Source organism: Mytilus californianus, unplaced genomic scaffold (assembly GCF_021869535.1).
Source record: "Mytilus californianus isolate M0D057914Y unplaced genomic scaffold, xbMytCali1.0.p SCAF_8, whole genome shotgun sequence".
Classification (NCBI taxonomy): domain Eukaryota; kingdom Metazoa; phylum Mollusca; class Bivalvia; order Mytilida; family Mytilidae; genus Mytilus; species Mytilus californianus.
This window is the reverse complement of record NW_026262734.1, coordinates 34,847,050-34,991,228: the sequence shown is the minus strand read 5'-3', so window position 1 is coordinate 34,991,228 and position 144,179 is coordinate 34,847,050. Positions and strand designations below refer to the sequence as shown.

Sequence of the window (144,179 nt, the reverse complement as noted above, 5' to 3'; positions counted from 1 at the left end):
CTTGGTTTGGTATTTTAAATTGAAAATAATAGATATGAAAAAAGGTTTATACGAATTATGAGTGATTTTTTTCTCTTATCATCAAAATTTATATTCATATTCACTGAATGTTACATAAAAGTATCAACATACCACGTTTTGACACTCCGCTGAAAAAAAGAAAAAATATAATAAAAACATATTAATGTTCAAATATCCAAAAGAGATAACAATTCTTACAATCATACCCTGTATCAAAGTCCAAAAAAGCGCTTTATACCAGTGTGACTTCTGACTCCTAAGCAGTAATTAATTATGCAGTTCCAAAAAGAAAAATTACGAAAATACCGAACTCCGAAGAAAATTCAAAACGGAAAGTCCCTAATCAAACGGCAAAATCAAAAACTCAACACCCCAAACGAATGGATAACAACTGTCATATTCCTTGACTTGGTACAGGCATTTTTTCTTATGTAGAAAATGGTGAATCCCAAGTTTTCAGTACCAAATAATGATTACGTATTCACGACGAGAACAAATTAGAAATAGTGAAATTTCGTCCATAAACTTTGCCAAGACGAATTTGGACTGAAAATGGAAAAGGAGAAAACCTTAGAAAAGTGCAGAAATTTGACCGTGCCAAGGAACCCTCAAGTTAATAGTTGTAAATAGATTTCATTAACGAGGAGAATGAATAACACAGTTTTATCTCTGTCCAGTCCTATGTAGACGAAAAAAGCGTCAGAATTACCATGTTATAACATTGGCATTTTTTATCAGCTTTTTAATCATGGGGTTTTGGATTTCTCTGTGCTAACTGGACGTGGCCGCGTTTGTATACATCATGCACAGCCAATATACTTGGTAACCTTTGTCTTTGGGACTTCAAAGTAAACAAGGAGCATGCAACATGTGAGTTACCTTTATAAGACAGTTAGTTAAATGCTGGTAATGTTATATTATGATTTTGAACTTCATTTTTAAATCTTTGTCCTTCAATTTGCTTAGACTAGAAAACACCCGCGACATCGTAGATCCGTGACTAAATTAAAGTACCTACGCCTTATTTTAAGCCTGGATTTTTATTATTCGTATTGTAATCTGTTGTAAATGTGTGCGCTGGTGATTCCCAAGTAATTAAATATTGTTACTTTTGTATTTTAAGATTTTGTATAAGTTATCAGAAGTTATTCCTAGTTTTAAGTATATTTTAATGAGCAATTAACGTACGTTTTACTTTGAGTTATAAGCTGTATCGATAACGCTAAATATGGCGCATTTTTGTCATGTGTTGTTCAAAACGTTACCGTTGTGTCAATATTCTAAGCGTGAACCCAAAAGTGTACACTTATGAGTTCTAAACTGGAAGAATTGATATGTCTAGATTAGTTTAGTCACAATAGTTTATTATTATAATCGTTTTGAGCCAAAGACTCCTATATTTTCTGTCACGTTTGACGTTATGTTTTTCTTCCTGCTTAGAATGTTTACTTCCGGTAGTTTAAAATAAATACCAGTTCAATGTTAAGTTCGTCAGTCTTTGCTGTTTATATTTGGCCTACAGCAAGGCTCCCGGGGGGTGTGGGGGGGGGGGGGGGGGGTAAAGGGGGGGGGGGGTCATAGAGACAAGAAGCAGCGCATTTAGCTGTATGCCTCGCCGTATATTTTATAAGTAAGCATCGTAGTAAAGAGGTAAGATGCAGCATAGATAGTCTCGCATTTATTTGCATTGTAGATATTTAAAGATAATCCCGTTTGGTCCGTACAAAAATACAAGAAAGAATGCTATTTTAGTAGCCCCGCCTCGTATGTAAATGATGATGTTGTTAGAATATTGTACATGTATGTAATTGTATCAGCAGTTCCAGAAGTTTAATAAACGTATTGTTTTGTACTATAGATTATCTATTCACGCTACCATTGCTGAGACTCTGAGGGAGCAGACATCAGAATTGACGACCGTATTGATTTATCCCTCGTATAGTTACAAGTTTTATGAGTTTGTTCTTATTTCTTTGCTTTAAAACTAGACAAAACATAGCAAGAAGCAAAAACTACGATAAAGTCGTGCTGATTATAAGGTGCATAGTTTTCTCTGCTTTCAAAATCTTTCTATTTGAACCCGTCCTGGTTTTCTTACTACAACCGGAAAATTCATGTGACAAAGATTGAATTTAGTACTATTAATACATGTACGAAGTTCATGACCTGGTTACTTTAGTATTATAGATTTTGCGGGCAGTACGTCGACTGAGCATGCGCGAAAGCGCATAAGACACGGATCGATAACGGTCTCCGAAGTTGGATATTTTCTCAAAAATTGGCGTTTTCTGTGGAAAAAAGATTGTTTCAAAGACAAATTTAGGAAGTAGAAAACATTACATTTATACGCCATATCACAAATATTTCCGACTGTGTATGGTTTCAAAAGAGTTGCGGCTCAATGTAATCGGTCTCTTCCTTAAGTAGTATATATAGTTGTTGGTTTGATCACATCTGTTTTGATTAAAGCGTTGTTTTTTATTGTGCGTGTGTCTTATTTTAAGTGTTCTTTATATATGAAAAGTTTAAGCTGCTGTTTGTAAACATGTTTTGTCCTATTGAAGATCTGTTTTAGTTGAAGTGGTATTTTGCAATGTTTGTTCATGACCCTTGTGCTTGTATTTGTATTTTTACTGTTTCTGTTGTGTACACATTACTAAAATTTTTTTTTATTTTAAACATGAAGTAATGCTTTTGCACTTTGATTTTGTTTTTATAACTAGTTTTGCTGACTGCACATATTCCTTGATTACATAGGTTCTTTGTTGTTTTTACTTTAACATGTTTAAGTTTGTTTTCAAGGTTACTTGATTAAATAAAGGCAACAGTAGTATACCGCTGTTCGAAATTCATAAATCGATTGAGAAAAAAAACAAATCCGGGTTACAAACTAAAACGGATGGAAACAAATCAAATATAAGAGGAGAATTACGACACAACAGAAAAACAACATTAAAATGTAACACACACAGAAACGAACTATTATATAACAATGGCCATTTTCCTGACATGGTACAGGACATTTTAAGAAAACAATGGTTGGGTAAACCTGGTTTTGTGGCTAGCCAAACCTCCCGTTTTTATGGCAATGTTAAATATAGATATGACAACAGTACATGACAGGACTACAATACAAATAAATGGGAGAACAAATAGGACAGAGAAACATACGAATAATAGCTAAGAAAAGGTACCAAGTTTAAAATTTAATACGCAAGACGCGCGTTTCGTCCACACAAGACTAACCAGTGACGCTCAGATAAAAAAAGTTCGAAAGCCAAAACAAGTACAAAGTTGAAGAGCATTGAGGACCAAAAGTTCCAAAAAGTAGTGCCAAATACGGCTAAGGTTATATGTCTGGGATAAGAAAATCCTCAGTATTTAGAATAATTCATACTTTTGCACAGTAAATTTTTAAAAATGACTATATTATAGATATACATGATAACACCGAAGTGGTGACTAACTACAGAATAAAAACAGATACATAAAACAACATAAACCAGTACATAAAAATTCATAGCCGAGTGAGCCAAAGAGATCAACACAAAAAAAATGTGACGTCACATTTGAATTTCTGAAATTTCCCCCCAAATAGGATAGAATTAGGATAGAATTCAAGATTTGGTTTATAATACTCATATAACATTTATTGATAACAATGAAAATTACAATACTAATTAATATAAAATGTGGTAGTATTTAGATAATTAATAGTATTATCTAGCTATGTCGGTGTTTCTTCTAAATCAACATGATCAAACTGTAAACCAAATATATCGTATAAATTTAGTTGACCCAAACTAAAATATAATTAATGAACTGGGTGATTAATTATCTTTACCATAACACACGATTACAACAGAAAAAAATAAGATTTACAACTACAAACATCAACATTGTTTTCAAGGTTGAGTGAACATCAGCATTGGTTTTAAAAATGTTTGAACATCAGCATTGTTTTCAAGGTTGTATGAATATCAGTATTGTTTTCAAGTTTGTATTCACATTAGTAATGTTTTCACTGTTGTCATATATCCCAGTGAACTTGAAGATAAGGATACTACTGATACAAGAAGGACTGCTTCATACCTTGATCTTTTCCTCAATATTGACACAGATGGACGACCTCACACTAAAATCTATGATAAATGGGATGATTTCAACTTCACAATGATCAATTTCCCTTTTCTCGGCAGTAACATACCCTCTGTGTTTACATATCTCAATTGATACGTTATGCTCGTGTATGTTCACACTATACTGACTTCATATACAGGAGTGTGCTCCTTACGCAGAAAATGCCCCAACAGAGTTATGAGGAGGAAAGATTAAAAATGACACTCCGTAAATTTTTATGGACACCATCACGAATTGATTGATCTATAAGATATGTATGTGTCTAAGCTAACTAATTACATTTTTACCACGTCTTAGATTGTGGTTTAACATTCATGTTGTCTGTCTGCTAAGTACCGAACGTGACCTATTCCCGAATATGACTGTTATACCGAGTGTGAATTTGGATTGCTATACAACGTGTCTCGGTATTTTGTACATCCAACATTCATGTATTTATTTATGATGTTTCTGTTATGGTTTTGGTTGGATAATGTGTTAACGTTTGTCTTATCGTTTGTGGTCCAAATAATTATAAATAAACTTTCAAAACCAACATTGTCATGAAAATTGTTTGGACTGGTATTGTGAAAATATTTGTATAAAGTTCGAGATTGTATTTCGTTACGTAAGTGTGTCACTGTCCTGTTGTGTCTGTCGTTGATGGAATATGTTCGTTGTTTTTCTGCGGTTTGCATGTTGTGTCGACTATTATATTATTTGTTTGTCCGTTTCTCTGTGATAAGCGAACGTTCTTGCATGTGTTCTTGCATGTGTTCTTGCATGTGTTTGTGCTGTATTTCTGTCACGTAGTGTTGTCATTTTAGCGATATTTTTTTACATTGACACATAAGCATATAAAACCAGGTTCAACCCACCCTTTTTTCTTAAAATGTCCTGTACTAAGTCATGAATATGGCAGTTGTTATCAAATAGTTCGTTTCTATGTATGTAGGCGTTTGTTTGGTTTTTTTTTTTTGCACTTCAGTGTTCCTCTTGTTCCTTTGTTTTCCTCTTATAGTTGATGTGTTTCCCTCGGTTTTAGTTTGTAACCCGGATTTGTTTTCTCTCAATCGATTTATGACTTTTGACCACCGGTATACTACAGTTGCCTGTATTGTGTATTGTACACTTGTCTTATTTTCGGTTATGTTGTTTGTATTTATATAATTTTTTTCGTCATTATTTTGTTCGAACACATATCGTATGTTTCCAGTATCCATGGTATGTGTAAATATTGTTTTGAGTGTTCTTGATGAAATTAAATAAAAAAGCAATTCGGACGCATGAAATCTATAAAATTTTGTTTTCATTGTTTATTTGTCCCAGTGTTATTTGGTTAAATCTCCTTCTGGCAGTGCTTCAATTTTAAATTGATATATGTATGTCTAATTTTAGGGCATTTTTTTACTGTGCATATGTCTTGTTCTTGCTAATATTTGCTATTTATGGGACCCTTTTTTGAAACTATCTTCTTTTTAGTGTTGTTTGTTATTACATTTTATTTTCAATTCTGCATGGTGTTGCTGCATCCGTCTAAAATTGTTATCAGTGATTGATATGAAAATAAGAAAATGAAGTATGATTGACAATGAGACAGCAACTTTATAATTTGTTTTAAATGGAGTTGACGCTGTCGTGTTATTTTGTCAAAATTGTATGCAAGAGCAACACATTCTAGTGCAAGAACGTCCGTTCATCCCTAATAAATGTAAAGACATTTGAAATGAAAATAGGTTCACATAATTTATAACTAAACCGCAACTTTTTTGCATGGCAATCTAAGTAACCAACGGCATATTCAGTCAGGTTATTGGTGGACGAAAATCTTTACATGAGAGCGCAAACGTTACTATAAAACGCTTGTAAATTTTTCAGATCAAAATGCATTTCGTTTTTGTTGGAAGGCTTAATAATCCCACTTGAAAAACTATCGTGGTTACTCTTACAATTTCATGGAGTTATTTTAATGACTCCGTTCTCTTTATATTTCTTAAATGGATATCATTGCCAATTTAACACTGTATTTTAATTAATCAATGAATACAAATAACTTACCAGTATGAATGATGAGTAAAGCTACAACACAAACAACGAAGGATGTCAGCACGTTTCTCATTTTTCTAAGATGTGTACAGTACGAAATATTTCAAATTGTAGTTTATAGAAGGTATATTACTGCAACAGGTGTGAAAACAGTTCATATTGTTTAATCAGGTGGAAACAAGTGGGGAATAATGCATAGATATTGCAATAATTTTACTTGTGTATAGTTAAAGATTAACCAATATATGTAACAATCATCCGTACTTTCTATTATCCAACACATGTTTTCTTAATCCAGTTACAATACAGGTACTTGTACATGTAGAAAAAGCTTTTGGTCTATTTCTTTTCCTGACTTTAAAAAAATATTACAAGCATGAGAAGTAATATTAAGCATGTAATGCTTCCCTTTAGTGATTTCAACAAATAGTGAATTAGTTCTATTACATAATTGTTATTTTACGAAAATGTCGGATAGCTTTTTTTCTAAGTTATGGCTTAGCATTAGTCCGTTTATATAACTATAATTTGACGGTAGTTGTTTTTGTCAAGACATTATTCATTTTCTTTGCATTGAAATACCAATTTTAAATAATATGTCAATTTTACCGTGATAATGATTATCGAAAGTAAAGTTAGAATTCTGTTTATCGTAAACATATTTCTTTTGTTTCGATGTAAACTTTGTTTTAAACATGTGGGTTTTTCTTTTTTTTTTTCATTTCAAAAGTATCAAATACATTCTTTGATGATTATGTATATAAGTCAATTCAAAATTATCTCCAGTCTTTAATTTCATAAATTTTACAAATCTAGAAATTAGGATTTTTACATGAAAAGAGATATTTGAACTTAATAGAATTGAGATAGGAAACGGGAATAAGTCTAATAAACTCGTCATTGATACCAGGACTAAAATTTTGTATGCCAGACGCGTATTTTGTCTACAAAACACTCACCAGTGCCGCTCGAATCAAAAACTTAAAAAGAACAAAAAAAAAAGGTTAACAATTCGACTAAAGAAAGCAGTCATATAAATAAGTCATATTATGTATGTTCGAAATCTTAATATAGTTCAAAATGAAAATAATGTTTTACTGAATTGTAGTTTACTATATAATGAAATTTAACAGTATGCAAAGATTCTGATCTAAAAAATATCGTTAAAGGTGTACCATGTTAGTTTATAATGGAGGTGTTTCACTTCGTTGTCTTTTGGATGTTTAGTAAATATGACTTGACGCAAAATAAATAAATAGATAGATACAAGACGTGGCCAAAATATTTACCAGATGAACTAGATAGAGATAGTTTATTTCCATGAAAAAATGGTCTAGAAAGTAATATTTAAGGTCATGCATGACAAGGGAAGATTTATAAAAAGAAAATGATAGGTCAAGGGAACTGAATTTCAGAATGTTACGCCATTAGGGCGTTCAGGCACATGTACATGTAAAAATGATAGAAATGTAAAACGATGAAATGTTTATTTATTGCAAAGTAATTCTACAACTTTCTATTTCGTATCATCATTGTTGATTTCTGAAAAGTGTTAGATGAATTCCTCCAGTAGTACCAAGATATTCCTTGTGCTCCCCTTCCTTTAAACACACCATTAAGGTTTGAATGATGACAGGCACCAAACCACCAATCTCATGTATACGAGGCTGCACTATTAAAACTTCCGTTCGTGTCATTGTCATTATCCTTTGTACTGAACCTTGTGTCGTTATGATAGGCCAAGTTGTCACCTAAAAATATGTTTAAACATCAAGCAAAACGCATACCAGATTTAGTCAAATGACATTAAAATTATTACATTTAAAACACAGTTCTTAGATGAAAATAAATCATAACATGAAATACTTAACGTTTACACAGTCCAGTGTGTCTTATAGGAGAGTTCTTAGTAAAAATGTAAATAAAAATGTTGAATAAAAATAATACGGCAGTACATCAGGATGTCCATAAACGGCCTTAAATGATGTAGAGTGTATCAAATAAATTTAAGTTCTGAACAGCCCAGTTAAGATATAATATGAATGAATCTAAAATAGGCTGCTGATGATCTTTAGGTTCAGGCTCCATTCATTTTAGTTATTAGTATTAATAATATTTTCATTAACTTCTAATATACAAGGGGCTTCGGTGGGCTGAGTGATCAAAATAGTCGAACTACTGTAACACTGAGGTTGTGAATTCAAATCCTGCAGGTTGCAGGTGCGTTCGACTCCGATATCAATAGACTAGGATTCTCAGTTTTCCAACTGAAGGTTGGTGGTTCTCTCCGGGCATTCCGGCTTCCTCCATCAATAAAAATTGACTATTACGATATAGTACCATGGTGCTGAAAGTGGCGTTAAACACTTATAAATCCATACAACAATCAATCTCATTTTCAAAATTCTTGATTTTAGAGTTTGTTTAAAACTGTAGTTGATTTTTCTAGGTACCATGTGGTATTCAAATACCAGATTAGATCAGAGTGAAAATACCCAGTGTTAAAGTTTAATATTATGTGAAAATGTAAAGCTTGATATTATGTGAAAAATAACTTCTTTGCAACATTTAAAGTGACAAACATATTGGAGTTCAGAAACGTAATAACGGGTGATGCATGCATAGCAGGAGACGCCTACCCTGTAGTCCCTCAATCTAGACTCATCCGGACTTCATGCTATATCCTTGTTTTGTTTGTTACCTTGGTGTGTCTCTTCTTGATTGATTTACGAGATTTGTACATCGAAAAACTACTGTAGCCTTAATTTTACAAACGAATTGCATTTATGCATCAAAATTTGCTAATTTTCTTAAAAGTTTAGACTTATTGTTTTCGGCAATTTTACGATTCAAGATGATGACAAACCCCTACTATCTTCAGTAAAACTATTTTCCTCCAAAACCACAGACTAACTTTTTAGGCAAAAATAGTACAGCTTCAAGGATTAAAATTAGTCAAATTCATAACGAATTAAAGATTTATTTCATGGATGTCCATATTCTAGAAACACAAAAGATGGTCTATTACTGATTTTAGCCCTTAACTAAGAAATTTGATTGATAGGAACATATATTTCTACAAAATACTTTGCCGCCCATACAGAACCTTCCTTTTATAAAATACTTTGTACCTGGCAATTAAATTGATAAGAAGACAACATAGTTTACCTATTTATCAAAAAAATAATTAAAATATTATTTATCTTGTTAAATGGACCAGTTTGCGTTTAAAATAAAAACATTAAAAACTTATAATGAGGAATTATATAAGATCTTTCATTTTTTCAATCATATTGTTTTGTTTTATACAAGATCTCCAATACCGATTTTGGTACAAACTTTTCAACGATTTACAAACATATGATACAAAAAAGTAAACTTGCATTTAGTCTATGAGGTACGAAATGGTATACGCATTTGGTCCATATGATACGAAATGGTTTTAAGCATTGGTACGAAATGCTAAATGTTGGGTACGAAATTGTATTTTTTGGTATAACTGGCAAAATGGCAGAGGTATGAAATGACAAGCTACAGATTAGAAGAAGGGAAATAAGTTAGACCGTCTGAAATTTGATTGTTTTCTTTTCTTAAAATTCCACATGATTTTTAATTATTATAATATTGCAGAAAAAAGCGGTGATATATGTTCAGACATTTTTACCTAATAGTATTATGTCTGTTTGTTTTGTACACACATCGTTGTCAAAATAATGGAATTTTATGCGACTGTTATACAAGTGAGATGTTTAGCTAGCTATTAAACTAGGTTTAATCCACCATTTTCTACATAACAAAATGCCTGTACAAAGTCAGGAATATGACAGTTGGTATCCATTCGTTTGATGTGTTTGAGCTTTTGATTTTGCCATTTGATTAGGGACTTTCCGTTTTGAATTTTCCTCTGAGTTCTGTATTTTTGTTATTTTGATTTTTATTCTTAGTTTCAACCTTTACACTGCACTTGAAATGTACAAAATACCTGCGTTTCGACTATATCCGCTGACTGTTAATTTATATTCACTTGATGAGTTACCAATGGAAAAGTGCTTGTATTTAGCATATCCAATGTGTCCATTGAAATCTCTAAAATCAATACGCAGCGAAGATTTGCCTCCGGATGTCAGACGATGTATATTCTCGTTTCCTGATTATAAAGATCATAATCGAATATTAATTAAAAAATATAGTTTATGCATTTTTCCTTTCCAGTCATACGTTCTTAAAGCACACACATCCCTTAATAACACAATAGTTTGAGCTTACTTAGTATATGATGTAAATGCAGAACACCAATTATTGTATCTCAATGTGTTGTGTAGAAAGATTAGAGTTAACGCCAATATTCGAATTTAGGGTAGTAAAAACAATGTCTACAAGACTTACATGTTCTTCGTAACTATTTCAGCTATGATGTTTCTACCATGAATCAGGTTTTACATAATCAGTTTTTACTATTCTAGCGTTTTAAATATGCTTCAAGGGGTAGGCTCTTGATAACACCAATTTTTTTCTCTTGTTTAACATGTTAAAATTTTCTTTTAATTCCAGTATCGTATGCGTATGGGTTCGTGCATCATCTGCCAAAGTCTTGTTGAAATTTACCATTGAATCTTATTATGTTAAGGTTATATTTTATATGACAAGATTTGGGGTTCTCTAAAGAATGATCGAAAACACTTGTAAGCACATATTATTGTGTATTATTCCACATTTCATCAATTGGAATTACCTAGACTGCAGGTAAAATATATGAGATGTAAATCTGAAAGGTAATGATGATTTCTCTAATTCTAACAAGAATTACCCTTTTCCTGACCGGTTGGTTATTTTTATTTAATCACCGCGTAGTTCGTTGGATCTCAGTTATTCATTAGTCAAAATTCGATTATGACGTCAAATTTTCTTGCTTTCCTCTGAATTTCCTATTCTGGCGTCATGACAAAAGCTTCCATGCCTGATGATGTCACACCATTTTGCAGATCATTCGAAAGAAAGAGTTGAATTTGTCTGCATATCGTTTAAAAATCATTAGAGAAACAGATTCCACCACCAAATCTTGTGCAATACCATATGTATCCACTCTCGACAGTAAAATTTTAAATATTTAAAACGCTCGGCGAGCCTCGAGTTTTAAATTTGAAAATTTGACCGTCTAGAGTGAATAGATATCGTATCACACTCGACATAGTGGTAGAATCCATATATTTATACTTAACAAAGGCAATACCAATAATTCAGTCGATAATTGTGTACTATGATTGTGTATCCTTAACAATATGTGTGGACATGAAATCGAGATACACATTGACGAGAGGTGGATCATTCGTAGCAAAAAGAAAGGCCAAATATGCCAAAGGGATATTCAAACTCATTAGTCAAAAACGAATTGGCAATGCCATGGCAAAAACAAAAAAAGACGAGAAGAAAAACAACACTTTACAGAAAAGTACACAGAAAACTAAGGACTAAGCAATACGAACCCCACAAAAAAAAACGAGGTGATCTCATATGCTCATGAAGGGTAAGCAGATCCTGCTCCACATGTGGCACCCGTCGTGTTGCTTGTGTAATTACAAACCCGGTAATAAGTCTAATTCGGTAGGTCACATTCGAGGAAAAACCACTTGTGATGGCGTCCGTAATCGGGTTAAAACTTCACTTATTGGATCTCTTGGTTCAATAGCTTTTTTTGTAAGCAGAAACCCTCTACAAAGGAAATCATGATAGGCAATGCAAGCTCTGGAATATTGTATCAACTAGGAGATATCTACTCCATATACAGGTGCTGCCGGAATTTTGCTTCATAGAAATGGAAATTTCACAATTGGGAAGCTGAAATCATTTTAGTTAAATCAGAGTGATATTTTTACAAAGTACGGTTTATCTCTCCCTTAGACAGGAAAATTGTATTTTCGTTTACCATTCTGTTTTATGAAACAAAGAATATGCGGACTATATTTCGTATGTTCAGGTAGTTATTGAGAAAAAAATAGAGAAGTATACTGTCAGATGCGAATATAAATATAAACGAATAAGATGAAAGTGTCAATAGCTATATATATAGGCAATTAATTCCTCTCATTGGAAACATGCATCGCCCATTCGAAATTTTATTAGAAAAAAAATCCCAATGATTTTCTTTACACAACATGTGATCCTAAAAAATAGTACAGTGTATTGTTCATCTAAATGGCCTATAACGACAAACAGATACACAGCTAAACTAATGTAAATACAGCCGGTCGGGATCAGAAAAAAAACTCAGCTTGTAATATATTGATTAGGATTAATTAAGCTTGTAAATTATGGACACATGTTGTTCACGATAGTATAAACATATCTCTCAGACTGTTAAATCAAAATGGTCAAAATATATGACAACATAAATCCAGTCAGGATACCGATCTTGAATTTTAAACAAAAATACAGTGAAAATATTTGTTTTTCAGTGAATCTTTTGGAAACCCGGTTAAAATGACATCACTGCAGTAATAATTCATCAAATATGATTTTTATATGGATTTGCCTTAAGGAATATGTATTATTACTACCTAAAATACCTATTGGTTGGAATAGTGAGTAAATCAAGATTTGTTTTTAAGATGTATGCATTTAATGTTGTATTTTTATTGTATTTATTCGAATACATCAATGCCTTAACTTCTCGTTTATAATTTAATCTGATAATGGTTATTGACACACAAAATATCATCAACATGTTGTTCATGCGTCTGATCGCGAAACTATAATTAGTAATTTGGGGACATATTCTTTCCGATTCAATAGGTATGTTGTAAACGATAAATCCAGAAGTCTGTAAAGAGAAATCAAATATCTGCACTTATCATTCAAAATGTGGAAAAGCGCTGAAATGAGATAACACAGATAGTTATTTGTGAGCATATGTGGTTTTTAGGTAAAATATAAACTTTTTTTTTAACAAAACTCTAAAACTTTAAAATTAATACAATTAAAGTATTATATAAAATAACTTAATGTAGCTATCTCTATTTTATGAATCTGAGAATCATGTTCGGATGTGATAATATGTTGTTATATTCATCTTTATTTTATTGTGGCTGTTTTTCGCATTTGAGACTTCATCATTATTAAATATTGGTTGCCCAAACAAGGGTGTTGCTGGTATACGGCTATGAGTCTCGATCTTTCTTGATCTAGATTGTGTGTATACTTGCGGTTAATCACTAAATTGTCCTTCTATGGGAAGTGGTTGTGTCATTGGTTATGCCATATTGTTGGTTGGTATATCGTTGGTCATATGCGTTCTAATAAAGAAAGTTTCCACTTCAGTTCCTTTCTTTGCTTGTGTCGCTCAAGTGGTGAACAAATAGCTAGTGTGCTAATGAGAACGTTATCTCTCGTTTGTAATATAAATCCTGAAACTTTTTCATGTATTTTTGTTACTGCTTGTTCAATGTGTTTGTTCACTTGACTTTGTTGGTAAGAATTGATTGATATTGGAGTCTGCTGAATTAGATTATTATTTTGCTTTTCTTACGTTTTTGTTTTATTTCGCTCATTTTGAGTTCTTTTGTTTTCTTTGGGATGTCGGCTTTATGCTCAGATAGCTGAACATCGTTGCTTTCAGTGTCGATGTAAACATGTTCCTTTTGCATATTATTTTTTGACGACACGGATTTTTTCTAAGGCTTTTATCATCAGGGTATAGGTTTTGTCGGATATGTCGATGTCAATTTCACAGCTTGATCATATGTACTTATGTCCATCATATGATGTACAAGATATGTGGCATGGTCTGGTACAAGAAGAACAGCATACAACCTGAGCATCTATGATTTCGTTACAAATATTACACAAACTATGTAATTCTTCATCTAGTGATGCTTGTAATCTACTTTTACAAATACTTTGTTAAATACTTTGAAAACTTTACTGAGTGTGCGTCCTCTTCTGTTTTGATCGATAGTCGTTTTAGCATAACGATTATATGGCATTTAATCTTTATAGTAGTGAGGGATGGCATTTTTTATTAATTCAAAATACACTGCATCGACAGTTCCATCTAATCCGCCTTTTGTTTGCTCATATTGAATATATACCTCTCTTCTTGCGGCTAAAATTTTCTTGGTAATTGCTTTGTCGAAATTAAGATTAAAGGTTTAATTTTCTGCCTGCGTTTTTCTAAACAGACGTCGTTCATAGAGTAGAGTACAAATACGAATACGAATACTTAAGTTTTATTTTAATTCGGTTCATATATAGCAAAACAAACATAAGCTCTTGAGAGCTTTTTACCGAATATAAAATAACATAAACACAGCATTAAAACACACGACATGCAAACAAGATATATAACAGCACAGGCATATTAAAACACATGCAAAAATTACTAAAATACATATCTAAACATGCCAAAACTGAAGCACAACTAAAATATGCACATATAAAAATATAGCACATGTGCAAAATTTAAGGCATAATAACATTTAGAGCAACTACTAAAGCTTATCACATGCAGAACTACAGCATTTTTAACCATTCAATGACTGTATAAGGTAGGCTGTTCCACAGAGTAGAAGCTGCAAATTTAAAACTTTTTTTACCAAACTGTGTAGTTTTTACATATTGTATATCCAGTATATTACTATATCTGTAAGAATATTTACAATCTTTTACATTTAATAGATCATGTAAACAGACAGGTGCTAATTTATCAAATATATTAAAAGTTTCAATTGCCATTTATCTTTGTCTTTTAATATGCAGTGAAGGCATCTTAGCGTTTTCAAACAACTGTTGATATGATCTTGAATGGTCTTCGTACACAAACCTTAGTGCTCTTTCCTGCACTTTTTCTAATTTTTTGGGATTTTTCTCGGTACAGAAATGCCATGCCAAAGGGCAGAAATTGAAATTTGACAGAATAAATGTATGGAAAATAGTTAGCTTTCTTCTTGTTCAAATAAGTTCCCAAACGTTTAAAAATATTTAGTTGCTGAGATGCCTTCCCGCATATTTTACCAATATAAATATCAAAATTTAGCTGAAAATCTATGCCAATGCCAAGTAGTTTAACAGTGTGGTCTGACACTCATGTCCACGTCTAAAGGCACACAAATAAGGATGAAAAATATTTTCAAAAAAATCACCAAGTTGAATTTCAAACACCTTTTCATAAATTGTGTATGTGAATAATGTCTTATCATCTAAATTATGTCTGTTATCAAATGCCCTTTATATATATATATATATATATATATACTAAGTATACATGTATGTAGGACGCAAATATATGATGGGTTTCAAATAAATAGCAGATTGTTAATCTATGACAAATGTGATGTCATGACATCCAAAGTCTATGGCAGATGTTTTACAATCCTAATCTATGGCAAATTTTGTAATTTCCTAATCTATGGCGGATTTTTGTTGTTTCCAAATTTATTGCAAATTTTGTGCAAATAGAAAACAATGCAGTACAAGTACATATGCGACCAATAACCTGTCTTAAACAAGTGGAAATGTATGACAAAAGGAGCTTGTCTCTAAATATTTGTGAAATAAATATTCCATATTGGTCAACCAAATCGTGATGGCAACCAACAAATTCCGTAAAAGATGAATTCATTTACCTTAATACAGACTCCAAGACTAAAATGATGTGCCCCGTAAAATAATTTGTTTTTTAATCTGTGCATGGTACCTGTTTTACCCTTTCTTAACAAACAAGAAGGCAGTATTTTTATAAAAAGAAATAATCAAATAAAAATGAACAGTTGGAATTTTCACATAATATTTATTTCATCGTTAAAACATTTTTTTTATGACGATTTAAATCAATTTGGTATCTGGTAACTTTGTCTTTCATTTTATAAACCTTACCAGCCGTAGACAGTAAAACACTTACTTTAACTCCTTTTCTATACTATCCGGTACTGAAAACAGCGGTGCCCTTATTCAGCGCGGGCTTCGGCCGGTACAGCACATTTTGTCCCTCTTCCGAATGATAGGTCACATCTTCCTTTAAATCTTCCACAAATTGTTGTCGAGGGAAATACCTTCATCTGGAAAACATAGAAAACTATAGACTAAGCAACACGAACCCCACCAAAAACTTGGGGTGATCTCAGGTGCTCCGGAAGGGTAAGCAGATCCTGCTCCACATGTGGCACCCGCCGTGTTGCTCATGTTATTACAAATCCGGTAAATAGTCTAATTCGGTGGGTCACATTCGTGGTGAAAAAGGAAGTGAATTGTAATTACGACATGAGGAACATATCCGATATCATCTGTGAAACGGTTATTCCATAACGGTCAACCAACTCGTGATGGCGTCCGTAAAATTTACGAAGTGATGATTCCAACTTCACCATTTGGAACGCTTGGTTTGTGAGCAGCAACCCTCTATCAAGGAAATCATGATAGGAAATACAAGCCCGGTAATATCGTATCAATTTGGAGATATATACTCCGTATGCAGGCGCTGCTGGAATGTTGCTACATAGAAATGGAAAGTTCACAATTGGGAAGCAAAAATCATCTCTTTTGTCGTAAAGTTTTGTTTTCAACCGACCCTCATTGTCAATTTATAGATGTAAGTGAAGATATGAGGCCGACTTAACTGTATCTGTTGTATCCTTTATCTCTAGTTCGATGGAATAGATGCAACATAGTCACCAAATTTTGCATTATTTAGTGAGAGAACATCATCTGTATAGCGGAAAGTAAAGTTAAAGGATATTGCTAACTTCTTATCTTTCTTCCTTAGAAGTTCCTGTATGAAGTCAGCCTCATAATAATAAAGAAACAAGTCGGCAAGAAGAGGGGCACAATTGGTTCCCATTGGAATGCCGACAGTATGTTGAAAAACACGTCCTCCAAACGTAACAAATATGTTGTCAATCAAGAAATCAAGCATCTTGATAATGTCAGTTTCAGAGAATTTTTAGTTTGAATCAGAGTGATTCTTTACAAAGTATGATTTATCCCTCCCTACGACAAGATACTTGTATCTACGTTGGCCATTCTTTTTAATGAAACAAAGCAATACCAACTCTTTCAACTTGTCTTTTAGTTTGGAATGTGGAATACTTGTGTGAAGTGTAGAAAAGTCAAATGTTTTAATACTAATAGAAGATAAAAAGAGACTTAGATTGTATGTACTCTAAAAGATCTTTGGAATTTTTTAGTATCCACATCTGATTCAATCCACCTCTAGAATAGGCAGTTTTACAATAACTTTGAAGCCCGGCTTTGATTGCTGATAAAATAGATGTTAATAATTTAGAAAGAGGTTTCGTGGAACACTTGGAAGACCCAGCAATATACCGTTGTTTGTAAGGACACTTATGTAGTTTCGGTATCCAATACAGTGATGGAAGATCCAGTTCTTCATCTTTGGTTGAAATTCGAAAGGAACATAGAACAGACCTATGAGTATCTAGGATTTCCTCTTTGGTAAGTGTCGTGAGGGTATATGTTGAGTTTCCAAGTGAATTGTCAATACGTAATTCATTTATTAAGCAGTTAATGTAATGAGTTTTACACACAAAACGATGTTGTTTGGGGCTTTATCTGCGGGGACAACACCATATTTGTCATGGAGCTAGGACAAGTGTTTTGCAACATTTGGGTCTTTAAAGATTGACATAGCATGGGTATTGATAGTTTCTTAATTATGATTTGTTAAAAGCTGTACTAAATCTAAAATATTTAGGCGATTGAAGTTAGTGTAGTTTAGTAAATATTATCTCACCAGTGTGAATATAAAAATAAATAGAAGATGTGGTATAGTTGCCAACTAGACAACTCTAAACAATTAACTAAATGACACAAACATTAACAGTTATAGGTGACCGTACGGCAACAATGAACAATGAAAAAGACACATACCGCAAAGTCAGCTATAGATGCCCCCCAAATGACAAATGTAAAAGAATTCAAACGAGAGAACAAACGGCCTCATTATATACATAATATTTACCTATGTTGAAAGAGGTGTATAATGTCAAATTTAAAAAAAAAATTAAAATGTGCAATTTGGGTAATGTGACGTTGTATATACAGTATACAGAATAACATTGATTAAAATAACGCAATTGTGTGATTGTTTATATTGGTACGGAAGCGTATTTGCACCACACAATTTTTTTTTTTAAATTTCTTCCTGTCTTTTCGTTTAACGCAAACTTTGGAATTGTGTTTGTATCAGAAAATTATACAATTATCAAGAAAATAAGTATGGCATAGGCATATTTTACTTGAAAGGCCAAAATTTTGAAAAAGAATTTTAAGAAGAAGAGAGCAAAATTAATGTCATTCAATTACGAAGCTATCAAGTCAAATAGACAAAATGATCTCTCTGCTTTAAAATGAATTATTCAGAAGAAAAAAACATTTTTTTTAAATTTGATGTAAGAAATCGTTTTTGTGTTATTTCGCAAAATATTTGCATTATAACACAAAGGTTTGAGCCGTGGTGTAGTGGTTAGCGCATCGGACTACTAACACAAAGGTTCCTGGTTCGATGCCTGTTCCGGGGAGAAAATTTCAGGGACTGAATTTTCGGCTCTCCCATAACACCATTTGCGAGTATAGTCTTCTCAAGAGAAACAATGATAGTCCGTCGGAAGGGGACGATAAATGGCTGACCAGTGTCAAGAAAGAGCACTATCACTTGACCATAAAAAACAATCGATTTTCGAAAAAGAGCAGGTTAATGCAGCTACAAGGCAGCACGTGCACCCACAAAGTGGAAAAGAATTAATATAAGTTGTAATAACTTGTTTCCTAATCCACTATTAATAAATATGTTTAAACTAAGGTTTGCGTTATAACGCAAAAGTTTGCATTATTTCTCATATATTTGCGTTATAGCGCAAACATAGGAAGAAATATTTGAAAAAAATGTGTGGTGCTAATCATATTGGCGCAAATGAAACCAAAACTTTTAAAAAAAAAGTATCATGGCAGTAGCAATAATGCTATAATTTGTGGCACACTTGATTGTGTTTTTTGGCGCTAATAAATATCGACCAGTTAAACAACTTCACTAAGAGAATAAATGAAAGTGACATTGGTGCCAGTAGATCAAAACTATCGTAACTTTTTTGTATCAGCCGAAACTTTTAAAAACTCAATTCAGAAAATCCCCAAAATACAAATTCAATGCTTTATAGTCAATGAATGTTTAAGCAGCAATTAAATTTTACGACTATGAAAGATGCAAACAAACAAGTTGTTTTTAAAACTGTCATTATTTCAATCAGAACAGCAAAAATGTACTTTAATTGGCAAAATATCGTAACAAACTATCATTTGTCGTACTCAAAATACAAATTAAATTCAATAGAAAATATACTAAGTTAAAGAAAAACAAACCGATCCTTAGAATCGTTGAGATGTGTAAAATGATATTTTGTATGTAGATGTATTAGCATTCGTGCCTTTCATTTCCATGAATAATAATGATCCTGTTTCTCATCATGGTTCATAGATTCACTTCAACTTTTGATAATACATTATGGTATTTGGTTTGCATTTGTATAAACTATTGGCATTTCTAATTTTCACAAAAGTTGTATGGTTCTTTACCTTCAATCATGGTTCATTTACTCCAAGTGTTTTGAATAAATTACGTGATGAGTATTATCTTTTAATTTCATCATTTGCATTAAACTTACGAATTACATAGAAGCGAGACCCCACGAGACATATCTTTCGGTTTCTGGACGATTGGATTTTTTTCTGAAAAATCATTCAATTTCTATCATCATTACCGATGAAATAAAAAACGGGTAGTGTTGAGATCTTGAAATAATTGCATTTAGGATGTTCGCTCGTCTTGTTTTTGAAATTTTGCCAGATATTCTGAATCCTCTGGTTCTATCCATGTAGTGCTATTGAAATGTTTTGCCCGCTAACCCCTGTTTTTCTGTTTATAATTATATTGCATATGATTTTAAAAAGCCATCGTATTGCATATAGCTTAAAAAAAAGCCATCTGTGAAAAGGTGACGATGTTAAGGAATGAAAAGTCCAAAGAGAATCATTTCCAGTCAAATTTTCAATGGTTTATATCTCGAAAACAAGCACACGAACCCTAATTTTTTTCTTATTTTTGTTTTGTATCTTTTTTCATATACTGTCAATTTATAACAGTCAAAAGCTTGTTATTTTGAAATTAAAGAGCGATCATCCTTAAGGAGATTAACATTGAGGATGCCATGCTCTCAGAATGTTTCCGTTTAAATATCATTTTCCTTAGAAAGTGTTTTTTTTTTTAAAGTCATATGAAAATTCAAATTAAAAAAAAATGATGCATATGTTTTTTTTATAACTAAATGGCTAGTTTTCATACTCAAACTTATGTACATATACTTTTTCGAAGAAAATTCTTTAATTTGTTCAAAAGAAGACATTTACTCTTTCGGAAATGTTTGCTTCCAGCCAACAGTTTGCCAACATGCTTTCAGTATGCAGTTACCTCAGCGTGACCTTTCTCGTAAAATGCAAGTGCGAAGGGGAAAACCAAATTGTCAGACAGGGTCAACAAACGTAAACATCGATCCGTCATCGAAATAATCTATATCTTATTGTACATGTAATACACGTGCTTACCTTAATAGCCATGCCTCTTTGTTTGTTGTTTACAAAGGTAACATTCGGTAAACTTCGGCTTCAAAAAACGACCATTAATTACAGTGGAGATCACTTCTAACCTCTCATCAAATCTGTCAAAATCTGACAGGAGAACTGTTCTAGGACAGTATGTAGAACTGTCAGCTGTTCTGTACAGGTATTTTCCTCCGTTAAATATCGGAGCACTCCCACTTGGAATATATGGGTTTAAAATATTTACACAGATATTTACACAGTGTGGTGGGGTGCTTAAGTTTAAAAAAAGTATATACAGGTAAGACTGTGAATTTTAAAAACAAGTGTTTAAAATTAAGTGCTATTTACTTCATTTGTAATTCTACCTAGGTTAAAATTTTTGATTTTAAAAACCGTTTTGATTTCTTTTAATGAGACAATGGGGTGTTTCTACCATATGTTTAATAAGTTAAAGGATTAAAATATGAGAGAAAAATGATAAAATTAATGGATAAAAGGTAAAAATAAGTTGATTAAACAAAACAAAAAGATTGGGATTAAATTGTGTCAGTATGGTATCATCTTAAGACGAAATTACCAAAATTAAATATATCAGTAACTAAAACATTTATTATATATCGTAAAATTTGAATATAAGGTGATCTCCTGCCAAGGTCTAAGCATATAATTAGATGTAAGCAGCTAATCTAGTCGTATATGGAGGCAGTTAGCTTGGCATTCCATGCAGACTGCTTGGTCACTCTTTCCTGTTTTGTATATATGCATTATGTTAGTTTGTATAGCTGGATACAATTACAATGTTGTTGTTTAAATGTAAGTTCACATTGTTAAGGGTCTTGAAGAGAAGTACTTGGATGTTTCAGCAGTTTCACTTCAGCCTCTACTTAATGTATCATCTTGCTAGCATTTCGGTGCGTTTCTTATGCATTTGGTGACAGAAATGTTGAGTGTTGAGATTGTTTTTCTATTTCTATCAGGTCATTTGCTTTTAGTGGGATAAGCTAGTTGTTGATAGCTTCGAGCAGTCCATTATAACTTGAAGCACATCTTCCTCTTTATAATTAGCTTTATCACCTCCCCTTTCAACTCGGTTAAAGATAGAAGTTTGTTCATCTGTTTTAGTCGTAAACTCTCCAGAGACTCACAATCCAGCAGAAAGTGCTCAATGTCCTCTTCAGCTAAGGTACATAGCTCACATAGTGCAGATATTTGATTTTTGCTAAATTTTGCTTTAGTTGTTTAAAGCATGTAGGTTCCAGTTATTAGCGTACTTTTGAATTCTGCTTTTCGAATGTCATTCTGATTGTTTCTGGCAGCTTTCCAGATATTATGTGGGTTTTCAGTAGGGTTTTCTTGGATTGTCGAGTATTTAATCTTTGTTTTTGTTACGCATTCCTCTTTCCAGATATTTGACCAGTATATATTTATGGCTTTTTTCAGCATGTTTTTTTCCATTTGTATTTTGATGGCGTGTTTTCTAAAATATCTTTTGGGTTTGGTAGACAGTATTTATTTAAGATTTTGTCTATTCTGTTTATAAAGGATTCTGTGAAGTCCTTTCCGATTTCTAGTTCCCATTGAAGGATTTTCTTTTCTACTGCATTATCTAGCCGAGAGATTGTAAGAAATAATGATAGCATATTTCTGTCTTATATATTTTCAACTGGTTCCGCTCCAAGGAGAACATAGAGGGCAGAGGATGCAGTCCTTTCAGGTAGACTAAGGAATTGTCTAAATATTTTCCTCTGTAGTTTTTCCAGCTCGTATATATCAGCTTTTGTGCAGATTTGTACTTCCAGACCATAGAGATATCTTGGGACTTCATATGTTTTCCAGATTTTGCAGAGTACTAGCGGGCACATTCCTGTACGTGCATGTAGGCCAGATCCTAGAAGTGCATATATGGTTTGTCTACCAGTTTTTAGCCTTTCATCAGTGTTTACTTTTACTTTTGGAACACAATGACTACAAAATTTTGTCCGCATCAATCTACAGTGCCATCATGTACTTTTTTTATTCAAGATATTGAATCAGTAAAAAATTTCAGTAGTTTTGATATCTCAGACTGACTCGAATAACAGTTATTTGTCCACGTCAACCAAAACTGACCATATTTGCACTTTATTATGTAAATCTTAATAGCTGCATAGTAAATCACTAATATTTTTATATCAGGATGGATTGTATCATACAAATGACAGCAATATTGGAACACAATGACTACAAAAAAATTTCAGCATCAATTTAGAGTACCAGCATGTCCTCTTCTTATTCAAAATATTGAATCGTAAACAAATTTCAGTAGTTTTCATACTTTAGACTGACTCGTATAACAAAATAATTTGTCCGCATCAACCTAAACTGACCATATTTGCACTTTATTATGTAAATCTTAATAGCCGCATAGTAAATCACTTATATTTTTATATCAGGATGGATTGTATAATACAAATGAAAGCAATAATGGAAAACAATGACTACAAAATTATGTTCGCATCAATTTATAGTGCCAGCATGTCCTTTTTTATTCAAAATATTGAATCGTAAACAAATTTCATCAGTTTTGATATCTCAGACTGACTCATATAACAAAATTATTTGTCAGCATCAACCAATACAGACCATATTTGCACTTTATTATCTAAATATTTTAGGTGCATAGTAAATCATTAATATTTTTATGTAAGGATGGATTGTATAATACAAATTATAGCAATATTGGAACACAATGACTACAAAATTTTGTTTGCATCAATTTAGAGTGCCAGCATGTCCTCTTTTTATTCAAAATATTGAATAGTAAACAAATTTCAGTAGTTTTGATATATCAGACTGACTCGTTTTAACAAAGTAATTTGACCGATTATTTGACTGCATCAACCAAAACTGACCATATTTGACAGCATCAACCAAAACTGAATATATTTGAACTTTAACATGCAAAACTATATAGCTGCATACTAAATGAGTTATATTTTGATGTCAGGATGATACAAATGATAGCAATATTGGAACACAATGACTACAAAATTTTGTTCGCATTAAATGAGTGCCTGCATGTCTTTTTTTTATTCAAAATATTGATCGTTAACAAATGTTAGTAGTTTTGATATCTTAAGACTGACTAGTGTAACAAAATTATTTGACCGCATCAAGCAAAACTGAACATATTTACACTTTATCATGTAAATATATATGGCCTCATTGTAAATCAATAATATTTTTATGTCAGGACGGATTGTATGATAAAGATGACACCCATGTCAGAACACAATGACTACCATGACTACAAAATTTTGTCCACATCAATTTAGAGTGCCATTATTTCCTTTCTGAATTCTGTATCCATATGGTTCGTGACGGTTTGTTTTTTACTATTTAACGGCATCATCCAACACTCTCATGACTTATCCATAAACTTTAAAATGAAAAGTATGAGAAGTTCTCTTCTATTTTTCGGACGTCCCGGATATCATTTACAATCGTTATGGATAAGTCTGTCTAAATTGACGAAATGGTACAAATGTACATACATATACACCACGTATTTCATTAATATCCCTATATATTATTAATCGAATATTTTTAAGGATTTGTGATTCATTTAAAATTGATCACATGTACATTTGTATTTACTCAGTTTGCACGCCAATACTGTTGTGTTTAGCTTTTCGTATGTCAAAAACAGCATATTGCACGGGGCATACAGCATGTTACTAAAAATACATTCTAGAAATCCCCAATTTTACATTGTTCATGTACCATGAGATCAACATTTTTTTTTAGATATGTATATATGCGAGTGTGGGTGGTAATGGTGGGGTCAGACCAACGTTTCTATAGTTCTATATCTTTTACTTTTTTGCCATTTTACTCTATTCTTTATTCTTTTCAAATAGATCTGTTTTATAATTGTCTTTAGCATGAATGTAATATTTGCCACTGGACGTTAATCAACCAACATTCACCTCTTCATTCTGTTATTTATATTTATTGGTCCCATTATTCTCTTTTCTGTAAACCCCATCAGAGACATATATTATATGTCTCTGACCCCATTCATATCCTCAAAAATGGTGACCCATTCCTAGCCTCATACATGTATATACATGGTAATTGAAACAGGAAAAATATCCTGCCATATATTACTGTATGCTTGGACTAATAGATTATGTTTAATAATATAATTGCGTTTTATAATGATTATATAGTAGACAATGACAATCAAATTCTTTTTTTTTTGTGGAAAAGGGGGGAGCAGTTCTTTTAAAACAAATTGTTGGTCTCCTTTGTAAGATAGGAGTGAAAAGAAAATACGAAATTCAGTTTAAAAATAAATCATGTTTGAAAAAAAAGTTTGATGTTGAATAAAATCACAAAAAAAAGACAGTTTTGAAGAAGAAAAATCACAACCCATTGGTGGCCTTCGGCTGTTGTGTGCTCTTTGGTCGGGTTGTTGTCTCTTTGACATATTCCCCATTTCCATTCTCAGTTTTAAAGTTGGAATTTTGTAATGAAGACATATCCCATATATTGATACTAACATTCTTGACCCTAAACATTTGTACATATTTGTTTAAAACACAGATTTTGGTAAGTAATTTCTTTCCTGATCAGAAGATTTCACCTGTTAATCGATCTTTAAATCTGTATTATTGTATTAAAAACCAATAAAAATATTCGTACTCTAAATTTCCAAACAACATGTACACTAACATGTACTATAAAGTTACATCAAATCTTTTGAAAAGAGACATTACCCACAGGTGTCAATATTTACACACCCACCGATAAGTTGTCATAAATTCTTTATTACGCATTTTGAAGCTGGGGTTAATAAACAGTCAGTTAAGAAGACAAGTCAAATCAATCTGATTAATTTCTGCTCTAGATAAGAAGATTCAATAGCAATAAAATTATGTTCGAAATTTTGTTGGTGACCTGGACTGGGTGGCACGTGCCCCCTGTGCCCCGGTAAATCCGCCACTGTAAAACAAACACAAATTATAAGCACATTTGACAAACTACACATACAAATAAAACACATGGTATAATATAATAGCTAAGCAAGCTAAAAAGAAAAGAAAAGCAAATTTTGCTTTAACTGGCACAAAGACAGAAGCTAAGCAAATAAATAAAACAGAAGCAAACAATAAACAGAACACAGGGCCAGAAGATTCCAGCTCTGTGACAACAAAGTTATTGTCTACATGAGCTACAGAAGCAGTTTTCTGAAGAACACCATGTAGAAATAAAATGTTTGAACTGTTCCAAAGTTGAGAGGCTCCGTGCATGGTTAGGCAGGGAGTTCCACAATTTTTCTGCCTCAAAGCTAAAACTCCTTTTGCCATACCTTGTAGTTCTAGGTTTTGATAAATCAACTGTAAGTTTATATCTAAAATTATATGAGTTATCTTTAAAATTTAATATATTGTGTAAGAACTCTGGACTGGATTTTGTCACAATTTTGTAAGTTTCTAATGCCATGGTTCTCATGGCATTAGATTTTGAGTGTTGGTAGTGTAGATTGTTCAAGTAGTTGTTCATATGATTTATTGTAGTCATTGTAGACGAATCTGAGCACTCGTTACAAACATGCCATGTGAGTGGGCAGTAACTTAAGTTTGACATGATGAAAGAATGGTAAATTGTCATTTTTGCCAGTTTGTTCAAAGTGTGATCCAACTTTTTTCAGAACGTTTAACTGTTTGGCTGCTTTTTTGCAGATGTTAGATATGTGTTGGTTAAAGTCGAGCTTAAAATCAATGGTTACTCCAAGTAGTTTTACTTCATCATCGTATTTGATGTTGTTTCCATTTAAGTTGAAGACTATGTTGTTTTTATGTGTTTTGCTGCCAATCGCTATGGCTTGAAGTTTTTCTGGATTAGCCTGCATTTATATTGTGAGAACCATGAAATTAGTGAACCACTGTCTTCCTCCAAGGATTTAATAACTGATGCCAAAGAAGAACCAGATTTTGAAAGGGTATTGTCATCTGCATAATTATATAAGTCACAGTTTTTTTACAAAGAGAAAAATATCGTTTATAAAAATTTCAAATAAAACTGGGCCTACACCTTTATAAATGTCAAGCATTTGACTAATACTTTGACCAATTTTGACACGTTGTTTTTTACCAGTCAGGTAATTATCTGGTAATTGGAGAGCAGATTCACTCAGACCATAGTGTTTCAACTTCATGTTCACCGATTTGACTCAAATTCTCATATTTGATTTATAACATACTAAAACGTAAATCCAAATTTAAGTCTGAAATAAACACTTAAGAAAGCTTTTACTCGATAATATATAACATAATTTTGTGTGTATTTTAGTCTAGACGCCATCTGATGAACTATCGAGATGACCTCCGAATAGTGCCGATAGTCACATAACCCGATACAAACATTAACATAAATTTAAATAGATTGCTACCGCGTCTAATTGGATTTGTAAAGGTCTGTTTGATTTCATGTAATAGGTTAAAAATAAGTTAATTGACGTTTTTACCTGTATAAGAATGTTTTTTTTTGTGGATCGAATCAGTCAAAGAAATGGTTCACCCTTGTTTCACTTTCAATATTGACATTCTTTTCTTTTTAATGGCTGAACACAACTTATGTATGCGTAATCAATCTCTAGATAATGAATTAAATTGAAGGTCACATGATAACGGATTAATTGAGCTCGAATTATTCACTTGCAAATGAATAATTCATCAGCCATATTTCTTTGCTTATTGTGACAAAATTGTACCAAATTGGCTGTTAAAAACTAATTATTATATCATTATTTCACTTTTATTATAAATTGAACCAAACGAAATCATATTCTAATTTTGTTCATATCTCGTAGTTGGTGCCCTTTAAATTTCCACATGTATGCTTTGGCTTCTTTCTTTACAGGCAATGTCACAAACGACGTGGGTAACATGTTACACCATTTATCAAATGATGAGTAGTCGGCTTGAATACAACATTAATATTATTGATACACCAGGCTTTGGACATACTGGAGGAATAAATGAAGATCGAAGCATCGTTGATCAAATAAAATATCTATTTCAATCACCGCCACCAGGTGGAATACCATGTATAGATGCAATTTGTTTTATCGTAAAATCACCAGATGCTCGTTTAACAGTTTCACAACAATATATACTCAGATCAATTTCATCCCTTTTTGGCAACGATATCAAGCAAAATATTTGTACCGTTGTAACCTTTGCTGATGGTCAAATCCCACCAGTTATAGCTGCTTTAGCTGCAATAGAAGACCATCCTTTACCGCACGAACTGTATTTTCCAGTCAATAATTCGGCATTATATGCTGACAGTTCCAATAGCATTCAAGGGGCCATATCTCCGACATTTTGGGAAATGGGGAAAAAAAGTTTCGATGGCTTCTTTTCCCATGTTGAGACCATGACGACAAAAAGCCTCCTTCTGACAGCAAGCGTTCTTACTTTACGAGGTGCCACAGAAAACACGATTTGCAATATGGAAGATGAATTGGAAAAAGGTTTGGTAACAATTAATTCTATTCAGCAAGAGATAGAACTACTCAGACAAAATGCTATAGAAATAGAAAACAACAAATACTTCTCTTATGAAGTGAATGAAAGTTGATGAACCAAAGTTATGTCAAAGACCGTCTCGTCCCTTTTCTAAAAAAGTTTTATTGATTGCAAAAGTTCTTTTTTCGTACTATCAAAGTTTGATTTCCTGAAAATTATTTGATATTTGCTGAAATATATTTAACTTTAAAGAAGGTTTCATTATAGAAACAATATTATAATAATAAAAAAATATTTACTCTATTGTTGTAAAAACTCGGAAGTATAGTGTCGAAGTCTTGAATACTACTTTATAAATAGTGCCGAAGTCTACAATTTTTCTTCATAAATGGAACATCATATCAAAATCGTTACATACGCAACTAAACAACTTGCCGCGAATTAATAAATTGGCCGCATAATAATTTTTGTGATGTGTTATGCAATGCATTCGTTTGTTTTCACGTATGCCATCAACACAATTGGAGTATTATTATTTTTGATAAAGTTCAATTATTCTTACTTTGCTATTACTTGAGATTTCATCCGGTTTGTCAGTTGATAGCGGGGAGAACATTTTCAGGCTGCAGGTTGTCAGCTGGAACAACAATTAGGGAGATATGGTGACTTAACCATTTGATTTTTTGGGGGGCCACCCCTCCATAAAAATCAAATGGTAGCTCCCTTAGGCCGGAGGAAACTTCCCGTTAACAAAGGAGAGAGAAAATTTTTAAAAAAAACAGGTCTTCTAAAAAAAAAGCTACCCATAATTTATTAAAGTACAAACATTTTACTTGAGCATACATCTTTATACTCCGTCTTTAAAGAGCATGACGTAGGATTATCTATGTGATAGGAGATACTTTAAGAACTAGCTGAATATTTCAAAGACCCATGCCCTACAAATTGATTTTTTTGGGGGGATTTCAATTTATTTTTTTATCATTTGTTTTGGGTGAAAACTTTTAGCAAAGAAAATAGCCAAATATAAGATCTAGGATTTGTTTGTTATAGCCTTAACGTGGAATTACATATAGCCAAATTAATTTACGAGTTCTTTTTAGTAATGATGGAATGGACACTGTAATTTAAACAAAGTTGGGATGTAAGAATGGACTTAATAACAAAACTTATAATCATTGAATAACAAAGAAATAAAAAATATCTACAGCAAATATAGGAAACACTGGCCTTGTACATCTACTCTTCATTTTTAATATTTTAAGGCATTCCACTTATTTGGACTAAAGAGATAAAATTTAAGTCATCTTTACTCCTTGAAACACTGATGCATTCATTTTATTGTACATGTTTGTCAAAAGTTACTGAATCATAAACACACTTTACCATGCTTATGGAAAGTGAAGTTTCGGGGTGTGCACGTGTCTATCAGAACAGGCCTATCTTCAATACAGAATAGTTATGAATAAAAGGAGAGGAAGGGGTTATACATCAATGAGACAGCAACGAAACCCAAAATAGACATCTAGAAGAGATGTTTTGTATTTACATAATGTGTCATGTCCTAAATAAGGTTTGCCTCTGTCTGGTTAAAATAAAGATCTATATTAATTTGCTTAGTCTCGTTTATGAACATCATAACGAAATCAGAGATCTATAATTTAAGTTGATAGGTTTTCATTTAGCAAATGTTGCATGTTGTCTGCTTTATGATCTTACAAGAAAGGGAAGAATATTATATACAGACAATTTTCTCTTTGTATTTTTGATTGATGGTGGCTTGTTAAGCCCCGGTCACACCTTTCCGGATAACGCGAACGAACGCCGAACGGATAACTTTTTTTCAATCCGTTCATGTCCGTTAGACGTCCGTTCTTATCCGTTAAACGTCCGTCCATATCCGTTTCATGTCCGTTCAGCGTCCGTTTTATCCGTCGACGTCCGTTCTGTCCGGTGAAAAATTTTGAGCAGGTTCAAAACTTTGAACGTACGTCCAACGGATGAAGTGTCCGTTGAACGTCCGGTAGGCGTCCGTTTTTACGGTATTCGTCCGTTCCGTTTCCGTTTTGTATCCGTTACTTGTCCGTTATACATCCGTTGGAGGTCCGGTAGACCAATTCACCAACGGACTTCTACCGGACGTATAACGGATAAAACAGATGAAGAACGGATGTGAAACGGACATGAACGGAAGGATAACGGATAAAACGGATACATACCGAATGTAAAACGGATAAATGCCAATTGAAAAGTTCGCGTCAGAAATGCCAATTATTGATATGTTAGATTACTTGAGTGTCATGAATGTTTATTATTCATGATGGATCTTGGAGTAAGAGCATGTCTTCACTATCAAGCAGCTCTTATTCAGGCCAGACTGAACTTAAATGTTGCAAATATAAAACTAGAAGCTGTCGAAAGGAGAAGAAGGAGAAGACAAAGGAGATGGTGGATACGATCATGACTTAGTCCTGAAAGACGACGCAGTTTTGGTCTATATGGCCAACTCATGACCAAACTTAGGCGGGAGGATCGGCAGTCCTTTTCATGTTTATCCGTTTTATACGATACGCTTCCGTTAGTTGTCCGTTTTATACGGTACTCGTCCGTTGGATGTACGTTCGACATCCGTTCTGTCCGGTAAGTTTTCGTTTCTCGTACGTTGCATATCCTGTGTGTTTTCGTTACGCGTCCGTTTTATTTGGTCAGTACAACAACGGACTCCCTCATCCGTTATGCGTCCATTCGAGCTATCCGGTAAGGTGTGACCTTAAAACATCTAGTTTGCAACATTATATCTTATAAAATATTTTTACTTCAAATTTCTTTCTTTAAATAGGTCATTTAGAATCATATATTCTTCAACAATGGTTACAGTGTGAATATGCTTTAATATTTTACTAATAGATATACAAAAGACGAGGAATTAGTATATGTATAACCTCCCCCTACACCCCAGTGATAGTTGCTTACACATTTTCTTTACAAGGGGCTGTTGATATATCGCCATGATGTTTGGTTATTGTACAAAAAAGTTTCCAGGTTGAAGGCCATATACGGTGAAGTATAATTGCCAACTTCTACATCGTTTTGGTTTCTGGTAGCGTTGTCTCGTTGGTAATCATACATGTACCTCTTGCTTCTAATTTCTATCTTAAGTCTGTAAGTCGACCTTTTCGTCTCTCTCAAATGAAAAGTTGGAAATCAAAATAGAAACGAAATTGAAGAGCATTAAAAAGAAAAAAAGAACAAAAAGCAAGTCAAATTAAAAACATAAAAATGCACTATTATACTTCTATATATGCAGCCTGTACTGATAAGTTATTTAGTCTAGTATTTTTAATACTTACAAACTACTAATATATCAAATGTGGCAAATTGATTTGTTATTTATATTTGAACTTAATTGTATTTTTGATTCAACTTGGGTTTTTTCTTTTCATAATTCAGCCTTTTCTGAAAAAAAACTTCATGGTCGTAAATATGAAAGCCAGGCATTGAGAAGCTATAAGAAAAGTCATTACGCATTTTGCAAGGGAAATATTGAACTTGAGGATAAGGGTCTAATGGTCAATCCACACTTTCCTTTCATGGGTGCTAGTGTTGATAGTCAGGTTATTTGTGATGTCTGTGGAACTGGAATTGTGGAAGTCAAGTGTCCTTATGGATCAGAAAATGTGACAAAACATGCTTGGAGGAACATGAGCCCAGAAGAATGTGCCAAATATTCTAAATTTTTTTGTGAACTGAAAAACAATGTTGTGAACTTGAAAAAGAATCATAACTATATGTACCAAGTTCAGGGCCAGATGGCCATATGTGAAGTAAAATGGGTCGACTTCGTTGTATGGACTAAGAAAGGTTTGAACTTTGAAAGAATCAACTTTGATAATTTGTTTTGGTCACAGCAGATGTATGAATCTTTAAAGGCATTTTACCTCTATGGAATGCTACCGGAAATATTTTCAGACCGACTTAAACGTGAAGACAAGCTCTATAAATAAACACATTTCTAAGTTATATATCTTCATTTTGTTCGCCCAATTGAATACATACATGTATATGTATGTAGGTCATATCATTATTCCCTCCTCGGGCCCAAAGTTTCATGGGATATATATATTGGACCACTACCATCCGTCAAGTCTATCAAATCAAGTAACATTCTCATTTTACCTGTACACTAACATTTTAGTTCACATGATGGCCCGAAGGGCCAATGTGAACTATTGTCATCACTTGCGTCCTTCCATCTGTGAACTTGGCCGCAGTTACTATAAATAGAACATAGGGATAAAACAGGCAAAATAGCAATCTTTAACGGCTTTACATGTATATATTTGTATATATCTTGGTATATAGTTGTGAAATGAGAAGTTGCATCTTATCTGTTCATTCAATTTCAGTTAACCTACTTTTGACCTAATTATGACCCTTGAACATAGAAAATTTCATAAAAATCTGTCAAAATCTCCTCTAAAACCACGAGGCCAATTGAGACCAAACTTGGTCACAGTCATCCTTATGTAGTCTAGATAAAAATTATATCCGTCTGTGCCACCGAACTAAAAACATGGTACTGATACTATAAATAGAACATAGGGTTAAACATGCCAAATTGTCCTCTTTTTTTGAATTAATATATTTTGTATTGCAGAAAAGACATATTTTGACAAATACCACTAAAGACATTGCCCACTCCATTGTGTGGACTAAATATACAGGTACATCACATATGTATCTTGTCCTGTGGCCACATTATACCCATGCATGCCCACATGTACAATAGGCATGTGGGCATGTCAAAAAAACTCAGTGAATGTAGTGTACATTTGTACATGAACATGCAGAATCAACTTCCTTCAATGAATTAAAACCAACCTTGAAAAGAAAGGATATGGGAAAATGTAGAAAATACATGTCGCTATTGTTTTATTGTTGTCCTTTTGTCCTTATAAGTCTGGATCTATTACAATTAGCTCTTATTCTGTATTGGTTTTTATCGTACTTTTAGTATCTCTGCTGATCTTTTCAATATAGAGGGGATGGTAGAGATCTCGTAAACCACATCGTTTAACCCCGCCACATTCATTGTGCCTGTCCAAAGCCAGGGTTCAGTTCTTCAGTGGATGTCTTTGTTTTGTTCTTGTTTTATGTTGTTATTGTTTGATACAAATGTGTTTGTTCTTGGATAGTTATTTTTGCTTTGTCTGTGAGGTCCTTTTCACTTGTTATGGGGCCTTTTTGACCTTGCTTTATGGTGTGAGTTGTCTCATTGTTGAAGACCATACAGTAACCTTCGGATGTATACATTTGTATTTTTTGATATCCATACGATGGGATATTGTCTCGTATATATTTACTCCATATCCTTTCTTTTTATAACAATAAATCAACAATTGAAACAAGAATCATTCAGAAGTAACAAATTTTGACCTACATTTTAGTCCTAATAAAGAGGAACTATTGGTGTGCCCTCTTGTCCATACCATAAAATTGGTTATTTTACTTGCAAGATACCACATATCCTAGCAACTGTAAGTGGTAACTTGTATAATGATGCATCTTTAAAAGGGACAAGAATGATGAGATGACACCCATAGAATACCTTAAACTGTGTTTTGTTGTAATAAAAATATTGACTTCAATTTCATGAAATTCAGTTGAGGCAAATAAATGACCAAATTTGTGATTTTTTCCTGTGGAAACCATATTTAGTACAATACGTGAATAGAAATATGAAGATGTGGTATGAGTGCTAATGAGACAACTCTCCATCCAAGTAACAATTTATAAAAGTAAACCATTATAGGTCAAGGTATGGCCTTCAACACAGAGCCTTGGCTCACACGGAACAGCAAGCTATCAAGGGCCCCACAAATTACTAGTGTAAAACCATTCAAACGGGAAAACCAACTGTCTAATCTATATAAAAACGAGAAACGAGAAACACTTATGAACCACATAAACAGACGACAACCACTGAACATCAGATTCCTGACTTAGGACAAGTGCAAACAATTGCAGCGGATCAAAGTTCAGTGTATGGATTGTGTGAAAAAATTAGGACTTTTACATTGTAGAAACAAGAGATACAAGTCTGATAAGGACAATACTGATTACAGATTTTTTAAAAGGACATTTAAAATTGTTTTACATTTTTGGAAATATTAGAATTTAAGTCTTGTACTTAAATTCAGTTATCACGGTGCGCTGTACCCTATATGTTTTGTTTGGTTATTAGTGAGTTTACGTATACATTTATACCATAATCTCATTGGTGGTTACTGAACCTTTAAATCTGACGTAACGAGCCTTTTTCAATTTGGATCCAAGGAGGAATGCAGGAGACAATTGAACTCCAATATAAAATCAAAAACCCGCCATCCCTCCCAGTAAATTGATTATTTTGTAAATATAAACTAGTGTGGACACAGATTTGTGTTATTTGATCGGCCAATTTTTGTAATGACTTGTGCAGGGGTTAATTATGCTGAATGTCCGTATGTGCACATGACATTCAAATTAAACGTTTTGTTGTGTTTGGTTTGCACATGTGGACACTGTTTTACATCGAAATAGAAACAGATACTTGGAGAAGTTAAAATACAATAACAATGAAGGACATCTCTCAGAAGAAAAACTTGAGAATTTCAGTAAACATATTTGTTACTGATATTGAACATGCAATTCTTGTAAATATATTTAGAATTGGAAACTGCTTTGGTTTATGTTATCTTTTCAGGTGATGCATGAGTTGACATTTCTGGAAGCCTACGTGTAATTTGCGAAATGGACAGATGAAGAATTCCGCTTGATGTAAAAAGAACTGTCGTCAAAGAATGACTTACAAATGTACTCGGATTGCATAATTCGCTGCATCAAAAAACATTTCGTTTTATAAATAGTATCATACACTACAGATGAACAATGTAAGGGTTTTGATCCCTCACCTGTGTTCCCACGGTGATCCAAATTGTTCTAATCTTATATTCAGTTACCACAGTCTGTGGTAGTCATTTATATATATATTTGATAGTACGGCTGCCATAATCAGCGATATGCCGGTAACCTCATATTTTCAGATATACAAGTGACAGTTAAATTGCCAGCGATCTGCGGCACTTACATACATTTATATTGAGATTACTTATATACAATATGTATAAATTTAAATAATATTAAAGGCTGTGGCCAAATACTGCCAATCTGTTGTTGGGTTTTAACAAGCATCTGGGATAACAGATTCTTCTATGTTTTTCTACCCTTAATTCGCACAATCCATACACTGATTCAGTGACCAGTGATATTGTCTGCCTTAAATTACCGGAGAATAAAGGTTGTTTCCCTTTAGAGAAAAATCCCACTTTGTAAAAATTCTAAGTTTCAGACAAATTCATGTTTTATTCTAAATTTCCAACTTTTCTATGATAAATGACGCATATGTTCCAAATAAAAAAGGGTAGGGGTAGTTTTGAAAAAAGTCAACAATATCACTGGTGACTGAAGTTTGCTATACATTTACTTGTACATTGTACATGAAGAAAAAGGTTCGGTACAACAAATTTTACTTTATTTGATTTATTTCATTAATGGTGGAAGAAGATTTGTCCACGCAAGGCACACAAACATAATTTGCTCTGCCAAATGTGATTCTGAGAGGGGAAGTGTCCCAGCTAAAATTCGATAACTTTTAAACTGTTCCATCTTCATTTTCACAACAATGCCAGCAGATGCTATTCCTTGTGTTTCATAAAACTCATTTGAAGTCATTTGTCTGTGGCCGGGTATTCTAGGTGGCATGTTAAGATCTACATCTACTGGAAGCAAGTCTTCAATTGTGAAGCCTTTGTCGGCCATGACCATATCTCCAGAAATTAGTTTTGGCAAAAGTCCATCGTTTTCAACAATATGGCGGTCTGATGCATTTCCACACCATAATCTCGATATGAATATCACTAGACCATTTGACGCAACTCCTACAAGTAGCTTAAATGTATTTGAATGTTTGTACTTGAACCATGTAAGAGAGGGATAATGGTTTTTCCGTGAAAACTTCTATACAGTCGATGACAATTCTGCAGTTTTTGTAATTAATCAAGAAAGTGTTTTGGCAAATTACACAAAATTTGTTTTCTTTTAGGCCAAGGTACCAGAGACTTAGCATGATCATAAAGAAAGTTTATCCATGTGTTCAATATTCTTGATAATGTAGACTTACACACATGAAAAATGACTGCAATATGTTCTTGAAGCAAACCTAATCTAAGCCTCATGCAAACCATGAGAAATTCTTCAACTGGACGTAGTGATCTTTTAGGCCCTGGTTTAGCATTATCGGTTTGATGATAGAGTTTCTCAGAATTCGCATAACGTTTATCGCCTTCCCAATAATGAAGTTTGTCAGCCCCTTGTTTCATTGTAGTTGAAAAGTAATGGAAAAACATTGCAAAAGAAATAAACCCTGTGTAGAATCTAGTTTTCTCATTGTTTCCACTAAGATCTTCAGGAGTAATGTAAGGAAAATTTACTTGCACACCAACATCCACAGTGACAGTTGCCCCAACTTGAATTCCAACTTCAAAAACTTGCATCTTTTCTGTATTTACTGCAGTGTTCACCATAGATTTACAGGTTTTAGTACTATTTTTTTCAATGCATTGTTGATATCAGGTTTGTCCGGACTGATGGCCACTAGTTGAATTCAATGACTCATTACATCTTATTTCATTATTATTTTGATCAGTATTTTCATTGTAACACTGTACATGCCGAATAAGGGGTCGCCTTTCTTTTGATTGCTTCCTTGGTTTGGAGGGGAAAATCGTAGGTACAGATAATTCACTGAATTCTCCTTCAAAATGAGATGAGCATACACGGGTGCTATCATTAGCTATGAGATTTGCTCAAACATTTCTCAGTCTTCTTATCCATTGTTTTTTTTTATGTGGGATCTAATTTTAGCCATGAGTAGTCGACGAAGAATGACTTTGGTACCATCATCATTTATGCTTGCGGGTGTGTTTGAGAACCCTGGAATACACCAATACTTTGGCCCCATTCTGCAATTCGAAAAATACATTGGATAATCTAAAAATACATACATTTGAAAACAATAATTTGTGTCCCAAAGACATGGTACTCCGGTTCGCAACAATTTTCAGAAATCTATTTTCACAGTTTTTTTATTCATGTCATGGTGTCTATAAGTGTACCAAGTTCACTACCCCTAGCAAGAGGGCAACCTGGACTTTTACGATTAGATATTATTCTGATGTGCTGATTTTTTTGTCTAAAGAAGAACAAAAAAGACAATGCTGACTTAAATATCTACATTTTGGGCTATACATATATATGTTTAGAAGTTCTAAAGATGTCCTGATATTGAATTTTTGTCGTTGATATTTTTATTTGTGTGGTCTAACATTTCAAAGTTAGAAATTGAAATCTTGGTATATTTGAACAACGAAACCTCTTTAGAACCAGTTTTGACAAATTGAAAAAATACATATGCTAAGTGTGGAGGGATTGGATTGTTGTCCTTTTATAACCCTATATACGGCCGTCGCTGGCATATGATGCGTGTCATAGGTGGACTCACACTATTAAGAAAACATGGACGAAACCTGTTAGTAACAAGTACGGACAAGAATCAACCGGTCATGAATCTAAAAAGAGCTAAACAGAAATTGAACAGAATACGATTGCAAAACAAACTCCGAATTTTTTTCTGTAGATTACATTGGTACGAATGTCTATCGGCAAAAGATATATACAACTCCATGGATAAAACAGGAGCCTCATTAGCTTGTGTCATAGTATGTCGTACGGGATTAGTTATCAGGTGTCAAACTTCGAGGCTTTTATCAGATCACAGATGTCCATATTTCTGGCTAATCCTGTGGAGTTGAAAGGTCATAGAAAATGTTTAGAGAGAAAAATTGTGACTAGCTGATATCAGTTTAAATGTCAATTTATTTACTGTTAAATTAACTGAAAGTTGTAATTTTTATGTCACGATTTTAAACAGTGTTCTGTTTGAACTTCCGGACTTTTCAAAATGTAATAATTTGCTATGGCCAAGTATTACTTTGGTATGACGTCATTCGAAGTTTTTGATAGAATAGATTAGTATAAAGTACATTCTTTGCTGACATATCTTTTTTCATATTGATGTGGATATGCTCTTTTTTTTTATTAATATGGATATATTCGTCAGACTTTGTGTAATGTCGTCATAATATAATAACAAAATGTAAGGAGATGTGCTGTAATTACCCTTGGGACCTGTTTTTAAAGTACAAAATTCATATTATATTATCTGTCACTTTATCACTCTGTTACGCATTTAAAGGTAATAATTTAAAACAAATTGGAAAGTTTTATTAAAGTATATAAATTCATCATTTGATGCAGAAAACTTTAGAAATTTTGAAATAAAGTTGATTCTAAATATTGTCTTAATATTCTTGCTCTGGCGTTTAATTTCTTAATCGAGATAGGCTAGTAGTTCTAAGTTCTTAGACAACGTCTTATCAATATTTTGCTTAATTCGCTAATATAGGTTAAGATAATATAACCCTATTAAGCAACCCATATTAGAATATATCTCTTAAACTTTCTATAAAGTAATACAACTTTAACCTTTGACTGTAAATATGTGAGCGTTCTTAAATTTTGTGAATCTAAGACAGCAGTTGGACGAACGAAAATTATAAAGTGTTATTATCATAAAAAGAAAAACAACAACAAAAATAACGAACTTCAAGGAAAATTCAAAACTGAAAGTTCCTTATCAAATAGCAAAATCAAAAGCCCAAACACATCAAACGAATGGAAAACAACTGTCATAAGGATGCTATAAATAGATCGACACCCATTTAACAATGACATCATTAACATATGTTAACATGATTGAGAAAACCTTTCATAACAACAGACATAGGATATCATATGAATAATTGATGTTAAAGAATGAAGCCATCAATCGGGATAAGGGGAAGGTGGTGTAAAACAATGAAAATAGTTTGAAATTGATTTATAATTAAACATCCTTTAATGATACATGTTTTAAGACACAAAAGTCGAGGCAACATAATGATGACCATGTACAGGACATATCTTTGTATATAATTTGTCAATAGGATATCCTTGTATTCTTAGAATATAGCAAAGTGCTCTCCACCAATGAAACTGTAGGATTTGGTGTGTCTTAATTGTGAGGAATGAATGTAAATCATGTTCTTAGTGAATGATTGTCCTATTGTTTAGATAAGGTGTTTGATACTCCTTTAGCCATTCTTGTGTTAATTATTCATTAATGTATATTTTTTTTCAAAGAACCAAACAGATGACTTTATACATGAAGACACTTCTCTAAAGGAAAACTCCATACTAAAATTTACGACAAAAGAGACGACTTTTCATTCCCTATTGTTGATTTTCCTTTTTTAAACGGCGATGTCCCTTTAGCTCCATCATACGGTGTTTATATATCCCAACTCGTTCGTTATGCCCGTGTGTGTAGCGATGTAATAGATTGTAACGAACGTAATCAATGCATCACTGGTAAATTATTAAGTCAGGGATTTCGTTACCATAAATTACGTAAAACTTTTACTAAATTCTTTCATAGATACAAAGATTTGATTAGTAAATTTGGCTGTACCTGTAGAAAACTGATTAAAAACTAGTTCACATCCTAAATTTTACGGTAATATTGTACTTAAAGCGCGGAAATCCCTATGTGAGCCGTGTAAACTCATCGAACCTTTAAACAAACTTATTAGTAAAGGTTATTTTACCAATGTTGTAATTAGATCTTTGAATATAGTTTACATTGGCACTAATATCGATTTTGTCATCAGCAAATTAAAACATAACTAAATTTTTATTCTTTTCAAACGGGATGTATAAAGACACACCCACGTCCATTTTAATCTATAAAGAGGTGAACTCCTAACTAGCCTACTGCCTTTTGATACATTTATTTTTGGCATTGCACAAGTCATGTCTTCTTTGACTGTCCATGACGTTAAAATACTAAATCCCTGGGATGTGTTTTAGTTGATGTTAGTCTCTGATGCATGATTTTTTGTTATTAATTGTTTTTGGCTTTTAACTAGCTGTCAGTAACTGCGAGTACTCTCAAATCGTACTTTCTTGTTTATGACCTGTTAATACTAATTGTAATGCTTTTTTGTTATTTAATGTTATTCAGGGTTATATCTGGTCTATATACTAACTTTGTATTGATTGGTATTACTATAAATTTTCACTTCGTCGTACTATGAACATCACAATTATTTATTTTGTAAAAATATTTCCTTTCTCTATCTGAACTATACACGTATACCTAACAACAAAATTATTCTTATTTACCTGTGTTCAAAGTAATTGCAAATGGCTGATATTTTTGTTCAAGTATATTGTTTTTCTTAAATTGTTTAACATTTCACAGCGGTATAAAATGATACTCTAATTATTCTTCCCTTAGTTTATTTATTTTGTATTTGCATTGTATCATAGATCAAATTTATTTGTTCAGTGTATGTTCACCGGTGTTAATATGTCTTTTGATTGAGTTAAGCCATTTCAATTGATATTTTATAGTGTGTTTTTCTATGTTGTGATGTTACACTATTGTTTCAGATAAGGGTGAAGTTTTGGTACCATTAAAACGTTTAAACCCGCTGCAATTGTTTGCACCTGTCCTAAGTCAGGAATCTGATGTTCAGTAGTTGTCGTTTGTTGATGTGGTTCATAGGTGTTTCTCGTTTCTCGTTTTTTATATAGATTAGACCGTTGGTTTTCCCGTTTGAATGGTTTTACACTAGTAATTTTTGGGGCCCTTTATAGCTTGCTGTTCGATGTGAGCCAAGGCTCTGTGTTGAAAAACCGTACTTTGACCTATAATGGTTTACTTTTATAAATTTTGACTTGGATGGAGGGTTGTCTCATTGGCACTCATACCACATCTTCTTATATCTACTTGTGCAGGTCATTGATTGTGTGCGTCTTGTGTATTATGTTTTTAGTAATTGTAAAATGTCTTCGATAAAACCAAAGACGACATTCATTTTCTATCCCTTCCAAATAAACCTGATTCAAAAAGTATAGTTCATTTTATAATCATATTCCAGATATACAGGTACCAGTTATCATAGTAATCAATCATCGTTTTGTATCATGACATGCGTATGGCTAACAATCTCTTGACTGTTGGATCTTTCGGAAAAAAATGACTAGAGATCATGGATGAATTAGCTTGATTGTTCCGTTTTCAGAAGTACAATTAAACCCTCATTGTTTTAAAAAAAAAGTTGGTTTTAATACAGCTATGTTATAATTTGACGAAAGTTTCGTATGCTTGACAAATCAAACGTACGAATCGTTTTACAGATCCGTCTTTATGACATATCTAAGTAATCTTAATCAAGGCTGTCATGGAACTTAGATGGCATTAGCGTCAATGTGTGCCCATCAAGGATCATTACACTGCATGCAAATACATATATCAACCTTGCATACGATGTAAAATATTATAACACCCAGTTGTAAGAGATAACTCAACAAAACTTACTCAGCCAGGACTCGCCAGAAGGAGACAAATACCATTTGTCATTTTGAAATGTGTTCAACTAACATCCCCCGCTCCCAAAATGATAACCCATACAGTCACATACTTTGATTCAGACAAGAATTCAGTTTTATCGTATTAAACATACTCATCATAGACCCCGTTCACACATAGACAAAGAAATTCATCTAAAATTGAAACTGAGCTAAATTGGTTTACTATCGATTAAATTCCAGTGCAAACGCTTTTAATCGACATTGTTTCAGTCTGAATTAAAACACCAAAAGAAGTTTTTTTAGATTGTATCGATCTAAAGTAAATCGATCTTACCTTAAATTAGAACGCATAAATCGATTTAAACTAGCACGATTGAATCAAAAATAACTTTTGGGCATGTGGCGAGGCGAAACTATACATGCAATTTATTTCAAAAACTGTAAGAAAAGCAGTATAAACATTTTAACTTGTAATTCAAATTAAACAATATTAGTAACTCCAATTCTTACAACGTATTGATGTTTTGCAACCATGAGCTTTCCAATTCTCCGCAAATTGATACATTAATTTGATTAAATATTTACAATTTCGAATTTAGATCGATTCAAGGTTCACTTTAGGTAAAATATGGCCTTGAATTTCAACTTTATCATAAAATTTCAAATATGCTATTATTTGGTCCTTTAATGGATACTTAAGGATTCAATACTTCGTCATTTTTATTGTGATTTGCCAAAATGAAGTTTTTCCGTGTTAATGATAATATTACAACTGTTTCTATGTGAAACTTGAAGTATCATGGACTGATTTAAAAACTCAACTAAATCTTAGGGCCAATTTAAACCTTCGTGAACTAACTCCTTTAGAAAGATTAATAACATGTGTAGCGTGAACGGGAACATAGATAACGGGATTAACATTTTGTACCATAGACACTTAGTTTTTTCGTGAGATTGTCATATATATTCTCCCTTTTCGTTCATTCGCACCTATCGACAAAATGTAAAACAGGTCTTAATCTTATTATACTTTACGGTCGTAATCACATTTACCATGTTTTACCTGTGTTAACGATCGTCATTCTATAATGATCTCAGTACGATTCGTGAATGTATCTACGCCTCAGTTTTTCAATAAGCAATTCACATATACACAATAAATATGTGTGGTCGTACATGCATACTATATTATCCAATCAAATACATCACTCAATCAAAAAACAGTTACTCCTATTCAGTAATTTATTTATTTCTGACTTAGATTAATAAATACATTATTTGCGCCTGTAGTAGGTTACGTATGTTCATTATTAGTATATTATCAAGGACATATCATAAGAAAAGTATTCGCGTATACTAGTATATGCAGTCATGAAACAGGTTAACCAAAAGCAATTCAGACGTGACGTTAAACCATTATACTGTTATGAAAATATACTATTCTCAAGTATAACCAATATTAAAAAGTAAAATAAAAAAAATATCGAACTCCGATGAAAATGCAAAACGGAAAGTCACTAATCAAATGGAAATAATAATCTATTTAGCCTCTTTTACACCATCCGAACTCGGATTACTCATTTATAAAAAGTAAAAGACGTGGGAGTAAGAGTTCTTCAAATGATTGATAGATTGTTGGTTGCTTTATGTCTAGAGACAGATGTTTCATGCATATTTAGATGGAGAACAAATTCACAATAAATACAATACGTAGGCCCTGTAAAAGAGGCCAACCAAGATGAAGGTCGGGAAAATTTAAACTGACACTGGTCAATGAGCATGGATAGGGACATAATTTTTTCCTTGTAACATATCAGATACTGACCCCTCAAATAGTTAATACAATGGTCTTTAACGTGCAAAGAGCGTGGCAATCTATCTGCTCAAATCGTAAGTACCCATGCTGACCGGAAGTGACTGCATACTGCATATGTGGTGTATGCACAGATTCAAACGGATGCCATACTTTGCAAGGGTTTGACTGTACTTCTATTCCCCAGTCATCCATGGGGGTATCTCCTCATGAGTCAATGGTTATGAAAAGAAAACTCTTACCACAAAACATATCTTTAATACTCTTAGCAGAAAATATACTATAGGTTTTTTGAATGATTTGTTTGTAGAAAAAAATGACTTATCGATTTGTGATATTGCATATATACTTCAGGTTTTACGCATGACCTATAGAAATTCAAACGGCAGCAAACAGTGTTTAATAGATAGTATTGGTACCCATTACAAGCACACAAAAATGGAATACTATTTAAACAACAATCATAGGAAGAATATTTATCTTCTATACTTGCATTCATGATAATCTCTTATTCAGTTAATGCAATATTGTCAAAACGGCATTTTAATAATGAAATAAAGTCAAGGCATCCCCTCTTAAAATAAAATTTAAAAAAGTACCCCCTTAGTTTATTTTGTCTCTTACTATATATATATATGCATTCATCACCTGTCATGCAAATGCATATTCAGTCAAAATGATTGTCACAATCAAGGGTGGAGCATAATCGCTAATATAGAAGATTAGACAACTTTACAGGTATCAGAAAATATAAAACGGCGAAAACATGTTGGTTGTTAATTGATAAACCGTATCGTTCAACCGATTGGTGATTGTGACCGTAAAAACGTATACAGTGTTAGTTTTCTTGCCTAAATTGTTACATATTAGCCATTTTGGTGGCTTTTATGTCGTTGCCTTTGCTTATTTTTGAAGTTCGTATGGTTACCTATAGTTATTGACTTCTCCATAATTAAATCTTTGATTCACTATGGAGAGTTGTCTCATTAGCAATCATACCACATCTTCTATTATTGTCTATCATTCTATTATAAAAAGGAAATAACTCCATATAGCTTTATAAACACTTGCCACCAATTATCATTTAACATATGTATTGCAGTTTACTGTTCATCAATTGTATCTGCCACTTTAAATATAAATCATGTTGTTGACTACAAGAGAAAAGATTTTTTACCATTTTTGTAAAGGAAGCAGGATATCTGGATTCGTTTGAGATTGTGATGTAAAATCAAATGAGAAATAAATTCATAAAAATTGCTCGATAACAGCAGAGAAAACACAAAACATTTATTGTTTATTCCTGGTATATATTCAAGACCAAGTCGCAGTAGCAAATATAAAATAAACTAGCTTCAAACGCTGACTTTCAAATGGACAAATATTAATTTTATCGAGGCAACCTAAAAGCATTTTAACCACAAATGGTGGATACACTCATTAAAAAATCAATTCAAATTTAGAAATTATTGTCAGTTTTAAAACGTTTTATTATTTTTGCTACCTGGTTTACAAAAAGTGATGCTAGATATAGAGGCGATAACATAAACTTTAATATTGTCACTAATAAAATAAAAAACTCAAAAATTACCTGGGTAAAATGAGAGATACTTTTACACATTGCCCATGCGTATCATCATGGTTGATGTTTTAATACTGTCATATGTTGCCTTCCAGTGATACCACGAAATTCCTGCTGCTTTTGTTCCTTTATATTGACCATTTAGGCTAGATTCATAACAGCTTCCATACCACCAACTTCCCTTATATGTTACTGCGCAGTTTCCTCTATTGTCATCCTTTGTACTGAATGTCCTACCATTATGATACCTCAGACTGTCACCTTGGTATGACAAAGAATAAACTGAACATTGTGAACAAATAAAGCAATGTCATTAGCTCCTTTTCATATGGAAAATCAAGCAAATTTGAGAGTTATTAAAATTTGTCAAGTGATAAATGACTGACAAATGTTTGAGCCGATAAATTTAGTTTATTTGTGATTCATATATATATATATATATATAACAACACTTTCCTTAATTTTTCTGTCACTATCAAACTTGGATTTCAAAGTTTGTTTTAAAGCTAAGATATTTTCTGATGTGTATTTTGATTTTCCGAAAAATGTATATATGTATTATTGTTTGTTTGTTGTTTTTATTTTATTTTACGGGGTGAGGGTTAGCGATACTTATATTTTTTTTTAGTTTTCTATGTTGTGTTTTGTGTACTGTTGTTTGTCTGTTTGTCTTTTTCTTTTTAGCCATGGCGTTGTCAGTTAATTTTTATTCTATGAGTTTGAATGTCTCTCTGGTATCTTTCGCCTCTCTTTTATAACAAAGGTAGAAGATTCAAAATGAGTAATAAAACTAGAGGCTCTAGAGACCCTTCGTAGCTCACCTAGATCAATCTGCATCTATAACAAAGGACATCCTTCATCATTCTGGCCTAGAAGTTTTGGAGGACATTATTTATATATAGTTGTTGTTTTTTTTTGGTATTGAATTAGCTCTCAGAGACTGCGAGTTCTCTTTTTTTTTTCTTTTGTTTTGTCTATTATGTAATGTATTTTGTTTAGTTCCGATCTGTTTAATTTAGCAAATTGCAACTTATTTTAACAGTTTTTTTCGGATGTTACACCACTGTCCCAGATTAAGGGTAGGATTGAGTGCTCACAAACATGTTTGTCGCCGCCAAATTATTTATGCGTCTGTCCCAAATCATGAACCTCTAGTTCAGTCGTTGTTGTTGGTTCATTATTGTCAACATTTGTTTTCGTAAATTTATTAACTAATCCGTTTTTTCTTGTTTCAACTGTTCCACATTTTTCATGTCAGGGCCTTTTATAGCCGACTATACAGTGTGGGTATTTCTCATTGTTGAAGGCCGTACGATAGTCTATTATTGTTTTTATCAACTTCATCTGAACTCTGATGGATAGTTTTCTAAATTTAAATCATACCAAATCTTTTTATGTTTTTCAATAGAATTCACGTTAAGCTAACTCACTCCTATTAAGAGACTTACTAACAATTTAGATAAAAATCTACTTTTATGTAGATCTTGTCTTGTTGATTATAACTGCTATTTAAAATGTCTATCTATTTATTATTCGTTACAAGATAAAAGGGGGAAACACTAAATGGGTAAACATCGTCAGCAAAGAGCAATTACTCTAATCAGTAGTCGACTGACACTTTCAGCCATGTCGATTTATTTGTAGATCTTATTTGCTTATCACTTTTGCTTATTTAAGTTTCTTTATATATCTATTACATTATTAAATTATTGGTCAAAAACACAAACATTGGTAAAAGTCTTTAGTAAGGGCAATAACTCTAATAAGGGGTCGTGGGACGATTTTGACAATTATATTTATCTGTCGATCTTTTCTTGTTGATCATTTTTTTTTAAATTTAGAGTTTATTTGTTATAATTTTCAAGATAATAGTCAAAACAAATTAAAAAATGTTAAATTCATTACTTAATGGAAATAACGTCTGTAAGAAGTCATCTGGCCGTTTCCATGTAAATAGACAAAAGGCATATCTCAATACTTTTTTCACATTTCTGTCGTTGCCAGATGTCTCTATTACTAGTGATTTTCAGGGTCATATGCAAAACATTTATTTTAGTAATTTTTAGTCTTGTTGGTCATATTCAAAGATCCTATTACAATATTAATAAGATAACCTTTACTAATAAGTTTGTCTAATGGTTTTACACGGATCACATTGTGATTTCCGCGCTTTTAGTACAATATTACCGTAAAATGTAGGATGTGAAATATCGTTTTTCTACAGGTACAGCCAAATTTACTCATCAAATATTTGTATCTATGAATGAATTTAGTAAAAGTTTAAGTAATTTATGGTATCGAAATCCCTGACTTAATAATTGACCATTCATGATGCATTGATCTCTTTTTAGATACACACAGAGATGTATACCTTGAAACCCTTATGATGTTAAACTGTAATACTTGTATTGAATATACTTTTTACTTGATACTTAGATTTATATGTATACGGACAAGTTATTGCAGTTGCTAGAATCTTCTGTGACTTCATGTTATTTTTCAAATTGATTGATTTTTTTACCTATAATAACATTTACAAATGTAATGTGTAATTCAATGCATTACTTTGCAAAAGTAATTGTAATATAATGCATTTCTTTGATAAATGCATGTAATTGTAATTGTAATTTAATGCATGGTTTTGTCAAAGTAATTGTAATATAATGCATTACATTGCAATGCAATTTGCCCCAGGCCTGATTTATACACCCCTACCTATCAAATGTTAAGATTTTAATTGACCCAATTGACACTGAATTACTATTTAACGGCTCAAATATGATTTAATGCACTTTTATGCATCTGATCAACTAAAAACTATTATCTGATCGGTTGTCAGGGGGAATTTTTGAAAGTTCAAAAATATTAAAAAAAAATTATAACTAAATATTTCGTGGAAGGGCGGACTAAACATATTCAGAAGTTGAAGACTAATTATCCTAGATAACACACACAAAAATGAAGTTTTTTTTTTAAATATGCATTTTTAAGATCCAACTGGAAAGTCTGTCGTCAAGTACTTTTAGTAAAAATCTTTATTCGAACACCCCTAGTCTGCTGTTATGACTCACTAGAAAGGAATATCACTTGACCCAAATAATTCATTTTTTAGTATTGTAAATATTTTATGTTATTATATCAACCTACAGCCTAAAAATATAAAAACAATAGAATTTGAAGCGAGGTGTTGTGTGAAATATTTTTCTTTTATACGTTTTCAAGTCATAATAGTCACCTCAAACACGCCTAAACAAAAAAGGTGTACTCGACTTTCTCTTTTTGATGAAATTATTGCCAAATGTTTTCAGAAAAACTGTCGCTGGGGGCAGAGATGCAAATTATTGCTTTAAAAGGGTCCTTTGTTATTTTCCTTTGGAGTTTTTTTCGGCAGAATTCATGCTTATGCATAAAAAAAAGTTCAACTGTATTTGCACCTACCACAATCGACTGATTTGTGAAAATTTGTCTATTATTTAAAAGTTGATAAATATCTCGAAGCTCAATACTATAATTCATGCAAAAACACGTATGTTAAATGCATAAAATCCTAAATTATGCACCTTTATTAACTTTTAAAGCCCATAGAAACAGATGTAAACAATTAAAATATACCAATTTTTCTTTTATAGCTTCTCTAACAAAGACTTCCATTTCTTTAGTTTGATTTCAACTGGGTTTTCGCCTGTAATCACTACAAACCAGTATAAGTCTGAAATGTCCTATATCTGTACTATACTGTACTGATTTTTACTCGACCAGTCTGAATTGGTCTGAAATTTACTTGATAATACTTGACTGTAGTCTGAACTATACTTAATAGTCTGAACTTGTACTCGACTTTTACTCGACCAGTACTTAACCATTGTAAAGGCGTCTGAACCATGCTCGACCTAGTCTGAACCATACTCGACATAGGCAGAACGATACTCAACCTAGCCTAAACCATACTCGACCTAGTCTGAACCATACTCGACCAAGTCGTAACCAACCTAGACCTATTTAATGTATTCATCTATTGTATTTCGTCAATTTTGGAACTTTTTTTAAAAATAGCTTTTCTCCCTGGCTAGACATTAGAACAACAATTTGAAATTAAAAATGTATTCAATTTAGCATTTATACCAAAATTTCACAATAAGCATAACATAACTTCAACACCATATTTATCAACACTTACATAATATATATATCACCTTCAAAATAAAAAAAAAACAAGCTGATCGAATTATCTCAAAACTGAAAAGTGAATTATATTTTCAATGTTATTCAAAATTGTTCGAATGTTTAAGATATATTTTATGGTTACTAGACAATTTTCATCATTTAAACTTAAGCCTAGTATATATTTATGGTGTCATTAAAATATATATAGAATAGTATATAAAGCAACTTTATAAATTCAAAAAATGACACCTTTGTTTTGTAAAACCAAGAATTGAATATAATCATGATAATAAAACTTCCATGGCAATCCTTGATAAACTTTTAAAAAAGGAAATGTGTTCCAAAGTTGAACTAAAAATTTCTTTATATCAATTAAATCTAAACAATTTTTGTCAAAATTAAAGACATGGCATACAAGAAGCACTTTAATAAGATTTTGATCAATTACCTCAGTACAAGTGTGTTTTACAGGTAAAAAGAAAGCCCTACTTTTCTTTAACTCGTGTATTTCTCTAAATTAGTGAATTCAAAAGGCTTTGCGATGTAAGTTTAACAGGATGTTGCAATTTCGGATGAATATTATTTAGAATTTAATACAATCTGACCAGGTGTAATCTTTTTAATGAGTTTGGTCCAAGCAGGAGGTATATATTAATTTATACTTCACCAATAATCAGAAGAACAATTTCATTTATTTCATTTATTTTTCATTCTTTTTTCAATTTGATATATGTTCCGGACCATATGAGTATTTGGACCATACGCGTATGGTCATGACCATATGCGTATACTCATATGGTCCGACCTTACGCGTATGGTCGGATCATATGAGTATATACTCTTTTGGCTATTTACGGGCCAAACCAAATGAGTATTTGGACCATATAGGTTTTTTTTTTAAACTAAGAGATAACTGTATTGTATTTAAAGCTTTGCGGACGTCCATCGGTAGTTTTACTGTCGCAAATATCCGTTTACCTGTGTCTGCTACGCGTCGCCAGGTAAACTCAATTTGCGACAGTAAAACTACCGATGGACGTCCGTAAAGCTTTAAATACAATATAGTTATTTCTATTCTAATGCAAAATAAACAAATCGTTGAATCTTAGTCATTATTTCAATGTAAAATTCATTAAACAAAAATTCCGCGAAATGATGTTATCTTCTTTGGCGCCTAAACTATGTGACGTCATAGGTAAGCTTCCGGCATCAAACGTAAACACCGGGCGTTTTCTGGCTTCTTGTCCGCTTCATAATGGAATAAAATTTGATAAAAAGAAATTTTGTAGGTGCAAAATGTAAGTTTTTTGGCTTATTATTGGAGAAATTACATGTCAATACATTCCGGAATTCAAAATGTCGGCTTCCTCAGTTACAGACAAGGAGATAGAGAATTTTACGTTTACTGTCATCCAATCAGAACCATTGATACAAAATAACTGCATTAGAGTATGCATTAGAAACGTTTCAATGTTACAATAAACGTTATATAAAAAACAATGATGGTTACATGAAAATGTATTAATTCTATAATTCAAAGGCTACATAAACATCAAAAATTGATGCCACAGTTAGTTTTCGTCGCTAATTGTATTCTTGCATGTATACTTAGAATGACATTTATTTCCACACAGTACCATAGCTATACTGCATTTGCACGATCTGTTGCAGTTACACCTTTTGCTTGCGAGGGAAATGCTAGCCTTCTTAGCAGATCGTTCTCCGAACCCAAAAAGGCACAAGTGACAAGGTGAAACCCTCTGTCTTTCACATATTGTCTAAATCTATGTGTATTTGTTTGATGTCCTTCTTTATTGTGAGTTATTAGACTCTTTATCCATTAAGTAAAACAGTTTACTTTTTGTGTAACATTTTATAAAGATATTTTTGGAAGTTATCTTCCCAAACCTTTGATTGCGTCTTTTTAGTGACGTGACAACTAGAAGGTCCTTCCTAACGAAGAGTTTTACATCATTAAAAGTAAACGTGTTAATTACCCCGACCATACGCGTACGTTCGGACCATACGCGTATGGTCCAGATACTCATATGGTCGGGAATATATATATTATATATAATATATCCCAAATTATAATAATAGATATATATCTTATGTAAGGTTAAGCAATTTAAGTGAATTTGGTGGCTGTTGTTACCTCATTAAAAAGATCATTATATAACTATTGTATGTAACCATGAAACTTATGTAGCTTTTGTTTAGTAATTTAGAAAATTAAGATTGAAAAAGAAAAAAAAAACACATGCCAGACAAGAAGCACCTAAATAAGGTTTCATTACCCTCAGTATAGATGTGGTTTTTAGGTTAAAGATGTTCTTTTAACAAAACTCTTAAAATTTGAAATTAATATTATTTAATTATTATATAAGATAATTTGATTTAACTATCTCCATTTGATAAATCTGAGAATCGTGTAAGAATGTAAAAATCTGCTTTTATGTATATCTTTATCTTATTGTAGCTGATGCCATGTCAGTTAAAAAGAAATTTATTTAAACAGTTAAGATTTTATTACAAAGAAGAGGTTATTTTGGTCAAGTATGGTTCAGACTGGTTGAGTATTGTTCAGACCTTTGGTCGAGTATGGTTGAGACTGAAAAAAATAGGTCAAGTACGGGTCGAGAATGGGTTAAGGTCAAGTGCAGTAAATGGGCTATGTCACATATTTTCTTTTCTTTAAAATTTTGCATACATCTTTGGTTCGTTGATCTGTATCTGAAAATCAAAAAAATTAAACCTTTATCTCTTTTTTCCCTTAAATATTACTAATTGAATTCTTTTAAAATAGATGGCCATTTGTATAGAAAGCACATGAAATCGGCGAAAAATGTTCTTAAATTTGTCTTTAAATTATCAAATTTCCATCCAATTTTTACTCCATAGATTTTTCTTAAAAAACTATATGTTGTTGATACAAAAATATACGTTTTAATGATGTAAAATAATAATATGGTCACCTACTTCGTTTTTACAGTATACATCAAGCAAAGTGGTTTACTTGGTGAAAAAATACACAAAAACGTCGAAATTATCGTAACGTCATCACGTTGAAGACCCTAAATTGTAGATTTTTGACGTTTTTTACTACAGACAAGGTAACGGATTTGTAAGTACAACAAAAACGAAGTAGGTGACTATATGATTATTTTATATCATTAAAACGGAAATTTATTTATCAACAACATATAGTTTTTTAAGATTTATGACCCATTCTGTGCCCTGTGAATTTTCAAACTGCAATAGTATCAAAACAGCAAAGATAATGAATGATAGAGATGGGCAATTCTGAACATGTACCAAGGGGAAACTTCGCACAAACTATTATCATTTAAAGTTTAATTGCATTTAGTAGAAAAAGAGAATTTGGTGAAAATAAAACCAAGATTTTTGTAGACAATCCACAGGCTTTAATAGAAAGATTTTTGTTATAAAATTTTAAACAGAGATTCCTCACTTGGTTTTCTATAATGTGCTAGCGTTTATTGTATACAAAAAGTCCTAAACAACCTTTAAATTCCAAAACGAGCGGACCCTAGAAGGTGTACTTGAATTGGTCCATATTTATATTTGTTTTAACCAATATCTAAATTTATAAACTTGTTTTAAGGAAATCATTGCTAGCACTGCATGCAATAATCCTCTATCTATCAAGCATCGAATTGTCAAATATGAGAATACAAGGGCAAAGGCTGTGAATTGTCTTTTAAATTTCTATATGTTTAGCATTGAATCAACACAAGGGTACATAATCCTTAAGAAAAATCTATGGAGTAAAAATATAACATTTGTTGATTTAAGGTAAATTTATGAATTTTTTTGTCGATTTTATGTGCAAATGAACACGAAGTTTACTTCTTAATTTACACAATCAGTTAACGCGAAAAGTAAACGCGCGTTGACTTTCAAGTGCACGTAAAAAACACTTGTGAAATCTGAAGTAATAATTTTGAAATTATTATTGACCTCACATTAGCAGAAAAATAACGACTTCAACCGCGTGTGAGGTAAACAATTTCCAAAGCCTACAATATTCTAAAGCTTGCAGCTGCTACTCTGATTTCGTAAAATGACATCGCTGTTTGAGTAAGAAAATTATTAGTTAAGGTGCAGATAACCTTTCGTCCTTTTTATGAATTAGTTCATCTGAAGATACCAAGACCTAATAGATACATATTTATAGTCAACTTCGCAAAACATTCGGGATAGTCATGAGTCAAAGGTTTTAGTCTAGGTGCTGACTTTGTCATTCATTTCATTTCCTTTGTTGTTTTCTGTTTACTTGTCTATATACTATTGTTTTCCTTTCGGTATTAGTGGCTCGGTATGTGTGCATTCAGCTTTCTTTGTTGTTGCTTTGTCTGTTTCTAATGCGGGTACGTCCCGAGGTTCGATATGGTCGCATGTAGTCTATTTACTATAGTTTTCATATAATATACCCTGGTATTTATATAATGAATAGTTTGAACATTAACGAGAAAGTGTGTATAAGTTTTCATTATGTTACACTACACAGTTCTGTTGGTTGATATAATCGATCGTTTTATTTTGTCAACCTATATTGACTCACCAACTAATCGAATTAACCTTGAAATTCAATACAGAATGAATGACAAAATAAAACTCTCGATTACATTATATCATCCTGTATGCTTAATACTTTGCTTTTGTTGTAGTTCAGTGTTTCTGTTGGTCCCTAATTCAATCAATCAGTAATTTTTCAGAAAATAAAAGAGATAAATGTATTATTTTTTCGATTATCAGATATAATTCAACGAGCCCAACTGATATGCAAAATTTTACCAAAATCTGTGACATAGCCCATTTACTGTTCCTTGACCTTAAGACTGTTTCAGACTGGTCGAGTAATAGTTCAGACTATTTTCAATGGCAAAGATTAGGGTCAAGTACAAATCAGTACAGTCGAGTATGGTTTAGACTGGGGTTGAGTAATATCGAGTAAAATTCAGACCAATTCAGACTGGTCGAGTAAAAATCAGTACAGTCGAGTACAGATATAGGCCATTTCAGACTTTTCCTGGTTTGTAGTGAATGGAATGTCTTTTTTACAAATTTCTCAACTAAATGTTATACAAGCCAATGGAAATGGAAAAAATCTAGCATCTGCAGAATCATTAATCCAAAATGTGTAACAGCAACATTTTGCAGCAGTCTGATATCTTACAGGTTTAAACAGGTAGCCAAACGATGTACAATCTTAATAGAGTACCTTACCTGCATTCCCGCTGTAACCGCTGACGGTCAATTTGTATTTGCTTGAAGCATCACCAACTAAAAAGTTTTTGTATTTAGCATATGCATGGTTTCCACTGAAGTCTTCTAAATTTATACTTAGTTGATATTTTCCACTTGACGTCAGACGATTTATTTTTTCATTACCTGAATAAAACAAGAAGAACATTTGCAATGAATTTTCGTGAATTCCAAGTGAAATAAAAACCGATAACTTCACATGTGAAATAAACTCGGTTATTTCACTCCTCTGACGTCTTAGAACAATAAGTGTTGTCAAGATGTTGTCGATGACGTCGCATCAAAGCAAATTCTAAATACTAAGAAAAAGATATAGTTTCCTACATTTTCTCCCATTAATAAGCCAATTGTCAATGTATTAATAAGAATAACTAATCAAAGAATTTAAATCTTGACAAATATTCAACTCGTGACCGAACAACACTGATAATTGTCTCATGCGCTTTGACCATTCGTGAATTAATGTAATTTTCGGTCACTCGTTGAATATTTTTCTATGTTTGAATTCTTAAAGTAGTTATTCTATAATAATCAATATTTTGTGTATTTTCCTTTGATCAATTTTGTGATAATTTTTCATATCGTGCTTTCTCGCTTGAGATAGAAAATATCGTCACAAACTAAGTGAGCACATGACGTTGCCAATGTAAACATCAATGACGTCATATGCAAAATAGCGATAAACAGATAATCAAAGCTCTATCAAACTCGAGGGTGTTTCTCCGCTACATCGCATCTCAAGGCTGTCGCCCTTTGGTGAGAGTGTAGCAGAGAAGCACTATCTAGTTTGACAGACCATCGATAATCTTTTTAATATTACACATGTATATCAGGTCATTATATATAGAGCAGATACGAGATATGTGTACATATTGCACTGTTATTAAATAAAACAGAGTTTTCCTATACAAAATGAAATTTCGTGAAGCGAATACAATTATTTCAACCCAAATTGTACCAGATAGTTATTGAATTTCAGGACAATTAGCACCTATAATATAAAAAGAAAGGCTACATAATTTTGAAACGGAAATTACACGAACTACAGCTTACAAAACACTAACAACAACATCAAAATATTATTTAACTGCCTGACTATTGACAAATATCATGATACGCATGACAAGTTAAAATGTATTGATAAGTGATATTCAGTGAAGACATCTTAATAAAAGAACGATTGTTGATACAAATGGCACATATCTTTGGTCATCTGTGAAGATAATCAAAATCATAATTGCTTCCATGAAACTCTCGATGAAATCACTTAATTTTTTGTAATCAACTGTTAACAGCAACAATGCATCTTGAATACAAAAAGATATAGGATATAACACCTGCGATACCTACTTTGTATGGGATGTATCCATTTTGCTTGTGTTTTGTTTTAACAAAAAGAAAATAACAGAAAAACCGAACTCCAAGAAAAGGTAAAACGAAAATTTCTTATCAAATGGCAAAATCAAAAGCTAAAATAAATCAAACGAATGAAAAACAAATGTAATATCTCTGACTTGGAACACGCATTTCCTTGTGTAGGAAATTGTAATTAAACCTGGTTTATTAGCTAGCTAAATCTTTCACTTGTATGGCAGTCGCATAGAATTCCATTATATTGACAGCAATGTGTGAGATAAACAAACAGACAGACATAATAGGTAAATATGTTAAAGATTGATATACAGCAGCCAACATTGTATTATAATGTTTATCACTATAAAAACAAACTATATCAACAAAGAAAAACAAAATATCATGTAGACACACTAAAGACAAAGCACATAAGCTAAAATTAAAGACACGAATATAAAAAATAATATAAAAAAATGACCTCAGCATAATAACACGATGTATAAATACAAAGTCACGCTAAAAGATTAAGCTACTCATTGGCATAGCAGTCTTTTTATCGTATAATATCATGAACATGTACCACATATCTTTTTTTGCATAGATATATATATATAAAGATAAATGATACGTTAGATTTCCTTGATTTGGATGGATATGATATTTAAAGCCTCCCGTACATTTCAGTTAAGTTTGTTTAAATCAATTTGCACAACGTCATTGTATTTCAACAATACTCAGGTCTTTAATTGGTAAAAGAAAAAGCAAATCATTGTGTTTCAAGATATCTGTTTTTTGTGGAAAAAAGGAGAAATATTGTATTCAATATATTTAATGTTAGAGTTAATGCGAATATTCTAACAAAAACAAAAACAAATATATGTATTTTACTTCAAACATATTTTAGTTCAAAAATTCATGTACATGACATATACATATAAATACAGTGATACATCAATACTAAGGGATTCGGAAACAAGGTTTCCCTCATATTAATCCGTCTCCCTGTCAAAAGAAAAAGAGAAATAACTGCAAATAAAAAGCTGATTTTTGTCGTCTGATCTTTCCTATATATACATATGTATTTTGCAATTTCAAAATGAAAAAAAAGAGAGAAAAAGAAAATACCGAGTGATAGTACGTGCTTCAAAGTATAGAAAAGTCAGTTGCTATGGGAAAGGCATTGGAAAATATAAGACATACTTATACTTTCTAAAAAGAGGAAAGTTTAACAAAATGTTATAATTACCTAACCAATATTCCGCGTTCATGTCACCAAAACCATTTTCATATTCCTTCCAACCACGATAGAAATCTGTTTTTCCATTCAGCCTACGCTGAATAACCTGTAAACAATATGTCTAATAAGTTATGGTGTAAATTATGTTGCCTTTTTTATCTGAAAATATTCAAAATTCTACAAATGAAAAAAACTGACGCAAGCAAATGTATCACAGAAATTCATGTCTGATGTCATGGAAAGGATATATTTTTTTTTCCTTTTGTATTGTTTGCAGCCATTGGAACGAATATTATTATAGTTTGCCTCAATCATGCCTGTACACATTAACGGTATCTTGTCGTATTATTAAAGATTCAAAAATGTTGCTGTTACATATACAAATAACAATCATTTTGCTCATGTGTTCCGTATGAATACCATCCGCTTATTTTAAGCTGGTGGAATATAGTGTCCTAAGGTGTCTATTTATTCAATCTATCGATCGTCTGTTCAAATGTGCCTCTAACTTTGTGGTATGGAACTGATCATGAACTCTCTTGCGTAATCATACATAGCTTCCTCTGAACTCTACTCCCAAAATAGATTTTTTTTTTTCATTTCTTCACTAGAATGATATTTGGATTAAACTTCAACATAGCATTGAAATATCACACATCTACAGCACACATTTATATCAATCTTTCTTCCTATACTTCTTATGAAAATATATTTAATCCTTACATGATTCCAAACTGTCCTATTGTGGGGTTTTACTTGCCAAATCATGGACCTTGAAAGTACTTTATTTGTAGGTACTATTTTTTATCATCTTATTTACCGCCATATTATTATTATTGAAAATATTTCCCAATAATGTACGTGCGTACCTGCTCTGTTGTTTGAGAAATATCTATAGAATGTGCCTATGCAAATAGAAGAATTTGTCCTTGCTTTGTATCAATACAAGGCAATTATTTGGGCCCTTAATACAGTGCTCTATGAATGAATGTCGATTTTATATGTTTTATTCATATGTTAATACGGAAAGAACTAAGAATTAAAAAACAAGAAACAATTTAGTAAACTGAAAGCGAACCGAATTTTGTCGTTTAGGAGTCATTACTATGAGATAATAGCAAATGACAAACTCCAAGATTGAATATCATAATAGTGTATCGACAAAAAATTTCCTTATATTTTTTAAGTTTTAAATACTCACAGTCCAATAACCGCCATCAGTCTCCATGTCACAATAAACTTGAAAGCTAGAACCACTGTCCGGGAAAATTGTATCAACACCACTCTTATACACTGTTTTATCTAATCCCGAGCAATCCTTTGGTTTCAATTCTAAGTTTTAAAGAAAGAATTAAATTTATATCTATGCTTAATTTTGAATTGGACATATTTGTACGTGTTACATTCGTATCTGAATATGTACTGACAATACATTACATTATAATTGTTGTCAACATTGATATGGGCTTACCATCAACAAAACTTTAAACAATCATTTCATAAGATCGTCACATTTTTTGGAAAACATCACATCACACGTAAAGCATTTGGAATATGAAACACATCATATTCTTCCACAAAACATTTTTGGACGTCAATTTATCTTTCTGTTTTCGGTATTTTAAGCGTATATAAGATTGTTCATAATCTTAATCTTGTTATTTGTTAAAATTTCGAAACCTAATACGATTCGAATATACTTTATATTCTAATAAAAACTTAGTTATAATATATTGATAGTGTTTGCATAAAGTTTCACAATATGAGACATTTTTAAATATCTTTTTAAATCTGTTTTGCAGTTCACAAATTTTATCGTTTGACAGAGAGCGATGAAAGTGCTTTTTTTTGTAAAAAAATTAACAGTAAACGTTTAAAAATGCATTTTTTTATACTTCACCTTTACACTGCGTCTCTTCTTGAGACATACTTAAAATAGTAAATAGAATTTAGTGCTGGCATTCTACTGGTTCCTAAAATTATTTTAATGTTTCATCTAGTAGATATGAAAATAAAAAGATGTGGTTTGATTTCCAATGAGACAACTCTCCACCAGAGACCAAATGATTTAGAAGGTCACCGCACGGCCTTCAATAATGCATAGTCAGCTATAGAAGGCCCCGAAAAGACAAATGTAAAACAATTCAAACGAGAAAACTAACAGCCTGATTCATGTACAAAACAATAATCGAAAACCAAGCAACTGACGACAACCACTGAATAACTGGTTCCTGACATGGGACAGGCGCTTACAGAATGTGGCGGATTTAACATGTTTAAAGGCGCCAATCCTCCCCCTTACCTGGGACAGTGGTGTAACAGGACAACACAAAAAGATTCTATTTATAAAAATAAACGAAAAACAAATATGACAAACAGCAACAAACGAAAACTAATCAATTATAGGCTCCTGAATTTGGATGGCACTTTCAAAGTATGGTTGAGTTAACCATTTTTGCTTGCGCAAAACCGCTCCTTACCTGGGATAGTGGTATAACAGTACAACATAAAACAAAATATAAAACGACATTGCATAAGTTATGATCACCCTCATTGATTGACCGGTACGATGTATCAGTGTTTCAACTCACCAGCCATGTGTTTTAACGGCCTAAGATCTTTACATACCTGTTTTGTCGTCTGATATGTACGTTAACCGATTTTGACGATTTGACAGAGTATGAGTTTGCATGGAGGGTGACGCATGTATAGCAGGAGCCGCTTACCATGTCGACACACACTGTCTCGCTCCTTTTGGAGTTAACTTGATTCCCACAAATATATTTTGTGTATTACCCTGATTTATCTCTTCTTTGCAAGTTTTTAGCATCGATCAACAACCTTCGCTTTAATCTATCCTAATGTACTTATGTAAAATCGTAAAATCGAAAATCAAATATTGCGCACTTCATTTTGTCTTATTAACAAAACCAGGTTCTTTTTCGAACAAAACAAATGGTACGCGTTAATGACATCACGATAAATCTTGCAACGGCTCTTGTAGATTGAAAGACGCTAAAAATCAATATGTTTACTTGTATACGAGTTTTTCAATCTGACATAAAATCATTTGCAGTCTCTTTGTGATTTGGCACAGTTTTCGTAATTTTTAATGATTTTCTTTCTAACATCACTTTTGCTTTGAACTAAAGATGTTCTTAATCATGTTAATTGCCTTTTTAGATCGTCTTGAACATGTGTTGTAGACTTGGAGATATAAAAGTAGGTTTATTGATTGAGTTTGGGAAGATCTTCTTTGATGCAATTGATTTGAGCGCTACTTTTTTTATCCGACTTTGTCGCTGCCAGCATCTACTACTGGTACCCACGGGTGTATGTATAAGTGCCTGGCAGTTCGATATAGCCATGAGAGCTGGCCAGGTCATGTGACATACAGAGAACTGGTCAGTGAGTTTCCGGGTGAAAGTCGCAGGGTAGACCTGTGAGCTGCTTGGATGACGGTACGCAGCCCGACAAAAATATACATGAGAAGAGTGTTGTAGACTTGGAGAAATAAAGGTTGTCTAACTGGTTGAGTTAGTGAAGATCTTTTTTTGGCTCAATTGGTCAGAGCGCTACTTTTTTATCCCGAGTTTGAGGGTTCGAATCCCGCTGTTACCATTCATGGATTTTTACACCATATGCATAAAATATTTTGGTCATGACGTTGTCAGTTTATTTTCGACTCATGAGTTTGAATATTCCTCTTTTATCTTTCTATCTCCTCTCTTTTGTACTGGACTTTAAACAACCAACAATCAATCAATCAATCCTTTCGGAATTAAAATATTGAGGCAAAAATGGTTTATCGGAGAATTTAACCACCAAAAATACTCGGGATTACGCTTTAACCAAAACAAAATTACCAATTTTAAACTCTACAATAAACCATGGCCGCTATGATTTATTTTCTGAATTATCCCTCTTTATATGATGTTGGGTATCAGTCCTTGTGGTTCCAATCAAAAGAATTAATAAACCAAAAGACACCTAGAAGTCAATTTAGTTCATCACAGTGACTGTTAAGGCCTCTATCGTCCTTAGACTAACAAAATGTATATAAAATATTGGTATAGCGATAAAACAATCAATTACGAGGTTCCAGACTTATGTTTGGTTTTTGACTTGGATTTGTTTTCGCTTAATCGATTCATGACAATTGAACAGCGGTATACTACTGTTGGCTTTATTAATGACACACATATGAATATGTGGCAGTGTTCAACTTTATTTTGTCAGATCTAAACCGTCCTTTTTTAATCACATTAGTGAACATGTAAAATGTACCAACAAGAAATACTTTAAAATTCCTATAGAAATATCAAAATGCCCTTTTTAAGAAAAACGATGTAATACGTGTAGTTTTGATTCAAATTAGTGAGTTGATTTTTATCGCAAAACATACCAGACAATTGGATTAAGAACATTGGTTCAATGATTACTTTTATAAATAAGTATATTCAGTGATAAAGAAATACATTGAAATATATCGTCTTAATTGTTTCGACCTATCAATTACCGAATATGTTTTATCCTAGAATATACTAGACGCAGTGATTGCGCAACATCAAGTTGAAGTTTACCCTTTTTCAATAAGTGTTCTTGTCAAAAGAAAGAATAGATGAAGTAAAAATGCTACCGTGAAAGGATGGATGCTAGATACTTTGTATTAAATTACTACAGAAGAAATGACACGTTTTCAGGTTCATGTTGGTGATAAAGCTTTTTAAGTATTCAATTATATGTACATTCTTTAATGTTTTGAAAGTTTTAAAACTCGATACTTTCTGTTGGAGCTAAAGCTAAATAAAACGTGTAAGTTTAGTGTTATTTTAATTTTCATCAAAATATCATGTTATCCATTCGTTTGATGCGTTTTAGCTTTTGATTTTACCATTTGATTTGGGACTTTCCGTTGTCAATTTTCCTCTGAGTTCAGTATTTATGTGATTTACCTTTTACATAAGCGCTTTGTTAAATCTAACTTAAGACAATTACTCTATACACTTAGTGTATTAGTTTCTTTTCGCGAATAGTTTATTTCCAACACTCATATTGCTATAAATGTCAGTATTTAAACCAGAAAAATCGATCATTCAAAAATACAGAATTATCGTCATCGATATTAAATGAATGTATATCTATAATTTTTAAACAAGTATTCACATTATCAGACACGACACACATTGTATTATTTATCACTAAATACTAGTATATGATAGTGCATCAAAATAATGAAGTATGAAATAAAACACATTCAATTGAAACGCCTACTTTTCTGTGTAAAACATAATAAATACCTTGGCAACGCCTTCCTTGATATTTTGGTTTACATGAACAGGCACCATTAATAGGTTGACATATGCCAGAGACTGATCCCCTGTGGTCGCAGTTACAAGGTTGGCATTTAATACCAATGGAGCATTTTGAACTGTCTTTACACTCAAATGTACCATTACAACATCGGTTGAAACATGTTCTGTTCTCCACCTTATAACCTTCACAATACGTCCCTTGTCCCTTCTGTGATAAAACTATGTATCTAGATCGTTTTTGTTTCCCTCCAATTCCACATGCTGTGGTACAATCAGACCAGGATGCCCAGTCACTCCATTTACAGTCTTGCTTTATTTCAATATCACAATTCCTTCCAAGAAAATCCTCTCTGCACTGGCACTGCCCAGTTTCTGAATTACATAATGGTGATACTGATCCCGTATTGTTACAACTGCAGGGTAAACAATCAGATGTTATATTTTTGCAACTGATATATCGAGTTCCTTTGCGAGCATACCCTTTAATGCACTTATTTTCAATGTCCATATTCTTTACTAGATGGAATTGATCACAATGCACATTTAGAGAATGTGTTATTGATGCACTGCAGGTCGATTCCGTTGCAGATTTTATCTGTTCCTTAACGCGCTCCTCAAATAAGCTTAAAACCATAGGTGAATGTTTACGTAAAACATGCCGAACTTGTAATAAGACGGCAAACCCATTTGCCTGTGCAAGATGAAACTGTCGCCATAAATTGTCTACCTTTGCTTTGAAATTGGATGTGCAAGCCTCGTTCTTATTTCGAATGATGACCCTTGTAAGTAAAGATTCAGGTTGAAATATATCGTCAACTCTTCGATAATTAAAGTAAGAGTTTATTTTGAATAATGCCTTAGGCAAATGATACGCAATTTGCATTAATTTCGATTTGGCATACCCATTTTTTAACTTGTTATAACACTTAATCAATTTGCTCGCATCTTTTATCAAGTAGAGCATACTAAGGTATGTATTATAAAAGGGTCCAAGATCAGAAGTTGTCAAAGCGTCTTTGTTTAAAGCCCCAATGCTTACTTTTTGAATCATGTCATAAGCAACATGTATACACGTCATAGATGCAATTAGATAATTAGTTGCCAATTTCATATCAATAATACTCCTTACCTTGGGGACCTGATTCAAGAATGATATGATTGCTACTGTATCCTGTGCCAAGATAACTTGGTTATGTATTTGACAATTGTTCCCATCATAGTTCTTTTGACAAAAACACATGTCACGGTTTTCTTTTGAAAGGTGGACACATTTGCCATTTTGACATTGAGCTTTACAAACCTTCTTTGGGGAACATTCTTGCACAACTCTAAGTAATGAGCTTCTGAATTCATACATGTCCTGAGCCCAATTATGTATCTGTGATACTGAGTTATTATTTTTATCAGCAAGCTTCCCATAAATAACCATGATTTGCTGAGTTTTGAATAGTTTAAATAATAAGTTAGTTCCGAAACTTAAAATTGCATTTTCATCACATCTTGAGGTTTCGTTCAGCTGTTGAATAAGAGAAACCTTTGAAAACCTTGTTCCGTTTATAGTTGTTTTCAAGATATGCCAATAGTTTTCTTCGATGTCAAAGTCATTCTTAAACATCTTAATAGTCCACTGCAAGCCTGCCTCACATTCATCTTGGCTTGTACATTCTATATGTTCTAGTTTCTCAAGAAAACGATTTAGGATTAAAAAACTAAAATCTATGTTTCTTAGTTCGAAATATATTTCTCTAAAATCTCTTCCAAACCTATTGTCGTTTGTTAATTCAAGTTTTTTGTTTATATCTGTAAATGTCTTTTTCAATTCTTTAAACATTTCTTGTTCTGTTTTAGGATTAAACGCCTGGATGAATGAAGCAAGGCTATCAACAGTACCTATAAAATTTGTCATCAAGTTGATTTGATTGAAAACATTTGACCTAGGCTCGGTGCTAAATATATCAACAAGATGCCTCCCATCCGCTAGTCCAACTTTGATTTGACTGTTCCACTTCTCCCTTAAAGATATTTTTTCACCAAAGACAAAACATCCTATCAGATTCAACAAACTACTAATGGCCATGAATAGATGCATCTTGCTGGAATACAATGTATATTTTTAAGTATCATAAGTTAACACATGAACACATTCGATATCATTGTAAGAGATCATATTATCATGATTATTTTTATCTAAAAGACAGCGCTTTTACTGCTGTTTTTCGTTTTGAAAGTAATGTAAGATCTTTAAAAACCGTTAGCTTCAGCAGCCATGCATAGATTGAAAACCACATCCATACTTAAGCAAAAGTGTACATGGTGTACTTTATGAGATTTTACACATTATCACCAAATAACTGCTCATATTTATATTCCTGTGTGAATATTGCAATATTCCAGCAGTACCTGCATATTTGATAATTATTAGTACAGGATACCTTGAATGTGACTTCACTGAACTACCTTCAATGTGACTTCACTGAACTTAAAAGAGTAGGTTCGATAAGGCCATAAAATGGCCCCCTTTTTTAGCCTAAATTTCAAATTGTGATTTATTGACCAATATCACAATGAATCATAGCTAATACAATGACTAGATAGGAAATAAGTCTTTTTGATGAAAATTTACGTTCCTGCGTTTTATTCATGACGTCACAAAAAGTACTCATTTTGATTTTCTACGAAAAAACAATGAAAATGGGTAAACTTCCATTGAATTTTTGGACAGGAAACATAGAGCGCATACGTCGACAAAAAAGATCTTTGACAATAATGTTTGTAATGACATTTTACATTACTAACTTGAATGTTTAGGTTGTCGACGACTGCGCTCTATGTTACCTAGTCTTAAATTTGGCCGAAATCCTGCCGATTTTGTTACATTTCGCAGAAAGTGCTTATTTTGACCTAACTGGGATGTAAAAATCAACGCTTTAGAATAAAACTATGACAGAAATAGTTCTATATAACTTTCTCACATGTCTTTAAGTCAACTTAAAACATTTTTTTATCTTGTAACATTGAACTTTATAATCGGGGCCAAATATGGCCCTTACCGAACATACTCCTTTGATACTTTGAATTCGCCTTAAATCTATTACATCATTTGGCCATCAAAGTTTTGTTACATATTTGACGAACATAAAAACAAAATTCAGTCAATGCTGAAATCTCACCAAGCTTGTTTACGGTGATCATGGTTTAGTTCAGTTTATTTTCTCAGTCCTTTTACATTGTACTTAGCGGTATCAGTTTCTATAATAAACACAATGTCATGATTTTCTCTGACTGTTTATGACATCTTTACACTTATTCCATTGGATGATGGATGTGAACTGATTTATAATTTAGTCTTAGATGCATAATTTTTTTATAAGTTGTTATTGGTTTTGAACTAGCTGTCAGTAACTGCACGTTCTTTCATGTTTGTACTTAGTGTCTTTTTGTTGTTGGGATGTATAAATATCCGGCCACGGCTACTATGTATTTTGTTATTTGTATTTCTATTTGTATCCATCTGATGAGTTAAGCCCTTTTCAACTTATTTTCATAGTTCGTTGATATTTTGTACTGTTAAACCACCGTCCCAGGTCAGGGGAGGGTTGGGATCTCGCTAACATTTTTAACCCAGCCAAATTCTGTATATATGTGCATGTCCCAAGTTAGGAACCTGTAATTTGGTGGGTGTCGCTTGCTGCTGTGTTACATATTTGTTTGTCGTTTATTTTTTGTACATTAATTAGGCCGTTAGTTTTCTCGTTTGAATTGTTTTCCATTTGTAATTTCGAGACCTTTTAAAGCTGACTACACGATATGGGCTTTGCTCATTGTCGAAGGCCGTGCGGAGACCTATAGCTGTCAATTTATGTATCATTTGGTTTCTTGCAGGGAGTTGTCTTATTGGTAGTCATACCTCATCTTCTTTTGCGTATATTAATGCATTCACTATTTCTATAAAAGGTCAAAGTAATTAATGTATGGTTTCATGTGTCCTTCTGTCCCTTAGACATTTACCCAATATCAACCAAAGCAAACATTTACCGATCACTGGTTAAACAAACGATGTAGTCATAACACAACATTGTTAGTCAGGGAATATGACCCAAGTAAAACATTCTATAATCTGAACATACTCTTAGAAACAAAGGACGCAACAGTTGCAGTTTAAAATTTGCACACAAACCGTTATTAGGGGCATGGGAACATGGACATAGATTTGACACACAAGACACAAAAAACAGATTTGTAACGTCTGTGACGCAATATCTAAAGGATAGGATATGAATTTGATTCACTGACACCGATTTGAGGCTGGACATATATTAAATATGCAACCGCTGACATCTGTTTTTATTATGATTTCCTTGATTGACGATTACTACTTACAAGGATGCTATTACATGACGAGTTTCAATTGTTTAGGTAAATCTATCCCCTCTAAAGTTTTAAGGACGCTATGATGTCTTGATTGATCCTAATTGAATATCTGTGTCAAAGGGTGTGTTAAATTTTCTCGATTTCTACATTACCGAAAGAACTGATCACCGTTATTTTACTTTTAAGCAATATGACGGGTATCACATATGGAGCAGGAACTGCGTTAAATTCAGGAGGACATTAGTCAACCCAAGGCTTTTCGTTGGGATTCGTGTTTTTTGTCATGCCGATGTTTTGTTTTAATTGGACATAATTTTCGACTGTTCCCTTTGGTTTCTTCCCTCTTTTTAGATATAAATCGGAACTTTGGTTTTCTTTTTCAAATTGTTTTACATTTTGACATACTGGGACTTTCGGGCCTGCATACAGTATTACAAACAAAGCTATTCTTGGAAGGAGACATAGGGATAATGCATAAAATGGATAAGGGTATTGGCGGATTAAGCTTTTTCCATGACTCTATCAAGTTCAATTTTGGGACAATTCAAATTCTTTTATAAACCGATGTGTATATAAATTAAAAAAAATTACGACCTCAGTATAAAAATCAAGTGAAAGCATTGCTTGTTTACATACAAAATCATGGTTTCAGGCGCCCATGTTGCTTATTGCTATGGGTATTGTATATATATAGATACATTAAATAAAATACATTTATTAAATAAAATATACTTACTTACTTTTTTATGGCTACATATTTGAAGTATAATGCATGGTTAAGATAACAAAATCAAAAATGTCAGCTGTATAAGCCGTAGTTAGAATAATTGGGCAAAATCTAAGGCTGGATACGAGCTATAATAAAAGGACTAGCTTACAATTAACTGCAACAGGTGAAAAACAGACAAATATTATAATTATATCGCATATGTGTAAATCTTCACATAAATAGACAACTGTAACGTATGTTTTGTTCAAATACAAAACGAAATTAAATCAGGATCATGAGCACACATTTGGCTTAAACACAAGAACCGTATGAATAAGCAAAACAGTTCTAATGTAAAAACAGTTAGTTGGACAAAAAATGACCCTTCACGTGATCGGACAGATACAGAGTTTACATTATGTAAACGCCCAATCTACAAGCAGTGTTGCAATACAATTTTTTCATTGGAACTTTTTTTATAATCTTCCGAACTTTTGATCCTTCGTACATACCGAGCATGAAAATTTGTCGGGTTATATTTCGTTTGTCGAGATAGCTATAGGCGTACATGCCAAGACAGAACAGCCAAAAACATTATACGCATATTACGTTGAGTTATATCAGATGTTTCCTGTCGTCTGAAAGTAATATTTCAGCTGAATATATAATAATAACCAGACCCTTTATTCAGAAAAGTAGGTATTTTTGACATTGGCAAGTTTTTATTGACATTATTTTTTTTTCAGATCAAATAGATTTCATAATTAAAATAAGATGAGGTTTTGGAGCCTATGGCACAACTTCCTATAAAGACAAAATGACAAATATGTGTACAATTTCATTCATCAGTATCCGCTAGTTTTTGAGAATATAGTTTGGGTATCTAGCAGACAGTTCAAGTCTTCCGTACATATCAAGGACATACGATTGTCAATAATACTTCTAGACGATTATTTATCTATATAATGTGTCTACTGGTTAATGCTCAAATCCCATGATGACTCACAGAGCAGCTATGAAGGCCCATTGCGACATGCTTATTATGCCCTTTTCCCTGTACTGTTTGTCGATATAGCAAATTTGGTCAAACCGAAGATAACTATTGCTCGGTGATCTTTCAGATAAATAATTTCTAGAAATCTTTCGGGGATCTTTTATTATACGGGTCTTTTTCAAAAAATGTCGAAATTTCAGTACACCCATGCTAAAAATTTTATTTCTAGTGGAAAATGCAGTTGTAAGTGTTTAAATGAAAGTTAGTAGGATTTATGAGTCAGAACATAAATAATAAACACGATTTAGATCTATTTTGATAAGATTAAAACATATTTAAATCAGATGTTTGCGTGATTCGTGTGCATACAGTGTCAGAGTAACACATTTCAAATTATTTTTTTCTTATTTTCTGATCGCCTTGATATCTGCAAAAGGGACTTTTTTAGAACGTTAATAATAACTCTAACAAAAAATCGTAGCTTCTTCATTATCATATGTAACATTTTTTCTACAAAGTAAATTTAATCAGCGTACATGAAGTTCATGTCCATCCTGTTACCGCTACTTAAATCAGCCGTTAAATTTTTCTCCCTATGACTATTGAACAAGTCGGTGTTAATTTCAAAAGCGCAAAGCAACCTAAACATTTAACACAGCACGTTTCTTGTATAACAATGTAGAGAAAAGAAATATCAAGACATTTAGTGACAGAAATAGTGGGTACTTTTTTGTCATGTTTATGCTGTTACCAACATATTAATTAATTACACCAATACTAGTATTATACTTGTAAAATGTGCAATAACGTGTTGAAAACCAAAATCACAACAGAAAAACACATTATCACTTCATCAAAGTGAGTAGTTATTTCACTACAGCATTCAAAAATGAAGAAATGTGTCTATCCTGTTACTATGGTTGCTATGGTTACAGTAACAGGATAGACAATAATAGACAGAAATGTCTATAAAAAGTTTATGATAACATATAGTTGCACACATAATGAAATATGTCGTTGTTTGAACTCATGATACATCTAAAGGTTATAACGTCTTAATCTTCGTAATTTACCATTTGCAGGTGCAATACTGCTATCGGTAACAGGATAGACAAAAAGGTAACAGGATAGAACTTAATAAAAATTATTGTGATATATCATTAACGTACGTTCCTGTAACCAATAAAATTAAGACAAAAGTAAACCAACTTGCGAGGGATTTACTTGATGTTGGGTTTATTTGATAGAGAAAAAAATGCTGAACATTATAAATTGCTATCTTAGACTTGCATTACTGGTGGTTATTTTTATAACCGTTGAAAACCAATTTTTAGAGGCATTTTTCAGTAAAACATGGAGAATTGGCAAATTATCTATTATTTCACAGAATGAATATATATAGAAGTTTTTACTCTTGAAAACTATCTTATTGTCTACGAAAAACAAGCTTAAAATTTTATCTTAACCTTTTCTTAATAACCCGAAATTTCTTAATACATGGTAACAGGAGAGACAAAGTATTGCACCACCTATCAACAATGTTTCAATATATTCTTGTATGACATTATCAAGATTGCATCTTTTTATATGTTGTTCTATTAGTACTGTTTGTTTTGATTTGCTTATGACGAGGGTTGTTTGAATAAGTAAATTTTAATCAATTTTGAAATTTCAAAATTCGACATTTTTTTTAAATGACCCATACATGTTATAATAGTCAACTGAATGTATATCTAAATACATGGTAATGTTTCCCTTTCATTTAAACCATACTGGACATTTTCTTTCTGATTTTCCAGACATTTGACTGATAGTGTTGATTTGCGTGGCAGATGATTCATGCATAGACGGACACGCTTAACCTGTCGACGCACCAATTTCATTTTTAGTTCATACGATTGACTCTCTATTTAATTGATTTATGAGATTTAATCATTGGTAAAGTAATGTTGCTTGAAAATAAATACATTTGTGCGTGTATTTATCTATATATTCATTATTTCACTTTTTATGACATATACAGGGAGGGTGAATTGAATGTTGTTTATTTGTACGTTTTAACAAAGATGAATGCTAGTGACGTCGGCCATTTCACATGACACTTTTAAGCTTTTTCAGGAAAATTGAGATATACTATTTTGAAAACTTTCCTCATCAATACCATTCCAAATTTTAAGGAACAAAACAAAACCGCCAGGACTGTGTCACACATATATCATTTATTTCATGCACACAGTCAGAAATATGACGGTTGCTTTCCATTCGTTCCGTTGGTTGATAAGGGTCACATTTGACTTTGTCAGTAGTTATGGACTCTCCCTTTTTTTTGCATTTACCTCGGTATTTTCGTTACATTTTTAATTTTGAAGTCACAAAACTTAAATGATAATTTCTTTTATTTAAAAGAATTTATACTAACTTATGGCGTACGCGTATTTTAAAGCATGTTATGGATTTGCTCAATTTTGTTCCTAATTTTTATTGGAAATAATTGTGGTTACCTAATAAACTATATTTACTTTTCTAGTACAAAATGTAAACTACTCACCAATTATTGTTGTTGGTCTTTTTTTCAAAACATTAGATTTTTTCTAAATGTTGCCACGTAATGTTTCGTGATGACAGTAGCTACTAATTAGTATTTATTTCACCTTTTCCAGGGAGATAAACTTTCAAAAATACAAATATCAATACGTTAGTTTTTATATGTAACATTATAATTGATAGTACTACTAGTATGTGGAATACAGAGTGATACACATTTTGATAGTTTTAAAAATAAAAGATTCTTTGTTAATAAATATCCCAAATTAAAAATTGTGACAAAGTGTACCTCTCTTGTGTATAGTCACAATGGTGCAATACGCATATACTTTATTATGTTGATTTTTGTGAAGTGTTAAAAGCTACTCCCATTTAAAAAAAACAAACTAAAATATGACTACTTTAAGTTCGTGTCAAGTCCTTTTTGCCTTCACAATAACAACACTGAATCTAAACATATACATGTTTGGTACTATTTGTAAGAAAGTGTGAAAAACCAAAAAAAGCAAGAGAACAGACACCTACACGTCAACACATGACTTTTAACAATAGACAGATATCTTAAAAATATAGCAATCTACAAATATATTTCTAGTGTTCAGTTTGTTCTTTTTCTAGATGAAGTCAACCTCTAAACTAATTGTCATGGAATATTAGAGGGATTATGCTTTATTTCATTTAATCTAATACAAGTTGGGGTATGGGACTGACCAATACATTTGTGACACCCCAACTGATAATATTATTTGACAATCGTTGTATTCCAACACGAATGGCTTTACAACCAGTGATAGACTATTTTTTCAAACATCCTGTTGAACACCAGTATCATTTATTCTTCATATATCAAATGCTATATTTCAGTTATGGGCAAGACCCGTAAGATTTGATAGACAATCATCTTGATTGTTAATATAATAAACAGATCTTCTATTTCTAGTATATTTAAAAAGAATAAAATGCTTCGATGAGCGCAGCCTTATACCACTGCCAGAGGTCGACCCCTGAACAGTTGGGGCAAATTTGGACACAATATTCAAGCTTGATACTGTCTGAATTTGGATTGTGATCAAATTTTTTGACATAATATAGGTTTTGGACACAAAATAAATGTGGTCAAAGATCTTAAAAATCTATTGCACAACACTGTGCAATTGAAGATTTCTTCTAAAATCTTTTCAATAATTTGAAATTTGTAAAATTTTGAAAAAAAAAAAATATGAATCATTTAAAAAAATTGGGAAAAAAATCCCCTACCCCCCTTTGAGCAATTATACCCAAACTCAATCCCTGTCTTTCCTGAGTAGTAAAATTTTAGAGAGATCCATACACTAAACACAAGTTATTGTCTGGAAACTAAAAAAATGCTTGTTTTCAGTCCATTTTCCTGCATTTTTGGGGCACTTACCCCTAAAGTCAATCCCAGCCTTCCCTTTGTGATATGTAACCTTGTGGTACAATGTTAGAAAGATTCATACACTTACACACAAGTTATTGACTGGAAACTACACATATGCTCGTTTTCAGCCCCTTTTATCTGAATGTTTGGGGCAATTACCCTCAAACTCAATCCCAGCCTTCCCTTTGTGATATGGAACCTTGTGGTACAATGTCAGAGATCCATACACTAACACACAAGTTATTGTCTGGAAACTACAAAAATGCTTGTTTTTGGCCCTTTATGGCCTAAACTATTGGTAGAACCCCTAAATTCAATCCCAATCTTCCTTTTGTTGTATTCAACCTTCTTGTAAAATTTCACAGCGATCCATTTACTTAAACTTAAGTTATTGTCCAGACACCAAATGTGTCTTCGGACGACATCATATAATTATACAAACCAAAAAAAAAATTGGGGTCGTAAAAAAACAAATCAATGTGTCAGATGAAGGACGTTAAAATATTCATCAATGGTACAAGTTTTATAATTCATATTGCTAATTTGCTGGTTTCTTCTACAAAAGACTCAAGACTACCAAAGGTTGAAGCGGCATATTGTTTTGATTGCAACTGAAAAATGTGGAACTATTGGAGAAAGTAAAACATTGAGCTTTTAAACAGTTCTCTATAGAGCAAATGAAGACTTGTTGTGTTCATTTCACTTAGTAGTTTTTGTGTGGTAGTTTGAAATATATAACCAATGGTCTGTTTGGTTTTTTTTAATTTAATTTTGTTTTTCATTCACTTATTTTATTGATTGACTCCCCTGTTCTTTTTTCACCTTTTTCTGTTGTTGACATGTTCTTTTACCTTTAATAAACAAGTGAATTCTCCAACCACTTATCTATGAATTTAAGACAAAACAAATATAAGGCCGGCAAAATAACTATCTTTGGAGAAAATGAGTGAACTAAACAAATGTCTTGGGTTCCCATCTGTAATAATTGTGTATTAGTAAATTGAATAAGCATCAATTAGACCGTTGGTTTTCCAGTTTGAATTGTTCCAAATTTTGTCATGTAAGAGCCTTTTATAGTTAACTTTATGGTATGGGTTTTGCTCATTGCTGAAGGCTTACATTGACATATAGTTGCTTACATCCACATCAATAGAATTCTGGTGGATATTTGTCTCATTGGTACATACCACATCTCTTTGGTTTAACATAAATACTTATGACTGCAAACAATAACTGTAAAACAATAATTACAAGATGGAATCAAGGCCATAAAAAGCAACTTGAAATAAAACAATATCACCAAAACAATTCTATTTTATTCAAGAAATTCAATAACTTTTGTCTAAATTTTCACAATGCATACTTTTTTCTAATTCTCAAAATTTAATACATGTATAAAACGAATATCATTAATTTTACAAAACAAAAAGTGACCATATGTCACGTTCTTTAATTTATTTTTTTTAACTTTCATTGAAGCATATTAAAACCATGATTATTTTTAGACAATCAAGTACTATTATACAATGAGTTAGCACTTTCAGAAATATTCTAAAATCTATTAAATATTTCTGGCCATTCCAACTATTTTAAATCCATAATATGTCAAATTTTACATCAGGTTGGGTTAGTCTTCAAGCTTAAAGTATAATTTGCAGTTTTTACAATTAATTTCCTTTTTTTTGCAAAACTGCTGTTTCAAAAACAATGTAATTTTGGAAAGTTATCTTTTGGCTTGCATTCAAAAAGATCAATTTATGAAATAATTATTGTGCAAATGAGGGTTCCAATATTTATAAATACAATACCACTGATTTCCAACTGTTCGTCTAATGTACGGTGCAATTTAACACAGGAATTTGGGTATTTTGTCAATTGATTAAATCTAATTTCTAAATTTCACAGTATTTCCAAGTTAAAATATACGCCCCTATTTTAAATGTTCGACATACAATTGATTTAATACAGCTGGAATGGCCATATACAGACAATGTACACAATTTTATACAATAGTAAGCAGCATGTGTAAGGTCACACATACTCGAAATAAATTATTCCTCCAAAACAATGTGACTGAGATTTTGTATAAACGTTTATACGACTTGTAACTAATATGCTCTTTGTTGTCTGTTTTGGTTTCTCCTATCTGAAAGTAAATAACATATACACATTATATCTTATTATACTTCATGTTATAATGCTTAATTTTGATTGGTTAATACGAGGGAGATATTTTACTCTATTACACTTCACCAAAACGCTTGGTCAATTGTGCACTTTATTAAATACAGATTGTTGTTATATACAAGATGTCATAGTTAATTATTTTGAATTTGAAATTGAATAGACAGTAACAACAGAACATTCAGTCTAATATATCAAATAACACATAGCTGAGATGGTGATAAACAAATTGTTACTCATTGAAAACACATTGTCAACTTTGGCTGATCCTCAGTTGACGGGGTAACAATCTGCTCTATAACCCTTTCAACTATGTGCTTGTTATATATTATGACATACCAGCTGTAAAACATGGCAAATGTAAATATAATAGGATATCAAAAAACCAAATCTACAAGCTAATCTTAACTATGGTGATATTTAGACAAAATGGGGATACCGATCTCTTATTCAAAAAACAAAATACTGTGAAAATGTGTTTTTTTTTTTCAGTTAATCTTTCGGAAACCTGGTTAAAAGACATCACTGTAATAATTCATTAATAACAATTTTTATATACATTTGTATATTTTAAGGATATGTATTATTGCTACATACAATATCTATTGGTATGCATTTTGAGTAAATCAAGATTAGTTTTTTAAGAGTAAGCATTAAATGCTGTTATCTAAGCTGTAATTTTCTATTCTAATTACCATTCATAATGTGGAAAAGCGCTGAAATGAGATAACACAGACAATTATTCGTCAGCACAGTAAGGAATATGAAAGTCAAAACTTACTGATAAAGCCTAAAAAATTAAAATACATACTACGAAGTCCTAAAGAAAGACAAAATAACTTTGATTATATAGATACATATCGATCTGTTATACCTAGCCAGAATTCCGTATTCAGGTCACCAAAGCCAATTTTATACTTCGTCCAACCAAGGTTGAAATCTGTTACTCCATTTATCCTACGTTGAAAAACATGTAAATAGTTTAAATTATTATCGAATAATTTATATAAATCAGTATGTGGCCATCTGCATCTCAAAATATGCAAAAGGCTTAAATTAAGGAGATATGTCGCGCACAATGCATTACTTCTATAAACTGTCGAACAAAGACATGCATCACACTCAAGCAAAGATATAATTTCCTTACCGGGTTTGTTTTTACTTTTGGTACTTTCTGATTTATCAGCTCTTCGACGTTTGAATGAAAATCTGTGTTTTTTTTCAAAATATATGCCTCGAGGATCACTGAAACGATATGTTAAATGTCAAAATGGACTTATGATGCAGTAAAATCGGTACTGTCAATGTAATGTCTACCACTGGGTCGATAGACATGTAGGTATCTTTTAAAATATCCCATATTCCTTTAAAGCAAGTCGACAAAAATCGAAACAAACTCTTTTCCATGCACCTTCCCTATTTTGGTAAAAACGTTTGGGTGTTAATTGTTTATCATTTCAACAACATTATTTTTAAGGATGGGGTCCTGGAGTAAATTAATTTGTTTGCCAAAATTGATTCCGTATGAAATCATGCATGGCATTTAGCAATTTTTCTACGATATCAATTATATTTTTAGGATTAGTGTTTTGTATTGTAGATAACTATATTATTCTTTCACATTCAAATAAAAGGATACGTGAGAAACATACAGTCGTTGTGGAACCAAAAGGGTGTTTTTAGATACATATATATTTTGTATATAAGCCTTAGAATCATACAAATTATAGGTAAAACACTGTATATTGATTATTAATACTTTCTAATGATTATACTTAAATTAACTGTACAGTAACATTTACAGGAGTAGACGTAGTGAAATAGCATTTTGATTTCGCAGCTTGAATTTAACTATATATATATATATTTACATAATGTACAATGAATGTCCCCTTTCTGAAAACTGAAATGTTTTGCAGTATTAATACTTGTTTTAAACTGTTGAGCAAGCCATTCTAACTTTTTACAGATAGATTGTGCAGTAATCAATTTAAACATATTATAAAAATCAAAGCATTCGAACTTGATAATATCAATTGCAAATCAAAATTTCATGTGTTTCTTTGATTTAACATTGCATTGAAGAAAAGAGTTGGACATACAGAAGAAGACCTATTCTTCATCGGAGTTGAAACAGAGTCATACATGTTATCAATCAACCGTTGATAAATGCTAAAGGTGTTTGTTATATACTATAAAAAACGAGTTAATGAATAGAAACCAAAGAAGAAGAAAAAAACCGAATCACATGCATATGAATTCATAGAAAAACAAAAGATATGGGGTATCCATCCATGACCCAAAATCAGTACACCCCTTAGCAAAAAACACACAAAAAGAAAAGGAACAGCGCTTTTATTGCTGTTCTTCATCTCAAAGTCACAGTGAGGCCTTCAACACAGAGTAAAATATCTCTCACCGCAGTGCAAGTTTTAGACGGCCCTTAGCACCGTATCATCATGTATGATGTTGCAAGAGCGTTCTATAGTATAAGGATTCGTACTGCTTATCTCCTAATACAAATCACTTAATACTTTTTTTTAAGGGTTTAACAGAAATAATTACCATGGAATATCGATTAAATAGGCATCAGTCACAATGGCGGAAGCTGTTTTTCAATTGTGATGAAATAGTAGTTCATGTTTGTTTTAAAGCACAATCTGTATATTAGAAATGCAGTGTAAATATCTTAATTCACGTCTTACACTTCGACTATTAAAAATGTTGTGAGTTCTTCCACTGTTTATGATAATATTGTATCGAACAATTCTAATAAAAAATACTAAAGATGTAAACATTGACCGTCCAGTGACCACCATCAGTAACCATGTCACAATAAACTTTAAAGCCAGAACCACTATCCGGGAAGATCTTATACACACCACTCTTATGCACCTTTTTATCGAGTCCGGAACAATCCGTTGGTCTTAATTCTATTTCATTTGAAAAACAAGCAAATGTTAATTTTTACAAAAAAAGTCTCTAATGAAATAACATTTAAAAATTAAAAGATTAGAATTGTTCTCCTCAAGCTTGTATTTGCTATGAAAATATCTATTCAAACATTCACCAATCTGTTGATATGTGTATATGTAGGACTCGAGGTGCAATGGAGACACTGAAGTGCGATCGTCAGACTGCAGTGCAATGGTCTTTTCCTTTGTGTGAAAGTCCTTCAGCTGATGTGTGTTGGTCTATATGACGTGTGATTGCTCGTTTGAAATCTGCTAATATTATGAGAAGTAAGTTTTTTATTAGTCAGTATATTATTTTGTATTTATTTTCCAGAGAAACATTAATGGCATTTTGGTATTGGTGATATGTATTTGTATAGTTGAAATAAGATCATCGTACAAAGAATTACCGCCCTGCATTATCATGTTTACCATACAAGTTATTATCTTATACTGATTGAATACCATCTGTAAATACGCTGGTAATGTTATAGTTTTATCTATACCTTAAATGTGCATCTCTTTAAACGTTGTTTGCAATATGTGAAAAAGAAAAATATATTTCATATTATGTATGTCCGTAGATACTGTATCATTCTAGATGAGAGATCGTCCAATATAATGTTGCTTCATATTATATATTTTAAATTATGAAAAGCTGTCTCTAACGCACAAATAAACATTTGAACAAGAACAACATTTAACATTGTTTAAAATATAGTTTATGTAATACATCACGCTTTAGTGTTACCACCATCGCACTTTTGCGTACCTATCAACAAGATAGCGTCACATTGACACCATCGCTTTTTCGGTGTGATGAAAGACGCACTTCAGCGTCAAACCATCGCACATCAGTGTGACCATCAGCAATTTAGAGTCCTACATATAAATTTAATATAAGACTTAGTCTCAAATTAAACCCAAAATGTTAGATCTGCAAATTTGCGTCGGGAAATTTTTATTCTTCTCTCAGCAGGATTTAAACGTAGCAGCACGGGTTCGAATACCACTGAGGAGAGAACGAAAGCAAACTTATTCAATGGTATTTTATTTACAAAATACATCTTTACGAAGCTCCAAGATTTTTCTATATTTTCGGAAAGTTTTGAAACTTATTCTTAATTCGTGTTTGAAGTACTTTATAAATTTTCCATTTCCAAATTTCGACAAAATTATAAAAAAAATTCCCTGCTGTCTTGCATTTTCCATTTTCAATTTCTTCAGTAAAATAATAGAAAGACAAAAAACTAACTTTTCATCATTTGTGGTTATATGATATGTATGATATGGTTATATGATATGTATGATATATGTATGTACTGTGCTGTTAATTAATATATTTAGTATACATGAACATACAATGAAAAAAATGTGTGCTCCTCATTTTTCTTGCGGCAGTGAAACTTTTGCACCTCTTCACCTATTTCGATTTTTTTCATTGCCGGTTTACGTGTTGGCATTCTTGATTAAAGCCGACATATTGTTTTATCCAATATGTACCAATTATGCTGTCATATCTATTATGCAATTTATCCGTAGTTACCAAATTACATGTTTTACGATACATAAAGACAATATTCATTATTTATTACTAATATAGCCAGTGTTAATTTATGTGTGCATAACAGTTATTTATAAATGAAATCCTAAGATATTAAGACCACTGATTTTAAATGCTAGTTTTGTATTTTGAATAAAAGCCAAACAAATTAGTACCAGTATTAATATAATTTATATCTCATTCAAATTGAAATAAAGGACACAACAGATTATTTCTTGACTTAAATTTAGAAATTGAGGGTTGGTTGAGAACTAGACTTTACGACAAAAGAGATCATTATAGCTTCCCAATTGTGAACTTTCTATTTATATGTTACAACATTCAAGCAGCGCCTACATATGGAGTATATATCTCTCAGTTGAAACTATATTCCAGAGTGGTGAAGTTGAAATCATCCCTCGGAAAATTTTACGGACGCCATCACGTCTTGATTGGCCGTTATGGATTATCTTTTTCACAGATGACGACGTTCATATTGTAACAACAATCCCATCCTCTTTTTCTCAAAAGTGACCTACCGAGTTAGACTTATCACTGATTTTAATTTAGATGATAAATTTCTATCACATAGATTTCTTTTTATTCACAAAACAGTGTTTTTTTGTGTGTTATCTATGCAAAATTGGGCTATTTTGCATGACTTGTAGCTTGAAAGTCAGCACGGTGACCCATATTTTTTATCATATTTTTGAAAAAAGCATGGTAAAATCGTATTGGAAAACTCTATCTGAGGAAATATATACCGATGATCCACCTTAAGGGTTTCCAATGAGCGAGTGAGTTCCCTACGACCTTTTAGTTCAGATAAAACAAAATGATTTACACTGAACGTTTATGTTTATTCTTTATTGTAAATCAATAAATTTTCTGGGGTGATTTTATTTTATAATACACAGAAATTGAAAACGAAAATATTCACTTTGGAAAATGTTGTGAATTGTGTAGTTATATTGAAATTATTTGTTTTTGATGTAGAACATTTTTAATATATTTCTTAAAACGAAAAGTAAAAAAATTAATAAAAACTGAAACTTTCCTTTTTTTTTTTTCTTTTTTTTTTTCTAGGAATAGTGACACGTGCTCCGCTATTAGTTGTAAATAAAACAAACTGTAATTTCAAAGAATAAATGAAAAATCAACTAGCAAGGCATATTTTAATTTTCATTCTTTTCTAGTAAATTTGAAAAATGTTTTATAAGAACATATTTTTTTTTTCAATTATGCAAAAGTGACGAATTATTTGTAGAAAAAAAATCTTATTTTTATATATTCATAAAAGATTGTGAAAAAAACCAATTTATTTACAATTCGTTACTTGTTATTTTCATTTGGATCTTTTCAAAAACAAGAAAATAAAAAAAAAATCAATTAGATTTCCCTGCATTTTCTGTAAAAGTGTATTTGAAAATGTCATTGCTTTCTACTGTTTAAATCTTTAAGATTAAGAGCCAGTCTGCCATAAAATCATGCAAAATCCCAAATTTCGTCCAAATTGGTAGTTACAACTTGCCAAAATTATATATATTTCCAAAAACTTAAGGTATTCAGGAGTTAAGATAAAAAACATTTTTTGGGTTAATTTGCGCTTTTTTCCATTAAACGGCCTAATTTGCATATTAGTGAATTATTTTAAAAAATGGCTAAACAATACACCTTATTTAGGCACTTTTTGAGGGTCTGGATAATTGATATAGCTCTTAAATGAAATATTATTTTTATCATATTTTGAAGGAACATTAGTGAATAACCAAAAAAAAAGCTTTTTGAGAATTTCTGACCTTTTGGCAGGTTGCCAGAAAGTTCGCGCAACAGATGTAATAAACAACTTGTATATACTACATGTATTCAATAGCAGTTTTCTCTTAAGATCATATTTTTTATTCTTAACTTTTATAACATTTTGAAAGGTGTATATCAGTTCTAAGACAGGTAAAAAAATTTAGCTTGACAAATAATGGAAAGTTGATCAAAAATACTCTTAAAATAACCATAAAATGCAATAATTCTAATGGTTTTTGTTTCTTGTTATTTAACTAAAATTGCTTAAAGTAGGTGGTAACTGGGCTAGAATTGATTTATTTTATGTTGAAAAATATTTCTGGCTAAACGTATGGTGTTTTTCTTGGTGTTAATTTTCAAAATTTAACATTAAGTTACCCAAAGGTAGCCTCAATGCTATTTTTGTGGTTAAATTGTCTCCCTTAGTGGAAATCTTTCACTGGCAATATGGCAGCTTCCAGTGATGAAAAGCAGACGTCTCTGTTCGGTCCGATTTTTCTAATCTTGGAGGTTGTTGTGGACAATTAAAGCACTATACAACTCATCTGTTAGACAAGGTTTATATTTGTACAAAGGACACAACCACCACCTTGAATTTATACACAGCACTTAGGGCAGTGAGGCCTGTTTATCAAACTTTCTACATGTTCCAGGAGGACTATTTTATATACATAAGTGACATTGTTTTCTGTTGATCGTGCTGCTATAAAATTGTCAATATGTCCATGCCGATGGCACAGAGACTTTTTTGGGATATATTGGCGGGACTATTCAACAAAAGTGTGGATTTAAAGATCGTCCTGCTGACATTAAGGCAAAACTCCAAAAGGCGAAAAGCTGATAGTGATGGAGGAACCACACTAACCCTATCATAGGAATACTGACTTTTGTAATGACAACTAATTCCAAAAGTGTCAGGTAAACTACAAAAATAAATTAGTTAATTATGACAGGGGTGGATCTAGCCAATTTAAAAATAAAAGGGGGGGGGGTGGGGGGGTGGTTCTTAGCAGGATAAAAAAGGAGGTCCATCCGTATGTCCCTATTCAAAAGCATTAATCACCAAAAAAAAAAGGGAAGGTTCTAACAAACTGGTCCCTAGTCCAAATATATATGACGTCTTGAAAGGCTATTTTATTTTTTTTTTGCTTTGACATGTTTGACGCCTTGCTGGGACGCAGGCGCCATAGGCATAGCCATATAATAAAATGGCCTTTCAAGACGTCATAATTATTTTGACCACAGGTCCATCCCTGGATGGATCCACCACTGTATTATGAAAAGATTCATTTTTAAAACTGCCACATATGCATGACATAGTGGCGAGGTATATAATTATGTGATACAATGAACATATATACATGTACATGTATATTGAAAAAGGTATTTATTTCTAATACATGTAGATATGTGATATGTGCAACACACACAACCACCATCTAATTGCGAGCTGTAAATTACCAGAAATGAGTCATTTAATATAAAAAAAACAACCTGCACTACATGTACATGTATATATGGTCAAGATACAAAAAATTGTAAATTATAAATTTCTATTGAAGCAAGGACATACCGGCGGTATTACATGTAAAAACCAACCTACAATATATTCCTTAGTTGGAAAGGGCACACATAAATGTAGTGAGGTTAAACTTGTTTTGTTTTTGTCACTTAAATCTCAATTCCCCTTTTATTTGTCTGAAATGAAAGCACAAAATCTAGGTTTGTATAGGATGTGAGTTTCTCACTTAAAGTTGTATGACATTTTACATGTACCGGTAGTCTTGATATTCATTCTGCTTACTGACTTTAATAATGTCTCCATCATGTCCATGTATTCGAATGAGGCATGCCTTTTTGTAAATAAATTAGTTTTAACCTTTAATTTGATAAAACAGATTTGTCTATTATAATTTATTCACTGGCATCATGCCGTAGAACAACAGGTTTATAAATTGATTGATTGTTCACACCTGAAACATTGTTCATCTCAGTGGACATTGACCATGTTGACATGATCGTGTTTTATTGATGTTTTTAGTGTGTATGGTACCATTGACTGGCTGCATTATTCCATTTTGTCACAAAGGCATACATTGTAGGTCTTTGCAAGCAGTATTTTACCAAGATTAGACAAACAGTAGCTGATGGAGGAATCATAGTTGATACAAAAAAGATTATGGTAAGAAAACATACATGTATGAGAATGTTATTGCATTTATAAAAAAAAGAAGCGATTTGAATTGATTGCAAATGTGACAATGCTCCACAAGAGACTAGATGACATAAAAATTAACAACTATAGGTCACTGTATGGCCTTCAACAATGAACAAAGCCCATACCGCATAGTCAGCTATCAAAGGCCCAGAAATCACAAATGTTAAACTATTTAGAATGAGTAAATATATGTACAAAACAATGAACGAAAAACAAATATGGTATACAGCAACAAACAACAACCACTTTGAGGTTAAATTCGTTTGAAGGCGCCAACCCTCATCTAACCTGGGACAGTAGTGTAACAGTAATGTTCAACATAAGAAATCAGTCATGTGTCAGTTGAGGCTTAACTCATCAGATTGACACAAAGCATAAATACATCTAACAAAATCAGTGATCGGATGTGGCAGGGTTCTTATACATACCCGCATAGTTTTTTTACAGGGGCAATTGAAAGGCATTTTGAACATTTTAAACTGAATTTAAAATGTACAGAGTTACATTTAGTGGGAAGGGGTGGAGGTTAGGGAATCATGAGACGACCAGTGGTAAAATTTTTAACCATTACCAAAAAAGTGATAATGTCAAAAATATTACTGTAAATTCTGAAATTATTGTGATGTTTTTATTATTGCGAAAAATGCGACAGGGTTTTAATCGCACTAATTTAAACTCGCATTTTGAAATTTACTATATGAATTAAACAGGATTTTTCTGAATATCGCATTTCAGTCTAAAATTACATTACAAAATCGCAGTTCTTAATGCACGCAATAATTTCTGAATTTACAGTACTGGGTATAGCTTTGTATTAGTTTTATCATGGACTTGGATTCAATCAAGGACCTCATATTAGAATTTCCTAATAAACATTTATAATAAGGTCATTATGACCTACATTTTCACTTAAGTGACACTAGATATATTCATGAAACATGTAGTATAGCTATGATATTTGACCAGTGGATAGGTTTTGGGTAGAGCAATAGGGTAAATGATAAAAATTAGGTCACCTTGACCTACATTTTCCACATAAGTGACATGGTTAAGTTTTTTGCATTAAGGTCAATATCTCGGGTACAAAATTGTATAGCTTTGATACTTAACCAGTGTATTGATTTTGGAAAGTCCAACATGATTCACTTTTATAAAGGTAATGTTGACCTACATTTTCCACTTGAGCAACTTTGTTAATTTTGTGTGTTTAAGTCTCTCTGTAAGATAATAGACATGGTATTACATTGATACTTGACTATAGCTAGTGGATAGATATCTTGGGTAGTACAACATGGTTACTATTGATAAGGTCACTTTTGCCTACAATTTCTGCATGAATAGTTTGGTTAAGTTTTTTTACGCCCGTTTATGGGACCTACTATGGTATACCATTGACCGTCTGTCCGTCCGTCCGTCCGTCCGTCGTCAACATGTCGGACATTAACTCAAAAAAGCTTTAACCAATATGCATGAAACTTTGGTGAATTGTTTATATCTATTGACGTGAGCTACCTTTCGTTATTTATCAATTTCAGATTTACCGTTTCCGAGTTTTGGGGTTTTATTCATTAAAAAAGGGGGGATTTTCCAGTTTTCAGACAATTACTCAAGAATGCTTTCACCAACTTGCAAGAAATTTTGGTGAATTGTTTATATCTATTGACATGAGCTCCCTTTTGGATTTTTATAAATTTTAGATTTAACGTTTCCGAGTTACAGGGTTTTATTCATAAAAAAGGGGGATACAATAACTAAAAATTGCTTTCAGGAGTTCTCATGAAACTTTGGTGAATTGTTTATATCTGTTGATGTAAGCTCCCTTTAGAATTTTATAAATTTTAGATTTTACATTTCTGAGTTATGGGGTTTTATTCATTAAAAAAGGGGGGATTTTCCAGTTTTTGGACAATAACTCAAAAATGCTTTCAGCAGTTCTCATGAAACTTTGGTGAATTATTTATAGCTATTGATGTAATCTCCCTATTGATTTTCATCAATTTCAAATATGACATTGAGAAGAAATTGAACTTTTTTTGTTTCTAGTCTGACAACAGATTTACTAAGTATTGTGCAACAGCACAGTGTTTTGCACAACAGCAAGAAATCTTTAATTGAATATAAATTCAATTCATATAACCAATTTCAAGTTCTTTGACTACATTTATTCAGAAACCTATAATATGTCAAATATTTAATTACAATCCAAATTCAAACCTGTATCAAGCTTGAATATTGTGTCCATTTTTGCCCCAACTGTTCAGGGTTGGACCTCTGCGGACGTATCCAGCTGCGCTCAGCGAAGCAGTTTATTGCATTAAGACATTGAGGTTTTATCAGATATACAGATGTGGTAAAGCAATGATTTTACTCCACCAGTTGAGATATCTTATATATTTTTTTCATTGGGTCCGAACCAAATAGATTCCATATATTTGTCTCATATATCATGGACATTGTATATTTGAGAATTCATTTATCTTTAATATAATAAGGGATATATTATTTTTTTAAAGTACATTTGTAGATTTATTTTTTATCTTTTTAGATGGAGATGAAAGCCAAATTAAAGATGCTCAGGTTCTCATAGTATATTCACAGCATCAACTAATTTTTCATAATATTTAGCATCAGATTGGGAAACAGATAACATTTCTGACCGGGAGAAACTCAACAGAGGCTTGCATTTCCTTTGAAATGGAAAGTATCCACCATTTAGGAACCAATTGAATCTGGCATGGGATGATGTATCAAAAAGAACAATGGCTTTTTCTACAAAATTATCATCAGAAATTATTGATTTGATTTTGAATTATATTGTACCTGCACAATACAAGTCGATAAAGTGTTCTGATCTGTAGTAGAAAAGAGGAAATCAGATGAAACATAGTCAATATATTACAACAGGATGTTTTGACTGAAGCTCTTATTGATGCATACTTACTAACTTAGACCTGAATAGTCATCCGACCTGGTTTCAGATCTTATCACTGTTTGCATGTATTCAGACTGTTTTGCATGTTTCTCTTTATGTCAGACTTCGCTAATATTATATGACAATAAAATTATAAGCAAACAGCCTGAAAAATTATATAACCATTTTAATGAAAATGTCTGCACCACAGTCATGACAGTTGAACCATTTATCTGTATATTTGTTTTTATTCATGTAGGTATAAAATAAATTTTATTTCCATTTGAAATATTTTTGTTTGTCTGTGGTAGTATTATAGGCTAACTACATCTTACATGTCTTATTCATATGCCTCAAGTTATTGCAGATTACATTCTATGAGGAAACTTGACGTTGTTATGTTGACTGTTATCCCAGAAGCTAGATAGGGATCACTATCTGTCATTCATGTCAGCGTTACAAAATTTAAGTAACACTTTTCTCAGCATCTGCTTGATATTTGACAAAAAGCTTATAAAGATTAATTACAATATAAAAAAATGGACCCCCTTTTCTAGGTAAGAAGCACCCAGTCTCAATTTTTATATGTGTATGTAATATCATCAAATACAACATGTATATAAATAGGCCGTACCTTGACCTATAATGGTTTACTTTTATAAATTGTTACTTGGATGGAGAGTTGTCTCATTGGCACTCATACTACATCTTCCTATATCTATGAACAAAAGTGGCCATATCCATTTTAGACAACAAATGTCTAAAATTAGCACAAATGCTAAAATTGTGAAGATTTCAGAAGTTTTACATAAATTAATGATGATAGTACCTGTTGAATGTTCATAGTATTGTAAAAAAACAGCCCATTAAAAATGATTTTAAAGTAACTTAAGTATTCTACTTTTGAAAAGTGACTTTAATAAGAAGCGATAAGTCAATACATGTATTTTAAATAAAATGGAAAATGCCAAATTTTGGGGCTTAAAAGGGGTCTTTCCAGGCCTACTTTTGTAGTATATTTTCAATTAAAACTAAGTTTAACTGAGTTTAATCAAACAAGATAAGCCATAAACATTATATCTGTCATTATTTTCAAATATTTTTACTATCACATACATATGTAAAGTTTCTCTTGTAACCAATAAAACATTCATAAATACGGCAAAATTGCCATCTTGTCCATCTTAAATTGTTATTTTATCGTAAGAAGGTATCATTTGCCGAGCACCATTTTTTTGCATTTTGTAGATAAATATATAAGCTTCATGCTGTATTACATTTTATTAAAAACAAAACATGATCTTACAAGATTCAGGTCTTAAAAAAGACAAATTTTGCTGAATCGGCACTTTTTCAAAACCATGCAATATCAACCTGCCAGTAGGGGTATAGAGAAATGTCAAAACTTTGAAAACTATCCTAATTTTCTTTCATTTTAAGTTGTTTGTTTAGGTATTAGTTATCATTAAGCTGCAACTTTTCTATAATAATACAAAAAACCAGGTCAAAATACCCTAAAATAGGCTTAAAATGGCCTTTTGTCAGTACAGAAATTAAAATTATCGAATGTTCTGCATACACAAATAATGGCTGAATATTTTTTCAAAATATTTTGCACAAATAGTTATTACATATAAGGTATCAAAACTACAAAATATCAGTCTGATTGGATAATTTTGGATTCGGACCATTTTGCATGATTTTACCACAGACTGGCTCTTAAGTAGAAAATCGGTAGGCTTACATCTACATTGTTTATACACGGCTTTTGTTTTTGTTCTCACAATAACATTTAATGTGGTATATCCAATTACACCTATCTTATCAATTTCAACGGATAAACATAGTCAATTGCATTGATAAATCGACAATATTTCTTTTTTTTTTCTCAATAAATATTGAAACGCCTACCTTCCTGTATAAAATATGATAAGATTACCTTGGCAACGCCTTCCATGAACTTTGTTTTACAAGAACAGTCACCATTAATAGGCTGCCATATGTCATTAATCGATCCCTTGTAGTCACAGTTACAAGATTGGCATTTTATTCCCAGGGAGCATTTTGAACTGTCTTTACACTTAAATGTACCATTACAACATCGTTTGAAACATGTCCTATTCTCCAACTTATCACCTTGGCATTGCCTCCCTTGTCCCTTTTGTGGGAGTACTATGTATCTTGATCGTCCCTCCTTCCCTCCAATACCACATGTTTTGCTACAGGCAGACCAAGATTTCCAGTCACTCCATTTACAGTCCTGTCGCACTTCGTTATGACATTTATCTCCTATAAAATGTCCTTTACACCTCCACTGTCCAGTTTTTGAATTACAAATTGTTGATAATGAGCCTGTTGCGTTACAGTCGCAAGGATTGCAAACAGATGTTATGCTTTGGCAAGTAAAATATTGGGTGCCACCACGGGCATATCCCACTATGCATTTATTTTCCAACTTCATACTCTTAACTTAATGTAACTTATCACAATGAACATAAGCAGAATGGGTTATTGACGCACTGCAGGTAGATTCTATTGCAAAGTTTATCTGTTGTTTAACTCTTTGCTCGGAAAGCGGAACAGGGGGCGAGGAGTGTTTATATAAAACATCGCAAACCTTTAAGACATAAAATCCGTTCGACTGCAATATGAAATTGCCTCCAAAGATTGTCTTTATTTGTTTTGTAATCTGCTGAACACGCTTCGTCCTTATGTCGACCAATAACTGTAATAAGTAATGTCTCTGGTTGAAATATATTGTAAACTCGGCGATAATTGAAGAACGAGTCCATTATAAAGAGCACTTTGGGCAAATGGTAGGCAATTTTCAATAATTTCTGTTTTTTGTTTAGATCTATTATAAATGTATCACACTGTATTATCTTACTTGCTTGTAGAATCAAATAATTCATGCATAGATAAATGCCATAGAAGGATCCTAAATCAGTAGCCGTTAATAAATGTGCATCAATAGCTTCGGTATTAACATGTTGAACAGTTTCATACGCCAGACTTAAGCACTTCATGGATGCAACCAGATAGTTTTTAGCTAACTTAAGATCAAAAATGTTACCAATTTTAGGCACTTCATTCAGTGTTGACATCACTGACACTAAATCTTTCACTAAAACAACTTTGTTACGTATTTTACAGTTATCACCATCATAATATTTATAACAAATGCACATGTCACGTTTTTCCTCTGACAGGCGTATACATTTTCCGTTTTGACACTTTGATTTACAAACATTACGTGAGGAACATTCTTCTACAACTCTTAATAAGGACCTTCGTAATTCGTACATATCATTGGTCTATTGATGAATCTGTATTGTTGAATCAATGTTTTTCTTTGCCAGCTTACCATACACGATCATGATTTGTTCCGCTTTGAATTGTTTCAAAAGCAAGTGTTTTCCAAAGTTAAAAATTATTTTCTCATCACAACCAGATGTTTTCGTCGCTTGCTGAATTAGTTAATCCTTCGAAAACAGCGTTCCATTTATAGTTGTTTTGAGAATGTGTGAATAGTAGTCTTCAATATCAAAGTCATTTCTAAAGAGTTTGATTATCAATGGCAGTCCTACTACGCACTCGGCGCTGTTTGTACAATTAAACTCCTCCAACTTCTCCACAAAAACGGTTCAGGATTACGAAACTAAATTCCATATTTCTCAACTCAAAGAAAATGTCTCGAAATTATTTACCAAACCTTCTATCGCTTGCTTGTTCAAGTTGTTTGTTTATATCTGTGAAAATCTGTTTAATTCTTTAAACATATCTATTTCTGTTTTTGAAATAAATTCCTGAATGAAGGAAGCAAGACTATCGACGGTTCCAATAAAATTTATCAGCAAGTGAATTTGATTGAAAACCTTTGACATTGGTTCGGTGCTAAATAAGTCAACAATATGCTTTCCATCTATCAGTCTATCTTTAAGTCTAGTTTTCCATTTCTCCCTCAGGTCAATTTGGTCCCCATAAATACAATAATCAAGTAAGACCAGCAGGTTACAAATGACCACAAAAAGTTCATTTTGCTGAAATATTATGTATTCTATAAAAACGAAGGATGCATATTGGAAAATGAATTATATAGGGTTGAAGAAAAAACAACATCAGACAACAAAACAAATTAATTAGAACGTACAAAAATTAAGAAAAATCAACATAGATAAATACAGACAATCAACCAACATGGAATATTTGTTATTAAGCACCACTGATAAGAAATGAATTTTATAAATATTATACATTTTAAACTGAGTCGATGCCTTTTTGGTGAACTACGTACACGAACCTCTATTTCGGTAATCAATTATTTTGTGTAATAAATTACTTTAATAGAGTGATACTTTCCAGTTATCTATTCGATAAACAAAATGGTTCATCGATATAAATTCGGTATCATGTAGTTTTGAATTATACCTAGACATGAATAATATAACTCAACATCTGTACAGTACCTATATAACATATGATTATGAGTATGAAATGATTGCCGATGAGACAACATTCCACCAGAGACCAAATGACGCAGAAGTTATCAACTATTGGTAAACGTACGACCTTCATCAATGAGCAAAACCTATTCTTCATAGCAAGCTTTTAAAATACCCGACATGACTAATGTAAAACAATACAAACGAGAAAACTAAAATAACGACCTAATTTAAGTTGAAAAAAAAACAGAAAACGAAAAAATAAAATGAAATAAATCAACAAACGGCTAGTTTTTATTCCATAAATAGTTGTCAGTTAAAAATTTGGATAAATAATGTGTTGCTGTACCAGGCAATGTTTCGACTAAGGTGCAAACATTATGATACTTTCTTAATTTGCATTGTTTTCATAATACGCTTTTGATATCATTGTGTAATGTACGAAATGCGACTTGTATACGATTGTAAAGATTTCCCTAAAGTTACAAAAGCGTACATACACCCATTATACAAGTCATATGTAATGTACAATGACTTTCGTTTTACTTTTTCAACATATCAAATGTTTGCTACCGTTGGTAGTTTATTAATGGTAGTTTGTTTAACGAATGAGAATTTAATATCGCTTGATATTATGTTGGGTTGTTTAATTTCAAAAAATAATCGAGCCTTTGGCAAGTTGATAATTATTACTGAAACTTAGTTACGAGAGACGGTATCAAGCGATATCCAATTCGAAAGAGTTTCAAATAAAGCTTTGCCTTTTATTGGGAAAGTTATGTGAAATATGTTTAATTTTGCATACTTAACTTCCAATAAAAAATCCTCTTACGATATTGAGAATATTGTGTCAGGAACCCAATTCAATGCCCTTTTCATAACGCATATTCATATTGCACTCCGTTCAGTGTGATGCGAGAAATGTATCCTCATGTGGGAAATATATAACAGGTCACACTCATAAGATAATGCATGTTATCTATGTTGTATGCGAGCAAGAATCTCTTTTTCGGTGGTCAATTATTTTGCACTTGCATATGAGTTACTTTAATAGAGTGGTACTTGAACGAAATTTCCAGTTATCAATTCGAAAAAAAAAATTGTAAAATTCTATAACGATGATCTTCCAACACAAAATGCTGGTTTATCGACTGTATTTAGGTTTTTTTCTGAATTTTTATACGTTCTGATTCCCTATTGGTTATTTAGCAACACTCATTTGGGTTGTTTGAATATTAGCCATCGAAAACAATTTTACGTCAACATTAAACACAATCTTTTTACAAAGTAAAGAATTAACATTTACAGCCATCAAATTGGTTCTTTTTTATTTACAGAAAAAAAATTGCGAAATCAAAATAAATGAAGAGATTTTTCCAAAATGCTTGCAATGTGCACACGTGCAGTTTCTAGTTGACAACACATTGAAAAAATAGAAAAAGTTTAACTGTTTATACATGTATTTCTATGATACTTGCAGATTTTTGAGTTGTTAAAAGTAGCCAGGCGACAGATTATTTTCGGTTGTTAGTCAAGTCGCTCAATGGATAAAGTACATTTTTACTTCTGATGTGTATATTTAATCTATATACATGTTTACAATGAAAAAAAATGTAATCAATTATATACCTATTTGGAGTTATTTTATTTCAGAATTTGAAGAATCAACCCAAACGATACCAAGTTTCAATGAAATTTGCTTCAAGACATAAAATAATGACCTGTATAAGGTCACAGAAAAAGACATAGCATTCCCCATTCATAAACTAAGTTGATACAATAGATTACTTACAAAGTTACTTGTATTTTTCATACACCGTCACAATTCAATTGTGTCTTGCTTCATGCAGTTACAGTAATATTTTTATTGTAACTGGATAATGGTTTTTAAAGTTTATATCTAGATTAATTAGTGAGTTTTATTTCAAATCATTAATGAGCCTTAAGTCGTATTAAAAAGTGAACGCATCAAAAAAGAATATCCAACTTTAGCATGTTTAGTATGGTTGGTAAAATAGGTTGCAAATCCAGCAGATCTTTGCAGAAAATAATTATTTTTTTCGGGATATAAGTCAGATTATGCATATGTTGTGGTTTTTCTTGTCGTATAACACACCTCGGACACCTCGGGGTTTGTTATACGACAAGAAAAACCTTAAAATATGCATTATCTATAACTCAATTCATGATAGGCGAAAGATACCAAAGCGACATTCAAACTCATAAGTCGAACACAAACCGACAATGCCATGGCAAAAAAAAAAGGAGCAAAAGACAAACAACAGTATACAAAACACAAAAATGCAACAATGGACTTATTATATAAAATATAACACTCCTTAGTAAAGTACAACTTTTTAATTCGTCACAAAGTATCCCAACTTTACGTCAACTGTTTTGACAATGATACTATACTGTATGGTATTCTGATTGGTTCGGTATATGATAAAATCTATAATCACTGAATATTTGGATACTAGCAAGGTAATTCGAACCCAATTATTGACTCGACAGTGCCAAGAACAATAGTCGGCCCTTAAGAGACAACAAACATGCTTTCCAGCTTGCCTTCAGTAAACGGTACATTTTCAGGGAAGAACCTACATCATGAACACTCTTGACCAAAAGATTGCGAAGCCAAACAATATATCACTCTTGAGAGCATTTTCAAATATTTTGATATATTCACTGAAGCGACTTTAATTGTCGAAATGCGTATCAAATGAATAAATATAACAGCCAAAATTGTCTCTAGATTTAATTAGCTTGATTCTGTTACAACTATAACTTCAGTACAATTATTGTTAAGATATAATGTCTAATCATTTACCTCAAAATGCAAAATTGAATGACACTGTCTATAGATAAAGAATAAAATTATATTTAATTAAATAGATAACCTTCTTAGGAGATGAGGACAAATGAAAAAAAAAGTTTATGTTCATTTGTTAATGATTAAGTAATGTGAAAAATTAAAACTTCGTGAGCAGCTATCATTTTAACAAACATTTATGTTTATTTGATCTAACACATTTGTATCCTTCTAGAAGTTTATTGTGCATAATTTGTTAGTAAATCTATAAGTCAATAAATTTTCAACATACAGCTTTTGTGTAAATTCTCAATTAAATGTATGAACGTATGATGTATGGTGCATGTTGAGTTGTGTAAGGTGTATGACTAATGTTGTTTGTTATTTCTTACTTTTAACTCGTTTGCAATTCCCTCAAACACTTAATATTATGAGTAATTATAAAATGTTGCGAATCGCGTATGATTCAAATGGGAAAGGGGAACAGGGAATGGCGTATGGTGTATGGTGTATAGTGTAATGATGTATGATGTAAGTTGAAAGTGTATACCAATCAAGATCTGTCAATATGACTCTTGATAAGTGAGCGATTTTATCTTTTTCAGAAGCTTAGTTTTGGCTACAATGAAAGAAAACTATCTGTCATATTTCATTTAGATTTTTTGTTATAAAAAAATCCTCTAGGTGTTATCGACTCTCTGATTTTGTCTAGATAAGCGAAATAGATTAGGAATAAATGGAGAATGCGTCCATGGGACACAGATGATGCCCCGCTTGCATATAACGTTATAAAGGGACATAACTAGAGAACTGTAAAAGTGACGCCACCCAAATTCAAACTTGATCTGGGTTGTTGTAATAAACATTGTGTACAGTCCTTGGATGGTGTAAACTTCCCACTCACACCATACACCATTACACCATTCACCATACACCATTACACCATACACCTTGTGCCATTACACCATACACGTTACACCTTTGCACCATACACCTTACACATTACACCATACACCATTCCCTATTCTATCTACACGATCCGAAATTACCCATAATGCAATTAAATTTCAAAGAAAGCGTGCGACTACAAAATTATTTATTTGATTTAAAAAACGAATTTTGATCACAAAATTGTAAATTAATGTATAAAATTAAAATCTCCGTGGTCATGCCTATGATGGTTATATAAACAATACAGATTAAATATATATACATGTATTTGTAAATAAAGTACGCATAAAACTTTGCTTGTAATGCAAATTTATCCGCGATCTGCCTATCTATAAATTAAAAACGATATTGGTTACAATGCTATTATTATCGGTTTTAACATGTATCGTAAATCTTATAAACTTGGTTTTCAGATATATCGACAAACAATGCCAAAAATGAATACTTCAGGATGACTGGTACATGTACAACATGTACAACAAAATTATTTTAAGCATCAACCAAAACTGACCATATTTGCACTTATAATTATAAAATTGAGAATGGAAATGGGGAGTGTGTCAATCTGTTAATTTATATAGGGTTAAAAAATTTGGAAATATTTTTGCCCTCCTTTTATTAAAAATATTGTCTCGCTACAAAATTTCAGTAATTTTGATACCTCAGGCTGACTTGTATAACAAAATTATTTAACTCATCAACCAAAACTGACCATAATATTTTCACTTTATTATATAGATCTATATAGCCGCATAGTAAATCAGCAATATTTTGATGTCAGGGTGGATTGTATAATACAAATGACAGCAACATTGCAAAACAACATGTACAATGACAAAAATTTGTCCCCATCAATCTAGATTGCCAGCATGTCCTCTTTTTATTCAATATATTGTCTCGCAACAAAATTTCAGTAGTTTTGATACCTCAGGTTGACTCGTATAACAAAATTATTTTAACGCATCAACAAAAACTGACCATACTTGCACTTTATTATGTATATCTATAAAGCCACATAGTAAATCAGCAATATCTTGTTGTCAGGATGGATTGTATAACACAAATGACAGCAACAGTGCAATACAATGACAACAAAAATTTGTCCTGATCAATCTAGATAGCCAGCATGACCTCTTTTATTCAAAATATTGTCTCGCAAGAAAATTTCAGTAGTTTTGATACCTCAGGCTGACTCGTATAACAAAATTATTTTAAAGCATCAACCAAAACTGACCATATTTGCACTTTATCATGTAAATTCATATAGCCGCTTAGTAAATCAGCAATATTTTGATGTCAGAATGGATTGTATAATACAAATGACAGCAACATTGCAACACAATGATGACAAAAAATATACCCATCAATTTAGATAGCCAGCATGTCCTCTTTTTAATTAAAATATGGTCTCGCAACAATTTTTCAGTAATTTTGATACCTAAGGCTGACTAGTATAACAAAATTATTTAAACGCATCAACAAAAACTGACCATATTTGCACTTTATTATGTATATCTATATAGCCACATAGTAAATCAGCAATATTTTGATGTCAGGATGGATTGTATAATACAAATGACAGCAACATTGCAATACAATGACAACAAAAATTTATTCCCATCAATCTAGATAGCCAGCATGTCCTCTTTTTATTCAAAATATTGTCACGCAACAAAATTTCAGTAGTTTTGATACCTCAGGCTGACTCGTATAACAAAATTATTTAAACGAATCAACCAAAACTGACCATATTTGCATTTTATTATTATGTAAATCTATATAGCCGCATAGTAAATCAGCAATATTTTGTTGTCAGAATGGATTGCATTATACAAATGACAGCAACATTGCAACACAATGACAACAAAAATTTGTCCCCATCAATCTAGATTGCCAGCATGTCCTCTTTTTATTCAAAATATTGTGTCACAAGAAAATTTCAGTAGTTTTGATACCTCAGGCTGACTCATATAACAAAACTATTTTAAAGTATCAACCAAAACTGACCATATTTGCACTTTATTATGTAAATCTATATAGCTGCATAGTAAATCAGCAATATTTTGATGTCAGGATAGATTGTATAATACAAATGACAGCAACATTGCAATACAATGACAACAAAAATTTGTCCCCATCAATCTAGATAGCCAGCATGTCCTCTTTTTATTCAAAATATTGTCTCGTAAGAAAATTTCAGTAGTTTTGATACCTCAGGCTGACTCGTATAACAAAATTATTTTACAGCATCAACCAAAACTGACCATATTTGCACTTTTAATATTATGTATATCTATATAGCCACATAGTAAAGCAGCTATATTTTATTGTCAGAATGGATTGTATAATACAAATGACAGCAACATTGCAACACAATGACATCAAAAATTATCCCAATCAATTTAGATTGCCAGCATACATGTCCTCTTTTTATTCAAAATATTGTCTCGCAACAAAATTTCAGTAATTTTGATACCTAAGGCTGACTAGTATAACAAAATTATTGAAACGCATCAACAAAAACTGACCATATTTGCACATTATTATGTATATCTATATAGCCACATAGTAAATCAGCAATATTTTGATGTCAGGATGGATTGTATAATACAAATGACAGCAACATTGCAATACAATGACAACAAAAATTTATTCCCATCAATCTAGATAGCCAGCATGTCCTCTTTTTATTCAAAATATTGTCACGCAACAAAATTTCAGTAGTTTTGATACCTCAGGCTGACTCGTATAACAAAATTATTTAAACAAATCAACCAAAACTGACCATATTTGCATTTTATTATGTAAATCTATATAGCCGCATACTAAATCAGCAATATTTTGTTGTCAGAATGGATTGCATAATACAAATGACAGCAACATTGCAACACAATGACAACAAAAATTTGTCTCCATCAATTTAGATTGCCAGCATGTCCTCTTTTTATTCAAAATATTGTCTCGCAACAAAATTTCAGTAATTTTAATACCTAAGGCTGACTAGTATAACAAAATTATTTAAACGCATCAACAAAAACTGACCATATTTGCACATTATTATGTATATCTATATAGCCACATAGTAAATCAGCAATATCTATATAGCCACATAGTAAATCAGCAATATTTTGATGTCAGGATGGATTGTATAATACAAATGACAGCAACATTGCAATACAATGACAACAACAATTTGTTCCCATCAATCTAGATAGCCAGCATGTCCTCTTTTTATTCAAAATATTGTCTCGCAACAAAATTTCAGTAGTTTTGATACCTCAGGCTGACTCGTATAACAAAATTATTTAAACGAATCAACCAAAACTGACCATATTTGCACTTTATTATGTAAATCTATATAGCCGCATAGTAAACAACAATATTTTGATGTCAGAATGGATTGCATTATACAAATTAAATGACAGCAACATTGCAACACAATGACAACAAAAATTTGTCCCCATCAATATTCATGTAGATAGCCAGCATGTCCTCTTTTTATTCAAAATATTGTCTCGCATGAAAATTTTAGTAGTTTTGATACCTCAGGCTGACTTGTATAACAAAATTATTTTAAAGCATCAGCCAAAACTGATCATATTAGTACTTTATAATGTCATGTATGTAAATCTATATAGCCGCATAGTAAATCAGCATATAGTCGCAAAGTAAATCAGCAATATTTTGATGTGAGGATGGATTGTATAATACAAATGACAGCAACATTGCAATACAATGACAACAAAAATTTGTCCCCATCAATCTAGAAAGCCAGCATGTCCTCTTTTTATTTAAAATATTGTCTCGCAAGAAAATTTCAGTAGTTTTGATACCTCAGGCTGACTCGTATAACAAAACTATTTTAAAGTATCAAACAAAACTGACCATATTTGCACTTTATTATGTAAATCTATATAGCGGCAGCCGCATAGTAAATCAGCAATATTTTGATGTCAGGATGGATTGTATAATACAAATGACAGCAACATTGCAATACAATGATAACAAATCTTGTCCGCTTTAATTTAGAGTGCCAGCATTTCATCTCTGTATTCGTTATATAAAACTGTCACTAAAGTCAGTATCAGTATCTGTATTTCCCACTTCCATGACTTCTGAATATGGACGGGTACATCACAGATTCCTTTTGGGCTATTGTGTGATGGGTTGGTCTGCGCATAAATTTGTCGTGCTTGCTGAGGTGTGATGATTTAAACTCAGTAGTTCAGGATGGTTTGTATAATAAAACTATTCCACCTCATCATCCAACAGTGTGACTGACATGACAGATTTCATTTGTACTTTATAATGAAAAGTATGAGAAGTTCTCTTCTAGGAAAAGTATACTGTTAGTATATTATGTCGGTTGGTTGATTTTGTTGGTGGTTAAATATCAAGTGGCAAATATACTTGTATCAACACTTAACGTCATTTTCAATATGGCGGTGCGGGTCAAAAGGTCATAGGGGAAAACTTCCGTATCCATTGTAAACAATATGGCCGCCGTGATAACGTTGAAAGAAAGATGTGAAGTTCTGAACTTAATTTGATACATTTTTACACGATTTTTATATACTTTACCTTTTATATATTTGACATTTGATACGATATTACCTTTTATAATGGATACTACTGACCAAAACACTTCTTTAGATGATTTTTTAACCTGGAAAGTAAGTGCTTTGCGCGACTTCTTGACAAAGAGAGGTATGACGAAAGATGGTACAAAAAGTGAATTGGCGGCTCTTTGCTATTCGGCGTCTGTTTTAAAAATTGCAGTCATTCCAACTTCTTTTGAAATTATCAAAACCAATAAACTAGACTATCAGAACTTGCTAAATATAAACGGCCAAGCTTTACCAGATCCACTACAGATTCATAATAACTGGTTAGATGAGAAAAATGGTATGAAAAAATTTCCACCAGTCTACATATCTGACATTGTAAAGTACTTAAGCGAAAAAAATACATCTGGTAAAATGAAGGAGATTCTCCAAGACTATAAAATTGGCAAGGCTTATGAATATTTTAAAAATGGATTCTTGCAACAAATATTCTATCATGACATTGATGCAAGATCCAAGAACTGTTTTCTAAGAGCAAAATGTGTGCCTTCACAAAAAATAAAAGAAGAAGAACATGATGTCTGGGTGTGTGTTGAGAAAGCAACAGGAGAAATTGGATCCTCATACTGCACATGCACAGCAGGGTAAGACTTCATGTTATTTAATATAAAATGTATAGTAAAGTTCCTTGAATTATATGCATAGATGAGGGTGTGGATGGGTTTAACATAATACATAATAATGGAGAAAAAATAAGAATAGTGAAAAATGTGCAAAGTAATTAAGAGCAGAAAAATCTCAGAATAATGGGATGTTAAATATATAAAAAATAACTACAAAAATAAAAGAAATGGGCAAACATATAATAATTATAGAAAAAAACAAGTCCAAAATACAGTCATCAAGTAATAAATGTAATTACAGAATAGCCATTCTTTTAAAGATGAAGACAAATGTAAAATTAAGAATACAGAAATGAAAGATCCCCATCCATAACCTCATAGATTTGCAATGTACTGTAAAGCCTTCCATTTTAATGTAATAGCAATTAATAAGCTGTAAAAGGTTGGGACCAATCTCCAAAATGGGTTAAACTATCCCATTCGAGATATAATACCTCAATTGAAACATAAATGTATGAAAAATTAATGTGCCAAAACAAATTAGGGGAAATGTTTTAAAAAAATGATTGTTAAATTAATTTTTTTTTTAAAGAAAAGCAAGATTTGAAGTACAGTAAATTTATATCCCATTTGGGAGATTGTCCCCAACCTTTGTCATGTTTGTTATGGGAAATGTTTAATTAGAAAACCTCAAATTCACATGTTCATGAAATGGTATATCATTTTTTATCTTTCTTGTAAAATGTTCCTTGCTAATCATATCCATTGTCACGGCTGTAAAAACCTACATGGTATAAAACTAACCATGCTAACTGTTGGTTGACATGTTTATTTCTATGTTTGCACATTTATCTTGCAGTTCTTTATTAATTTAAAACTAATAACTGTTTTGTCAATATAAGTTTTCTTGCTGATCGACTTGCATCATTTGCTGTAGATTTACTGGGTATTGAACAAGATCATTTATTAGTTGTATTTTTTTTCAGTTTGGGAAGAACATGTAATCATGTCGCTGGACTCCTTTTCCGAGTTGAGGCTGCAAACAAACTAGGTGCATCTGCATGTACTTCCCTCCCCTGCACATGGAAAGTACCGTCAAGAATAAAGGGAGTGAAGCCAACTAAAATTAAAGATTTGAGAATCTTCAAGTCAAGACATGGACAATCAGGTATGTTTTTTTATTACCAAGCACGAGAAAAATTCTATATAATTTGGCTACAATTTTTGTAATAACTACTATTCATGTACATCTGATCAATTATTTCAAAGGTTGTGTACATTTTATATGATTTTAAATAGAATTTAGTATCAAAAAGTCATTACATACAGGGGCGGATCCAGCCATTTATAAAAGGGGAGGGGAAGGGGGGGGGGGGGGGGGGGGGGGTGGTGGTGTACCTATCCCAGGATAAAGGGGGGGGTTCCAACTATATGTCCCCATTCAAATGCATTGGTTGTTCAAAAAAAGGGGGTTCCCCCCCCCCTTGGATCCGCCACTGACATACATACCATTTATAATTTTTGATATTTTATTAGCCACACTATATATGTTTTTATTTCCATACTGCTGTACCAATCCTTGTCATGGATTTTACCATGGAAACTAGACTCGAACTAACAAAGCAAATAATGAGATATATTATAAAAATAAGATGTGGTAAGATTGTCAATCAGACAACTCTCCACAAGAGACCAAATGACACAGAAATTAACATGTAAATTAATAAGTCTATCACATTAATGATAACGTCAACAAGTAGGAAATATATGTCACGAGTTTGTGTTTTGATACACTAGATATTCTTTTTATACATTATTCCAGTATGTGAAACAACAACAAAATATGATCACAAGAGTAGTCTATATTCATGTTCATTGATCAAAGGGGGATAAGTCATTAATTCTTTCGGTTTTATTTTAGATAGTAAAAGACCTTTAGTTTGCCAGTCCAAGTTGCAGTACCAGCCCATACCTGAAAGTAGAGACAACCTGGACACTTTTTCAGCAGTACTCAAGAAGTCTATCCCAAATGCTTGTATTTTCAAAGGTACATATAAATACAATGTTATAATAATAAAATAAACTTGAAGAACCTCAATTGTTTTAAGTTTTTATTGTTTTATTGTTTTAATTTTCTCATAGAGCTTTTTTGCTAGTTTTTTTATTTGTTTGTTTATGTCGTATGAATGCAGTTTATAATAACATGATAAAATTTGATCTCGTGATAAATCTAAATTTACAAGAATAAGTCATTTGAGATGAATAACTTGGACTACAAATTTTTTTTTTAACAAGAACAGTTGAAAATCAAGTCACAACATATTAACTAGTTTTAAAACTTTTTTCATTGTTTTTCTTGAAAATCTAAAATGATGAATATACCTTTAGTTCTAATCTCAGATGTTATGATTTGTTTAGTTTGGGGCTTTTTTTGTTATTATTGGTTCCAATCTCTACAAAAACTCTAAAAAGGATATGTCTTTGAAAACAATTTGTTCAAGACACAGCCTAAAATTCTTATTAAAAATGAGGAAATTTCAAAACCCTCCCCACAAAAAAAGCCATTCCCCAAGTCAAAATCAATGCACTTAAATATGTTGTTTAAAATATTCTTTCAGGTTTTGTCACAGAAAGTGTAGAAGAAACAGTAACCAAACCAGTTAGTGAAGACATCACAGCCTACACAATACAAGACATTAAAACAAAATGTAACAACCAAACTGACTTTTTAAGCAACATGCCAAAGTATACTCAGAGTGAAATTCAAAAAGTAATGCGTTCTACGGTTGGTCAGTGCAGCAATGAAAAATGGCATGAAATAAGATCGGGTCGTCTGACATCATCGAATTTCTACGAAATACATACAAAAGTGCAGAGTTATAAGAAAAAAGAGGGTGTTACTTTTGATCCATTAATTTCACGACTCATGGGATACAAAAAGTTAAATCCTAACATAAGGTCTCTTAAGCATGGGCGAGAAATGGAACCAGAAGCCAAATCATGTTACCTTGTGGGTATGAAGAAAGCAGGCCACACAGATGTTATTATTACAGAATGTGGAATATTTCTTGATAATGACATGACTTATCTTGGGGCTAGCCCTGATTTACTCGTTGATTGTGCTTGTTGTGGCTCAGGTGTTGTTGAAATTAAATGTCCTCTTGTTCCAAAATGTGGCAAATGTACAACATTTTGCAGTTGTTCTATTCCAGACTATTTGTATGTTGATGGAACTAAGTACAGTTTAAAAAAAAAACACAAATATTATGGCCAAATTCAAGGCCAGTTAGCAATAACTGGAAGGAAATATTGTGACTTTTTTATATATACATGTAATGGAACATTTTGTCAGAGAATTGTTTTTGACAAACCTTATTATGAGGAAATTGTTGATAGTTTAAAATTATTTTTTGAAAAATATTTTGTTCCTGAACTATTTTCTGGTGAACTTAAAATGCAAACTGCTTCAAATCTACAGGAGGTGTGTACCAGGAATAACAGCAGTCCTATAGAGGACCAAATGGAGTTTGAAACAACATATTTTTGTCCATCATGTAATCACATTGTGAAAAACTCTGAAAATGTTGAAAATTTTATTGATCATAGTATTTGCTGTGATATTTGTGACTTGTGGTATCATTTCAGATGTGTTAATGTAACAAAAAAGGTAGCATCAAAGTTACAGCAGTGGGTTTGCAAAAAATGCACTCAAAGTAATTAAATATAATTTGTCATACAGAATGCATGATGTACATGTACAAATAATTGAAACTTTAATTTTTAGAAGAATGCAGTTACTATATATGCATTATCAAATAATTTTACCTGAATATGTACCTGTAGAAAAGATTTAATTTTCATATATAAATTATGCTATACTTTATAAAAATAAGGAGATGTGGTATTGTTTAGCTCCAATAGATTGCAAATGAGACAACGTTCCACCAGAGTTCAAATGAAGTGAATATATTAGTAGTAATAGGCAACTGTGTGGCCTTCAATGATGAGTAAACCCCATACCCTTTAGTCAGTGGTAAAAGACAATGACATGAAAAATGTGAAACAAATGAAAACTAACAACAAAACCTGAATTGTGATTATTTTTCACAATTTTTGGATCACAATCAAAATTATGTCTCATACTTTGGAAGAGGGGGGTACATGTTGCATATTCCTGCAATTGTTTTAAAAATACTATCCAAATGTTGCATGAGAGTAAGCGGCACTTCATACTTCAGTATTCTAAAGTATTTCATTCTTCGTATAGCTTGCTCAATATGAATTCTGCGATTAGCAATTTCTTTTGTTTGTTGGACTTCATTTGTTGACATTTGTGTAACACCTCTACGACCTGGTGGAATAAACAGTTGTGCTCTTACCAAAGCTAATTCTTCCCTTATGGTGAAGCCACGATCAGCCATTACACAGTCATATATGGTTCAAGAATGTCTAAAAAACCAGAATTGTTAGTAATATATTTATCACTGCATCTACCACCAAAACCCTCTGAAACATAATTAATTAAGCCAGAAGGATTTATGCTCACTAAGAATTTAGCTGTGTTATGATGTTTATAATCACTCCATGTCTGAGCTGCAACCTCTAAATTATTGGGTCTCTCTAAAAATACTTCGGTGCAGTCAATGATGTGACGGACATCAATGTATTTTGTTCCTTTGAAAGAAGGTGGTAAATTTGTTTTAACTGCCTCTTTTGATGGGTTAAACACCAAAGATCCTATTGTACTGGACAAAACTTTTATCCATGTTGTAAATATGTTTGAAGCATGGGTGGTAGAAATTCCAAATCGGTCAGCAAGATCTTCAAACAACAGGCCTAACCTTAATTTCATAAGGGTCAATGCAAATTCAAATTTAAGTGATAATTTTCTGTTTGAATTTGATCTTGTATATTTCTTGTTTTTAAGTGGATTGCATGTCCTTTTTGGACCTTTCCAATGTCTCATTTGCCTCACTTTTTGTTCCAATTCAATGAAAAAGTCATTGAAAGTTTCAACCTTTGGTATGCCTGTATAGAATTTGCATTTTTTGTCACTTTGTAATATAACATTTATGTCAAATGTTGTTTTGCGTTTAGTATTGACAGATCTTATGTAAGCAGATTTATACATATTGACTTCTTTTTGCAGTTTCTGTACCTGGTCCCTCAATAAAATTACTTCACGGTTACAGTCTGTGTCTTGTATATACATGTAGTCATGATCAGAAGTTATGTGTTTGTTCAAATCCTCAACTGAAAGGTCATTCTCAAGTTTTCGCTTTGTTTTCTTAGGAGGGGGACTGTCATGTCTTTCACGTGGAGGGGGCCTAAATTTTGTTACTTGTATTGGTGTGTAACCCAAGTCAAGTGTTGGTAACGGGTTACTAAGAGTTGGTTCACAATCTACAAAATGTTTGGAGCAAATTCGAGATTCAGAATTAGGTTGCCAATTATTGTTTCCATGTTTTCGATTTACAATTGTTGTCCATTTTTTGCGACCAGCAGGATCTTTTCTCTCAGTGGGAAAAGGTATAAGTTGAAATGGAGGTGAACAGTCACATGATCCAGTTCCCTTGTTACATTTATGTATTTCACATTGTTCTTGCATCCATTTTTCTATTTTGTACCAACTGTTAGAGCAGGATATAACTGAACAACTTCTCCTTGAAACTTTATACATTTTCAATAATTTAACCAAACATTGTAAACAGATAACCAACAAAGATTACTATACCCATTATTTCACTAGAAATCTGCAATTGAAATACCAGAATATGAATCAAAATACACTGTGGGTGTGTAGACCAAAGATGAAAAAATGCAACTCTGCATGTTGTTGGGTTACTGCTTTTTTATTTACATGCTTATGGCGTTGACCATGGTTTGAGTGTGGTTTGATCTTATGATTATATTCATCATGTTCATATTTATATATGATTATTAAAATTATTGTGTCAATTATTAAAATCTTTGTTATAATTTATTTTGCTTTTCATGGGCATTTTTATTGGAATAAAATATCTGATCTTATTACTAACCTTGCTGTTGCCCCACAATTACACCATGTACACTGTTACAATAAAGACTTTGATCATGTAAACTTTAAACTTGGCAAAGAACAACCAATAACCATGCAAAAATATCAGTTCACATGATCAAGGTTTTATATGCTTGTGTACAGTCTCTTGTAGTATTCACAGGAGCCTTGTGAAGTAGACCCTGCTTGATGTTTTGGGGGTTTAATTTTTATTATTACTTAAAATATTCAATATTTTTAATTTAGCAATGTTTAGTATGGAAAGTAAAATAAGGGGTTGTATCAGAGTTGGTAATTTGACTTGAAACAAGACGAGGCATGCACAGTAGCCACAAATAAGCATGGTATAAACATAGTAAAAATTAAACATTTTAAGCCATAATAATTCATAAAAAAACCACAGAAATTTAATAAAAGGGGGTGTACCCCACATGTGCCTGTTGCAGTTACAGCAGAAACTTGTTTTATTTAAAAAAAAAAGAAATATCAAGTATATTTGTAAGGTGGTAAAAATCAGCATGTTTGTAAGTTTAATTTTGACAGATCTTGACTGTTTGGAACAGTACATTTTACAAGTAAGTAACCTAGCTGGTGGACCCTTTAAACAATTATAGGGATCCCTATATACATGTATGCAATAAAATGGAATAATTCATAAGCAAACCATTCCTGAGTCTAGTGTTATAAACACGGAAATAAGTCACAAAAGTTAAAATATTTCAGTTAGGTAATGCAGAAGACCGTGACCTAAACAGCTAAAAGGACCTTGTCACGGCTTGTGTACGACAAAGTATGGTTTTGCACCTCTGAAAGGATACACACTGGCTAAGTTTTTGTATTTTTACTAACCTAATGGATTATATAACTATTTAAAATGGTATAATTTGCATGATTTAAGACATTTTCAACTCGAGTAGTGATTCTGGCGATCAATGTTTATTATTACGTGCTCAATGATGTAAGCGGTTTTTCCCCTATGACCTTTGACCGGGCCGCTTACGTTCCATGTGTTGATACAAGTATTTCATTCCGTTTCACATAAGTATATTTTTTCGGACGTTCAAGATATCATTTATAATCCGTAAAGACAAATCTAACGAAATTGACGAGATTGTTCATAATTATACAACACCTTATGTGCAATAACACTGTACAATTTTCCTTTGAACATTTTTTGGAAAACAGAATCGTAAATCCAAGGCAAACATAGGTGAATGACGATAAGATATTATAAAGAGACTGTCAAAAGTGGGGAACGAAGCAACTTTAAAAATGATGTTGATAACCCGTGATATAAAAATACTGTTCCGATGCGTGGATAACCTTTCTATCATCCTTCTAGTTTAGATAAAATCCTTTCTTTTATGATAACTGCATGTGATCACAAGTGTGTAATTTTAAAGCCATTGTTTAATGTAAATAAGAATATAAAAAAAAAGATTTTTTAATATGTGTATATTAAATATATATGACATAGAGTCTAACGAGTAAAGTAATTTGCTTTACTGGGAAAAAAGAACAATAGGATTATTATTATTGTTTATGTTTACAATCCGAAAAATTAAAATAAAATGAACTTCGGTTTCAACCAATGAAATGTCGTACACCATTCATTCACACCATTCCCGATCGCACGTTACACAATCACACCATTCCTCATACACCATTACACCATTCCCCTTACACCATACACCATAGCACCATACACCTTCTACCATTGCACCATATGCCATACACCATTACACCATACACGTTATTTTGGGAAGTTTACACCATCCAAGGGCTGTATAAAGTTTATAACATTTGGTCGAGGCAAACTTAAGTGAGAGAACGGAAACGAAAAATTCAGCATTTTTTTTTCCATTTGTAGAGGGACATGACTCTAGAACGGTAAAAGTAACGTCACCCAAATTAAACTTGATCTGTGTTTTTTTTTTTTTTTTTTTTGTGATAAGCATTGTGTATAAGTTTCTTAACATTTGGTTAAAGCAAATTAAAGTTAAAGAACGGAAACAAAAAACTCAGCAATTTTCCATTTATAAATAAAGGTGCATAACTATAGAACGATAAAAGTAACGCCACCCAAATTCAACTTGATCTGTGTTTTGTGGTAATAAGCATTGTGTATAAGTTTCATAACAATTTCGTTGAGGCAACCTAAAGTTAGAGAACGGATACTAATTTTTGGACGTACGTACGTATGTACATATGGATGGACGTACTGACGGACAAGGGTAACACTTAATGCCCTTTCTATCGCGGCGGGGGCATAAAAAGAAGCCATATCACTTAAAATCATGGGTTTGATCGTTTGTCAATATTTGTTAGAATCGTGTAATAGCGGTAGTAATATGGCGTGTATAAAGGACCTTGATATAATACCACTATTTCTGAGTGACGAGCCAAGAGATGCTGTCAAAATGTATTTACATATATTGAGTGTTAAAAAATTAGATGTATCGACTGCATTAAGTTATAACAATATTCTGAAAACTCACCGATTTATTTTTACCCAGATATTCGATTTTGCCACGTTAAACAATATGTTAAAATGTTTCGTGATGACGGTTGTTCCTAATTACAAGATTTTTTTCCAGATAGATATGATTTCAGACAAAACACAAAATCAATTCTTTAGATATAAATGTCCGTATTGATCAATATGTTATATAAAAGCATGTTGATTATGATGATGGGGAGGATGAAGATGATGATTTAAATAAATAAATATAGTTATTTATATATATAATACCCAGAAGTAAAACGTGAATAATTTCGATACCCCAATTTTGGTATATATATGATTAAGTCCATGTTTAGCTTTGTTAACTCCAAAATGTGTCCAGGTCAAAATATGAAAAGGAGCGCGTGACGACATGAAATCAAGATGGTCCGTGTATATTTGCGTCCATTCGTTTTTCATTTTGAAATATCAAAAACAAAAACCGAGAGTGTTTTCATTTTTCGTTTTTGATTTCTCAAAAACCAAAATGAAAAACAAAAGTGTTTTCGTTTTTCTTTTTTGATTTCTCTAAAACCAAAACGGAAAACGAAAGTGTTTTCATTTTTTGTTTTTGATTTCTCTAAAGCCAAAATGAAAATCAAAAGTGTTTCCGTTTTTCGTTTTTGAATTCACTAAAGAAGAGTTTTGTATTTAATTTTAATTATTTCTCGTTTTATAATGTACAATGTTTTTATTTCTTGTTTCACAGTCATTGATAGTAAATATTGCCAATGTAAACACCCCGGTGTTCTTTCAACATAATGTAGACAAAATAGACCGCCTGACTTCTGAATTGATCTACGGTGATAAATGAATCAAAGACTTTCAAATTACCTTGTTTATATCTTTGATAAAAAATAAATTATTATATTTAAATATTAAACGAATCACAAATCTAAATTGTACAATATAATATTATATAAAGATGGTACAAATACATAGATTGATTACAACATCACACTAACAAGGATGGTTACTACTGTTAACTAACCCGGTCGTTAAGAAGTATACATACACAGCGGTTATCAAATCGAAGATAATGTCGACGGATGCAAAACACTCAATCTGAAAAATAAGTGTGCGTGATCTTTACTTTTAAGTTTGGAAAGGCCGATCTAAGATGTTTTGAATTGATGACCAAGGTCCATCTGCCAGTATTATACGAACATTCAGGACGATAATGTGCTTTCCTTTATCAATTGATTAAAAAAACAAATTTCCGCAATTTCACAATTCAAACAGGGATTAGCATTTAATCTTTTTGCCATTCGGAGCCTATTCGGTATTAGTTTTGCTTATTTGCATTGTGAAGGCTATATGGTGACCTTAACTAGAGGGTGTTGATACGTGTGGATGGGGGTTTATGGAATAGAGAATAGTGGGCAAAAATATAAATAATAGAGGCAAAGGCCCAAGAAATAAATAAAATGGAATAATGGTGTTAAAATATAAAGAGAAGAGATTTATGATTGGCAAAAAGTATTAGGAATAGAGAAAAATGGCCTAAAATATCAAAGAATACAGAAATGAAGAACCCCGCATCCAGACCATCATCCTAGTTGCCTTAACCAACGTTATTTTGTCTCTGGTAGATTGTTTTGGTTATCATACGTTTTCTCTTCATTTCTATGTCTTTCAATTAAGGCGTGAGCTTTCATAATATGCCAGCATATTACATATTACATTATAAAAAAAGACTAAACCGAACATCACCCTGGATTTGTTCTCGAGTAGACCTCAGCTACCAACCCTACCCCACCATTACCGAAAAGTTAATAAACAAATGTCTACGGCAATACTTTTGTCCGCACTATGTGCAAATGGAATTCGAAGCTCGGTAGCTGAGGTCTACTGAAATGAATCCAGCTTGTTGTTTAGACTTAGTTTTTTTTAAGTAGGTCCAAAGTTGGGGTCGGACAACCAACCCCACCCTTACCGAAAATTTAATAAAAAAAAATTCTACGGCAATACTTTTGTCAGCACTAGGTGCCAAAGGAAGCTGGGTAGCTGAGGTCTAAATTAGAAAAAAATCAGAGTGTTGTTCGGCTTAGTTTTTTATTTCTAAAGTAAGTCCAAAGTTGAGGTCGGATACCCTACCCAACCCTTATCGAACAGTTAATAAAAAAAATCAGCGGCAATACTTTTGTCCGCACTAGATGCAAACGTAAGCTAGAGATATAGGGCCTACTTGATCAAAATTACAAGTTTGGGTATAGCACGGATAATTTTTTTAAGCTGATAAATAATTTCCTTGCCCACCATACTTTGATACAAAAAATAAACCTTTCGTCCAAACATAAGTAAGCGAAATCCACTGGTTCAGAAGTAGAATGTTTTGTCAAAACAGTTTTGTGTGGCAAAAAAAAAGTTAATGCACGAGTGCAACTTTCTTTTATTCTCTTCTAATGCAGAACAATTGTTACATTTCATGAACTATTTGCTATGATGCCGAGAATATGGAAAGCTATTTCACACAATAGTGCAATTTAGCCAACATTTAAATAATTCCATATTTACGATTCCATATATACTCGAAAGTGTTGACTTTTTAAAATATAAAGAGTGCAGCACGTTGTGTGATATATTGAAAGCGATTTCTATTGCCTTTATATAATTAATGAACAAGAAATGAAATTTAAAAATTCATTGAATAGTGTCTTTGACTGCTTAATTATGTATTAAAAACTGATGATATAGTGGTTATATATTAATAAAAACATTTGAATCTTATGCAACATTTGGGTCTATATAAATATCTGAAAACTGGCTGTTAGCTAAGTGGCTGCTATCGAGTGGCTGCTTGCTTGAGCCTGGTCTCACAAACTCCATTCACGTCTTCACATTACAGGTTGCAACACCTTGCCAAATTATTGGGTTCCAGTAAACGTTTAGAAAATTATGTCAATATGCTTTCCCATGGCCTTTCTGACAGAACAATTACCGGAAATCTATGGTAGTTTGCAAAATAAATGTCAAAATCGAAATCTAACTGAACAAAGAAGTTACCCACATTACAAAAGGTTGAGTCATTGAAGGCCAAATAAGTTTTCATATTTCACATTCTTGCGGATCTAGTTGTAATCAGACGGTCATTGCTGAGTTCCAAGAAGTTTACAAATTAATTTAATACGAAGTCAAAAATTAATGTAAAGTTTCATTGGTGAAATTAATTATGACGGCAATACAAATAATTATTATTATAACAACAACAAACAAAGGATTCTCAAATGATCATGACTTTTGTTTGAAGTAACATGAGCAAATCCCTTTACAATCAATCAATCAATCAATCAATCAATCAATCAATCAATCAATCAATCAATCAATCAATCAATCAATCAATCAATCAATCAATCAATCAATCAATTAACAAATCAATTAATCAAGCAATAAAATTGAGAAAAGAAATAAAGAATGTGTCAAAGAGACAACAACTCAACCAAAGAGCAGAAAACAGCCGAAGGCAACCGATGGGTCTTCAACACAACGAGAAAATCCCGCATCCAGAGGCGGGCTTCAGCTGGCCCTTTATTAAAAATGTATACTAGTTCAGTGATAATGAACGTCACACTAAAATAAAATAATTAAAAAAAAAACATACAAGACTAACAAAGGCCAGAGTCTCCTGATTTTGGACAGGCGCAAAACTGCGGCGGGGTTAAACATATTTTGTGAGATCTAAATCCTCCCACTATACCACTATAGCTAGCCAATATAGAATAAACAAACACACAACAATACGCACAGTAAAACTCAGTTTAAAAGAAGTCCGAGTCTGATGTTAGAATAAGTAATAAAAGCAACTAAGCAAAATGACAATGATTCTTAAATTAACAAAGAACTACTAACAGTAAATGACATGCCAGCTCCAGACCTCAATTAAACTGATCGAAAGATTATAAAGATATAAGAAGATGTGGCATGGGTGTCAATGAGACAACTGTCCATCCAAGTCACAATTTGTAAAAGTAAACCGTTATAGGTCAAAGTACGGTCTTCAACACGGAGCATTGGCTCATACCGAACAGCAAGGTATGAAGGGCCCCAAAAATGACTAGTGTAAAACCATTTAAACGAGAAAACCAACGGTTTAATCTATATAAAAAACGAGAAACGAGAAACACATATGAATCACATCAACAAACGACAACTACTGAACATCAGATGTCTTCATCACATGAATATCAAGCACTATCCCTACCGTTAGGGGTTTAGTATCATACCATCATAAAATATATGAGAAGAAAATAACCCGTATCATGCTAACAACTGGTTTTAGAATTAATGTGTTTATTTCCGATACAAAGACCCTATAAGTGAATCAATATAACTACCAAAATATGCCATCTTTAATGAGCCTCTTCGTGGGGTTTTTGATTATGTGATTACTTGGCTGTTTTTTAGTGATTATTTGATTACTAGACCAAATATTTCATGATTATTTGATTATCTAGGACTGTATTTTTGATAAATTGATTACCAAGTTTTAAAAAAAAATTGTGTGCATAGCAAAAATATAAATTTTGGCTTGATAGACGGCAATTTGTTTTCGCCTCGCATCGCTCGGAAAAATTGTCAAGAATGAAATCCTAAGATTGAACGTGTTCGTCTAACAATCTTTTTAAAATTCATATCTATATTAACGTGCTCATACATATAAGTATAACGAAATCAGAGCTATATCTTTTATTATCCCCGGCTTAGTATATTTCTAGGAGTTTGATTGGTTAACGCACGTCGTTACAAAACTCATAGCCCCTGGGTGTTGCTAACCCATATCCCCGGACGTTGCTACCCATTACATCGGGGAATTTCACGAGCGTTTTCCTTAGTTCCATGGTTGTTCCTTATGAAATACCCAATCTTGTAGATTTTCCATGATGTCTGTATAATTAAATATTTAATCCACTAACGATTTCATCTTATTATATCGATTATTTGCACTCATTTTAGTAAATGCATCACTATGCAGCCAATTATTCTCTTTTTTTTAACACCTCATTATTCTATTTTATTCATTTTTTGGTCCATAGTCTTTATTATTTATATTTTCCCCCGCTATTCTCTATTCCTTAAAACCCTATCCACACCATCTAGTATAGGTCACCATATAATAGCCTTCACAAATGAGCAAAACTCATACCGAATAGGCTCCGAATGGCATAATGATTGAATGATAATCCCAGTTTGAAATGTGAACTTGCAGAAATTTATTTTTTAATCAATTGATGTTAATAAGCAAAACACATTATCGTCCTGAATGTTTGAGTAATACTGGCAGATGGACTCTGGTCACAATTATTACTACACTGAGGTGAATGAGGCAAATGCCTCATGTTGGAAATTTAGAAATTGAAACAAAATCTTGTCTTCATATCAAATTGTTTAACGGCAAGTGTCTTGCAAGTAGCAAGTTCTGTTCCTCCTATGACGTCGCCCCTGTTTTTTTTCGGATATATGTTTCTCATTTCTTTTTAGTTTTCAGTGTTGATTGTCTATTGGTTTCGTTATGCTCTCGAATATCAGTTCCTGAGATTGTCTTTTGTTCATTGATTGATTGCCCTTCTATATGACTATTCTCCTAGTGCTGAATTTCATTTGTTAATTATATAATCAGTAAATTTCGAGTTTTATTATATATAAGGACTTTTGATTTAAATTTAAAAACTACTTTAAATTGTAGAAATGTTCGAAAGTAGCTCTCGCCTTTTTGTTCTGCGGCGACGTTTAAGGAACACCAATCAACCAATTGATCTTTATGACTATGGCTTCAGTTGTCTAATATTTCATGTTGTAAAAGTTCATTTTCTGCTTTGCGAAGACTTAATAAGACTTGGAATAGATCTACCAAGACTAATGAACGGTCATGTGTGGTTTGGTAATTGTACATGCCCACCGATGTCCAGATATTGTTCGAAAAATGTTTTTAAAAAGGTATGATGCTACGGACATAAAAAAAATAGTCCTTTTTTCATGGAAAATTATACTTTTACCGTATATCATAGAACACAAAACTGGCTCTCTTTGCTGTAAATACAAATAAAAAGCTGACTTGGGTTAAATTAAAGCTAGAAATTCCAATCTCCCGGCATCAAATCTTTTAGAATAACCATATGACCTTTAACATTGAAGGGCTAAACTTGCATTGAGCCGTGTTCAGACTCTAAATAGAAAATAAAGAGATGTGGATTAAATGTGCATGGGACAAAATCGCACACAATACATAGAAAACATACAAATTATTAATGAACAGGGCTATTATTCCTGTTCTTCATCTTGCAATTAGCTGGAGGGTCTTCAACGAGGAAACGAACCATTCATACCCTAAAAACAACAGCCACATACTTGACTATGTGGATTACAATGTTTTGCTTTATCCTACATATGTCTTTTGATGTTGTCCCTATATACTAAAAGTCTTACACTAAATCTTTACATTTTGCTCTGAGACCAGAATATTGTCAAACAAAAAATAAAACAAAACTTGCGTTTTATAAGGGGTCCGAAAGAAACGTTCAGAATGCACGATTTTGCGTCATCTTCCAGATCTTCTGGGGGCCTTGAGCCCTAGACCCCTCGCCAAAAATATATTTTGCTTCACTTGTAATAGAGGCTAGTTACGGCACAGAGGTTTGTTACAATTTGCCGGGTTTACTATCCATACGAACCTCGAAAAAATCTAAATTTTGAAACAATAATTCGAAGCAACGTCGCAAATGAGCTTCCTCCCTTGTGATTATTTCGGGGTTCGTATGGATAGTAAACCCGGCAAATTGTAACAAACCCCTGTGGTTACGGCCCTGTCTTATCATCTTAGATCAACCTATATAAACTTAAAAATAAAGATGACGCACCCTTATTTTTCAGATTGATAAAGTCTTTTGCATCCGTCGACATTATCTTCGATTTGAATACTATTGATCTGATAACTGCTGTGATTGTATACTTTAACCACCGGGCTAGTTTTCTTATCAGTTTTAAAAGTAGTAACCACCCTTGTTAGTGTGATGTTGTAATCAATCTATTTATTGGTACCATCTTTATATATTATTATAGTGTACAATTTAAATTTTGGATTCGTTTAACATTTAAATATAATAATTTATTTTTTATCAAAGATATAAACAAGGTAATTTGAAAGTCTTTGATTCATTTATCACCGTAGATCTATTCGGAAGTCAGGCGGTCTATTTTGTCTACATTATGTTGAAAGAACACCGGGGTGTTTACATTGGCAATATTTACTATCAATGACTGTGAAACAAAAAAGGAAAACAATGTACATTATAAAACGAGAAATAATTAAAATTAATTACAAAACTCTTCCTTAGTGAATTCAAAAACGAAAAACGGAAACGCTTTTGATTTTAATTTTGGTTTAAGAGAAATCAAAAACAAAAAATGAAAACACTCTCGTTTTTTGTTTTTTGTTTTTGATATTTCAAAATGAAAAACCAATGGACGCAAATATACACGGACCCAAGATTCAGTGCATTTTTGATTGAAATAGAGTTAATTATTTCAAAATGTTTTCGTACTCAAAATTTCAGAAAAAAGTGTTATCACCAAAATTTGAACTTATCACGAGCAACACTACGAGTGAAAAGATTAGAACAGAATTTGCTTATGGTAACGGAGCACATGAACTCACCCCTAGGTTTTGATGGGTTTGTGTTGCTCAGTCTTCAGTTTTTTATGTAATGTTTTGTGGACTTTTGTGTCTTTCCGTCGTCTGTTTTTTATTGACTTGTCAAATTTTCTTCGAATTATGAATTTTGAATGCCTCTTGATAACTTCTGTCTTTTTTTCCATTTAAGCATTGCAAATGCCATAAAATGTAATGCAATATATATTTTTTCTATATTTCACATTTGTCTTGTTTGCGGGTAAAAAAAACCAAATCGTTATGAACATTAATTTGACATAGTGCTAAACAGTATCAAAACTTTCAAAACTATATTTTCTATTTAATTTGTTTAGCTGATTTTTTTCAAAACAAAAGTCTAGTAAGCACTTTTTCATTTGCAGCTGAAAATATCTTCTACTAATCATAAATGATATTAATTGGACTGAGAAAATATCAATAGGATTGTAGAAAGTAAATTTGTAATGAATATATTGAAGGCCGTACCTTGACCTATAATGGTTTACTTTTATAATTGTTACTTGGATGGAGAGTTGTCTCATTGGCCTTCATACCACATCTTCCTATATCTATAAAATAAGGAGTTCGAGATGTGGTATTATTGCCAATGGGACAACTACAAAATGTATCAAATAAAGATCTATAGATTAGAAATGTAAACAATCACAGGTCAACGCATGGCATTCAACAATGAGCAATACCCGTAACATGAAGCAAGATTGAAAAGTCCTGGGATGATATAGTATAAAATTATTCAAAGAGAAACAAAAATGAATATGTTTTCTGCATGTCAAAAGGTTCAGAACGGAAACATTTAATGTAACATTGAAAATATAAGATTGCATCGAACCCTGTATAAGTAGGGGTTATACTTACTGTTTTCTTTGTCAAATCCTGTCATAGTATAAAATATTGTTTGACATCTACTATTTATATTTTTGTTGATCATGTCGATCGTAAATATATAAGCATATACATATACAATTGTTAGACAAAATTAGTCCAATGAAGGTTTATACAAACAGGTAGCCCACTGTAAAAATCAAGCAATTGATGTGCTCCTAACCACAGGAGGAAGTTACAGAAAGAAGAAGAAGAAGGTATATATGTAGCTATAGACAAACTATGGAAAATTTAAAGGTCAGAAATCGATTTCATATATCCAGTTAACAAAACAAACACAAACATAACAATACTAACGTTTGCATAAACTCTAAATGCAGTTAGACCATTTCCTTCTAAGCACCACTTACCCGAGATCACCCCCGGTTTTTGGTAGGGTCGTGTTGCTCAGTCTTTAGTTTTACTGTGTTGTGCTTTGTGTACTTTTCATCGTTTTTCGTATTTGCCATGGCATTGTCATTTTTGTTTTTTCGACTTATGAATTTGAATATTCTTTTTGTATCTTTCGCCTCTCTTTTGAAGCCTGGTATAAATCTGAGTATGGAAACAATTACATTTTCACATTTTCACCTGAGTAAATTTCTAAACAATATTATGATACCTATCAGTTAATAATTTTCATTTCATTAGGAACTGTCAATTGATTTTTTTTTTTTTTTTTTTTTTTTTGCTTTGTTTCATTTTTCCTTTCAATTTATTTTTTGTAGGGTTTTTTGTTTCTTTTTTTAATATTATTTTTTATACATATGTGTCACGGAATAGAAGTTCCTTCATAATATAAGTTCCAAAAGGAAAAAATATTCTGGAATATTATTTCCACAGGAATAAATATTACAGTATATGTTCCTAACGGAATAAATGATATAGAATATTTGTTCCAACAGGAATAGATATTATGACATTGTTTATAACAAAGTTTCCAGTGGAACTTCTGTTAGGTGGAACAAATATACGTTGACATATGTACACTTTATTGTAACACAGTCAATCCTGTTCGTCACAGTTTCATATAATTACTCGCCAAAATGTCATACTAAAAATATATTAAAGAAATGAGTGTATATACATAATTATTATGTTATATGAATTTAAGACGCAATTACTATATAAATAAGCCGCCTACCAAAACCAATACCAACAACAACATTTTCACTAGTGAAGTGAAAATAAACTCTCAAAATAAGGGTTCTTACATTGTATTACATCCTTATTTGCATGGTGATGTTGTTTATAAAGTCGGTAAATTTAAATACGATCTATGTAAACTAATCGATCCGGTAAAATCATTAAATATTGTTTTTATTGGTACTAACATAGATGTTGTTTTCGATTAATTAAAACATTACTAAATATGTGCAGTAACTGTAACAATGTTCAAAATCAGGGGAGGGTTGAGCGCTCACAAAAGTGTTTAACTCCGCCACATTCTTTATCATGTGTATGTCCCTATCCCTAGTCAGGAGCCTGTAATTCAGTTGCTGTCGTTGGTTCTATCGTTCATATTTGTTTTTCGTAATTTGCTTTGTTATAAATTTGGTCGTTGGTTTTCTCGTTTGAATTGTTTCACATTTTTCATGTCGGAGCCTTTTTTTATTTGGTCGACTATACGGTATGGGTTTTTGTCATTGTTGAAGGCCGTACGGTTGCCGTCGTTGGTTCTATCGTTCATATTTGTTTTTCGTAATTTGCTTTGTTATAAATTTGGTCGTTGGTTTTCTCGTTTGAATTGTTTCACATTTTTCATGTCGGAGCCTTTTTTTATTTGGCCGACTATACGGTATGGGTTTTTGTCATTGTTGAAGGCCGTACGGTTGCCTATAACTGCTAATATCTACATTTGGACTCTGGTGGATAGTTGACTCATTGGTAATCATACCACATCTCCTTCTTTTTATATGGAGATAGTATAATGATAAACCAATTCAGTTTGGAAACAATAGTTCACTTCAGTCGTTCTCCCATACATCTTTGTTTTTTAAAGTTTTGATGCAAAGGTATATCTGTTTTAGAGAATCTTCACTTTACCAAGGTTAGAAGAGGGTTCAGTGCCCCTAGAGATTTTCAACCCCACTACATTATGTGTTTACCTGTCCCAAGTCAGGAATTCAGCGGTTGTCGCGTATATCATATGTGTGTTTTTTTTCTGTTAACGGTTTTGTACATAAATCTTGCCGTTAGTTTTCTCGTTTGAATTGTTTTACACTTTTCATTTCGGAGTCTTTTATAGCTTTATATCTATGAGGTATGGGTTTTGCTCATTGTTGAAGACCGCACAGTGAACCTTAAGAAATACATGTAGTTGTTTACCTTTACATCCTTTGGTCCCTGCTGGCGTGTTGTCTCATTAGAAATCATACCACATATTCCTATTATGATCTTGCCATATTGAGAAAAAGGCTTTATATATCTCACCAACAGAGATACTTAAAGATATATATAACTATCCTTGAAAATGTCCTAGTTGTCTTAGTGATGAACATTAAAAGAATTTAAGTCTTGTACTTAATTTCAGTTATCACGGTGCTCTGTACAGTACCATTAAATTTTGTTTCGGTTATTAATGAGTTTAACTTATCTCCATTGTGGTAACTGAACCATAAATTATGACGTTACGATCCTTTTCCAATTTGGAACCAAAAAGGAAGGCAAAATAACTAAAATATAAAACCATAAGAAATTGCCATTTTTCAATATTGTCAGGGAGCATTTAGAATCATTTAAACATTTGAAGTCATATGTTGTAGTTTTACAAAAATATGCGAGATGTTTTGTCATAAGGGACGTATATTATGCATTTATTTATTAGCATGTGCCGTCTGAATTGCAGAAGCATATGGCGACAATATGGTGGGAAAAAATTCTCAAAGTTTAATGATTATAAGGTTAATTTATCTGACGCCACATGCTTTTTGTTTATCGATTGAGACTCTTAAAGTAAATAGTTAAATACTTCATGTGCTGGTTTCATCAGATGACTGTAAACAACCCCACACCCCACACACACACACATTTTTTCTTCCAATAACGATTCATGGATTAACCACTGCAGAATGTGCCAGCATTTTATTAAAATGCAAGGTTACTGTACCTATGAGTGGCATAATATCGTTTCTTGAGCAAGATTATACATGTATGATATCACTAGAGTCATCCTAAACGGGGGATCATTGAAATGTGGGTTTAAGGACGGAGTGCAAAGTTTGTATGCACATAACATTTGTTTTTCTTAATAAACAATCGGTCACAGCCTTTATATTAATTAAGTTATCTGTCTATTATTTATTACTTATGTTTGAGTTTTGTGCTTGTGTTAATTTTACTGAAATGAATATGCATAGTGTATCAGTTTTCAGGATTCACGACCTCTAGCCAATGGCTACAAACGTTAATTGTGGAGACGAGATACAGCATATCCAGGTTGTTTATAAATTTACGGATGTGTAGTATGTTATTTCTGATGATCATCACATTTTACATCGAAATTTGTTTCATGATTTCATCATTTGTATTTTTGCCATTTAATATGTCAAGCAAAGAACAATATCAGTCCTAAAATTTAAATATTTAGAATTTTAGATTGTTTGTTATTTTTATTGTCAAGGAAGGAACAGCTTTTGTAGTCCAGAGAATTAAACAAATTTGTATTATTTATATTGTGTTCTGAGTTTATTTTTAGCAGTCATGTCAGGTCAGATCAAGTGGTCAGCAAAACATATAACGATAAGAAGATGTGATATGATTGCCAATGAGACAACTCTCTACCAGAAATCAATTACACACAGAAGTATTGGTCATCATATGGCCGTCACCAATGATCAAAACCATACTGCATAGCAAGCTATAAAATGCCCCGAAATGATAAACGTAAAACAGTTCAAACGAGAAAAATAAACGGCCTGATTTAAGTACAAAACAATAAACGAAAAATAAATATGATATACAGCAACAAACGACAACCACTGAATTACAGGCTCCCGACTTGGGACAGGCACATACATAATGTGGCGGGGTTAAACATTTTTCTTGGCGCCAAACCATCTCCCTTACCTGGGACAGTGGTGTAACAGTACGACATAAAAATAAAATATAAAAACCAGTTGAAGAAAGTCCACCAAAGGCTACCAACAAGCTTGATGTTTGTACCACAGTTGCCTACAGCCAACGACATATGTTACAAACAGGGAGACACTGTATTGCCAATTACACATATTCAGCCTTTTTCAACCCAATTTGAATGTTGAATGAACTTGCATGGTTATACATGTACACGTTTGCAAGTACAGATGATATGGTTACAGCAACTTAAATGAACACTGGAACTAGTCGAGATCATCCATTAGGTAATGGTACCTCAACCTAGTGAGATAATAAGCACTTATATAGCTAAAGTTTCTCAAAGTATCAGACGAAAAACAAAAAATGAAAAAGTGTATACAAAAGAAAAAAAAAATATTGTTTTGAGTAATTATAATAACCCTCTAAAAATTAGCTTTTGTGTAGCCTGCTTTGAATTGTAAGTTGTTTGTTTTTGTATTGCGCAACGGACGTCTGCATGTATAATATTTTCAGAGGCAGATTAAGGGGTGCCAGCCCCACTCTTTTGGAGTTACATACATGGTTTGTGCATAGACCTTTACATGCCCCACTCTAAAAGTTGCGTAGTTTTGGAACCCCTTTTTTTCAAAATCCTTGATCTGCATCTAATTTGCAAGTGTATATTGTACAGCTCATCCGAGTAGATTCCAAGAACTACTCAAGTACATGTCGGTTGTCCTTTTTGGTGCAAAGCAAATATTAATGGCTTTAGTTGAAATCTGTATGATGAGCATTTCAGGTAAAGGTCATGGACTTTAGTGAATTCACAGCTTTGGTTTTTATACATGGCTGAAATTAATGGTATGCCCGATTCAATAGTAGTTTCTGCTGGTTATCATGCATTATCTGCCAATGCTAATTTGCATAAAAAGTTGAATTACTATTCTTTCAGTTATGATTGCAAATGTTTCAAGCCTTTCTATCAATAAAGTCATGGATGCTTACAGTGTGATGGTTACCATCCGGTATAAACTGTTCAGGAAAATAAGAAAAAAAATTTCCTTTACAAATAAGACCAAACATTGGTAAGTGTTGTGTAGAGTAAAAATAGTAACTGATTTGTCAACTTGTTTTACTGACACTAGGGAATGTGTACAGAAACTTGCATCAGATAATAAATAATTATAGTTTTTAGTATTGTTTAAAAAAAACAATGTTCTTAAATTGTATATAATTGTTTGTTAAACTTAATTTAAATTAATGCTACAAACTGTTGTATAGGGACCTTATGTCCTCTTCAATACTGATAAAGCAATACCCCGTGACATCCTCAATTTTTTTTCTCTCTAAAATCCCTGGAATAGGCCAACCCGAACCTTATTTTTAGTCCGAATGATTCAAATTTTGAGCCCTGGTTTCAGATTTTGGAATATAGCGCCTATGAAAACCTTGCACAAACGATGCACTTGTAATTCTTCTACAATACCTTTATAGACATACTCCGTGACACCCCTTTTATTTTTATCTAGAACCCCTGGAATAGGCCATACCCCGTATTTTTTGTCCGAACTTTTCAAATTTCGAGCCCTATTTTCAAATTTTGGAAACCTTGCGCAAAAGATGCACATGTATTTGCTCTTCAAATTCTATATAGCCATACCCCATGACCCCCCCCCCCCCCCCCCCCCCCCCCCCCCCTTTCCACCACCACCACCACCAATTATTATTCTCTTTAGAAGCCATGGAATAGGCCAACCCTCGATTTAAGGCATAACGTTTTAAATTTTAGCCCGTTTGAGATTTTTTAACAAACCGCCACTGGAAACCTTGCGCAAATGATGCGCCTGTATCCCCCTTTTCCACCTGTCCCCTATTATTTTTATTTAAAAACCCTGGAATAAGACAATCCCTCTATTTTTGACCCGAACTTTTCAAATTTCGAGCCCTATTTTCAAATTTATGAACATAGCACCTCTAGAAACGCTGCGCCTGCATCTTCTCTACAATACATATATTGTAATACCATATGACAACCGCCATTATTTTTCTTCGGAATCCCACGAAAAGGCCAACCCCCGTATATTTGGCCCAAACTTTTAAAATTTCGAGCCCTAGTTTCAAATTTTGGAACATATATATAGCGGCTATGGAAACCTTGCGCAAATGATGCGCCTACATCTCCTGTACAATAAAATTGAGAATGGAAATGGGGAATGTGTCAAAGAGACAACAACCCGACCATAGAACAGACAACAGCAGAAGGTCACCAACAGGTCTTCAATGTAGCGAGAAATTCCCGCACCCGGAGGCGTCCTTCAGCTGGCCCCTAAACAAATATATATACTAGTTCAGTGATAATGAACGCCATACTAAACTCCAAATTGTACACAAGAAACTAAAATTTAAAATAATACAAGACTGACAAAGGCTAGAGGCTCCTGACTTGGGACAGGCGCAAAAATGCGGCGGGGTTAAACATGTTTATGAGATCTCAACCCTCCCCCTATACCTCTAGCCAATGTAGAAAAGTAAACGCATAACAATACCTATATAGTCATACCCCGTGACACCCCCAACCCCCCTTTCCCGACGTGTTTTCTCTAGAAGCCCTGGGATAGGCCAACCCCGTATTTTTGGTCCAAAATTTTCAAATTTTGAGCCCTAGTTTCAGATTTTGGGAAAGAGCACCTCTCGAAATCTTGCGCAAATGATGCGCCTGTATCTCTTCTACACTATATATATGAAGCCTTACTCCCATGACACCTATTGTTTTCTCTAGAAGGCCTTAGATTGGTCAACCCCAACCCTTGTTTTTTGTTCGAATTTTTAAAATTTCGAGCCCTAATTTCAGATTTTGGAACATAACGCTTCTTGAAACCTTTCACAAATATTGCGCCTGTATCTCCTCTACAATACCTTGTGACACCCTCCATTATTTTCCTCTAGAAACCGTGGCATAGGTTAAACCACCACCTCCTTTTCAGTACTTCAACCTTTCTACTCGGATTGTCATGTTGTTATATTTGTGTTTTTTTCACCGATCAATTTCAATAACTTTTAAATTCCTCTAGTTGCATGATTGTTATGAACAAATTTTATTTCAATTAGTTGCCTTAACAACCAATCCGTTGACAGTTGCGGATTTACTGTTATACTGAAAATCACCCTCAAAAAGGATGGTATTTGTTTTTTTAATAGATTTGGTAAACCCCATTTTAGGATAGAGCTGTAAATTGCCATTTCTGCTTTTTTAAATATTTTTTTTCGAACGGATGTTGCTGTCTGTTGTAATTTTTCGGTTTTTCGATATGTCGCCTTCTTGTTCGCTAGTTATTGTTTGCTTGTTTCGGCCTAGTGGGAAAGTTTTCACAAAGAATTACGACAAAAGGGACGATCCTTATTGGTATTTTTTTTTATTTTTTGGACGGAGATGTTATTTAAGCACCACCTTACAGTGTTTATGTATCCCAACTCGTTCGCTACGCCTGTGTCTGTAGTGACTTTTGGATTTCAATGAACATAATCTATGTATTACTGGTGAATTATCACGTCAAGGATTTCGTTAGCACAAATTACTTAAAACCTTTTCTAAATTCTTCCATAGATACAAAGTTTTTGTTTTGAAGAATGGCTGTACCTGTAGAAAACTTATTGCAAACGGTTAGCACATCCTAATATTTTCGGTGATGCTGTTTACCGAGCCCGATCAGAGTAAACTTATCAATTCTTTAAATAAACTTATTCTAAAAGGTTACGCATTCAACACTTAATGTGAAACTAAACTAAAAATATTGTTGTTATACACATAAGTACGTTCACAGTCCTTCAATCTGTCGATACGTTTATTTTGGCATTGCACCAGGTCATGTTTTTCTCTTACCGATAATAACGTCTTTACACTTAATCCATTGGATCTTGGATGTGTACTGATTGATATTTTATTCTTTAAGTTACATGAATTTTTTAATTATTTGTTATTTGTTATTGGCTTTAACAATGTTTAACTAGCTTTTAGTAACTGCGATTACTCTCAGATCTGTAATTTATGTCTTTTGTGTTTTGTTAGAGTTTTTTTTTTTATTTGTTACGACCGGAAGAGTTAAGCCCTTTTAACTGATTTGTATACTTTGCTCTGATGATGTACCACCGTTACAACACTGTCCCAGGTTAGGGGAGGGTTTAACACCAGTAAACATGTTTGACACCCCACATTTTATATATATATATATGTGCCTGTCCCAAGTCAGGAGCCTGTAATTCAGTGGTTGTCGTTTGTTACTGTATATCATATTTATTTTTCGTTTATTGTTCTGTACATAAAACCTTAGTTTTCTCGTTGGAATTGTTTTACATTTGTCGTTTCGGGTCCTTTTATAGCTTACTATGCGGTATGGGTTTTGCTAATTGTTTGAGGCTGTACGATGACCTATTGTTGCCAACCTTCTACGTCATTTGGTTTCTGGTGGAAAATTGTCTCATTGGCAATCTTATCGCATCTTCCTATTCTTATATGAGCTTTTTCACAGTAATATGATTTTAATCATTAAAAAAAAATATGTAAAAACAGTCGTCTTGCAACAACTCATGTTTGTCTTTAAATAAATCCTTACGGACAATTTTTTTTTAAGAAAGTATTCTTTAAAATTTTGACAATTTTCTTTTTGTACATTACCACAAAGAAGTTTGTATGTATGATGATGGCATACCGTACGTTGTCTGTATGTCCCGCCATACAACCTACGATAAATAGATAATGCTTGATTACATTTTATTAAACTTGTATGAAATATGTGAATGGGTAGAAGGAAGCTATGCTTTCATTTTGAATATTTTCGGGTTTTCCATTCCAGAATTTTGGAACTTTAATTATCGAAACTATGTCATATCTAGAAAAAAGGAGGTGTTGATACATGTATGTAACATTCCTCCACTTGCATCATATGTGCTTGTGCTATACTGTCGGTTGAAAGTTTTTTTGTATTATTATTAGTAAGAGATTGGTCAATGGGAGGAAACATTGAAATGTGTCTTATTTTGTCAAGTCGCTACCTTGAATAAAGAAAATAAATTAAAGACCCTCATTCCAAAGACATAAAAAAAAATCAGCCCCCCCCCCCCCCCCCCCCCCTGATTTCTCAATTTTTTTGTTCGTTATAACAAAAAATAAATGCAAACAATTTATATTTTTATTATCATTTTTTCAATAAAGTATTGCATCAGTAGTGGATCCAGAGATTCAAATGGGTTAGTTGTTTGTGCCATCAGGAACTTTATATGGATATGCTGGTTATGGTCTCATTGACATTTACCATACCTTAATTCCATTTTAGTTTAGATAAAAATACTCTCCTGGAAGAACATGTTGAAACTTAGGATTTGGGATATTAAGAATTGAGGCGAGCGGAGCGAGGCGAAAAAAATTCTTTCGTGCAAAAAAAAAAACCATTTTGTTTTTATTGTTGGGGGTGTGGGTCCCCTGATTACGCATTTCCAGGTAATAAAGAAAAAATATTCATGTAATGAGATGTCGAATGCCACGCTTGACTCCCAAGTATTATCTTGATATAATAATATATATGCCCAATCATGAGTTTTTAGATTAATTATGTAAAGAAACAGCTATTAATATTATAAGTGTTTTTAATATATGAAAAAGAGTATAGTTAGAAAAGCTACGAGAAAACATTCAAAAACTAAGACATCAAACCATCAATCCATGATGTTGTCGTTCTTCGTGTCTTACAAACAAACATAAGAAGGTATTGGCTTACATGAAACACATATTGAAATGAAGTTTGAAGCTAAAATGATGACCCAAGAGATATAGAAATGACACCTGAATCAAGTGTTAGACACTCATGCTGAATAATCAGTCAATCAGATATTTACATATTTTAAGACATGTACTAACACCAAATTTTTAACAACTTTATTTAAATTTATATGTTAGATGACATCCACATATCAATTTGAGTCTGCCGCCAGAAGTTAGAACGAACATCGACTCAGTAGAAATTGTTATTCAAATTGGAGTTTGCCAATTTTTCTATGGCCGGTTTCGTCAAATCGTTTCAGAATATTTGGTCTGCTGACATCCTTATCGCGATGAACATGGAGCATGGCAAGACCGCACAGTGTCTCGCCACTCATGCATGCTCTTTCCCAAGTTTTCAGTCGTCTCAGGGCAGAAAAAGAACGTTCACAGCAGACGCTCGTCACTTAGAGAGTTAATAAAAGCACAAGAACGCGTCTTCCGTTTCGGTAAAAATCTTGATGTGCGTATACTAGAGCTTGCTGAAGGGAATTGGAAACAGATTCCTTATCTGTAAACTTTGTTTTCCATCTTAAAATCTCCTGTTGCAAGTTTTCAATGTCTGGCAAATCGGGGTTGTGCGCTTCTTTTATTTCATATATGCATTCGTTTGTCATGTAGTTAAATTTTCCAGGTAAAAGGTATTGATCAGGAGTCAAGAGTGAATAAACTAGGGATAGAATGAGATAAGATACATGTATATGATTCTAATTAGAGTTCGTTAACTTGTGTGATATGGATACGGGGGAATTGGACTGGAGTTTTCGCCGTTTACAGGTAGGTCCGTGATTTCTCATTATTTCTGGAAATAGTCAGTGGTAAGATAATTTAGATCCAGAATCGAAAAATGAGGGGGTGGGGTCCGATCTCAAAATCCGGAATAAAGAGACACGAAATTCCGTAGTCCCGAATTAGAAAACACAAAATCCCGTTTTAAGGATCCTACCGTCCCTTGATAATGTCAAATTGGATTAAGGGATGTTCTTTCAAATTTTAAGGTAAAAGAAACATGGATAAAAACTAATCCATGCAGGTTTCATATTATCTATATTTTGTTTATCTGTAAAGAGAACGAATAAAGTTTTTGAAAACGGGGAAATGAATACGCAGACAGGACTGCTCCCGTGCGGTGCCCCAGTACTTGATTTGTCAGTCTATTTATAGTTTTTGGACTAGTTCCAATGAAGTTATATGGGTCATTTTAAAAAAATATCGAATTTTGAAATTGCAAAATTGATTTAAAGTTTCTTATTCAAACAACCTTCGTCATAAGCAAATCAAAACAAACAGTACTTATAGAACAACATACAAAAAGATGCAATCTTGATAATGTCATACAAGAATATTTTGAAACATTTTTTGATAGGCGGTGCAATATTTTGTCTCTCCTGTTACCATGTTCAAAAGAAATTTCGGTTTATTTAGAAAAGGTTTCGATAAAATTTTAAGCTTGTTTTTCGTAACCAATAAGATGGTTTTCAAGAGTAAAAACTTCTATATATATTCATTCTGTGAAATAATAGATTATTTGCCAATTGTCCATGTTGTACTGAAAAATGCCTCTAAAAATTGGTCTTCAAAGGTTATAAAAATAACCAGCAGTAATGCAAGTCAAAGATAGCAATTTATAATGATCAGCATTTGTTCTCTCTTTCAAATAAACCCAACATCAAGTAAATCCCTCGCACGTTGGTTTACTTTTGTCTTTATTTTATTGGTAACAGGAACGTACGTTAATGATATATCACTATATTAAGTTCTATCCTGTTACCTTTTTGTCTATCCTGTTACCGATAGCAGTATTGCACCTGCAAATGCTAAATTGCGAAGATTAAGACGTTATAACCTTTAGATGAATTCAAACAACGAAACATTTCACCAGGCTGAAGCTAGCGAACAATAACTAGCGAACAATAAGCCAGCGAACAATAAGGCGATATATCTCAAAACCAAATAAATGAATAAGACAGCAACGGCCGTTAAATGAAAAATATTTTAAAAGGCAGAAATTCCGTCCAAATATTGCAATTTCAACTCTATCATGAAATGGTATTTATCCCATCCATTGATAAAACAAGTCAAATTAATCTCTTTTTAGGCTAATATTCAGTACCGCAGTAAATATGCATCTGTCAACGGATTATTTGTAGGTGTAAGACCACCAATGCACCCACTTCAATTTAGAACGTATGTAAAAGAAGTCCTTCCCTGAAATATATAGCACCTTTGATGTCATTGTTTAATTGAACTAACATACACATTTGCAGAAATGGGGGTTGGCCTATTCCATGGCTTCTAGAGAAAAATAATGAGGGGTGTCACGGGGTATGACTATATAGGTGTTGTAGAGGAGAAACAGGCGCATATTTTCCGCAAGGTATCGAAGGGCGCTATGTTCAAAAATCTGAAACTAGAGCTCAAAATTTGAAAAAAAAAGTTAAAAACAGGGGGGGGGGGGGGGGTTGGCCTATTCCATGGCTTCTAGAGAAAAATAATAAGTGGTGTCACGGGGTATGACTATATAGGTCTTGTAGAGGAGAAACAGGCGCATCTTTTCCGCAAGGTATCGAAGGCCGCTATTTTTAAAAATCTGAAACTAGAGCTGAAAATTTGATAAAAAAAAGTTAAAAACAGGGGGGGTTGGCCTATTCCATGGCTTCTAGAGAATAATAATAAGTGGTGTCACGGGGTATGACTATATAGGTGTTGTAGAAGAGAAACAGGCGCATCTTTTGCACAAGGTATCAAAGGGCGCTATGTTCAAAAATCTGAAACTAGAGCTCAAAATTTGAAAAAAAAGTTAAAAACAGGGGGGTTGGCCTATTCCATGGCTTCTAGAGAAAACTACTGAGGGGTGTCACGGGGTATGACTATATAGGTCTTGTAGAGGAGAAACAGGCGCATCTTTTCCGCAAGGTATCGAAGGCCGCTATCTTCAAAAATCTGAAACTAGAGCTCAAAATTTGAAAAAAAAGTTAAAAACAGGGGGGTTGGCCTATTCCATGGTTTCTAGAGAAAAATAATGAGGGGTGTCACGGGGTATGACTATATAGGTCTTGTAGAAGAGAAACAGGCGCATCTTTTCCGCAAGGTATCGAAGGGCGCTATGTTCAAAAATCTGAAACTAGAGCTCAAAATTTGAAAAAAAAGTTAAAAACAGGGGGAGTTGGCCTATTCCATGGCTTCTAGAGAAAAATAATGAGTGGTGTCACGGGGTATGACTATATAGGTCTTGTAGAGGAGAAACAGGCGCATCTTTTCCGCAAGGTATCGAAGGCCGCTATGTTCAAAAATCTGAAACTAGAGCTGAAAATTTGAAAAAAAAAGTTAAAAACAGGGGGGTTAGCCTATTCCATGGCTTCTAGAAAAAAATAATGAGGGGTGTCACGGGGTATGACTATATAGGTTTTGTATAGAGGAGAAACAGGCGCATCTTTTGCGCAAGGTATCGAAGGGCGCTATCTTCAAAAATCTGAAACTAGAGCTCAAAATTTGAAAAAAAAAGTTAAAAACAGGGGGGTTGGCCTATTCCATGGCTTCTAGAGAAAAATAATGAGGGGTGTCACGGAGTATGACTATATAGGTCTTGTAGAGGAGAAACAGGCGCATCTTTTCTGCAAGGTTTCGAAGGGCGCTGTGTTCAAAAATCTGGAACTAGAGCTCAAAATTTGAAAAAAAAAGTTAAAAACAGGGGGTTGGCCTATTCCATGGCTTTTAGAGAAAAATAATGAGGGGTGTCTTGGGATATGACTATATAAGTCTTGTATAGAGGAGAAACAGGCGCATCTTTTGCGCAAGGTATCGAAGGGCGCTATGTTCAAAAATCTGAAACTAGAGCTCAGAATTTGAAAAAAAAGTTAAAAACAGGGGGGTTGGCCTATTCCATGGCTTATAGAGAAAAATAATGAGGAGTGTCACGGGGTATGGCTATATAGGTCTTGTAGAGGAGAAACAGGCGCATCTTTTCCGCAAGGTATCGAAGGGCGCTATGTTCTAAAATCTGAAACTAGAGCTAAAAATTAAAAAAAAAAAGTTAAAAACAGGGGGGTTGGCCTATTCCATGGCTTCTAGAGAAAAATAATGAGGGGTGGCAAGGGATATGACTATATAAGTCTTGTAGAGGAGAAACAGGCGCATCTTTTCCGCAAGGTATTGAAGGCCGCTATGTTCAAAAATCTGAAACAAGAGCTCAAAATTTGTGAGAAAAAAAAGTTAAAAACAGGGGGGTTGGCCTATTCCATGGCTTCTAGAGAAAAATAATGAGGAGGGTCGCGGGGTATGACTATATAGGTCGTGTAGAGGAGAAACAGGTGCATCTTTTGCGCAAGGTATCGAAGGGCGCTATGTTCAAAAATCTAAAACTAGGACTCAAAATTTGAAAAAAAGGGTTACAAACAGGGGGGTTGGACTATTCCATGGCTTCTAGAGAAAAATAATGAGGGGTGTCACGGGATATGACTATATAGGTCTTGTAGAGGAGAAACAGGCGCATCTGTTGTGAAAGGTAGCGAGTGGCGCTATGCTGCATTTTTGTACAACCTATATACTTTGCACTGGGTAAATGCAGCATTGAAGTAAATGACTGGGTAGCGTTGAACGTTGACGGTTACGTGGATGTTTCGCAAACTCAAATGCTGAGATTTGGGTACTCCTGTGTACGATGTCCGAGGGAAGCACATTTAGCTGCATCGATAGGTAATGTATCTGCAAATTAGGAGATGGAGGAGGCAGTGCAGATAGTGGTTAGGCTACAAGGAGGTCTACATTCGACTTGGTTGACTAAGAAGCCGTTTTGTTCTCTTGCCCTTTTAAGACTGGTTTAAAGACTCGTTTAGATCACGACTAAACCTTGTATGTCAAATAGTTATTGTAAGTTACTAGATTTGATGGTATGCTTTTCATCCTGAAACTTCATGTGAAGTGTTTCATGCTGCTTGGAATAGGCAATAATTAGTATAACAAACGTCATTTTATGTAAAGCGTTTGCAAAAACTCCCTTAAGCGTTTGAAAGCGTTTTAGAAAACATCATCTAGTATTTAATAGCGTAAAAAAAATAGCGTTTGATGGTGACAAAGCCGTAAGGCTCAGACCAGCATGAAGTTTTGACCACCTTGATGGCTAGGGCCGAACGGTGAATGTGTCTGGTTGTATTGTTGATAGAGATCTTGACAAAGTTGAATCGTCTTGCGCAAGAGTTTCAAGCAGTTTTGACAGATATAGAATCAATCAGCGTGCTTGAGTCCTACTCGGACGTAGAAGTCTTCGCACTATTTTGCTTACTCCGCACCAATTCATCAAAAACCACCAAGATCTTACTGTTTGTGTCAATTCCCGATGGTGTGTTCGAAGACGAACAATGAAATTGATGAGTGATGTGGGACATTTACCTATATCGGATATCAGGTCGCTTGTGTCATTTGTAAGAACCTCTTCCCCAGTGCGTTTTGCAGGAGTAGATAGATAGGTTGATGAAGAGATTTTACAAACTATCGTAACATAAACACCTGACCGGATGAGTAGATTTATTAGCAGCGTCGGCTTATAACGGCTTACGGCAGTCTAAAGTGTAACAAGAATACAAAGACAAACAGCCGCTTCGAATTTACGACTAGCAAGGGGCGACGACGGAGGGGTAGATCGAGGATATTCCACTTCGTGAGTACTACCAGTGGATGTTTTATGAACAAACTAAAAAACCCGCCCCGATCGTTTGTTGCACAACTTCACGGGACCTGGTACTAAGCTGAAAAAAACGATTACATACAGTAAGAACCCCAAACACCTTGGTCCATGAGTCGCTCAAGCTGTGTATTGTCATGATCTCTGCTTTTTGTACACTTCTTTGGTCCAACGGAAGGTGTGTATTCCTTATCAAATGTACCTAAATTCTTTGTGATTTGAACCTTGTCACCCACGTGGAACCAAGCCGTGTAAATGAGCTGTCGATGCTCAACATAAGAATACAACAACTCGCAACTGAGTGACAGGAACATGCATTGTTAACTTTGCACTATATAAAATCCAACAATGAGAAAGAAGATGGAACGCGATACCGTTTGACACCTCATCTTCACCAATTAAAATTTAATCGGTCTGGGCGTCTCAATAGAAAAGTTCGTTGAACGGATAAAACATTTCGACGTAAATTCGAGAAACGATGCTTGATCGCTGTTCTTTTAGGTGAAACTTGGATTACAGTTCTATCTCAACAGAACAAAGAATTCACGTTTATTCTTAGCATCATCAATGTTTTCCTTGCCAAATACGACTGCTTAGTGCCGCCCAAGACCAAGAAGGTGTGACGATCAAGGTTGCTTTTTATACCGTATTTAAGTCAAGCATTTTCAAAAAACTATAGATGGAAAAGATTACCGAATTCCACTACAAAGAGGTCAAAGTGCTATGCCGAAAACACGACGTTGATCCCGCTAGAACGGAGGAAAGCCGAGTTTTCACGACCACTGGGACTAAACCATGATGGGAAGATGATCAACTTCTTTAAAGCCAAATCTACGCGCACATGCGTGATTGGTACTTTAGATGATCTCGTTCACCAACAAAAACACCACCAAACAGAGATCGACTTAAGACCTGTGGCCGCAAGTCATTAGAAATATGAAAGAAAATAAGGTGTACTGTAACTTGTATGCAGACATGCCTATTATACAGCATGGTCCGTTCCGCGTGTTTACCAATTCCCACAATTTCAACGATGAGGAAAAACAGGGTTCCCGAACTTCTGAATACCTCGTACCGCATCGATAAGGTATTGCGAAGGCGAAATCGGGGTGATGTAAATGATCTCTTTGAGAAATGGAAAGGTAATCTCAGTCATTTATTTCTTGGATCAAACAATTAGACATGGAGTCACAACCCCCTCTCTTCAAACACAAAGGTTCGTGGTTCGATCTCCGTTCCTGGGAGAAAATTTCAGGGACCAAATTTTCGGCACTCCCTTGACACCATTTGCGAGTATTGTCTTCAGGAACGATGATAGTCTGTCGGAAGGGTACGATTAACGGCTGACTCGCGTTAAGAGAAAGCCATATCTCTGCACGTAAAAGACAACCTTGTAGATTTCGAAAAAGACCAGGCTAATGCCGCTACAAGGCAGCACTTGCACCAGCAAAGTAGAGAGGGATATGATTAATATAAGTTACAATAACTTGTTTCCAAATCCACTAAGAATAACTATGTTTAAACTAACCTCTCTAGAAGGTCTATATTCTTGATGATTTTCCAAGACTGTAAAGGTTATGAGAATGTAAAGGTTACTAGTAACCAATAGGTTTAACGGTTTTCTCTGATATAGCAGGGTTACTAGTATAAAACTATGCTGCATTTTATTGTACAAGAGGTGTCGACGTTAATCAATTGGCGTGCTTGTTCTATTGAGAGAAGTACACTATTGCCTGTAGGTGAAATCCTGATATGTATGGGTGAATCAGAGGGAGTAACATGACTAGCTTGAAAAACGGTAGTATTGACGGGTAAATTATGACTAGTTGATTGTGAGTTTTAAATGAGTTTTTAATTTGACGGATTTTTTAATCTAAACGAACGTGTACTGATCTGTTTGCTGAATTTCTTCCACCACGTCTTCATCCGAGCTAACTTCTACAATTTTATCATTAAGACCTTTCTGAATATCACTGTGACACGGAATCTAAAATAGCATTGACTTCCTCAATTTCTATATCGAAACTATCTCTGCAGTTATGTCTCCAAAATTCTTCCAAAGTCTTGTAAGTGCTCGTTTGTGTCCGGAACGAATGGCTTTCAGCTTTGTATCCGTTTTTCCTTCTTAAAAGAGGGACGAAAGATACCAGAGGGACAGTCAAACTCATAGATCGAAAACAAACTGACAACGCCATGGCCAAAAATAAAAAGACAAACAGACAAATAATAGTACAGATGACACAACATAGAAAACTAAAGACTAAGCAACACGAACCCCACCACCACCATCTTAAGATAGAAATAAAAGACTTCTTGACTATGTGATAGATGTACTAGTCATAGTAACATGTCAAAGTGACGTGACATCACATTAAGTTCGGCACATAGTAAACGTCATGTGTGTGGTATTTACGAGAGGTATGATTATGATGCAACGTATTACCCTCAATTTTTAAGGTTTCGATATCTACTCTAGTTTATTTTTACACATCTCACTCAGTCAATCTATTGAATTTCTCTTTCTTGTTCTTCCTATTTCTTTGCAAACCAAACATTCATCACCTTGTCCTCTGCCATTTTATTTCCGTGAAGTTAACTAATCAAATGGTTCTGCATGTTTGAGTTTGTGGTCACACTTGTCCAGCTTGTCCATTATTTTTTCTCATGTTCTTTGATTGCTGCATCATATTCTATCTTCATTCATTTTATATCCGTTTCAATCTGGTCGCACTAGGTTTCATACGTGCTGTCTAGATCTTTTACTTTTTTAATGACCCACCATTTCATTACAGCATCCGAACTGGCCCTCGGAGCTTTCAGAATGGTGATATGGTTGTCGTTCATATTCCAGTATTTGAAGAAACTACCCATGATCATCCCTCTTTATCAATGGCCCTTTGTGTTGTTCCATTCCCTGAAAAGTGCTATTCGGAGATGGGCGAGCGTTTCCGATGGATTTGGGCTCTTTCTGATGGGTCGTCCAAGTTCGTCCCAAAGATGTTCCATTGGCGATAATCTGGAGACATTGCTGGCCACGGCAACACGAATGTGATTATTCTCCAAAAAATCATTGAAATGTGTGCCACGTGACAACGGGCGTTGTCCTGCTGAAAAACGTGGTTAAAACGATGCCTTCGGAAAAACGGGAGAACCATGTGACGCTGCGTAAGGATAGGTCCCTTCAACGGACGACGAGCTCTTAGGCCAACTTGATGCAGTCGGTTACAAACTGTTTGTGAATATAGCCTGTTGTTGTTTCTTCCATGAGTTTGTCGTGCTTTACAAATCGATTCCGGAGATGAATAATGCGGATGTGCCTGTCTTGACGTCACTTCGTTTCACGTAGTCTGCAACCTCGGGGACGATTAGTTGTAGTGCCAGTATCTCTAGGACGAGTCTTGAGCCTTTCAATAGTCATTCTAGAGACATTGGGATGATTTGCAACCTGTATTAGAGTCATTTTTGCTGCCAACATCCCAATAGCTCGTTCTCTCTCATTATGACGTAGACGTGGCATTGACTTACGTGTAACTTTTTCAATTTTTTAATGCGACCTTTTGTTAACAATAGTGCTCTACACATTTAATGATATAAAGGACAACTCAATTCCATCTCTATACAGGTAAATGTTTGAAAAAATGCTTATTTGTTTGAAATCAGAAAATGACGTAACGTCGTCTTCGAATTTTTAACAAATTAGTAAATGATAGATAAATCATTCAGGTCACTTGTTTTAATCTTGAAAATATTATAAATTAATATATGTAATTTCTTTTAATTAAAAACCAGGGTAACGTTTCTTTTTTGGCCTAGTATACATTTATTTATATCAGACAATGCCCGCACGTGGACGAGGGTACTTATACCGTCTTTAAGGATGTGGCGCTTGGATTGTCATTGATAAAGTTAACTGTAGTTTTACTATCATATCTTTTTAACAACGCAGTACTCATTGCCGATTTTGTTTTATTCTGGTACAAAACCTCTGATATAAATAAACTGTTGAAAATAATACAAAGTAGACTGTCTATTAAGTCTGTAATAGTATATATAACTTTAGGTTGTATACCAGCTGGCCTTCGCACTAAAGTTCTTTCATCTTCATCGTTTTCTTTTCGAAATACCCTTGAAAAAAATTCAGCCAGTATATAGCCTTCTCTTTATCAGTACTTACATTACACATTTTAAAATCTCTTTTATCATGTAATTCGGATGGGGGAATTTGGATTTTCATTTCGACTTCAAATGACAAGAAATTCTTTTTTGCTGATGTCTTTTTCACGGTTTTCACGTTCTTGTCTGACATTTGAGTTGGCTTTGTTCCTCACTAAATTTTAGTTCCTTTCGACATAATTAAACATAGTACCTCATGAACCCTTGCGCAAACTCTGCGCCTGTGTGCCCTCTACAAGACCTTTATAGTCTTACCCCGTGACACCCCTCATTATTTTTCTCTAGAAGCCATGGAATAGGCCAACCCACTGTTTTTAACAATTTTTTTTCAAATTTTGATTTCTAGTTTCAGAATTTTGAACATAGCGCCCTTCGACACCTTGCGCAAAAGATGCGCCTGTTTCTCCTCTACAAGACCTATATAATCATACCCCGTGACACCCCTCATTATTTTTCTCTAGAAGCCATGGAATAGGCCAGCCCCCATTTCTGCAAATGTGTATCTTAATTCAATTAAACAATAACATCACAGGTGCTATATTTTACAGGGAAGGACTACTTTTACATATGTTCTAAATTGAAGTGGGTGATTGGTGGTCTTACACCAACAAATAATCCGTTGACAGATGCAGATTTACTGTAGTACTGAATATTAGCCCAAAAAGAGATGTGACTTGTTTTATCAATGGATGGGATAAATACCATTTCATGATAGAGTTGAAATTGCAATATTTGGACGGAATTTCTGCCTTTTAAAATATTTTTCATTTAACGGCCGTTGCTGTCTTACTCTTTTTTTCGGTTTTTAGATATATCGCCTTATTGTTCGCTGGCTTATTGTTCGCTAGTTATTGTTCGCTAGCTTCAGCCTGGTAAACATTTCATTATGTGTGCAACTATATGTTATAATAAACTTTTTAAAGACGTTTCTGTCTACTATTGTCTATCTTGTTACTGTAACCATAGCAACCATAGTAATAGGATAGACATAACAGGATAAGCAAATTTCTTCATTTTTGAATGCTGTTGTGAAATAACTACTCCCTTTGATGAAGTGATAATGTTTTTCTCTTGTGATTTGTGTTTCCAACACGTTATTGCACTTTTTACAAGTATAATATTGGTGTAATTAATCAATATGTTGGTAACAGCATAGACATGACAAAAAAGTACCCACTAATCTTTTTCACTAAATGTCTTGAAATTTCATTTCTCTATACTGTTATACAAGAAACGTGCTGTGTTAAATGTTAAGGTTACTTTGCGCTTTTGAAATCAACACTGACTAGTTCAATATGCATAGGGAGAAAAATTTAACGGCTGGTTTAAGTAGCGGTAACAGGATGGACATGAACTTTATGTACGCTGATTGAATTTAGTTTGTAGAAAAAATGTTACATATAATAATAAAGAAGCTACGATTTTTCGTTAGAGTTATTATTAACGTTCTAAAAAAAAGTCCCTTTTGCAGATATCAAGGCGATCCGAAAATAGGAAAAAAAATCATTTGAAATGTGTTACTCGGACACTGTACGCACATAAACTACGCAAAAATTGGACTTAAATATATTTTAATCTTATCAAAATAGATCTAAATCGTGTTTATTATGAATGTTCTGACTCATAAATCCTACAAACTTTCATTTAAACACTTACAACTGCATTTTCCATTAGAAATAAATAAAATTAGCATGGGTGTACTGAAAATTCGACATTTTTTTAAAATGACCCATATTCAATACTCGTACTCTTAATTCCTGTTGTGATCACAAACAACATCAGTTAGTTTACTAGAATAATTCCTTACTCACCTTCAGTATCGCTTTTCCTTTTTCTGCAAGAGCCTATTTTTAACCAGAGATCCATGATGGTTAATGTAATCGAGAAACATCACCCGTTGAGATGCTGAGTTATATTCGGAAAGAATAATTTAAAAGGAACGATGACAAGTTATCCAAATCAAGGTTGAGACAGAAAAGACAAATGACTATATTTCGTACTTAATTACTAGTACCATAAACAAATACACAAAAAAAATAATTCAGTGTAGAAATTTTAGTGAGGCAATTGCCTCACTTGCCTCAATGGTAGTTACGGCCTTGCATAATTCCCCAAAAAGTCTACGTCATAAATATAATTTATATTCGTTAGACTAGATGTGCATGATAATTCTACTTTCGTTTTATAATAACCAAATGTTCAAGCGATCATCAGCCATAGAATGATATAAACCGTTTGAAAAAAAATGATCATTAACTATGATAACTGATAACTTTATATCTGGAATATGAAAATAAAATTAACTATAACATTTGAATAAGGGTTATTTGGAGAGGACAGGAAATGAATAATTTGAATAGAGTAGAACATAAGAATACCCTTGTACATGTATGATGTTTATAGTTTGTTTTCGTGTTGTGCCGTTTCACTACTGTCTCAGGTAAGAGGAGGGTTGGCGCCTTCAAACATGTTTTACCCCGCCACATTCTATGTGTGCCGGTCCCAAGTCAGGAGCCTGTATGTAGTTCAATAGTTGTCGTTGGTTCATGTCTGTCATATTCGTTTTCCGTAAATTGTTTTGTTACAAAATAAGCCGTTCGTTTTCTCAATTGAATTGTTTTATATTTTTAATGTCGGGGCCTTTTATATCCGACATCACGGTATGGGTTTTTTCTCATTGTTGTAGGCCGTACGATTACTTATAATTGCTTTCATCCACTTCATTTGAACTTTGGTGGATAGTTGTCTCATTGGCAATCATACCAAATTTTCTTATTTTTATAACGATTCAAATATAAACACAAGAAACCAAGACCATTTCCTCGTGTATAACAATGCTGAACACAATAACCCCTAGCACCCACTTTGAACACAAAGCTTTTGTTTAAACAGTCCCTGAGTATTATTGTGTTTCAGACGGACGGATGGATCAACGAAGTCTATTTCTAAATCCCAAGAACGATGGGGTCAATAATTGATTTTGTCGTCTTTGGTTTAACTAATGAATGTGAACATTTAATATTACAGAAAGAACATAATAAACAAGACGCACACAAACAGCGACATTTATTTAAAAATATCAAACACAAGCGTCATCATGTATAAAGTCATCTGTTTGCTTCATTGGAAAGTAATACGTATATGATTTATTAACACAAGAATGGTTAAAGAAGTATTGTACACTATATCTTCACGATTTATCGCTTTATTGTTATCTCTTTAATCCCATCCCAATTATCCATATTCTATGTATGTTGATTTGGAGAGTTTTCTTAATGGTGCCAATGTTACATGTAAATGGGCATTCATTCAGAAATGAACTTTTATCTTATTTCATAACATTATTTCTTATTTCTAATATCTATATAGACTGATTACATAACCATACGGACACTATGTTGAACCTCTCAATACGCCGGTTATGAATTGTTTCATGATAAGATAAAAACACACTCTGTTCTACTTAAAAGTTGTATCCTTTTGCTACAAATTATTAAATGGAAACAAAGATGGTATTTTGGTAAAGGACTATTATACACCATGATAACAAATACTTCAAATTCTTATGACTGAAAAAGGTAGTAATTCGTAATTTAATTTCGTACGTCCGAAACGCTCTGCTTTCATTAGGAACGTTCAAAATTAAACATTTAAAAGCAAGAAATGTATAAATACTTAGAAAAGTTTAGAGCTATGTTCTAATATTTGTCGCTCAATAAGATCATATTCCCCTAACCTATATAGAAATTGCTGATTTAAGCAAAACAATTACAAGACGCTGACTTATAAATCGTAGCCTTTCTATGTAATGCAATGAAACGACAGACTGATGTAAAGCATAACAAGAAAATATATGCCATACTGTCCCTAAAATCAACTGCTTTTCAACATTTCTAAAGTTTTCTTCATCAAATGATGAATTAAATACTTGAATATAACATACCTATTTGTTTTAAAGTATTTCTTTTTCATTAGTTATAGCAATGAAATAACAGTAAATATGATCCTATTATTTTGGTATATGTCTCCGTGGTAATTTTACCAAATCTCCTTACATTTTGTTTTTATAACAGGTCGAAATTACACATAGTTGTAACAGTTTGACGAATACATGCATATTAATATAAAAAAATAAGAGCATACAGTACCACACACCGATATGAAAAAAATACTTCAGCAGGGAATGTACTTTATAACTAGCTAGGTAGTCGCTGGTGAAAAAATTTGTGGGCGACGATTATGCTGAATGTTGATTAAGCCAAAATCTGTCAAAAATTTAAAAAATTGAAAATATCTTGCAACAATTTCGAATGACGTCACACTCAAATTGGCACTAAGCCGGAACAAATCACTAAATTTTTAAAGGTCAGGTAGTTTAAAAAAATGTGTTAATATTCGAAACATACAAATGTTCATTTTCGGTTCCGCTAGCAAGCAAGCTAACCAAAACTATTACCTTTACCTACACACTCAAGTCATTGTGCTGTAAAAAAAATATCAGCTAGTCGCAATAGTACTATGTAAATATTTTCTAAGACCTTTCAACCCCACATGATTATCCAATGATATGGACATCTTTTATCGGATAAGAGCCTGTTTTTGTCACATTTTAGAGCTGCTGCATTCCACGCACACTCTATGACAATAACTAGTGAGGTTCCTGTTTTATCTATCTTGTTAAATATATCTTTTGCCGATCGATTGATGTATCGAGATCTTGAAAACCAACCGCTGCCAATCGAATATCTCACGGAAATTTTTTTCAATTGCTCTTTAGCTCTTGATATATTCATGACCTGATGATTCTTGTCCACACTCGTCACTAACAGGTTTCTTCCATGTTTCCATAATAGCATGTGTCCTCCTTTGACACTCATCATATGCTTTGTTTGGCCTTTTATGGGGTTATAGGTGACAACAATCCAATCCCTCCAGAAGTACTTTCCAGAAAGCAAATTGAATAGTTCAGTGGCAAATTGACTATTCGGTTTACCATAGTTTTTGGCGGAATATTCATCAATATCCTTTTTGGATTTGGCGAAATAAACTTTTATACACTGATCGTCAATGTCTTTGAACTTTTCTCGAACCTCCTCTGTTCTATTTATCCATTGTGACTTCATAAAATTTGCATTATGATCATATTTGTAGGAAAAAAGATAGGCCAACTCTATTTTAATAGCCTGCAAGAGAAGCTGCATAACTCCGCGAAGAAATAACTGTGTCTTTGTGCGATCACTGTCAGTATAACGCAAAACAGAAGTACCCAGATCTTCTTGAAACGTACCTTGTTTGTTGAGAATGGATTGGTACAATTTCGTGCCGCTATTCTGGTAATCACTTTCATAATTCGAAATATAAATCTTCTTTCTATTTTCCGCAGCAACAGTTGGAACAATATACAGATATCTATATTCTCGTGCCATTGCCTTTATCCTTTGTTCAATCTGCCCGAAATTGACTTGCACGACGTTCCACTTAATCATCTGTTCGATAGTGTCGAATCGCTTATCCATTTGATCAAAACGTGAATCAATATATTTCATCATCTGTTTCATGTAGGCCAACTCAGCAGATTCGGTTTGAAAAATTGCGGTTATGAAACTCATGAAGGGACCTATTGCACCAAGGTAAGGACCAAGACTTTTCCCTATCCTTTTCAAGAAATCTTCAAATTCCTTGTTTTTAATCATTTCGGCTATACTTTTTCCAGCTTCAAGCCCTTTATTCACCGTTTCTATGTCATCCACAGATATGCTGTGTACAGGTGGGCAAATAATAAAAAAATAGTCACCGTGAAGAACCATATCGATGTAAACACTGGAATAATGAAAATGATAAATAAGATAAACATAGGAAAATAAATCAATAAATAAGTCATCTAATTTAGAAGGAAAATGGTGATTCCCATTTAATTCAGGTTAAAACGAGTTAAAAAAGATAGAAAGATATACCAAAGACTGCTATGACATTTTTATGGTAATAATGAAAGGAAATGTCTAGTGTCATAACATAACATTATCACGGCTGTCATTCGGTATATCGAGAAAAATGATCGTGAAAGAATAAATAACGGTGGTTAAGTATTTCGATTGGATCGTGAAAGATCTGGTATTGGATCGTGAAGGAAATCTTATCGAGAAGACGTAAGCAACGTTAGTAAATAATCTAATTTAATCAATTATGACAAATATTGGAAAAAAAAACTGTCTGTCAAAATGGTTCAACATTATGATCAGAATACGAGAAAAATCAAGGCTTAAAAGTACAACGTTTTTATAAAACTACAGTAAGCTGATTGCTCATCGAAATTTAAGAAAAATAAAAATGTAAACAAACATGATTTTTTTATCAAATTTTTAATGCATAAACTACTTTTCTCTTAAAAATATCGTTCAATGTTACTGTTTGAAATAGTTCTTAAAGTTATTTTGATTAAGTTTATTCATAAACATTGTAAAAATTGTAATATTTGTAAACATTTGATATTTCAAATCGTGAAAGAGCGGGTACCGCATTTTGATGATAGTGCAAAGGATCATCAAAGATCTGCTTATTCGTTATTGCAAAAAATCTACGAAAACGATCAAATCTTTCTTTCAACAAATGATAATTTATATTTATAATTGGCAAACCAACAGATTGGATATGTATGACTTATTCCGCTTCACTTTTGTATTTGATTTGATTTTTTGATTTTTGGTGTTTTAACGCCACTTTTAAGCACCGCTTTTGGGCTATTTCGTGGCGGCCAGTTTTTATTGGTGAAGGAAGCCGGAGTGCCCGGAGAAAACCACCGACCTTCGATAGGAAAACTGATAATCCTAGTCAATTAAGATTGGAGTCGAGTGCACCCGCACGAGCGGGGTTCGAACTCACAACCTCAGTGTTTACTGGCTAGTGATTACAGTAGTAACTACTTACACCACTCGGCCACCGAGGCCCCTCTTTTATTTTTGAATAGGGCTATGATTGTTCAATGCAATTGTGTCTGCTTATTTGATAACACCACACCGACTAGTTTTCTTATAACAATATATGTCCGTCTGTCCGTCCTGTATAACTTTTATGTCGTTTCAAAAGTTAAGACTGGGTCGTCTGATTTCCATTAATCTTTATGCACAGTCATATCTATAAAACGAAGATCCTTGTTGATTTTTGTAAAAAAAAACATTGTTTAAAATAATCTTAGGAAAACAACTGTTATATTGCTGACTTGGCACAGGCATTTTCCAAACAAAATTGTGGGTTAAATCTGGTTTTCTAGCTAGCTAATACGCTCACTTGCATGACATTTGTTAAATGTTCCGTAAAATGACTAAACTGGGTGATCAACCCAAACAGTCATTGGTTAACGTGGTCATATCTAGGATTCAGCAGCCAGAACTGTGTAAAAATACATTACAGACATACAACGCAACTGAATTTAACGTTCAAACACACTTACAATTTAATCAAACAAAGACGCCAACAAAAAAGCTTTTTAAATTTGCAGTTGATAATACAGTCAGAATAGTAAAGCATAATATCAGAGATCCTTGAGTGTCATGTAAATATAAATATTTTCATATGCCGGAGATTTTATCTGGTGCTCACCAGTTTGAAAAATCGTGCATACGACTTTTTAGCTCGTGCACACGACTTTCAAACTTGTGCGCATGGCTTTCAAACTGGTGCGCACGACTTTGAAAATCGTGAACATCAGTTTTAAATGTCGTGCGCAGGAGATTTAAAGTCGT

At 32.9% G+C, this 144,179-nt stretch overlaps 4 protein-coding genes and 1 long non-coding RNA gene across 5 annotated transcripts in view; 2 read left to right on the top strand and 3 right to left on the bottom strand.

Annotated features, from left to right (window-relative positions):
* Nucleotides 1–6,259, bottom strand: part of LOC127712690 (uncharacterized) — a 13,353-nt gene extending 7,094 nt beyond the window's left edge. The window contains exons 1-2 of the mRNA XM_052219289.1: nt 6,199–6,259; nt 133–149 (exon numbers count right to left, since the gene is read on the bottom strand). Of these exons, the coding sequence (XP_052075249.1) occupies nt 133–149; nt 6,199–6,259 (78 nt within the window). The remainder of the gene's footprint in view (nt 1–132; nt 150–6,198) is intronic.
* A 38,717-nt stretch (nt 6,260–44,976) lies between these two features.
* On the bottom strand, nt 44,977–89,447 carry LOC127712001 (ryncolin-1-like). Its single transcript, XM_052218158.1, has 6 exons — nt 89,314–89,447; nt 88,199–88,209; nt 58,519–58,649; nt 57,327–57,423; nt 54,689–54,853; nt 44,977–45,535 (listed from the first exon to the last, which is right to left on the bottom strand). Exons 1-6 carry the CDS (start codon nt 89,445–89,447, stop codon nt 45,306–45,308), a joined length of 768 nt encoding a protein of 255 aa, XP_052074118.1. The 3' UTR covers nt 44,977–45,305.
* On the top strand, nt 83,146–86,548 carry LOC127712691 (uncharacterized). The gene is made up of 2 exons (XR_007987245.1): nt 83,146–83,312; nt 85,894–86,548. It is a non-coding gene; the product is annotated as an uncharacterized LOC127712691 (long non-coding RNA).
* Nucleotides 89,448–99,313: 9,866 nt separating the features above from the next.
* LOC127712000 (uncharacterized) lies at nt 99,314–103,150 on the top strand. Its single transcript, XM_052218157.1, has 5 exons — nt 99,314–99,673; nt 100,639–100,820; nt 101,574–101,699; nt 102,271–102,666; nt 103,131–103,150. The coding sequence occupies exons 1-5, from the start codon at nt 99,372–99,374 to the stop codon at nt 103,148–103,150; spliced, it is 1,026 nt and encodes a 341-aa protein (XP_052074117.1). The 5' UTR covers nt 99,314–99,371.
* A 36,355-nt stretch (nt 103,151–139,505) lies between these two features.
* Nucleotides 139,506–142,175, bottom strand: LOC127712689 (uncharacterized). The gene has a single exon (XM_052219288.1). It carries the CDS (start codon nt 142,131–142,133, stop codon nt 140,982–140,984), a length of 1,152 nt encoding a protein of 383 aa, XP_052075248.1. The 5' UTR covers nt 142,134–142,175; the 3' UTR covers nt 139,506–140,981.
* Between the last annotated feature and the right edge of the window lie 2,004 nt (nt 142,176–144,179).

Coding starts and splice junctions, on each gene's coding strand:
- LOC127712001 (XM_052218158.1), bottom strand. CDS start 89,447: ATGTGCATTTGTTATAAATATTATGATGGTGATAACTGTAAAATACGT. Junction 57,424..58,518: donor CTGATGGCGGTTATTGGACT/GTGAGTATTTAA, acceptor TATTGTTTACAG/GTTATTCAGCGTAGGCTGAA. Junction 45,536..54,688: donor CGGTTACAGCGGGAATGCAG/GTAAGGTACTCT, acceptor TGTCATACCAAG/GTGACAGTCTGAGGTATCAT.
- LOC127712000 (XM_052218157.1), top strand. CDS start 99,372: ATGAAAAAATTTCCACCAGTCTACATATCTGACATTGTAAAGTACTTA. Junction 100,821..101,573: donor GTCAAGACATGGACAATCAG/GTATGTTTTTTT, acceptor GTTTTATTTTAG/ATAGTAAAAGACCTTTAGTT. Junction 102,667..103,130: donor CAAATCATGTTACCTTGTGG/GTATGAAGAAAG, acceptor TCAAATCTACAG/GAGGTGTGTACCAGGAATAA.
- LOC127712689 (XM_052219288.1), bottom strand. CDS start 142,133: ATGATTAAAAACAAGGAATTTGAAGATTTCTTGAAAAGGATAGGGAAA.